Source organism: Glycine max, chromosome 16, assembly GCF_000004515.6.
Source record: "Glycine max cultivar Williams 82 chromosome 16, Glycine_max_v4.0, whole genome shotgun sequence".
In the NCBI taxonomy this organism is placed as follows: Eukaryota; Viridiplantae; Streptophyta; class Magnoliopsida; order Fabales; family Fabaceae; genus Glycine; species Glycine max.
The window spans coordinates 21,076,502-21,189,451 of NC_038252.2; the positions used below are offsets into that span (position 1 = coordinate 21,076,502).

A 112,950-nucleotide genomic window follows, 5' to 3' on the forward strand; every position below is an offset into this window, starting at 1 on the left:
AGTAACTTGTATTTTTCTGTTTTATTTTACTATCTTGTTTTATTTTACTCATTATCATGGATTGATTAGGTTTTGCACTTTACATGCTTCTACATTTCACTTCAAGCTTTGATTTGCTTCTGCGTTTTATACTACCTGGAAATAATGCTTGTAAGAAATCCAATGATTATTGTATTATAGTTTGTGTGAGATAGTTATGTTTTGGTATATGTATTGGGGTTGTGGCAATATAAACTTGATTCTAAAGTTTGTGTGATGGACTCTTGGTTGTGGTTACAGCTTTTTGATGAACTTGTTTTTTTATTTTTAATGTGTTGGGTATCTTGATGCTTATAATTAATGTAATAGTTGGTCAAATGTCTTGTATGGTTTTGCTTCTCATGCTAGTTATTAAACCACATTTTTTGTGGTGTAATTAGCATTATTTCCAAATATATATTTCCTTCTCATTTGTTTTGTTGTGTGTAATTGGACATATTAATCTAGAAGATTTGTCGATATTTTCAAGGATGCTCCATACCTAACACTTGAGTGTCAAAACTTTGTAGTGTTGAACTGATGTTCATTTTTTTTTAAAAAAAAGCATATCAAAATAATAAAATTCAATAATAAAAAAAATCAATTAAATTCAAATAATATATAAGACTTAATTATACAATATCTATTATAATTAATAAATTATTAATTATTTAATCTATAAAAAGATTTTACAGTAGGCAAATGTTATGTGACAATACCATGTTTATTCTTTCCACATCAAAATGTCGTTGAACTTTTTATTTTAATTTGTATTCATAAAAAACTTAATCATAGTAGGTAAGGTAATTATAACAAGTATATATTTTCTTTGTAAGTACTATAAGATATACTTGCAAAAAAACAAATCTCTCACCATATAAATGATTATGCATTAGTAACCAACAATATATATTTCCTCCTGACCAAAATATAAGCACAACAAAATAAACTCAAATATAAGCAATTTTTAATTATTGACTCTATTTATATTCCCAACATATCCTTCAATTAATTGTGATTCTAATTCCAATAAATCCTTTTTATTCTTGAAACCAAATTTCAATGAAGAGAACTTTATGAAAAATAATTATTTTTTAAATATAATTAGTAGAATTAAATTACATAACCAACATTCTTAATCAATGTAAAATTAGTTTTATATGTGTGTGTATATATATATATATATATATATATATATGTATGTATGTATGTATGGAGTAGTATTAAATTTACACCTACAAGAAAGAGCACTAAAACATGTAGATTGAAGACTCATCTATCTCTTTAAATTTAGTTTTGATTTTGATATTTTGCATGTCAAAACACATTTAATGGGTGTCGCATTGTATTGTATGTTTAGAGTTTGGCATGTGTGATTAGAACTACTTAATCTTGCTTTGGTTTATCTCCTCTGTGTTTAGATTAGTTATCTTTGAAAGATTTGAAGTTCATTGAACAATTTATGAACTTCGTAATCGATTAAAACAAGTGTGTAATCAATTACACAAGTCAACATTGATTCAAAAGAGGTTAACTTCTCATTCTAGGAGAAAAATAACAAATTAATTGATTACAACATTGTGTTAATAGATTACATCGCTTCTCATAGAATAGGAAGTATATGTTTGATCGAAATAATCGATTACAACTATTTGGTAATTGATTACAATGCTTCTAATTTTCATAGATGGCTTTGTAAGATTAATTTAATCAATTACAAGGTTTTGGTAATCGGTTACATTGTTCTTCATTGAAAATCCATGTTTGTATAAAATGATTTAACCAATTACAAAAGTGTCATAATAGATCAAAGCTACTATATAACATATTCTTTATAAATAGCTCATCTTATATTGAGCCCATATGCTTCCAAAATGATTTTTAAATTTATGACTCATTGAGAGGAAGTTATTAGAAGGGTTTTCAAAGATTGATGATGAAGATCAACAACATTGAGGTCTTTGATGTTGATGATTGAAGACAACCTCATGGCTTGTGTTCAACCAAGAGCTTATTGATTCAAAGCTTCAAGGACTTGTTTGTGTTTTCTGAGATAGGATTTCTCAGGTTCTTCTTGAAGGGTTCAACAAGCTTTTGTGATTTCCACTTGAAGGATTCGAGCTGGAAAGGAAGTTTTTGAATTTCTTTGTATGTGCATTTTTGTTTATAATACTTTGAGATTCATAATGAAAATAACTAACTAAGGTAGTTGTGTATAATTGGATGTAGGTAAAAAATGATTGAACTAATATAAATTGTTGAGTCATTCATCTCCCTTTCCCTAATCTCTTTTATGAGTTTTGTGATTTGTGTATTCTACATAACTGAATCTTTGTTCAATTGATTCTACATATTTATATGATGATTAAAGTTTTCCAGGGCATTTCCATCACATTTTAAACTTTGATTTTAAGATTTCATTGGTTCAACAATCCAAGAAGAGATGGTGGTAAACAATTTTTTGAAAACTTTAGAAAAAGTGGTAACAGTTTCCTGAACATCTAATCACCCCCTAGATAGTTTTGCCTAGACCAACAAAACAATTTATGAAATATATTCTCATTTCATCATATTCATGGAACTAATTATAATTTCTATTAAGGAAAAATATTTGGTGATTTGAGTCATATTTCCTTAATTAATTATAAATTCTATCGAGACCAACAAAATAATCCATGAAATAATTTTTTTTCTGCCACCGTATTCTTGGAATTAATTATAATCTCTATCAAGAAAAATTATTAGGGATCTAGATCATATTTCCTTAATTAATTATAAATAATATATAATTAAGCATTATTAATTTAAGAAAAATTAAAATACATTTTCTGGCACATTTTTTTAAATTTATTTTCTTTTAGATAGGAATTTATTCATAATCATAAAATTTTATAAAATCTTATATTATATTTACTGATTTTCTCCTAATTTCATAGTCTTTAATAATATCAATTATAAAGAATATATTTTCAATTATAGAGATAGGGAATATATTTATAATACTCATTTACTATTCCTTTTGTCCAAAAACAAGTGTGTTGTAGATTGTTTTATATAGAGAATAGTAACTTTACAAAACTAATAAAGTGAATAGTAACTTTAAGAAACTAATCTTAATATTAATATTATCATGAAAAATTAAAGTGATACTCCATCCATTCCAAAATGACTGATGTTTAAGATTTTTCACACTAACCAAGAAAATAAGTATTCTAAGATAATTATCATTTATTAGAGAATAATTTTACTAAAGTAACCTTGTTCCTCTTATATTCAATAAATGTATTATTAATTTTTGCAAGACAATATTATTTATTATAAGGCAAAATTGGAATAGATATTTGAATATCTCATTGAAAAGTGAGAACATTAGTCAATTTGACTTTTTTTCAAAGCCTAAAAATGTAATCATCTTGGGAAGAAGGGAGTATTTATTAGGAGTATCAATGGAAAAAATAATTAATATTATATTAAAACAATTATGGACAACAAAGTTGATCCACCTATTTGGTGGTATCTAACATGATACTTATTTTGAAACAATCTTTTCCTAAATGCTATGCTTATTTTGGGACAAAAAACATATTAATTTTTTTTATGAAGTAAAAAAATTAAATATGAATAACAATTAATCAATTTAAATGTTACTATTAAATATGTTTTTCCTTTATGAGACCCATATATTTTTTATTTTATACTAGATTTTAAACATGTGTAATGCACAGGTTCAATTGAATTATATATATATATATATATATATATATATATATATATATATATATATATATATATATATATATATATATATATATATATATATTAATAAAATTAATTTTTAAATATATAAAATATAATTATATTAAACTTGAGAAGATATTTTATTATGTTTTTAATTGATGAGATATTTTAAAAAAATATTAAGTTTATTCAAATTTATTTTGATTGTTCTCCCTCTAAGTAATAATAATGACATAATACATATATCAATAAATTAAAAAAATATAAAAACATATATTGATAATTATTTAAATTTGAGTATTCATATTTGCTATTTTAAATGCTATGTTTACATGCACTTCAATTTTTCGTGTTTACAGGTAATATTTTTAAATAATTTTATTGTAAAAATTAAATTTTATTTTAAATTGATATTTTAATCATTTTGAAGATATCAATATTAATTATGTGATATAAGTTTTTACTATTAATTATTACTACTGCCACTTGTTTTTTTATTTTAATTTCATTACTTGTTTCTTTTTAAGGTTATTTAACTATAAGAATTTTTATATATTAGAGACTTTATATGTTTTAATTTAATTATTATTAGGAAATATTTATCTATATAAGAATTATTATTTATCTATTAGAGTTTTTATGTAGTCATAATTTTGTTATATTATTAAATTTTTTTCTTTTTATATGTTACTTTTTTCTCACTTTTAGTGAATTTGCAAAAACAATGTTATTTAATAATTATAACTATTCTATTATTGAATACTTTAAACATATTATAATAATAATAATAATATATTTTTCATAATGATCAATTATAAGACATTAACAATGACGTAATTTCATGTGGAGCTTGTAGGCCTGAAATCTTCTTCATCAATAGAGTCATGCGCTTCTTGAGGATCAATGGCAACGGAATGGAGAAGGAAGAAAGATGATTGGAGACGTCACTTCAAGGAGAAGATGAGTCAAGAACAAGCTCATCACTATAGGAAGCCATGAATAAGAGCTTGAAGGTAAGAGAAGAGAGTGAAGGGAGAAGGAGAAAGGAGCACAAAATTTTGTGACTCAAATGAGGTTTGAACTTTGAAGTGTAATTCTTAAATATAGTCAAAGTTGAAAAAATACACACACAAGGTCTCTATCTATAGCTAAGTGTCACACAAAATTGGAGGGAAATTTGAATTTCTATTCAAATTTCACTTGAATTTGAATTTGTGGAGCCAAATTTAGAGGCAAAATTTCACTAATTATGATTAGTGAATTTTAGCTATGATTCAACCTACTAATCCAAGATTAAGTCCAAGATTCTCCACTAAGTATGCTTAGGTGTCATGAGACATGTAAAACATGAATGACATGCACAAAGTGTGACTATATGATATGACAATTAGGTGTAGCAAACAAATGTTCACCTCCTCCTCTAAATTTTAATTGGGTTGGGCTTCTCCCAATTCAATTAAATTTATCTCCCAACACACATCAAATATTCACTTAATGCATGTGAAATCACAAAACTATCTCTAATACAACAACTAGTCTAGGAGCCCTAAAATACAAGGGCCGAAAAATCCTACATTACTAAAGTACCCTACTTATATTACGGAGTCCTAAATACAAGGTCCAAAAATAGTAAAACTCTAATCTAATATATACAAAGATAAGTGGGTTCATACTTAGTTCATGGCCCAAAATCTACCCTAAGGCTCATGAGAACCCTCGCGCCTTCTCTTATCTGTCTGGCTCAATCTTCTTGAAATCTTCTATCCAATACCCTTAGGGTAGGATTACATCAAGTACTTTTTTATATATAATTTAGATATTAAAGAATAACAATTATTCATCAAATATCATAAATATAAAGAGTAATATTTATTTTATTATTATCTTATTTGTATATTACTTATATATTAAACTTAATTAGTGTCGTAAACTGTGTATTATTTAATATACTTTTTCCTTTAAAATATCAGTGAGGTTATTGTATCAACTTAATTGTATTTTTAAAATGTTATATTTATACAAGGAAAAAATAATTTTGAAAGACATTTAAGTGAACTTACTATTACTATACTACTACTATAAATATCATCTATAATAAGGACTCTTCATGTTATGTTAAAAAAATATTATAAGTTGAAAATATAAAGTAAAAGTCAAATTAATTATTGATTTTTTGTTCTAAAAATGAGAAAGGATAAGAATGTACACATTATTTGTTTATAATATAGTAGAAAAGAAAAAAATAAAAACATATATGAAATAGTTAAACGATAATTATCAAAACATAATAATAAAATAAGAAAAAAAAGAAAAAATGCATAAAGTTATGTGGAGAGAACATATAATAATAATAATAATAATAATAATAATAATAATAATAATAATAATAATAATAGAAATTAGTTATTAGGGAGTGCTTGGTTCTCTCAATCCTCACTTCACATGTTTCGTCAAATTCATTTGATGATGAATTTTTATTTCTTATATTATTAAGTTTCAATGTTGCAAGAAAGTTAAATGAAAGATGTTGAGTGACATTCTCATTACATCAAACTATATTAACAAAATGAGAAATAAATATTAATTAAGCAAAAAAATATTGAGCAAATAAAAGGACAACAAATAGGGACAATTAACAAATAAAATAATATTCAGATAATGTTAACATAAGTTTTGATATCTTTTTTATTATTAAGTTAACTTAATTATCTTGATGTTTGATTGTTTGCGTTTATTCGTAGATATACTCAAGAATATTATGAAGAGATTATCATATAGATATTAATACTTAATAGTTGATTAGCAAAATGAAGCAAAAGGAAGTTAAGAGGAGTGAGTGGTTAAGGTTTTGTATCTTTAAAATAGTGACAAACAAATTTCATTTGACTCCACTTTCATTTTACATGTTACATATTTATTACAAGTTTTTAATGCTATGTTTTTTTCTTAAAAAATTATTCTATGATCATCCTTCATTTCTTATATATATAAAAGCATCAAGATAAAAAATAAAAAAATGCACATGCTAATTTACTCTTAAACTTCATGAAAGAATATAGAGTATATAAGAGAGAATAATTGTTTTCATTCTGATGATAATGAGTCAGTTCATGTTATGAATTAAATTTAAATTTTAAAATGTTATAAAACAGTTTACAAAATTTAAATCAATTTTATACATTATTGATTGATTTAATTTAAATATTGAATGAATTATTTTTTGCTTAAAAAATCAACAAAACGAATTAATTGGTGAAATGATTTGATAATACTTCTAGCATCTAATTCAGTATTGATAAGGAATGATTATGTAAGAGTGCTTGCTTATCTGAAAATACAAAAAAGAAACAGAAAAAGCTTTTAACATACTACTTTTTTTTACTTCTTACAAATAAAAAAATATCTTTCTTATTTTGAAGTTTGAAAAGTTAGTATAAATTATTACCGTTAAAAGTAATCAAATTAAATATATATTAATACAGTTTATCCAAAATTTAATAAGATGTTTACAATTATTTTCATCAAACCATTTTCTCATATATTCTATTTTTATAATATAGTGAGTATAATTTTATTTGCAAAAAAATTAAATTCAAGTATTTTAAAGAATTAAAAATTAAATATATATATATATATATATATATATTATTTTAATTTACATATATGTATAGATATAAAATATTTTAATTAAGTGCATAAATTATTAATATACATATATTGAATTAAGCATATTAAATTATTATTATTTTTTAAAACACTAAATAAATAATTATTCTAAAAATAAAATTTTATAAAGAAAATAATTACTTTAAAAAATAATTTTAAAATTAAGGCTACAGTCTTTCTTATTTAATTATTATTTCTATTTTTATTTGCTAATAATAATAATAATAATAATTTTAAATCATTGTTATAAAATTCATAATCCTTCAAAATGTTTAATTATATATATATATATATATATATATATATATATATATATATATATATATATATATTAACTTTATTTTTAAAAAAATCAAATTAAAGTATTTTAAAATTTTGAAAAGTAAATTTATGTTATTTTAATTTACATAAATATATAAATATAAAATATTTGAAATACATGCATAGATTATTAATATACATGTATTAAATTAAATATATTAAATAATTATTTTAATAAGTAATTTTAAAATTAATACCTCATTATCTCTTATGTAATTGATTTTTCTATTTCTATTTGATAAATAATAATAATAATAATAATAATAATAATAGTAAATTATTGTTTTAAAAAATCATAATCCTTCAAAATGTTTCAATATGACAACTATTGTGAAGTTAAAAGTTCAATCTGATTGTTATTGTAAAATTTATATAGTTAAATCAAATCAAACAGTTGTTATAAAATTAAAATTTCGATCTGACGGCTCTACAAATTTGAAGTGAATTTTACACAATATTATATTTTGCATGTCGTATGTATGAAATACACAACTCTCTCACTCCTCTTTGCTTCTTATTAAAAATCATGTGTATCCCATCATCAATTTTCATTAATTTTTCAATCCTCTTAGCTTCTTATTAAAAATCATGTGTATCCCATCATCAATTTTCATTAATTTTTTAATCATTTGCATGCCATATGTATGATATACACAATACATAGAGCGTGGAATTATTTTAATGTTGATGTTGATAAATATTAATCATAGAAATATCTCTATATGCATAGATACTTAAACATTGGTTCATATATAAGTGTGATTGTGTATAAATAAATAAATGTAATTGTGAATGTGAACAACATTGATCGCATGGCCTTGAAACGAATCAATATGGAATTGAAGGACCTGCAGAAAGACCCCCCTGCGTCCTGTAGTGCTGGTATGCTTTTTTGTTCTTTTTGGGTCTCTCTTTGTTTTTTTTCTTGGCCTTCAATTATTATACAATTAAAAATTTACACAAACGTTGTACAATTCAAAATATAGTTTGATTGAAAATGTAGTTTCTGACAAAATGTATAGACCAAGGTTTTAAATTGCAATTACAATTATTGTCTAGTTGTGGTTTTGTTGGGATCAACAATTGTGGTCGCGATGGGCCCAAAAACCTTGATTTGGTGTTGAAATCATGGTCACGAACTGCACCAAGGTTTTAAAAAAGGGTCATCGGCTGTAATTTTGACAGCAAGGTCAAGGCTTTTAGGTTCCCACGACGACCGCAAATGTGACTATAGAAGTTGTATTTGCTCACAATTTAAAGTAATATCAAGGAACATTAGAAAACTCAGACTACAATGTTGGTTGGTATTGTGTTGTGATGGACTTTACATCTTTTAATTTTATTTTTATATTATCTTTTGATTGTTTGATAAACTTTTTTATGATTGTTACTTTCTTGTGTACACACACCCGTGGCTGTATGCATAGCTAGGTGTGTTTGTGTGGACCAAATTAATTTAATTTTTAAGTGCCACGGAACATTTGTTTGTTGATAGTTATCACAATAATTTATTGAAGATGTATGAACAATATAATATGTGGGTCCTTAACACTTATGCTACTAGTAAAATAGAAAATTTTGAAATTTAGAGGTTGGATGCACCCCACATTATGTAGTTAATTTTTATTTTATTTGTTTGGTAAAAAAATAAAATGATTCCTTGAGGATTGGAACCACAATGATTCTATGTTTGCTTAAAACCTATCAAAACTTTTGAGTGTATGAGTTATGGAATTTTTTATATTCAGGTCCAGTGGCTAATGATATGTTCCATTGGCAAGCTACAATTATGGGCCCTATAGATAGCCCATTTGCTGGAGGTGTGTTTCTTGTGTCAATTCACTTCCCTCCTGATTATCCTTTCAAACCACCCAAGGTAAATCAAAAGTCTTTATTCTAACTTATGCTCGTGTCTAACTATATCTACCCACACACTTTATGGGATAACTTTCTTTTGTGTTAACTATGATATTTTTGGTACCAATATCTTCATTGAATCCTTTTATTAGAATTTTGCATTGAAGTGTTGTAAATTTCACTTTAAGCCGCTATATAAGACAATGTGAATTGAACTCCTTAAAGTCACAATACATTCTCAACTTTAGTTTATTGGACAATTTGTTGTGAACTTATAATGTTATATATCTTATTTAGTGATTTACTCATCTGATCATTGGTTGGTTCTTTTGTGGACTAATTTGTTTTATTTTTATTTTTCGATTGTTGGTAATGTTTTGAATCATTATCAGTTATCTCTTAACTTGAACCTAAGATTCCTATGCATACAAATGGCTTGTTGGTGAACTGAAAATATTCAAGGATTGTAGAGATAACTACTAAAAAAAAATTCTCATTTATGTGGTTGGATATATAAACAACTTTTGCAAGAACTCATTTGCTCCAACGTTAACCAACATAAGTAACTGCATTGGAGTTTGCTAATAACAATTACACCTTGTGGGAATGGTTTGTATGACATTCATTATCATTTTGTTAAGGTTTCATTTCGTACAAAGGTTTTCCACCCTAACATCAACAGTAATGGAAGTATCTGCCTTGACATCCTCAAAGAGCAATGGAGCGCTGTTCTAACAATATCTAAGGTAACGAAATAATTTATTTAATTTAATTTTCTTGTAATGGATACTTAAAATGTTAAAATTGTGTAGGTTCTTCTATCTATATGCTCTTTGCTGACAGACCCCAACCCAGATGATCCTCTAGTGCCTGAGATTGCTCAAATGTACAAGACTAACAGAGCCAAGTATCAGGCCACTGCTCGATCATGGACTGAGAAATATGCCATGGGCTAAAGTCACTAGTTAATCTGCAAAATAATTTTCTTATCATTCTTTACCATAGTAGTAAATAAATAGTGTTGAATTGATTTAAACAAATATGATATTATACTCTGCTTTATGCAAGCCACTTTGAACTTTAATATTGGAAAAACAAGTTCGTTGTATATAAAGTTTATGGATGGATGTTCACGCCCCGGTGTTGCTTATTATTATGGATGTGTAAATCTAACTGGCAAGTGTACCGAGTCGGGCAAGTAATAATAAAATGATAAGAACTGAGTATCGATCTCAAGAAACTTGTTTCATTTGGTGAACTCTCATTCAATCAGTAGACATTGATATAAAGCCATGTAAATAGAATCGAATCAAAGATGTATGTGTTGTAAATCTAAAAGAACTACAAATACGCTTATCAAAACGGGAGAGAAACAGATGATTAAAACGTTGGGTCCTTCTACTGAACGCTTGATGTAACTAAAATATTTTTCTCTATTTAATTTTATTTCTATGTTCTATGTTGAGGACTAAAATACCAAACATTGATTCCTCGCGTGAATGGACTAATTCTAATTAAACCTCGTTCTCGGATGTCTCGTCCGACTTAGCCTAATTGAATAGTATTACAATCACAACATATCAAAAACTAAAACCCTACACTCTATGTCTAGCAATGTAGTTATCTAGCCCTGCTCTATCCAGTTCTAAGGATTAATATATTTTCCAATGCTAAAAATACTAACTTTACACCCCAATGGGTGATCAGACTAAAAGCATGCAATAATTAAGTGCAGATAGAAGCAATGAACACATAAAACAACTTTAAATAGATAGTTAAGAATTTACATCAAGTTCCAGTAGAATTTCCCAACAGAGATACTTAGCCTTCCATCACAAGGCAGCACCTTTCAGCTACAAGATGAGGGTTTAAGAAGAAAATAACATATTACACAGTAGTGGGGATGTCTCCTCCACCTCTAGGAACCTAGAAATTACTCTTAAACCTAAAATCCTCTTGAAAGCTGAGATTTTTTCCTTCCTTGCTCTGTTTTGCGCCTCTGTTATGCTCTCCCATCGTCTCACTTAGCCCTCTTCTTCCAACTTCAACCTTAAAAAAGGCTTTCTGTCCTCGAAGGCTCGCTTAGCGCCATTTTTGCGTTTAGCGCGAGTTAGTGAATATCCGCTGAGTGAGCTGGGCGCGCTTAGCGCAGGAAGAGAAAAATGCCTCGCTGAGCGAGCTGAAGACGCGTTGAGCACGTAGATGCTTCTCAGATTCTCCTCCACATTCTCCCAACTCGCTAAGTGAGCTGAGTGCCTCGCTTAGCGCATGACTCTCGCTAAGCGCACAGGCCTCGCTTAGCGAGACACCAGCTGCTAGTCTTCACAAATTTCATCCTTTTTACCTGAAATTGAAGTTGAAACACATTAAATTCACAATGTTGGGCATTTCTACTAAACAAAATTAAGCTAAACCTAAAAATATGTACAAACCTACAAAAAGAACCATAAATTGGGGAAAAGACAAACATTTTATAACACTTTTCTATACAAAAGTTAGTCGTAGATGACGACTGACAATGGAACTCGCCAAGTATTTTGCATTTAAATGCATGGTTTCCTTTATATTTATTTTAAATGAATATCTTTGTCAATATTATACTCACATTATTTTATAAAGCAAATTACAGTGACACTTGAAGTTTTGTCACATTGTACAAAATATCCCTGCTTGTTTTATCACTACATAAAGTATTACGCGAACACTTCTTTATATGTTATTATGTACACACTCCTTAAAGTTTAAAAAACATTACACCCAACATTCTTGTAAGGGACGTCATTATAAGATAAGCAAAAGTAGAGATATTTTGTATAATTTGACAAAATTTCAGGAAGTGTACTTATGAGAAGTTACACCCAATATTACACCCAATTTGACAAAATTTAACAATAACATTACACCCAATATTATGCTAACTTTTGATCTATAAAAGCACCACTAGTTGATAACTGTCGCAACCTACCCTACGACAGGGGTGCGAAGGCGAAGAAAAAAGGGCATCTTCCAAAAAGAAAACGCGTGGGAGTCGCTACCAACGTTTATTTGAGGAAAACGTTAGAAAAAACCAAAAAGAGGTCTCTAAATTTTGAAAATGAGGGTTCGGGAGTTGTTTACGCATAGGGAAGGTATTAACACCCCACGCGCCCGTCACAAGGGACGACTGCCTTTAATCAAGTGTGCAACGTGACTTCAAAATTATTTACTTTTCCCTTTTTATATTTCTTTATTTTTTTGGGGTCGACAAGGGGGTGCCCTTGCTCCTACATATCCTCAGGTGTGATGAGGAATTCAGACCTACGTAGTTCTTTAAGTTTGAATATTTGTGTGTTAAATTGATTTTTATGTTTTTGAGATTTATTTTGATTGCGAACAAAGAGTCGTTAAGGTGTTGGACCTTGAAACGATCTCAAGTGGTATTTGATGAAAATAAGTTAGGTTATGAGTTGATTTTGTTTTAGTTTTGTCTATTAGCTTTCAATAATCTTAAGATAGTTTTGTGGCACTAGTGATCGGTTAAGATTAAACTTTACAAATAAAACGAGATCACCAATGGTAAATGGAGAAGATGAATATGCACATAATATCAGAGGAGACCCCTAAGGGTACATAGATTACGTTCAACTCTTAAAAACAAAGCTAACCGATTGTTGCATGAGGAACACTGAACAAGAAACACGATGTAGGGAATGGTTGCGGTCATGATTTGGTAGCGCCTCGGCTTTGTTTCCTCTTCTTTCTTCTTCTTCTTTCTCTCTTTCTTCTTCTTCTCTCTCAATTCTCTCAAGTGTTAACCCTTGGAACCCCTTAAACCCCCCTAGCATGTCTATTTATAGGCAAAAAGCCACTTTGGGGCGGTTAAAGCTCACCCAGGCAAGCTGAAGCTTAGCCCTGAAGGAAGAAGCTCGCCCAGGCGAGCTGCTTGCTTAGCCATGAAGCTATTTCATGGCCCAGGCCAGCCAGATGTTGGCCTGGGCGAGCTAGGGTCTAGGAAAATAAAAAGAAGGACCTTTTTGCCTCCCTTCCTTGGTATCTTTTGTTTTCTTGATCAAAAACACTAAGTGATTCCTTGCTTTGCACTATAACGGGTGCCCAATATCATAGTTTGACTAGAAAGAATCAAAATATCAGCGAACGATAGTCCTTGGACAAAATTAGGGTCTAACAGTTGCCCGTCTTTACTTATCTTTTATTGAAAATGAAAAGGTAAGTAAAGATTAGGACACTAATTTCATCTGAGCGATCTTGCTATTCGAAATCGGACGCCAGAGGAAACAAAGGAAGTGGAACCAAAAAAATGCAAAAAGACATTGATGTATCAAAAGCATCAAGCAAAAGACAACGTAGTCTCATAAAACATAAGACTGGAGACATTGAAGTCTTGGTAAAAGGCTGAGAACATTGAAGTCTTGCAAATAAAAGTAAAAGACAGAAGACATTGGAGTCTTTGAAATGTAAAAGACGAAAGACATTGAAGTCTTGTAAATGTAAAGACTGAAGATATTGAAGTCTTTGAAATGTAAAAGATAGAAGATATTGAAGTCTTTTAAATGTAAAAGACTAAAGACATTAAAGTCTTGTAAATGTAAAAGACTAAAGACATTAAAGTCTTTGAAATGTAAAAGACAGAAGACATTGAAGTCTTTGAAATGTAAAAGACAAAAGACATTGAAGCCTTTGAAATGTAAAAGACAAAAGACATTGAAGTCTTGTAAATGTAAAAGACTAAAGACATTGAAGTCTTTGAAATGTAAAAGACAAAAGACATTAAAGTCTTATAAATGTAAAAGATTGAAGACATTGAAGTCTTTGAAATGTAAAAGACAGAAGACATTGAAGTCTTTGAAATGTAAATGACTGAAGACATTGTAGTCTTTGAAAGTGTAAATGACTGAAGATTTTGTAGTCTTTGAAATGTAAATGACTGAAGACATTATAGTCTTTGAAATGTAAATGACTAAAGACATTGAAGTATCTGACAGCATAAATGACTGAAGATATTGTAGTCTTTGAAAAGGTAAATGACTAAAGACATTGTAGTCTTTGAAAATGTAAATGACTGAAGACATTGTATTCTTTGAAAGGATAAATGACTGAAGACAATGTAGTCTTTGAAAGCATAAATGACTGAAGACAATGCAGTCTTTGAAAGCATAAATGACTGAAAACAATGTAGTCTTTGAAAACATAAAAGACTGAAGACATTAAAGTCTTTGAAATCATAAAGCAAAATACATTGTAGTCTTTTGAAACATAAAGCAGAAGACATTGTAGTCTCTTAAAACATAAAGCAAAGGACGTTGAGTCCTATGAAAAAAACAAAGGGCGTTGAGTCCTATGAATCATGCAATTAGATTTTGAAAATTGGTATATAATGAGAAATCTATGGACTCATAGCCTGATGTGAAACATGAGTTTTGGAATGCATGGACATGCAAACTTCACCCTAAAACACAGTAAATGTAGGCTTTGTACGCAACAATGCAATGCAATGAAAAATTGTGCAATGTTCATGACATTCTTTCCTCTTTTTGATTTTTTTTTTGTGTGAAAAACATAGATTGACTGCCTTTTTCTGAAATACATAATAACTCATGTAACCTTATCCTATCTTTTGCAAATCTCTTCAAGGACTCCCTCAAAGTGCGTGTTTTGATTTAACCACTTGACAATTTTTGGGTGACGACAGTGGAGCCATTTGACATTTAATCAATCAACTAAAATATTGATCGTAGGGTTTTCCCTTTTCTTTTTGTTTAAAAACTTCGATTATTCTGCACAACAAAAAATATAAGGCTTTGGGACCAATCGCATGCACCATTGAAGGATGGCAATGGATTGTTACACTTTGGTATATGACCAAGTAAAACTTTCTCGATTTAAGGTCATAGAGTGATGCCAAGGGTTTGTCGATCCCACTGAAACTTTATGACATGGGTAGATCCCGAAAGAATTTATGTAACGAAGGCTACCCTTGAATCTGAAAGGAATCCTAAGGAGTTTGCATGAGCGACTAACATCAGATGTACCTTATTATCACAATTGTCTTTGGGCATTTTCCACGAGCTCCTGGTCGAATGAGTTTTCTTCTCAACTGTGTAAGTGTAAAACCTCGAGGGTTCTCCCTTTTTTATATATTTTTTTCTCAACAATCACAAGCATGTGCAGGTTCTATTCCAGAATCTAGACTTAAAAGCAAAAGTATCATTCCTTGATCCACATGGGCTTTATTGGGCTTGTAACGTGGTCGAGGGTAAGAGGGGTATGATGAAAGGATTTGAGAGGCTCAAAGAATGTTTAAGGGTTATATTGAGTAAGAACCCTGAGAGTCTTGCTTGTACTTTTATTCATTTCAACCTTTTGGGTTGGGCTCTACCCTATTCGCTTTATACATTAATCTTTTATTGCACTTTTGTGCCTTTCTTGTAAAATTTAGAGATCTTTTGTCTCTCTTTTTTCTTCACTCACCTTTGGTGGATCTTATTTTCTTTTTTCATTGTTGCCCAACTTCATGCATGTATTGTTTGCATTTCTCTTCTCACTGGTTCAGCGGTGGTTCCTACTTGGGGTTTCTACTTTGTTTTTGTTGTTTTTTTGTGTGTTGTTTTTAGCAAACAAATATGCTTTCGGAGGGGGTAGCAAGGGATAAATTAGTGTTTGGGATGTTGAAACACGGCCATGTGCCATTTCAAATCTTGACTAGATACTTTTATAGTTTAGATTTTGGGACCCAACCTCTGACAAACACGCTCCTTATTCTTTCTTATTTTTATTTTTTACTACCCTAATTTTTGCCTAGGCTGCCCTTTCGGGTTTTCAACCTACCGGGTAAGAAATTTTGATCTACCCCTAGGTTCGCTTGAGGCTCATGCATGGTGCCTCTCATTGCCCCAGTGTAGGGCTCCGAGGTATCCATTGTTGTCTTTTGTCATGACCTTGTAGCAAGGAAAAATTAAAGAAACTATCCAGGTTCTCGAATATGAATTTTCAAGGACGAGAAATATTTGAAGGATTTTCAATTGATAGATTAAGTCGAATGTCTCTTGTTCTTGACAACTCACTTTTCTCTCAAAAAAACAACTTTTAAGAATGATAAAATGAGGTCACATGAATGTATGTACTTCTTATTTTTTTTATTTTAAACACAATCAATCAAACGTTTTTTTTCTTCTTTTCTTTTTTTTGAACTTTACTCTTCGTTTATGGCACCCTACCAAACATGTAGAACGAGTAATTTCTGCTTGAACAGACTTGGAGATCAACTCAAGAGTGCAAGTCACTTAAGCAAACAAGCCAATGACGTACATTCACATTCCAATGAATGTTAAATAAATATGCAAAGATGTAATTGTGAGAGAATGAGAGACAAGGACATCCAATTTATCCATATTATTATCATTATGACCGTTGTTTACAGTAATGGCATAAACTTGAAAATCCTAATGAGTCGTTGGAGAAAACTAACAACAACCTTCAAACTGCCCCAAGTATCATGCATAGTATCACTCGACAATGTTAGAATTCACAAGCAATTGTCCTCCTCAAAATTTAGCTAGCATGCATCAATTAGACTTTGCACCTTATGTTTCAGGATCATACAATGTTCAATGGAATGCCCCGACACTCCTCCATGATAAGCACATGTTGCATTCGAGTAGTATCATTGGGAATTGAGGAATCTTTGCTGTGATTATGGGTACCATTGCATTATTGAGTAGATATGGGAGTAAGTTAGCATATGACACTGGAATTGGGGTGAATTCTACATGATTCTTTTCTAGAAAATTCCTCCCTTGGTTCGTGTTTTGGTTCGTATTAAGGGTGGTGTTTGGCCTCGGATGTGCGGCAGGTCGGTTTTATGGATGATTGGGTGTTCTTGGCTGGTAGGGAGGTGGGTAATAAGAAGGACTGATATTGGCTGAGTATTGATATTGTTGAGCTAATGGGAAATTTGGCCATGTAGGAACAACAATCACAACATGGGTTTCTCCCTCCTTCTTGTTCTCTTCATCTGTCCCAAGCCTCCTATTTCCAGAACTCGTCGAAGCAACATAATCAAATTTTCCTCTCTTTAGACCTACCTCAATCCTCTCGCCTGCAAACACTAGGTCTATAAAACTCGAAGGCATGTATCCCACCATCTTCTCATAGTAAAACATAGGTAATGTGTCTACTATCATTGTTAACATTTCCCTCTCCATCATTGGGGGTGCTACTTGAGCTGTCAGATCCCTCCACCTTTGGGCGTATTCTTTGAAAGATTCATACTCCTTTTTACACATGTTATGTAGTTGCATTCTATCTAGAGCCATATCAGAATTGTACTAATACTGCCTAATGAAGGCAACCATTAGGTCCTTCCAGGAATGGACCCGGGAAGATTCCAGATTGGTGTACCAGGTGACGGCTACCCCAGTAAGACTTTCTTGGAAGAAATGCATCAAGAGTTTTTCATCCTTTGTGTATGCCCCCATTTTCCTGCAGTACATCTTCAAGTGATTCTTGGGGCAAGTAGTCCCTTTATACTTAACGAAATCTGGCACCTTGAACTTCGGAGGTATGACGACGTCGGACATTAGGCACAGCTCTGTCATGTCAGCAAAAGCATAATCTCTGCCTCCTTCAATAGCCCTTGGCCTTTCTTCTATATGATCGAATTTTTCCCTTTCCACCATAGCAGGAGGTACTCTTCCCACCGCAAAATGTAAGGGTTGTGGTTGTGGGCGATACTGAAGGGCCCAAAAGTGTTTGGCAGGGGTATGCCAAAAAATGTATGTCCCTTAGTGGCATATCCGAGGTGAGGCTCAAAGTCAGATAAAGTGTAGTCTCGGGGTACTTCATGTGTCTTCCCCATGGGTAGAGGGACCTGTGCATGACCAAATTGGGGTTGTTGGCTCTCAATTGGTATGGGAGCGAAGTTGTTGACATTCTCATCGGGAGTGTGTGCAACATTGGGCGGTGTATAGTTGGGAGGCAATCCATATGGTGGGAAGGAATGCTTGTTTTGAACTTGCACAAAATGGGGGCCGCCCGTACTTCCCAACGCTTCACCTTCCTGACCTACCATATCCGAAGCTGGACGATTTACTTGATTGAAGCCAGGTGGGTGAGTCGGGTCCACTTTCGTGGCGGTACTTGCGACAACAACAGTAGTTGTATTGACCTCCATCATCCTTCTTATACTCATCATGGCCTCCATCATTGTGGTCACCTATTCTTTCATGGCATCAATGTTGGCCTTCATCTGCTCTTGCACCTCCTCTATTTCACTCATTACTCTAGCTTTGGCATGTGTTCGGTAAGGGCACCGTAAAGTATGTAGGGAAGAAGAAGACAAACACAAGATTTATACTGGTTCGACAACAACCCGTGCCTACATCCAGTCCCCAAGCAACCAACGGTTCTTCAGATTTCTTTCAACCTTGTAAAATCCTTTACAAGCCAAAGATCCACAAGGGTTGTACCCTCCCTTGTTCTCTTTGAACAACCAAGTGGATGTACCCTCCACTTGAATTGATCCACAAGAGATGTACCCTCTCTTGTTCTCAGTATAACAACCCAAGTAGATGTACCCTCTACTTGTGCTACAAAGGATGTACCCCCAATGTGTTAGGACAAAGAATTCTCAGGTAGTTAGTCCTTTGAATCTTTGTAAGGGGAAACAAAAGATATCTTAGGCGGTTAGTCCTTTGAAATCTTTTGTTTAAGGGGAAGGGAAGAATCAAAAAGAATTCTTAGGCGATTAGGACTTTGAATTCTCTTGGAAGAGGGAGAAGGGAGATACAAAAGAACTCAGGTGGTTAGTCCTTCGATTCTTTTGGCAAGAGGAAGAAGGAATGAAGAAAAAAGAATAGCAAAAGTTTTTAGTCAATGAACTTTTCTTGAAAGAGAAAGTATTGAACAAAAACTTTTAGAAAGATGAAGAGAAATGAATCAGAAAGTTCTGTAAAAACGTTATTGAAATTCATGCCATGGTCACATATTTATAATCATTTGATGACTTAAGTTAAAGTTTGTGACTCTTTGGCAATTTCTTTAAAACTAGTCACCTTTTAAAAATTGTGACTCTTTTGAAAACTAGTTACTCAAAAAGTTGTGACTTTTGAAAAAATCTTGAGAAACAAGTCACTTTATGAATTGTGACTTTTGGAAATTTATTTTTTGAAATCAGTCACTGGTAATTCATTACCATTATAGTGTAATCGATTACACATCAAAAGATGTGACTCTTCATGTTTAAATATGAAAATCAAAATGTTTAGAAACACTGGTAATCAATTACAAGTATTGTGTAATCGATTACACAAGTTTAAAATGATTTGAAAATGTTTTATCACTAGTTGTGATTCTTGAAATTTGAAATCTAACGTTTTAAAACATTGATAATCGATTACATGATTATGGTAATCGATTAAAGCTTTGTAAATTAGTTTTGAAAACAATGTTGGCTACTAATAATCGATTACTACCTTCTGGTAATCGATTACCAGAGAGTAAAACTCGTTGATAAAAGATTTTGTCAAAAATTCTTGTGCTACTCAATGTTTTGAAAAACTTTTTTAATACTTATCTTGATAGAGTCTTCTCTTGATTCTTAAATCTTGAGTCTTGAATCTTGATCTTGATTATTCTTGAATCTTGATTCTTGAAACTTGATTATTCTTGAATCTTGATTCTTTGAAACTTGATTCTTGAAGCTTTTTTACTCCTGATTCTTTGGAACTTACTTAACTCCTAATTCTTTGGCATCATCAAAATAATCTTGGAAGACATTGCTTCCATAGGGAGTGCTACTTGAGCTGCCAGATCCCTCCACCTTTGGGCGTATTCTTTGAAAGATTCATGCTCCTTTTTACACATGTTATGCAGCTGCATTCTATCCAGAGCCATATCAAAATTGTACTGATACTGCCTAATGAAGGCAACCATTAGGTCCTTCCAGGAATGGACCCGGGAAGATTCTAGATTGGTGTACCAGGTGACGGCTGCCCCAATAAGACTTTCTTGGAAGAAATGCATCAAGAGTTTTTCATCCTTCATGTATGCCCCCATTTTCCTGCAGTACATCTTCAAGTGATTCTTGGGGCAAGTAGTCCCCTTGTACTTGACGAAATCTGGCACCTTGAACTTCGGAGGTATGACGATGTCGGGCATTAGGCACAGCTATGCCATGTCAGCAAAAGCATAATCTCCACCTCCTTAAATAGCCCTCGGCCTTTCTTCTATATGATCGAATTTTTCCCTTTCCACCATAGCAGGAGGTACTCTTCCCACTGCAAAATGTAAAGGTTGTGGTTGTGGGCGATACTGAGGCCCCCCAAAGTGTTTGGCAGGGGTACACCACAAAATGTCTATCCCTTAGTGGCATATCCGAGGTAAGGCTCAAAGTCGGATAAAGTGTGGTCTCGGGATACTTCATGTGTCCCCCCATGGGTAGAGGGACCTGTGCATGACCAAATTGGGGTTGTTGGCTCTCAATTGGTATGGGAGCGGAGTTTTTGACATTCTCATCGGGAGTGTGTGCAACATTGGGTGGTGTATAGTTGGGAGGCAAGACATATGGTGGGAAGGAATGCTTGTTTTGAACTTGCACCAAATAGGGGCCGCCTGTACTTCCCAACGCTTCACCTCCCTGACCTACCATATCCGAAGCTGGACGATTTACTTGATTGAAGCCAGGTGGGTGAGTCGGGTCCACTTTTGTGGCGGTACTTTCGACAACAACAGTAGTTGTATTGACCTCCATCATCCTTCTCATACTCATCATGGCCTCCATCATTGTGGTCATCTGTTCTTTCATGGCATCTATGTCGGTCTTCATCTGCTCTTGCACCTCCTCTACTTCACTCATTACTCTAGCTTTGGCATGTGTTCGGTAAGGGCACCGTAAAGCGTGTTCTTTCCTTTTGATTACAATGATTACAATTTTGATTTTAAGGAAAGAATGCAATGAGCAATGCACCCAATGTGAAAAGAAAAATAGGCATGAATGTATATGAATGATATATTGTTGAAGTATTTTAAATTTTACACTGGACATTCAATAGAACATGGAGTCGAATTAATTCAGATTTTCATCAAAACAACATTGATTGTTCATTACATCTTGTCAGAGTCAAGGTGCACTTGGAAAATCAACAGTCCCTAATTTTGTAAATTATTTAGCTCAATCATGTGTTAGTAGTAGCCAAAGAAGCTATGTAAACTCGATCCATCTTCTGCCCCAACTTTTGCAAGTTGGTTACTTCCATACTTGACCTTAACCTTGACTTGATGAAAAACTTTTCTCAAAAGCATATGCTTGGTTCGACCCCATGTTCGCAGGAATATAAATTTTGATCACCAATATTTCAACAACTTATCATAGAGGAGATATGATGAATGCTTAGGGCATAGTTATGCTATACATGACAAAATTTTTTTATCAAACCGAAACAAAACGCCCGAAAGACCATCCTTTACTAGTTAACAATGCATTAGGTACCATGTTCACGTGATTTTCAATCATTTTTCAAGGGAAATGAGCATATAATCCCAACATGGTTCGTTTATAGCTATCATCATGGTACCCAACACATGTAACTAAGAATGTGGTGTGAACTTTCACGCTTCATCGTGACTTTCCTTTTTGTTCTTTTTTTGTTTTTGTTTTTGTTTTTTTTGTTTTTGCGAGGAAAATGGAAGGCATGAGCAACTATGTGTTAGGATCATGCAATGAGTGAACATAACATGCGAATGATGAAAATATAATGTATGCAATTGGAAGAACAAAAGCATGCTAAATGAAGATGTATGATAATGCAATGGCTTATGCAAATGCAATGCATGAATATGATAAATGATATATGTGGAAGCAAAGCTTCATGATGAATCAACAATGATTCAAAGGTGTTTTGATGATAACAATGATGACAACAAAAGATGATGACAAAAGTGATGAACAAAAAGCTCAAGTGAATCAAAGAACATCCATTTCAAGAGAATCAAGAACAAGTCAAGATTTCAAGAATCAAGAAGCATTCAAGACTCAAGAAGAAATCCTAAAAACAAGAATCAAGATTCAAGATTCAAGATCTCAAGAATCAAGAATCAAGACTCAAGATCTCAAGAATCAAGATCAAGATTCAAGACTCAAGATTCAAGAATGAAGAAAAGACTCAATCAAGATAAGTATTAAAAAGTTTTTTCAAAACTTTGAATAGCACATGAGTTTTTGACAAAACCTTTACCAAAGAGTTTTTACTCTCTGGTAATCGAATACCATATTGTTGTAATCGATTACCAGTAGCAAAATAAGTTTGAAAAAGTTTTCAAACTGAATTTACAACGTTCCAAATATTTTCAAAAGGCTGTAATCGATTACAATGTTTTGGTAATCGATTACCAGTGCCCTTGAACGTTGAAATTCAAATTTAAATGTGAAGAGTCACATCCTTTCACTCAAAAGCTTTGTGTAATCGATTACACTTATTTGGTAATCGATTACCAGTGACTGTTTCTGAAAAATCTAAAGATGTAACTCTTCAAAAAGGTTTTGACTTTTTCAAATGACTTTTAAGTCTTTTGAAAAGTTATAACTCTTCTGAATGACCTTCTTGACCAGACATGAAGAGTCTATAAAAGCAAGGCTTTGTTTTGCATTTTGATTCAATCATTCCAATCCTGAACACTTTTCCAATTCATTCAAACAATATTTTACAAGCCTTGAATCTCTTTGAACTTCTTCTTCTTCTTCTTTGTACCAAAAAGCTTTCTGAAGTTTTCTGGTTTTCCAAAACTTGAAAACTTGTGCTATTAATATTTTCATTCTCTTCTCCCTTTGCCAAAAAGAATTCGCCAAGGACTAACCGCCTGAATTCTTTTTGTGTCTCTCTTCTCTCTTTTCCAAAAGAACAAGGGACTAACCGCCTGAATTCTTTTGTGTCTCCCTTCTCCCTTGTCAAAGAATTCAAAACGACACAGTCTGAGAATTCTTTTGATTCTTCCCATTTCCTAATACAAAAGCGTTCAAAGGTTTAACCACCTGAGAATTCTTTTGTATCCCCATTCACAAAGTATCAAAGGTGTAACAGCCTGAGATCTTTGTCTTAACACATTGGAGGGTACATCCTTTGTGTCACAAGTAGAGGGTACATCTACTTGGGTTTGACTGAGAACAAGAGAGGGTACATCTCTTGTGGATCAGTTCTAGTGGAGGGTACATCCACTAGGTTCAAAGAGAACAAGGGAGAGTACATCCCTTGTGGATCTTTGCTTGTAAAAGGTTTTTTACAAGGTTGAAAGAAATCTCAAGGACTGCAGGTCACTTGGGGACTGGAGGTAGGCACGGGTTGTTGCCGAACCAGTATAAAAACTCTTGTGTGTTTGTTTCCTTATTCCCTACTCTTTTACTTTTCGTTGTGCATTTAATTTCCGCTTTTACTTTCTGTTAAGTTTCTCTTCTACTCCATTTTTTCTTAACAACATAAGTAAAAGCCTTAAAAGAGTAATTTTTTAATTGGTAAAGTTTTAGGAATAATTAATTCAACCCCCCCCCCCCCTTCTTAATTATTCTGAGGCCACTCGATCCAACAAGTGGTAGCAGAGTAGGTTTCTTGTAGAAATTCTAACAACTTCAAGATTAATGGCCTCTTTAGAGTATTTGTCTTTCAAAAGTATTTTCAGGAAAAAGGTTATTCCAAGATCATGATGAAGACCAAGTCAATTTGTGTCTCATGACAAAATTTGATGAGAATAACAAAGAAGATTCTGTAAGGAAGAAATGGTACATAGACAGTGGATGTTCCAAGCACATGACTGGTGATGTATCCAAATTCACAACTATTTCTCCCAAGAAAAGTGGACATGTTACATACGACGACAACAATATTAGTAAAATCTCAAAAGAGGTAACATCTAAGCCATCTCTATGAATTAAGGTATGAGTAGTATTTTCAGTTAATTTATTTTTGTGGCTAATAGAAAATAATTGTTAAAATTGTTTGATTGTGTTTACAATGTTTAATTAACTATATTTAGTTTTAATTTTGAATATATATGATTAATTGAAATTTGTTTAATGCTTGAATTGCTTATGTTTTGTTTGTTTTGACATGATAGGATAACTGAATTAAATAAATAATTACCATAATATGTGTTGATAATTGTTATTTGATACTTAAATTTCAGTGTTTAATTCTCTGGTAATCGATTACCACTATGTGTAATCGATTACAATAGAATAGACTTAGTTCTATAAATTGAAGATAAGTTCAAAATTATTTGATTGTGTTAAAATTTATTATGATTAATTAACTATATTTAGTTTAAATAATTTCAATATACATGATTAATTTTTTGTCTTTGGCAATTGTGTCCAAGTAGTTGGAAGTTTGAAAATTAAAATTTGGAAGTTATTGGAAGTTTCAAAATTAAAATTTGGAAGTTATTGGAAGTTGAAAGTTGAAAATGAAAGTGGAAGTTATTGGAAGTTGGAAGTTGAAAAAGGAAGTTACTGGAAGTTGAAATTTGAAATTTAAAATTTAAAATTTGAAATTTAAAATTTTTTATATTTGAATTTTTTTAAAAAAGTATTGTGCACAGTTAGTTGATTATTAATTAAATTTAATTAATTTGAAATGTTTGATGATTGATTGTTCTTAAAAGTTATGTTTATTATTTTGATAATATATATTTTTAAAAGGGGCATCATCTATCGCCATCTATCGCAACCTACCCTTCAACGGGCGTGTGAAGGCGAAGAAAAAGGGGCGTCTTTCAAAAAGAAAACGTATGGGAGTCGCCACCAACGTTTATTTGAGGAAAAAGTTAGCGAAAACCAAAAAGAGATCTGTGAATTTTGAAAATGAGGGTTCAAGAGTTATTTACGCATAGGGAAGGTATTAGCACCCAATGTGCCCGTTACAAGGGACGATAACCTTTATTCAAGTGTGCAACGTGACTTCAAAATTATTTACTTTTCCCTTTTTATATTTCTTTATGTGTGTGTTTGACTTCAAAAAGCAATGAGAGAGATATTGCAAGAGAACTTCATTGCCAAATACTCTCTCAAAAGAAACTCTTGGGCAAACACTTGCAAATCCATTAAGATTTCATCCATGGACTTCAATTGTAATATCCTTCTCTTCAAGAGAGAGTTTCTCTTCTTTCTTCTTATACAAAGAGATTGCTTTAGGGACCGAGGGTCTCTTAAGTTGTAAGGAATTTTGAACACAAGGGAAGGGTTGTCCCTATGTGGTTTAGACTTTGTAAAAGGAGTTTTACAAAGATAGTGGAAAATCTCAAGTGGGTTGCTTGAGTACTGGACGTAGGCACGGGAAGTGGCCGAACCAGTATAAATTGAGTTTGCGTTTCTCTCTTCCCTTATCTCATTTATTTTGTTGCAATCAATTTTGTCTTGCATGTTTAAATAACATTATTAAATTGATTGTTGTTTCTTCTGCATTTTGAGCCTTTCTCATTTAGAAGGGGGTTAAAAGTTTGTTAGTGGGAAATTAATTCACCCCTTCTTAAGACAACTGAGGCCACATTTGTCCAACATCAACTGCATCAGTACCCTTGTCCATAAGATCAGTCTTTGTGAAAACTCCTAATATTCTTTCCCCTGAAAATTAAAACAAGTTTCATAAAAAAGCTTACCTAAGTTGCATAGTACCCTAAAAATAAAAATAAAAAAGTTTCATAAATAAGCCAACTTTAGTCACACAGTAATCTCATCATCGAGTTAGTTGCTTGTAAAAATATTGAGTTATCTACTTATGTAGAGGTCACATAACATTGAGTAATTGACAAATTAAGAAGCACAAAAGTGAGAACCAAAAATTTGAAAATTCTTATGCTCAAAGGAGTCAACTGTAGAAACCACTACTAGAATAAAGGTTTTCAACGTCAATTCCAGGACCCATTTGATGACGGTTCTAAAATTGTCTTTGAAGTCATCATCGTGAAAAGTGTTAACTTTACACTACAGTTATCCAACCGTCTTAGTTTGAAAGATTTCTAAGACGATTTTCAATCAAAATCATCTTAGAATGTCATTTTTAAAAATAAAAAAAAATGCAAACACATACTATAATCACCAAGTTTCGTGCAATTGTGTCAATTTCAGTAATTAAACAAATTGATAATCAGTATGATTCAACAGTACTTATGATCAATGTAATATCCATCACCGAACTACTTGCCATATAGTAGAGAGAATAGATAATGTGAGACATCTTTTACCTCGACATACATATAAACAAATAAAACATATAAAAATACAGATAAAAAAATTCACGTGGGTAAAAGGTTTACATTTACTTCACTATTACCAAATAAAACTTATTAAAAGCATATTCGGCTTAGAACAAGGCCATCAAAGTTTACAAAGGAAATTTTGTTAAATCAGTGAGGTAAAATAAAATAAAATAACATCATGCAATTAAATTAAAAACTCATCCCCGATGTCACATCCTATCAGAACATTGTGTCACAGTGTCCTCTAGCATGAGGTTCTTTAAAGTCATCCACCTAGTTATCTACTCCCACAAATACAAGGTTTGAGATTATCACAAGATCCAAACATAAATAGCACATAGGGAGTGAGTTATCACATTTCTAAAAAAATACAGATCACCAAAGACATAATCAATATAAATTATAAAAGTATTTATAGCATAGCTCAACTTAATACAATCCATGTCACCACTTTATCATTTAAAATTCATTTTTCAATCACCAATCACATTACACATGAATCACACACTCATATCAAGACGTAATAACACTCATTAATTTCATAATAAACAATTAGCAGGTGTTATGCAACAATTATACTAAGACTCAAGCATATATGTAATGTGGTACCATGTCAGTGAAAAACTACACTGGGGCGCTTAAGAGTACATAACAAGACACACCACACAATGAGTATGTCAAGTCACTCTCACTAGTAAAATCATAAGATGACCAGTCAAGGTCATTCTGTTTTGCGAGAATGCTCCAACCATATGGGATCAACATAGGCTTAAAGGAGCACTCAAACTGAGTGTCTTTACCCCCAAGGTCTAGACTCCAAAAATTTTGTTAGGGCTTCACCTTCCTGATTCAGGTTCAACTCCTAAAACAATTTTTGCACGCAGACACTACTCATGAATTATACAATACCCATGACTTCACACTCGTGTTTCAAACACGTTTAACACATTGTGCTACAATTTAACACTTTAGGTTCCTAACTAGGAATCCTACAATTTCCCTTTAACACTGTGCATAAACACTTTTCTCAAGGTAAACACCAGTCAGGTTATTGTATAATTCGAAGCTCACAACACAAGTATTGTCACATCAAGTGTTAACCACACACTTATTCACAACCAATTTCATGTCCACAATTTTAACATATCACAACGTCACAATCCACCATCACATGTTTATGTGAACCTCATAAATCAATGCATGTTCAACTTTGCACTTATACTCAATCCCAATAACAATGTTGTGATCTCAAAGCATCATGTTATCTCACAAGTCATCACATATTCAATTTATCACTTAGGCACAACTTTAATCATAATTTCATAATCTCAATATAATAATTTATCATGCCAATCTAGCAAATCTTGTCCAAAGTACAAACAATTTATACAAAAATGTTTCTCACAACATGGGGAGTAAAACCCCTCAAACAATTTCACATAATATCAAAATCAATGAATCAAAATCCTAGGTTAAAAACACGAAAACACCAAGAGCATTCAATTTTATCAACCAATTTGCATCAGGACATCAATTGGTTTGTCAAATGCAACAATATTGCATTTATAATCATAAAGGAAAAATTATAATTCAATAAACATCCCAAAATAAATCCCAATTTGATCCCCTAAGGATCCCTACACATGTTCATTCTAACCTCAATTGCGATAAACTCATCCCTTACCTCTAAGCAGGCTCACGTGTGTAGTTCGGCAGTGATAGCGACGTCTCAAGTAGTTCCCTAACATTTCTCAAGCTTTTCCTCTGTTTGCTCTGTTAGGGTTTCCAAGCGTTAGAGAGAATGGAGAGAGATTGTAGCCTCCATTTTACTATCAACGTGCGAGACTAATTTCTCTCTTCTAAAACATTATTTCTTAAATAGCAACGGTGAGAATTTGTGAAAATGGGTTCTAAAGGTGGTGTTCAAATTTCACGATGATTCAACGGTTGATGAGTCCGAAATCGTAGTTTTATTGGGACAAGTTTTGGGTATCTGCGGGAAAAGAGAAAGCTTAGTGCGAGGGACATTTCATCCACCACAGATATTATCTCAAAAATCCCCACGGCGTGTGTGTGTGAAAATAAATTCCAAACCATGCATTCGAATTCTACGAGGATCCAACAGTTTACGAATACAAGATCATTGCTTTACTGAGACAGGTTTGAGTGTATCCGAGAAAAAGAGATGGTTTTGGGATGGGAGAAGGAAAAACGAATTTTAAAAGAAGAGAAATCGTAGAGATGTATCGTCAATCTGGAAACTAACCTAATATGTCTTAATTTATAGTTAGGGTACTCTTAACATATTATTTACTCTATTTTTCTTTATTTTTATCATTTTATAAACAAGAAGTCTATTTTATTTCTTATCAAATGAATAAATAAAATATCCTTTTTATTTTCCTGCAATCCATTATTTTAATAAAGTTATTTCTCCTTATTTATTTAATTATAAAAATCTCATCATTTTCCTAAAACTCTATTTATTTTTAAATAAAAATCATTTTTAATTTATTTTACAAAAAATGGGGTGTTACATACTAGCTTATGTGCTTATATCACATATTGAACAAAATAAAAGTATAAACATGAAACAAAAATAGTTTCAAAACCGATAACTTACATGTCCCAAAGAAGTACTTACCCATACAAACACCACAACTAATACAGTTTTGCAGAACCTGGAATACATTGACAAAAAAAAAACTTTCATTGAAGAATCTAAATGATGCAATATCAGTGTTCATAATGATCTGATGGATGGCTTGACAAACAATGTGTGAATAATAAATTACCTAGGTGTAGATTACGAGAGAGGTAACGCCAAACTTCATTTGGTAAAAGAAGAAGAAGAAGGAAACTCATCAATTTTTGCTAAGTAGTAAAAAAAAGGATGTTCTCGGTCACTAGCACCGACGATGCTAGCTTACCAGGAACACTTTATTCATGAAAATGACACTGAATCGAGGCAAGATGATGACGTAGAAGGCCTCTCCAAAGTGCTTGAGCTTTAAGTCAGCATCAAGGAATTCAGTTCCACCAGAGTGCCAGAAAGGATTTCAGCATTGCAAAGCCTCACGGTGGTGATGCGGGGAATGGCGACTCCATCAATGATAGGCCATCGCAAAGTAGGGCCTGGTCCTCGACATGCATGCCATGCTGGTCCTCGATGCTTTGGCTCTGAGGCCGAGACAAAACGCGACGAGGTGAAAGGAACATGAATGGAAAATCAACCACCCTGGCAACCACGACAACCTTATAAAAGTTGAGGTGAATCTCAATTCTGGCATCTGGCCTTAGCGACATGGTTTGGTTGGAAAGGAAGGAAAATTTTCAATTTGAAAAAACCCTAGGAGGAGCAAGCTCATAAGGTCGTGATGCTTGGGCTTTTTAAATAATTTATATTGTGAATATAACGATGGTTATCCAAACCCATATTTATTTGTTTGGTAAAAATAATAAAATGATTCCATGAGAATAGGAACCCCAATGATACGTTTGCTTAAAACTTGTCAAAACTTTTAGATTGTTTTATGTTCAGTCAGTGTATGAATAATTGAATTTTTTATGTTTAGGCCCAGTGGCTAATGACATGTTCCATTACAATTATAGGCCCTACAGATAACCCATTTGCTGGACATGTGTTTCTTGTGTCAATTCACTTCCCTCCTGATTATCCTTTCAAACCACCCAAGGTAAATCAAAAGTCTTACTTTATTCAAACTTATGCACGTGTCTAACTATATCTACACACACACACTTTATGGGATAACTTTCTTTTTTGTTAACTATGATATTTTTGGTACCAATATCTTCATGGAATTATTTTATTAGAATTTTGCATTGAAGTGTTGTAAATTTAACTTTAATTCACTGCATAAGGCAATGTGAATAGAAAATTTACTAAATCCAAGCCTATGTTTGGTAAAGGACTGATGGGTGTATTGAAATTAATGAGGAACTCCTTAAAGTCACAATACATTCTCAACTTTAGTTGATTAGAAAATTTGTTGTGAATTTATGATGTTATATATTTGATTTCGTGATTTACTTATTTGATCACTGGTTGGTTCTTTTGTGAACTCTTTTGTTTTATTTTTATTTTTCAATTGTTGGTAATGTTTTGAATCATTATCAGTTATCTCTTAACTTGAACCTAAGATTCTTATGCATACAAATTGTTGGTGAATTAAAAATATTCAAGGACTGTAGAGATCATTACTGCAAAATTTTCTCATTTACGTGGTTGGATATATAAACAACTACTGCAAGAACTCATTTGCTCCAACGTTAACCAACATAAGCAACTGCATTGGAGTTTGCTCATAATAATTACACCTTGTGGGAATAGTTTGTATGGCATTCTTTATCATTTTGTTAAGGTTTCATTCCGCACAAAGGTTTTCCACCCTAACATCAACAGTAATGGAAGTATCTACCTTGACATCCTCAAAGAGCAATGGAGTGTTACTCTTACAATATCCAAGGTAATCGAATAATTTATTTTATTTAATTTTCTTGTAATGGATACTTAAAATGTTAAAATTTTGTAGGTTCTTCTATCTATATGCTCTCTGCTGACAGACCCCAACCAGATGATCCTCTAGTGCCTGAGATTGCTCACATGTACAAGATTAAGAGAGCCAAGTATGAGGCCACTGCTCGGTCATGGACAGAAAAATATGTCGTGGGCTAAAGTCACTAGTTAATCTGCAAGATACTTTTCTTATTATTCTTTACCCTAGTAGTAAATAAATAGTGTTGAATTGATTTAAACAAATATGATATTGTACTGTACTTTGTTTGCTTTATGCTAGCCACTTTGAACTTTAATATTGGAAAAGAAAGTTCATACTATATAAAGTTTATGAATGGAAGTCAACAAGTATTTTGCATCTAAATGCATGATTTCCTTTATATTTATTTTAAAGGAATATCTTTGTCAATCTTATATTTCACATTCTTTTATAAAGCAAATTACATTGACATTTGAACTTTTGTCACATTATACAAAATATCCCTGCTTGTTTTATCTATACACAAAATATTATGTGAGCAATCCTTTATATGTTATTATATATACACTTATTAAAGTTTAAAAAACATTACACCCAATATTCTTGTAAGGGAGGTCATTATAAGATAAAAAAGTACAAATATTTTGTGTAATTTGACAAAATTTCAGGAAGTGTAAGCATAATTTACTCTTTTTTACCTATATTCGGGTTCTTAATTGTTGGGGAAAATCTGGGAAGTTAAGCACATATATGTTTTGCTTTTGGGTCAAGTATTTGAAGCTCTTTTGACCATTGTTGTTTGCAATCTTTGATTTGAGTGGTAGGAGTATTATAAGAAGTACTTAGGACGCCGGCATGTTAGACCAAAAAGGACACTAGATTTTGGCATGTTTTATTAGGCAATGATAGAATAAACTAATATAATGCACTAATGATTTGTGACTTTAGCGATGTTCGCGGGTCGATTTTGGTCAAATTCAGGACCCAACTCAATCAAATTTGAATGGTTTGATTCAGTTCGGTTTTCACAATTTTTTTTAAAATCCAATCCAACCCAACCCATTTATGAATGGTTTGGTTCGGTTCAGGCCAATGAGTTACCCAATTATATTTGATCTTTTCTCTTAGAACTACTATTTTATATCATGATTCATTCAAATATCCAATACAATCAACACAATATTATCAAACGTCTGAAAATAGTAAAATTGATTCGTTTAATACCATCAACATAATATTCTAAAATAGACTAATAGAAATTAAAAAAAAAATATTTTTCAACGAGATTTACTATAATAGTCTGAATCATAACTATTTCCTGTAAACTAATTTCCTGCAATATGACAAAAAATATATGAAAAAAGGTTAAACAAATAACAATGTACCTTAAAGTAATACATTAAGAAGTTTCAACACTAGTAGTCCCAACACTTGCAGTTCCAACACTTGGAGTCTCAATATTAGCAGTGTTTAAAATCAAACCAAACAACTCTAAAAATTTAAACACAACCCCATTAGCACAAAAATTAATTGACATTCTATACAAATATAAAAAATGAAATAAGAGATTACACACCTGATTCAATCTTTTCCGCTTCATTTATTTGAACTTACAAGTTATTAACACCTGATTCAATCTAAGCCAATTTTGGGAACCAATGAGAGATTCAACAGTAGTGAGACTCAAATAATGCAGTACCACACCTTCCCTAATTTTCAAATTATTTTTTTAGTTTTTAATATATATATATATATATATATATATATATATATATATATATATATATATATATATATATATATATATATATATATTATAAAATTTATATTTTAATCACTGGTTCACGAGTCAAGTCAACGGATCTATAAATCTAAACCCGTGACTACACCCGTACATGAACAATTTTGATCGATTCGGTTCGGTTTTGACCCAAATACATAAATGACCCAATCCAAATTGTTTAGATCGGTTTAGGTCAATTCGGGTTCATGGGTGACCCGTACCCTTGAACACCCCTATGTGAGTTATTTGGCACCTAATTGGGTCACTTTCCTACAAATTGATCAACTCAGCCCATGGTGATTCTTCAAGTTGGCCTCAAAGCATCTTCATCAATTTGTAGGAAAGAGACCCAATTAGGTGTAACCCTTAATTCACATTGGTCTTCTTTCTCGTTGATTTTTAGAATCAAGCCTTGCAATGCTTGCTTCATCCTCTTAGTCTTGGACCTTATCATAGGACCTCTAATCCCATATAAAGGATCATTAGATGGGTTGGTTGCTCACTCTCATTTTTTTTTCTTTTCTTTTTCTTTCTTCAATGCTCAATTGTTCTTCTCTCAACTTACAATTCTGATTTGATTGACATAGGCCTCAACAGGTCAGAGAGGTGTTAACACAATGGTGCAATTGTTCAAAATAAGAGCATATTTATTTTTGTAACTATCATGAGTAACCTTTTTATCAAATTTTCATGGACGCCCCAAAAATATATGCCCAACATACATAGGTACCACATCACAAAGAACTTCATCCTTGTATTTACCAATGAAAAAAGAAACCAACACTTGCTTGGTCACCCTTATGTCTCTACAATCATTCAGCCACTAAAGTCTATATGGATTAGGGTGCTTTAATGTGGGCAAACCCTATTTCTCAACCAACAAGGTGCTAGCAACATTAGTACAACTTTCACTATCAATGATCAGATTACATACCTTGTCTTTTATGTGGCATCTTGTATTAAAAATATGTTCACCTTGCTCCTCATCACCTCCTACCTTAGGCTTCATGTTAAGAGCATGCCTAATAACAAGCACATCTCTATTTATTACAGGTTCAGTGACATCAACATCACTGCAATCCTCCAATGGTGGCATTTCACCATCACTTGAGCTCTCACTCTTTATGTCTCCATTATCCAGCAATATCATGGCTCTTTTTTTTTTTACATTGAGAAGCAATATGTCCAACTCCTTGACGCCTGAGACATTTGATATCACGAGATCTAAAAGATGAATTAATTTCCATTTTACCTTTAGGTGCAGCAAATGAATTTTTGGACTTAGCTTCATCTTTTAACTTTGTCACGGATTTGTTGTTTTGCCAATTTGACTTCAATGAAGAAGTGGAAGCAATTTTGGAAGTACTCTTAGCTTTCAATTACCTCTCCACTTGAATAGATTTGTGCAACAAGTCCTCCATCTCCACATAATGTTACAATTCTACCACATCAGTTATCTCCATTTTTAGACCTCCAATGAATTTGGGCATAGTTGCCTCGTGGTCTTCTTCAACATTGGCTCTAATCATGGCTATTTTCATCTCCTTGTAGTAGTCTTCAATAGTCATGGAACCTTGAGTTAGAGTTTGTAATTTTCTGTGCAAATCCCTATGATAGTGGCTAGTTACAAATCCCTTTCTCATGACAATCTTCATCTCCTCCCATCTACTTATAGGCTTTTCACCATTCCTGCGCCTACTAGTCACAAGTTGATCCCACCAAATACTAGCATAACCGGTGAATTCAACAACTGCTAGTCTAACCTTTTTTTCCTTAGAAAATTATGGCAGCCAAACACATGTTCAATCCTTCTCTCCCACTTCAAATACAACTCAGGATCATTTTTACCTTGAAGCGTAGGGATTAACATCTTAATGCTCCCCAAATGATTATCTCTTCTTGGTTCACCTCTTCGCCTTCTTCCATTACTTCTAGCATCTGAATACTCCTTTTCTTCTTCTTTTTCTGAAGTTGATTGTCTACGACTACTAGATCTGAATGGAGATTGTAAACTATCCAATCTCAAGTTTAAAGCTTGAAATTGTTCATTAACAACTTTAACAAATGACTTGAGATCCTCTCCTTCTTACCCAATCATAATTAAAATTGTTGCAAGAATTATGTTAGAAGTGATCATAAATGGACAAATAAATATCCTCACACAAACACTTTCTCACGTGTTTACACTCAATAATTTTTTTCACTCGTGTTTCACTCTTTTTGGCTCTTTCCCTCTAATAGTCTCACCATTCTTGCCTTTTACCACTCAACTTCTCCTTTTGAGCTCTTAAGTAAGAACCCTTGGGGTTGATTATACACGACAAGATACAACAAAGGATCAATGAGATCTTTAGCGAATAAGAACAAACAGAGCACAAGGAACAAGAGATTTAAGAAAAGTGTTTTTTTTTAAAGAGAATAAAACCAAAGGAAGATTGATAGAACAAGAAGAAAATAATATCAATATTCACACTTTGTTTTTTTGTTGGATTTTTTTTTTCAAATTGTAAACAAATGTAAAAACTATCCAGATTTTTCTTCTTCTTTTTTCTCACGTTTTTTTTCACTTCCTTCTTTCTTTCCTTTTCTTTTTTCATGATTTTTTTTATAACATATATAAAAGAGAAAACAAAAAGATATTGATACTAGATAGAATTAAGAAAAGAAAGATAGACTCAAAGAAATAGAACAAAGGAAGGTGAAACAATAATATAGAGTTAAACAAAAGGGAAAGAACAAAAAAAAAGGAAACACACAAGAAGAAATAAAATATGAAGGACGAGATAACACCTAATTTCAAGAGCCAAAGCTTTGATAGCAAATGATAAGAGAACACTTTGGATCGTCTTGAAAATATGTATAAAAAGAAAGGAACTTGACCCTAACCACGACCTGCCTGTAGAACCAACACTATCAAGTTCTTTACCCAAGAACAAAGGAAAAACTCTCACAATAGAGAAACTCTCAACTTTCATTAATCTTCCAATTCTACCTTTGGAGAGTACAAGAGTTCCCTATTTATAGGCTAATCTTGAAATGCTGTAATAAATTCCCACTAATATGCATTTACCAAATGCATTGATAATTGCATGCCACTAAATGAAAATAAATGACAATAAACATGAAAATAAATTCCCACTAGTCACTAAATGACCTGAAGCATTCTAGAAAGCATTTAGCAAGATTAAGAGAAAATGAAAAGTCACTAGAAAATTAAGCCAAAAACAGTAAGAAAATTACATATAAAATGCCAAGAATTGGACTTAGTTATTATCTAATCAACCCAATACTAATAGTCCACTAAAATTGATCAACACAACTCATGGAAGCTTCTTGTCTTATAAATTAGGCTTCCCAAAGTGATTCTTCAAGTTGGCCTTAAAACATCTCAATCAATGTGTAGGAAAGTGACCCAATTAGGTATAGCCCTTAATTCACATTGGTCTTCTTTCTCTTTGATCTTTAGAATCAAGCCTTTCAATGCTTGCTTCATCCTCTTAGTCTTGGAACTTGTCATAGGACCTCTAATCTCATGTATAGGATCATTAGATGGGCTGGTTGCACCTCTATCATATTCCAACCTAATTTGTGATCTCAATAAATTTAGGAATTAATACGATTGAACTATCTCTAATGACATTGACTAAACTTTCACAATCTGAACATCATTCGTAGCAGCTGTGATAATTCGATTTGCATTGGTTTGGCGAATTGGATTGATGCTATTAAACCTGATTCATATCCTATTTCCAAAAACTTTGTTCTATTTCTGTTTGTGTTTTCGCATTCTTTTACATTGCCTACAAAATATTTGTTGAAACTTCCCCTACTGTTTATAAGTGAATTTAAGTAGGAATCAAATTGAATTATATCTCTGAGTCGACCTAGGTAAAACCTATACTACAAAATTTCCTAGTTTTATTTGTTTTTGAACAATTCAATAGTCATTATCATGCTTATTTATGATGCGTGGTTTGGTCTATGATTTTATTGTTACTAATTTGTCATGTTGTTGAGAATATTATATTTATGATGAGATAATTATGATAATTGGTGAATGTATTGAGTTATGTTGGTTGATTTCTTGATGATGATATGAATGTTTTTTGATGAGTTGAATGTGGTGTTAATGAAAGATGACGTATGATTGTTGTGGATGATAATCTTATTTTGAGAACCATCCATATGTGTGAAAAGGAGTTAACTATATCCTTTGGGAAGAATTTGTTGTTGGAAAATGGTATACTGAAGGGTGAATTCCATGCTAGAGCACCGTCTAACTAAAGTAACCTGGGGTTTTCGCCCAGTGGGGTATTTTTTTTAGTACCACCCCTATGTTTTAACTCCAAATGACATGTTGGAGTGTTGAAAATTACTTCCGTAGAGGATTAGTGATCCTTTTAGTGTATATGGGATGGATCATTGTTGATGGTGAAACTTGGATACTTCAGACCGACCATGAGTGAGATGGTGGGTATGGATGTGTTGTACCTAAAACTCTCAAAGAATCTAAGTGTAGTTGTTATTGTGAGTAGGCACGTAAGTTTTGGGTACTAAGAAGACCCTCAACCTAGTGCTAGAGGTTGTCGGTGGTGGCTAACAGTGAAAAGGCCTATAGAATGGATGGGTAAATGAATCCTTAAATAGGTTAAGGTCGTTTCAAGCCTTACCAAAGGTAAGCCACTACTCACACTTATCCCTTTTTTTTTTATAAAACTACACTTCCTCCGCGGGATTAATCTAGGTCTCCCCATATGGTAAGATCATAGAGTGCAATTATGTTAAGGGATGTGTTTAGGTTAGTCACTCATGTAGTGTAAATTTGAATGGAATCGAGTCTGTCTTTGGTGTTAATCATTAATGGACCAATGACGATGATGTTTGATGGATGAATTATGATGATGATGATTGATTGACTAATAATGATGTCGGCGTGTGTTGATTGAATCTTGACTGGATGGTTGTTATGAGATGCTCTGTTATATGAATTTCTAAGATTTATGTCATACATATGATTTCTGAATACTACGTTCTATATGTATATGATGGTGTTTATTTATGCTTTAATTGTTAAGTTGTATACTATTTTAGTATGATTTTTTAGTAAGCTTACATTGCGTTGTTGCGCATGTGGTTTGTGCTTATGATGATCTCATATCTGGTGTACGTGGGGAGCAAATGGATAAGATGTGACCTTGTGTCTTTGGAGACTTCATGGAGATGTGTACTTGGACGTGAAGACTTGTTATCTCTTTTATTTCCTTTAGCATCATATATAGTGTTGACGACTCAAAGTCTAGGTAACTTATCTTTATAGGCTCTGATGTTGTATCAGTTTTATGTTATGATGGAGGGTCATAAGGCATATGGTTTATTTGGTTGTATGAGTATGCGCGCGTGTGTGTGTGTGTATATATATATATATATATCACGTGATCTTTTATCTTGGTATCGTGTGTTTTAGTGTTTGGCCTTTGAAACACAAAAAGTTTACAAATATTTTCATAATCAGATTAATAGAAGAGTTTTAAATGAATTAAAAATAAGTCTCCCACTCGAGTTAGTTCATAGTTTCATATAACAGTTGTGGATTGTTATAATCAAAATCATAGATTTTACAAAATTGGGGACTAAATGTATCTCTATTTTAAAACAAGGGACCAAAATTGTGAATTTTGAAAAATAAGGAGACTAAATATCTCTATTTTAAAATAAAGAGACCAAAATTATAGATTTTAAAAAAAAATAAGAGGATCAAAATTATATTTAAACCTATAGAAAAGAAAGCCTTAATGTGTCAAAAACCCTAAAGCAAGAAATAACAAAATTCCATAAAGGTCCCTACATGAAGAAAACTACAAAAATATCCCTAACATTACAATAAAAGAAAAAATGTCATTTTGACTCTTTAAACATGGAATTTGATTAAAATCTTGTGATGCACTATGTATAGTATTGTTTTTTTTGCTTAGAAGGTCATTTCCATAAGAAGAAAAAAAATACTTGTATGTAAAAAAAGAACATCATTGACTTCTTAGTCAACTATGGTTAACTCCACATTACATCAATTTCTATGATAATTGTTTTCTTGTGGATAATCTGTTGGTGTGTTATGGTTGAATTTTTGTTGAGGTGTTGGTATGTTAGCAAAAACATTATTAAGGTTAATAACAAGACTAAGAAATGACCCACAACAACACAAATCTCCAAAAATGTCATCTATGGATTTAACTTTAACTTCAAGGGGATGGTTGACCAGATTCCCTTGAAACAAATAAGCAATTTCCATTTTCTTGATGATGGTGATCTTGATCTCAAACACTAGGTGAGAGGCAACCCATCTTTTTTCATCAACTTTTAACTCCACTCATGATTTTAGTAAACAACATGACATAGGGAATTGGTGCCTATGCTTTTCCTCCTAGTTGTTCTTGGATTTTAAACATGACAACTAATAATCTAAAATCAAGTTATGTAGATTTATTAAGAGTGCAACCATCATTGAATATATGTAGCATTGATCTCTAGGATACATCATCCTCGCTTCCTCTCCTTGGCATGATTATATGAAACAAAATATTGTGAAGAATCCTACATTTTGGTTTCATGTTGAAGCCATTTTTGTCAAATGTTGTAGGACTTCTTTCGAACAAAATCAAGTCAATATAGTATTTTTTTAGTCATTGCATTTTTTTAGTCCTATAAATTTTTTTTCTTCATGTTTTTAGTTGTTGTTGACGTGACATCTATGACATGACAAGATATTTTTTGTTGACATAACATTTGGTGATGTCATCATTTTATCAAAGTAGTATTTATTAACATTAACAATTATTAAATATGTCAAACACCATTAATATTTTTTTAATGTCAATGACTAAATAAAAATAATAATAAACTCTACTTGCCTTTTAATTTTTTTACAAGAACTAAAATATAAAACAAGTAATTATAGAGACAAATAATATACTTAAGCATTTTTAAAATTTCAAAATTTAACAACCATACAAAATAAGTCCCATCTTTTTAATTTAATTGCATTTAATACGTGCTTTAAAAAAATATTATGTTATTGATTATTTTAATTTTAATTTCAAGTGTGTTAAAGTTATCAAATAGTACTAGTTAGTTTTTACATTTATGGATATCAATCAAATTTATTAAAATATTAACCGTAGTTAGGTATTTAACGCAGGAAATTAAGTAACAAGTTTTAATGGTTAATAAGAAAGATATTAAAGGCATGTATACACGTGTAATAGTAAATGATTAATATATTAGAATGATAACAACTTATTTTCTCAATACTAACTAAAATTACTTTTTTGATTGTATTTATTTTAGAAAAACCAAATCCAATGAGATATCACTCAACTTCACTAATTATTGTCTCCAAATAAAATTAAAATGACTAAAATTACATAAAAATAAGTAGCTGAAAGTATAATTAAATAGAAGTTAACAAGAGTGTATGAAAAATTGTAAAAGTAATTTATGATTTTTATAAAGAGTTTTACTAACTTGTATTAATATTTTTTTATAGATTTTATTGAATTAAATTATTTTAATTTATTTTAAGAAATTTTATAATTAAATTTAGAGAAAACAAGCTATAGATAAGTTGTTTATGATCATGCACTAATAACATAAAATAAATTTATATTGTGATTCAATTATATTTTAATGTTGATATGAATTATAAGATAATTATTATAAGACTCAACAAATTTATCATATATAATAATTTATAATTAAATAATAATATAAAATTATTTTAAATTTAATGCATAACTTGTTTTCTTGATGAATTATGATAATTTTGTTGACAATAACATAACTACTCCAATTAATTTAAATGTTATACTAAAAGCTAATTCATGTTAATCCATGTTTGCATAAAAAACATATCTACTCCATGGGTTTCAATTTATAAAGAAAAATAATTAATTTAGTTAATACCGATAAAGTTATTCTAAATTTGTATTATATCTTTAGTCAAAATTATTTTTGCTATTAATACTTTTTTCTTTCTTCTATTTTTTTCTAGTGAAATTAATTAAGAATATTTTAATTTAAAAACAATTAATATAAGAAATATTATGAATTGAGACATATAAATATTAACCGATGCTACTATTAATTTGAGTTTTATAAATAAAAATAGAGTGATTATTTCTCAAGAATAAAACATGTTAAATAAATACTTAATTAAATTAATTGTTAAAAATATTAAAAATATTAATCAGTTCAATTTTTTAATTACATTAAAATAATCATTAAATATTTTTAATTTAACATTTATTAATTAATCAAATGCATATTGATAGCATTCATTTTAAATAAAATGTAAAGTGTTGGGAGCAGACATGGGAAAACTAAATCTAAAGATAGAAGTAGAAGTAAGCATAAAAGTTCTGCCACATATATGTTGTCACCCACCACCCATGCGATGATGCCCCTTTCGTAATTCGTACTTTTTGATTGGAAGAGATGAGTTAGACCACACTTTTATTAATTTAAAGAAACGCAACACTCTCTCAATATCACTCTTCACTTTTTCACTTTTAGCCATTCATTAGTTACCAACAAACCCTTTTTCTTCTCTTCTCTCACCACACTGCAAACAGAGTCAACAACAACACACACAAACACAACGTCATGAAATCGCCGCAGCACAAAAACAAAACACCAAAATCCCGATCAGATCCTCAACAACAACAAAAATCCAATTCCCTGGCCGTCACCGTTTTCCGAAATGCACCCGATTATTATTCCTGCGACCCCCTTATTCCGTTAAGCACGTGCCTCCCCGCCTCGGGCACGTGCGCCGCCAGAATGCGCCTACTGCCGCATGCAGATCAGGCTCTCAGTCTCCGCCGCTCCCCCCGCTTCAATTCTGCTCCGGCCGCCGTGGATGGCGGCAATGCGGGCTCCAGAAAGCGGAAGCGGTCGCCGGAAACGGCGGCGACGGCAGCGGAGGAGGAGACATCTCGGAGACGCTCCCCGAGATTCTCAACACCCGTTAAGGTGTGTCACTGTCCTTTTACTTTGCGCGCTGTCCTTTTTTTTTTTTTCATTTTTGTTAGTAAAATCTGGTTTAGGTTACTCAATTAACATTGGTTTTTTTAATGGAAAATTAACATTGGTTTTAGGTTATTATTTTTTTATTTAAAGTTGGAAAATGTTTTTTTTTTTTGCTCAGCAAAAATATGATTTTATATATATATATATATATATATATATATATATATATATATATATATATATATATATATAAATGAATAGTACTAGAGGTACCGAATTACATAATAAGATTAGGTGCACAATTGGTTCCCGATGTTAGCCTAACATATTGGGAACCATCTGAACCCAATACAAGTGTTTTGGGAGATCTGCATTTATAAATACAAGTGTTTTGGAAAATGTTTTTGTATTCTAACGTATAATTGCGAATTTTGATATTTAAATGAAAAAAGTAAAAAAAAAAAAATGTTGCTTTGTGAGTAAAAATACTTTGGAACTCTCTGGATTTTATCCATAAATGAACTTAATTTTTATGTTTTAAAAACTAGCATTGGAACCCGTTTTTTTAGTAAAAATAGAGTGAGAGAAAAAAAAAGAATAAAATGTTTAAATTTTAAAAAAATAAAAAAATTGTTGCATTAAAAAAACAGAAAGTGCAAATTGTCCTGCAATTGCCAGCAGCTTGCCAGCTTGTGGCTGGACAATTTTTATACGTATATAGATATAGATATAGATGATAATTTTAGTTATCGTAATTTTAATAATCAGTGAATTTGGACTCTTACACCTGTATTTTAAGTTTCACTAAAATAGATCAAATTTATTAATTATAAAAAAGTACAAAAACCTAAAATTATTGTTTTTGAAACTCAGGAATTAAAAAAAAAAATTGATTGAAAATTGAGGTATTTGTTTCCATTTGTTTATTTTAATCTGGTGCCGCATTTTGCCTATAAAATGTAATATGAGAAATATAGTTTTTTTTTAATGAAGGTCTGAGTTACCGTTAGTGATACCATTTTTAGTGCATGCTTCAAAATTAGGAATAAAAGTATGTTTGAGGCAAAAATACTTTACGAAAACATGAAGAACCTTTGTTTTTATTTTGCTTTTATCGGTTGGTTTACATTAGAATGAGCGGCACAACAATTTCAATTGCAAACCACACAATGCACTTATTTTGTCAAGAAGTTCAAGTTCTCCTTTATGATTTGGCTGAAAAATGAAATGTTGGATTTTGGCGTGTGTACTGTGTAGCATAGTTCCCCCTGAATGGGTTAAATCAATTTGCTGGCTAATATCAATTTTTCCTTTTTTGTTTTGTTTAGGCAAAAGTTACTAAGTTAGGCTAGAAGCAAAAATAGAAACTTCTTATTAAGAAGAAAAAATATTATTATATCAAAACCGTACAAATTATTAAATATTTGCGTTTGCAAGTAACTAAAATTTAAAAATTAAAAACCAATATAGCAAGACTCTTTTTTTATCAAGATAGCAAGACTCTGTTTTTTTTTTTTGCTATTTTGAGAGAGGAAAATCAAATCATTGGATTCTATAGGAACAAATACTATAATTTTTTATTATAATTATTTTTTGTTTGAAGAGTATGTAGTTAACAAATACTATAACCAGCGGATAATTTTTCTTCTTCTTTTTTTTTTATGACGAGAATAATTTTTATTTTGTTTTCGTAACCAGCAATCGGATAATTTTATCTTATAATGCATACACGAAATTTTAAATATGGTCCTTTCTATAAGAACAAACTAGAGGTCTCCTACATTATTATTATTTTATATATAAAAATACCCTTAATTATGAGTAATTTTTGTGAGTTTTTCCAAGTTCAATAAATAGTAAGTGAAATATATTAATGTCTTAGGCTTTTTGAGACTGTAACCTTGCCTCTATGGAGAAGATTGAGAGAAACCTTACTGATATGAGAGATTAAAAGAAATAAGGCAATAAAATAATTGAAAAAAAATAATAAAGAGTATTATTATTATTAATGTTAGAGATAATTTTGGAAAAAGACATAAATTTAGGACAATTTTTTTGGGGTACATTATATATATATATATATATTTTTGGTACATTTAGGACAAATTTAATGCTACTAAATAAATTAACTATTTTTTGTTACAAAAATAAGTTGTAACCCAAAAAATAAATTAACTAATTTCTTTAATCCATGTGAATTAGTTAATTGAGAATTATAAAAAGGACCGAAGAAAGTATTGGACATTCATGCATGTACAATCTTATAGTTGACATTTATTTATATTTAAAAAAAACATATCACACATTATAATAAAACATTATGATCAAATGTGAACTAGATTTTAAATTGAGGGAAAACTTATACTCTTATAGTTGATGCCATTTTTCAATCCAACTGTTATATTAAATAAATTCAACAGCAGGAAGTATGTGAAGGTTCATTCTTGGGTTGTTGAGCAATGCACCAATTACGGTGTGACTTCTTTATCATTTTGTTAAATACCCCTTTTTCATTTTCCAATAGCATATTTGCTATATCTATTTTTGAACTGTGACATAATGCTTTATTATTATTTTCAGTGTATTTGATTCTCTCAGTCTTTTTATGTCTATGTATCCTTTTTTTTATTTCCTTGCATAATATTTAACAACACGTTGACACAATCTGCAGTATTGTTGACATACCATCTTTGACTTTATTTGAATTTCATGGGTTAAAATTCTGTCTGTTGATTCTTGAGTTGTGCAGTGGCAAGGGTCTAGGGGTCCAGAATTACCATTGAAGTGAGTGAAAAATGGAAAGAATGTTTAGTACTTTACTTTCCTGTCATTGCATTCATTGGTTAAATTTTAATGGTTTTAATTCTAGGCCACATAATGCTTTTTGATTTTGTAGTGCTTACCTAAAGGACCAAAATGTAGATTCCAATCTTCATTCAGATGCTAAGCCTATCAAAAATTCTCACGGGAAGTTCTTTGGTGAGAAGCACTTGAGGCAGTGCCCAGGATTAGATCCATCATGTGAGGCATATGCAGAAAAGCTTGAGGTGAAACTGCATGGTACATTGGAGCCTAGGAGATCTCCTAGACTTTCATCGTCAAATGGGAATGAAAACACGGAAATTAATGCTTCACAAGTTAAAAGAACATCAAAAGTAGTTCACCAAAAGAAAAAAAATACCAAAGTGATTTCTACTTACATTGAATTGTCTAATTCACCAGTTGAGCAGCATATGTGTGGAATTGATGATACAAAATACTTGATAAGGTCTTCAGAGGCAATCACATCCCCATCCTGGACTGAAAATGGCAGAACAACTTCTAATTCCTTTGCCTTGCCTGAGTCAGATGACAGGCCACCAAGAAAGAAATTTAATACATCTACTTCTTCAACTAAGGAATGTATAGATTCAGAAAACTTTCCTTCCTTCATTGGTGATCCAATACCTGATGATGAAGCTCAGAAAAGATGGGGATGGCGTTATGAATTAAAGGTTGTTGACCTGATTCTTTCAGTATGCTTTTCATGCTGTAAGAACTTTAGTATGTTGTGCTCAGAAAAGAAAAAAAAATATTAACCATTTTTATGTCACTTAACAAAAGGTCTTTTTTTCTTTACTTTTGAAGAAATGGAATAAGTTTTGTTAGTTTCTATTTAATCCAAACACATTGTATTCTTCTATTTTTTTTATCTGATTTTTCTCTGAAGCTTGCAGGACAAAAAATGTAAAGACAACATGTTTAAAATAAAGTAAGTATTAATCATGTCATAAACTTATGTAGTGTATTGTAGCCCTCTTTCTCAGTTGATACATTTTCTAATTTCTTGTTCCTATATTTCATTTTGATTTTGTTGGTTTCATAGCGAGGGTGAAGAAGATGAGATTATTGCAAATGTCAAATGCCATTATGCCCAAGCTGAAATTGGGAATTGTATTTTTAGTCTTGGCGATTGTGCATTTGTAAAAGTAAGTTCTTGGTTAAAAAAACATACATTTTTTCTTCTTTCATTAAGATATATTTTGATCAATTATGCCCTTCTATATTTTTCCACAGCATTGCATTTCCACCATGAGCTTGTGCAATGTCAATTTAATGAAGGATATATATGCAGCCTAATTCCTGTCCTTTTATTGACAATTCTTTAGTCATGGCACATAATGGCATTTCTTTAGTCTCTCTCTGTTAACATAGAGCCTGCATCACTGCTGGAGTTTGCTGCCGCCGCTTGACCTGTTTTGGATTGTTTTTCTTCATTGATATCATTTCTGAAGTTCGTTTATCCTATTTCTGTCTCCATTGTCAGTTTTTCCTCCTTGTTTGAAGCTGTCTTCAATTTATCATGGAGGACCCATCATCCAACTTGAAGTCTGGATCATTTACTGGCAACTTTACCCCTTATTTGGCAATTGCAACTGAACAGTTTAGGTCCCTTTAATTATGTATCTTAGTCTAAACCAGTTGAGAAGTGGTGCATGTGTCTAGGTTTAAAGGATCATTTGCACACCTAACTTGAATATGTGAAAACGATATGGAAAATTGGGAAAAGGCTGATGCAATTCTCTGAACCTTCTTATGGAGGTCCATAGGTCTCTCGTTTCGTCACAATTTACACACTACTTTGATTATAATTTGTGGACCCATGCTAAATCCATTTACATAGATGACATCTAGAGATGATATTCAGTTGTTAAAAAGTTGACTAATCTTCACTAACATGGTATCTCTGTTCCTGATTTTGTTAGTTAGAAAAAGCATATGATTAATTGTCTAGAGAAGTGTTGTGGAAGACTTTGGAAAAGAAAGGTATTTGTGTGACTTATATCTGGGCTATAGAAGACATGTAAAATGGTGTAAGTACTAGTGTGAGAACAATAGGAAGTGAAACTTAGGACTTTTTTATAGGAATAGAATTATATTAAGGTTGAGCCTTAAGTCCTTATATAATCTAGTTTTGGATATGCTTACTAGAGACATGTAAAGATCATCGCTAATTGCATGCTTTTTGTGGATGATATAATTTTAATTGAGGAATCTAGGGAAACAATTAACTTTAAATTGCAACTTTGGAAACTAAGGTTTTTTGCTTAAGTAGGAATAAGACAGCGTATAGGTATGCATTGCAAATTTGAGCAAGACGAGAGAAAAATGACTTGGAACTAAAAATGAGAGAGGTCATATAATAGGTTTCTAAGTTTAAATATCTTAGTACAATATTACAAAATGATGCAGAGATTAATAAATGAAATGCAATAAATCACACTAGAAGGGGGATTGAATAGTGTGTTAGTCAAAATAAAAACCTTTACAAAATAAAAGATGTTTATAACAAACAAGTTTATAAAACCGTCGTCCAATGACTATTTTCGATAAATAGAGTGAGAGTGAGAGAGAAAATGAAAAAGATAAAGCTGATATTATTGCTCAGAAAGGAAAAACTCAATGAGTTAGATACAACAGAGGTATTTAAAGAGTTCTGGCTTGAGAAACTTACCACAACTAACTCTAACTACCTCTAACTAACTTCTAACAGAATGTAAATTAACTCTAACTAACTTCTAACAGAATGTAACTACTTGGGTGCAGTTAAGTGAAAACTAACTACCCTTACAACATATACACTGCTGTCTAATACTAGATGGGTGCAGTTTGCAAGAGCTAACAACCCTTACAATTATGAAACAAAACTATTTACACAGTTATGTATTTACATACTCCAATACCCCCCTCAAACTCAAGGGAAAGAGTTTTCAGAAGAAACACTCCACATTGAGTTTGCCTCGAAGAACTTCAAACCTTGAGGCAGAGAGAGGCTTAGTCAGAATGTCAGCCCACCGATCTAGAGCTGGACATGAACAATAGTGAGCTATTTGACCAAAAAAATTTCTCTAACAAAGAACACATCAATTTCCATGTGTTTAGTTATGCTATGAAAGACTGGATTATGAGCAATAGAGACTGCACTCTGATTATCACAGAAAATAATAGGAGTAGTGAAAGAGACTTGTAACTCTGTCAGCAAAGTATAGATCCAGGTTAATTTAGTGGAAGTTTGAGCTATGCTAGGATATTCAGCTTCTGTGCTGGACTTGATAGTAACTTTCTGTTTGCGAGACCACCAAGATATTAAATTTGGACCAAGAAAGATGGCAGCTCCTGAGGTTGAGCGCCTATCATCCACATCAGACGCCTAGTCAGCATCACAAAATGCTCTAATATTCAAGGGCTTTGCAATAGAGGTGGGCTGAAGTAGCAAACCATGAGACAAGGTCCCTTTGAGGTATCTTAAGATTTTTTTCACCAATGTCTAGTGAGAATCTAGAGGAGTAGCCATAAATTGACAAACTTTGTTGACAACAAAGCTGATTTCAGGTCTAGTAAGGGTAGCATATTGCAATACACCAACCATAGACTTGTATAGAGTAGGACCATGAAAAGCATCAGCCCCATGTCTGGATAGTTTGCAGTTAGAGACCATTGGAGAAGAAATGGAGTGAGCCTCAGCCATATTAGTTTTATGGAGTAAATCTCAAATGTATTTGCTCTGAGTCATCAAGATAGACTTGTTGGACTGATACTTGATTTCTAGGCCCAAGAAGTAGTCTAAATGACCTAGAAGTATTAAGTTTGTCTGTAAGCTGCTGAATCAAAGAGGTTGAACTGCCTGTCAAAATTATATCATCCACATAAACCAGCATATAAACAGCATGCAATTGATGCCGATAGATAAACAAAGAGGAAGCACTCTTGCTTCCAACAAAACCAAGTTGAAGTAAAGTGGACTTAAGTCTATCAAACCGCTGCCTGGGAGCCTGTTTTAAACCATAGATGACTTTATTGAGTTTACAGACTAGTGACCTATCAGTAACTTCAAAACTAAGTTGAAGTAAAGTGGACTTAAGTCTATCAAACCATTGCCTGGGAGCCTGTTTTAAACCATAGATGACTTTATTGAGTTTACAGACTAGTGACCTGTCAATAACTTCAAACCCAGGAGGTTGTTTCATAAAAATAGTTTCTTCAAGAGTCCCATTTAAAAATGCATTATTCACATCAAGCTGAAACAATTTCCACCCATAGGACAGAGCAAGAGTAAGGATAATTCTAATGGTGACAGGCTTGATCACAGGTGAAAAAGTTTCATGAAAATCAAAGCCATGAACTTGATGGAACCCCTTAGCTACTAACCTTGTTTTGAATTTGTTAACAGAACTATCAGCATTTTCCTTAACCCTGTACACCCATTTACAGCCAATAGCCTGCCTATTTGGAGGTAATGATACCAATTCCCGAGTATTGTTCTTCATCAAGGCATCATGAAAAGCATCAGCCCCATTTATAGCAGAGAGCCAATCATTATTTGCTAGAGTCGGTATGGTGGAAAGACCTAAAGTCGGTATTCCAAACAACACAACAGGGTGAGGATGTAAAAAAGGGTGCACAATGGAGGGTTGGCTGTGGTGATAGGATCAAATTTTGGGAGGATAAGTGGTTGGATGGAGAGACCTCATTGGTAACGAAATATCCTAGTTTGTTCCTAATTTCGTGCCAGCAAAAAAATTAATTCAGCAGCTGGGAGACCATAAGGAAGGGGGTTGGGAGTGGAATTTATCATGGAGGAGGCCACTGTTCGATAATGAGATCCCTATGGCTGTTAATTTCCTACAAGACATTGAAGGTAAGACTATCCACACACATAGAAGAGATGAGTGGGAATGAATGGCGGACCCAACCGGGAGATACACGGCGTACTCAGCGTACAAATGGATGAGGGAGTCAGCAGTTGAGGGGATTCGGGATCAGGCATTTGAGGAGATGTGGAAGTTGAAGGTGCCACTTAAATTTGGATTGTTTGCATGGAGGCTACTTAGAGATAGGCTGCCTACTAAAGTAAACTTACATAGGCGACAAGTAGAGCTCATGGATAGGAGCTGCCCATTCTGTGCAAGGGTAGAAGAAGAAGCAGGACATATGTTCTTTCACTGCAATAAAGTCATACCGATCTGGTGGAAAACATATTCCTGGGTGAATAATTCTACAGCCTTACCAAATGATCCAAGACAGCATTTCCTACACCATGGATCTATATTGAATGAGGGGACTAGGGCTGATAGATGGAAGTGTTGGTGGTTAGCCGTGACGTGGACTATTTGGCAGCAAAGGAACAAGATGATATTCTCCAATGAATCATTTGACAGTAACAAAGTGATGGATGAGGCAGCCCTCTTATTACGGACATGGCTGAGGCATATGGACAAAGACTTTTCATTGCATTTTAATCAATGGACTAGTAACCTTAGAGCAGGGATTTTGTATAAGTAAAGATTAGTAACATAGAATGCCACTACATTTTACTAGTATGTCTATACCCTGGCTGTGGTTCCAATCTAGACTCCATTTAGTCTAAATCGAAACCATTACTCTGGGTTCTTAAATATATGTAATTTAGTACCTCTGGTACTCTTTTAGTATATATAAAATATTATCTTTGCTGATAAAAAAAAAATTATTTGCTAGAGCTTGTTTCAGTCTTAGGCTCACAATGAGTGAGAAACAGTGAAGGGTGGAGTCTAGGATTGTGGATACCAGATTTAGATATTGTTTGCATGGGGTGAGTGTTAATTGGGAAAGAGGTAGTGGAGTAATAGTGTCTGAAGTGGATGTAGGAATGGTAGTGAACTCAGAATTTGGATGTTCAGCAAAAATGGATGTAGAAGAAGTAGATGTTGGAGGTACAGACACAATAGTGATGGGAGAATGAGTGGGCAAAGGTGAAAAACCAGGAGGAATGAGAGGAACAAAAACTGAATTAGTAGGTGGTACAGTTGCAACACGCGGTGGAGATAGGTTAGGACTGAGACTAAAGTAGAAATCTAGACTTTTTGTAGAAATCTTATCTAATTTAACAACACATCCTTAGAGATGTAAATCCTTCCAAAAGGTGACAAGCATTTGTAGCCTTTATGTGAAGAAGAGTAACCCATAAATAGGCACTCTTGAGACCTAAAATTAAGTTTGTGTGTAGGATATGGTCTTAGCAAAGGAAAAAAGGCACACCTAAAGGTTTTGAGAAAGTGATAATTAGGCTCTTCATTGAACAAGGCAACAAAAGGAACAACAAGTTTAAGAGTAGTGGTAGGTAGCTTGTTAATTAGGTAAAAACGGTTGTAAAAGCATAGTCCCAAAACTATAGAGGCAAAGAAACATGATGTAGCAAAGTTAAACCCAAATCAACTATGTGTTTGTGTTTTCTCTCAACCACACCTTTTTGATGATGAATGTGAGGACAAATTAGTCTATAGGAGATGGCAAAGGAGGCTAGGAGATTAGAGAATGGTTTGTATTCACCTCCCCAATCTAACTGAATACTCTTTATCTTGGTATTAAGTTGTAACTCAACCATAGATTTGAAATTTTTGAAAACAACAATGGTTTCAGCTTTGGACTTTATAGGAAAAATCCATGTGTACCTAGAGAAAGCATCAATGAAGGAAACAATATGTATAACCAGCTTATGAGGGGACATGTGAAGGTCCCCACAAGTTAGTGAAAATAAGTTCTAAAGGTGAATATACAGAAGTGGAATTATGAGAAGGTAGTCTATGAGCTTTACCCATACAACAAGAGGAACTGAATTCTGTGAAGTTTTTATTCAAATGGGAAATGTTACAATGATTAAGAACAATTTTCATAACATGATCATTTGGATATGACCTAACCTAGCATGCCAAAGGTTGGTAACATTGGTAGAAGAAACAACAGATTTTGAGCCTATATTAGAGCTACTATTGACATTTACAGTTGAATAAGAGAGGTCAGTATTGGGATGGGCTGCCTTGAAGTTGAAGATTGTTAAATGTATAGAGGCCATCAGCATCCACGAATCCTTGAAGGAGGACCTTATGTGTCTCTTGAGATTTGACAAGATAGACATGAGGATGAAATTAAAAAAACATTGTTATCTTTGGCAAATTGACTCACACTTAGTAGATTTTTTGAAATAGAAGGGACATGTAACAATTTGTGAAGTTTAAAAGTTATGCCAGTATCAATAGGAGAAATAAAGGTTGAGGAACCAGTTTTAGAGATACTTAAACCTTCACCATTACCTATAAAGATCTGATCTGGGCCATCAAAATGGGTGAACTGTTTAATGTTTTGAGAATCACCAATAACATGAAAACTAGCTCTAGAATCTGGTATCCAAGTGGAGCCAGCTAGAGCAGTCCCATGAGAGGTTGAGTTTGTGAGCATGGCATTGGGCTGATTATGACCTGAGCCTGTTGACTTAGAATTGGGATTAACCCAAGTGTTGGAGGTTCTAGGTGGACTAGTTGAATAAGGAATGGGCTGCATCATAGTAGGTTCAAAAAGAGTGAGGGAATCATGTGGTTGAAAGCTAACATTAGTCCTGAAATGGCAAACATTTGTAGTGTGTCCTTATTTGAGACAAATTTGGCATTGGAAGTTAGCAAAACGACCACCACTGTGGCCTCTGCCAGAGCCACCACCCCTATGTCTAGTATGTCGGAAAAGGTACCACGATCACCGTCGCGGCCATGCGAGTCTCGAAAACCACCAATTTTGTACGTGTTGGGATGCGAGTAGCCTTGAGTGTAGTGTAGTGATGCAAAACTGGTCGTTGGAGTATCTCGATTGTAGCGTGTAAGACGAGTCTCATGACCATAGAGAAGAGCTTCAATTTTTGCAATGGAGGGAGTATGCTTCTTACTCTCGATAACAGAAATGACTAGCACGTAATCTGACGGTAACCCTTCGAGGAGTGCATCAACATACTCCTCGTGACGAATCGGAATGCCCACGCTAGCTAATTCATCAATATAGCCTTTGATTTTGTGCAAGTATTCCTCAATTGATTTTCCATCAAGATTGACCACGACATGGTAGATCAAAGTTGTCGCGCACGAGATTGGGTGTGAAGGCTAAAGTACTCATGAATTTTGTCCCAAACTTGATACGAGTGATTGGAACCAAGACCTCTCGACAATACGTACTTCGAAAGGGTAGATTGTAGCCAAACAAGAAACGTTTGGTCTTGAACCTCCCAGGTTTCATATTCTGGATTAACTTAATCAGCGATGCGATCATCTTTGGTGAGGTAACGTGGAGGGAATGATGGGATTAACCACAAATTGTTGCAGCTTGTGCGATTTGATTACTGGCTCTATGTGTTGACGCCAGTGTAGATAATTGGAGTCATCAAGTTTCTTTGCAACCGAATTGGGAAATGATTAATAAGCAAAATTGGAAGGCACAGAAGCCATGGATGCACAGTAGGAAGCTTCGCAAAAGAACAAGCTTACGAAAAAACGACTCTAGATACCATTTTCGATAAACTGAGTGAGAGTGAGAGAGAAAACGAAAAAGATAAAGCTGATATTATTGCTCAGAAAGAAAAATCTCAATGAGTTAGATAAAATAGAGGTATTTAAAGAGTTCTGACTTGAGTAACTAACCACAACTACCTCTAACTAACTTCTAACAGAAAGTAAACTAACTCTAACTACCTCTAACTAACTTCTAACATAATGTAACTACTTGGGTGCAGTTAAGTGAAAATTGACAACCCTTACAACATATAGACTACTGTCTAATACTAGATGGGTGCAGTTAGCAAGAGCTAACTACCCTTACAATTATGAAACAAAACTGTTTATACAGTTATGTATTTACATACTCCAATAGACTTAAAAGTGGATTGTTGTCCAATGATGTATAAAACTTATTTTTCAGTGAAAACCTTGTGTGCAAAATGTATTAATAATGAACTTTGAAATAGTTTGATAAGCATAAGAAGTGCAGTAAAAATACTTCGTTTTATACTGGTTCACTTAACCTGAGTTATGTCTAGTTCTCCTTTACAAACCAGTAAATGATTCCACTAATCAAACTTGATTACAATAAGTATTTTTTTCTACCACTTCTAGTTTACATGTATTCTCAACTGCCACAACCCGTAGACTTCCTCTAAATCTAAAAACACCCAAATATTGTTTTGTTACTAAGCCACTCCTGGCTTTCTCACAAGTATTTTGTATATCACAAAGGATGAACTCTCTTAAGCTTATTGTATTTCTCAACCAATGCTTTTCTTTTTCCTTGTTTCTTGATTCACAACTCTTGTTTTTTGTACATGTTCTTTTTTTCTTCAATCCTTGATGTCATATTTATAGGTAGAGAGAAGCTCGTAATTGTGGAGAGTATCTTCAACATTGAATAATATGACCGTTTTGCAGATTGATCTTGTTTCTTGGAATAAATTGATCCTGTGTGTTTCTGTCTAATATGATCAAAACTTTTCATATCTGTCATTCATAACTTAATATGGTTGTTAGACTCATAAAAGGAAATATAAGATTGATTCACAAATATATTCCTTTTAAACAAAATCATATAAACTAGTATAAATGAATAATTCAAATAAAATTCTCTATTCAATCGGTGTTTGGATGGACTAGAATAGTACTTCCTGCTTCTAATAGACAAGTTATCCACTAATGGATAAGTTTCAACTGGTGTTGCTTCCAGTCTTCAAACCTGTTAACTTACATGCAACAAAATGTTTAACATAAATTTACATCTTTGTTTTCATTAAAATTTCAAGAGATGTCTAGGTTGTCCAATGATGGATCGTCTTGTGTCTAACAATAAAGATGTCACACACATGATACAGGCAAAATGATAACAATCCGAGAAAGGCATCAAGGTTTATTTGTGATTGCAAATTACCTAGTATTTAAACTCAAGGATTCCATCGCAAAAGAAAACTTAGAGGGAAGATAAAGAGAGAGAAATGAGAGTTCTCTGAAAAATGAAAAAAGATTTGAGAGAATGATGAAATGTTATTTCTCGCATTAACAATACTTACATAATTCCTTTATATATCCTAGCATAACCCACATAAAGGTCTAACAATTGTTAATTGCAAGCTACCTGCACTAACAAACTAAAGGCTGACACGTCTACTTCACCACCTACCAAACACAAAGGGAAGTTCTATTGAACTGCTATATCTATGTCTATATACTCTATGGTTATGAATGTTAGGCTTTGTAAGAATAATAAGAGAAAAAAGGTGGGAATAACAAAAATCAGAATGTTCAGATGGATGTGTGGCCACATAAGAAAGGACATGATATGAAATGATTATATACAAGGAGATTTGGTGTGTCATTGATTGAGGAACAAATGATAAAAAAAATGATTAAGGTGATTTAAACACGTACAAAGAAGGCCAGTTGAAGTACAAATGAGAAAAGTAGATTGCACAAATTTTAGTCCTATTACAAAAGAGAAAGGGAGACCAAGAAAGATATTATAGAAAGGTTTTAGGAGATCTCATGGGGAATAATCTCTAAAGATTTGGTCTTTAATTGAGATGAATGATGTATGATTCATGTAGCCAACATCACCAAGCGGTATAAGACTTTTGGGGAGATGCATTAATTTCCTTTTTTGTTCTTCAACCTCAATTGTTTTTTAATTTGGTGAAAAGCAGAAGAGGGAGATAAAAGAGGAAGTTGAAAGAAATCTTCTAAGGAGATCTTAGGCTAAATAATGTATTTGAAACTTTGGTTTTTAACCGTACCGAATGACGTTGTGTGATCCATATAGTTGACCTCACTTAGTGGGATAAGGCTTCGTTGTTGTTGTTCACCCTCAAGTTCCTTATTCTATACTATTTCTTTGCTAGTCATTATGCATTGTTATGCCTCATGCTTTTGGATGTGTTTGTTTTGTTCATAATATGGCTTTTGGATAGGATAAATTGTCACAAAATTGGTTAAGTGCATCTTTCTTGGATACTTTCATCTTCAAATAGGTTATAAATGACTTTACAGATACTACTAGATACTACCTCTTCACTGATGTCACATTTTTTTAGCCTTTCCCTTTCTATTCTTGTTTTTGTTTTTCTTCATGTAATTCTTTGACAGAAGCTTTACCTCTTACACTCCTCTCTTTTCAATTAACCTTGGTAATTCATGTTGTCCTTATCCCATGTGCCTTTATACAAGTATATTGTTACTGCCGAACTATTTTTTACATTCCTTTGAGGTTTCTATTGATTGAACCCTTGCTGTAACATCACTACCTATTCCAAGTCCATTTTCAAATGTTGACCTTCCAATTGCAATTGCAAAAGGTATTCATTCCTCTCATAACTTCCATCCTATTTTTTGCTTTCTCAATTATCATCTTTTATCTTCGCTCTATTGAGCTTTTATCTTTTCCATGTCTAGATATTTTGTTCCTAAACTCATTAGAAAGGTACTTTCTCATCTAGGGTGACTATTAGGTAACAACAAAAGAGATGATTGCATTTCAAGCTTATGGTAATCAGGAGTTAGTTCCTCTCCCTTAAGGAAAAACTCAACATGATTTTCATTGGATTTACATAATGAAAAATTGTCCTAATGATAAGGTTGATCACTTCAAGGCTCATCTAGTTACTAATGGTTTCACTCACGTTTATGGTGATAGCTTTTCACTTGTCACCAAGATGCCATTTGTTTGTCTCTTCCTTGCCATGACTCCCATGTGTTATTGGGCTCTATTTAAACTAGACGTTAAAAATGTCTTTCTACACAACGAACATGGAGAGAAAATTTATATGGAAACCTCATTGTTTTTTAGGAGGAGTCTAATTTGGTTTATAAACTTCATTGCTCTCTTTATGGGTTAAAGCAGTCTCCTTGTGCTTGGTTTCAAAGGTTTAGTATTGTTATTCAACTATTTGGCATGGTTTGAAGTGGGTGTAATTACTGCCATTGCAATTATTGCCAACGCTTTGGCCATGTGGAGGACCAATGCGTCACCAAGGCTAAACAAGAACCTAAATTTTCTATGTATACTCACATTGTTTCTTCCCATGCTAATTATAATGAAAATCTCCAGCTCCCGGTGACCATACAATCCTCTACACTTGTTGCCTATATTTATTAGTCCTTATCCAGTGGACCTTGTATACTTGACTATGGCTCATTTGATCATATGTCTAGCAACAAATCATTTTTTTTCATCTGTCCTATTTGGATTCATTGCCAAATGTTACATTTGCCAATGATTCTCAAATAACAGTTCAACGAATTGGTTGAACACTTCCCTTTCCCACACATTCTATGCTTTTTTGTTCATGACCTTTATTTCATCTTTGGCTGCTTGTTTCACTTTTTATTCATTCATCAAAACACCAATATTTTGGTTATCCTAGTTTGTAGAAAATGTTTTTATGATTCCCAATCTTTCCTCCAGGTAATCCTTTCAATTTGAGTTTTGTTACTCAGATAAACATACATGAAGCAACTATCTACATCAAGTTAAGAAAAGAGCTTCATCTCCTTTTGCATTGATTCACTCTAATATTTGGTGTCCTACTTGTGTTATATCACCTTTAGATTACCAATATTTTGTTGATTTAATGGACAATTTTTCCCATTGCCACTTGTTTATTTTTAATGGAAATTGTTCTAATGTTTCACCAATTTTCCAACGTTTCTTTGCAAAAATTCAAAATTGATTTGGTAACTCTAAAAAAATGTGCATGAATAATGCTTGTGAACATTTGTCTACTCTATACTGTTTCAATCTCTTTTGTCCTCACTGAGAATTGCTCAACAAACTTATGCTTATATGTTTTAGCAAAATGATATTGTTGAAAGAAAGAATCAATACTTGGTTGAAACAACTTGCACCTTTTTCACACTCTATTGTTCCCTGACCATGAACTCTATCTTGTTCCTCTCTGCATCTTTGGCTGCTCATATTTTGTAGACAAACTTTGCCAAATCTCTCAAATGCATTTTCCTTGTCTATTCATGTCTACAAAGAGGGTTATCACTCTTAATGACCAACATTTCAATGATATATTGTCTCGATTGATGTCACATTCTTCACAGCTAGTGCTTTCTTCTCTCCTTTTGCAGAGCACAATGTCATTGTGTCTATGAAACTCTCACATCCAATTGTTCCCTCTATTCCTTTTTGTTACCCTAGCTCCAATTGTTGCCTACATGTTTCCTTTAATCACTTACTAGTGTTGGTCTTACCCTCAACCTGTGTTTCCTTCCTTTGATCCTCTAGACTCTTTTCCTTCCTCAACTAACCCCTCTGAGTATGTCACATACACTTGAACTTCCAATTTTGTTATGCAAAGGTATTTGGTCCTCTTGCAATTCTAATCCTCTTTATGCTTCTACTTTAAATTATGATCATTTATCTCTCAATTCTCTCTCTCTTATTTCTTCTTTGGATTCTATGTCCATTCCCATATTTACAAGTCAAGCCGTGGCTGATCCCTGTTGGTGACATGTAACATGCTATAATGGATGAAATGTTTGCCATACACTCTAGTGACACTTGGGAGCTTGTTCGCGTACCTCCTGGTAGGGCCATTGTTGGTTGTCAATGGGTCTATACAGTGAATATTGGGCAAGATGGCAATATTGATTTTTTTTTATCAGCAAAATAAATTATTATATATATAGTATTAAAACAGTATCAGAGGTACTAATACAAAAGGGATATACAGTCCTTATATCTAGACACCAGAGATGAATGATATTCTAGATATTAGGAGAACATCTAGTTTGTTCTAATTGTATAACGGTCCACCTTGTTGCTAAGGGATATAAGTAGATTTTGGCCTCGACTGTAGGGACACTTTTTCTTCAGTTGCAAAAATCACTTTGATTTGTCTTTTTCTTGCCATGTTGTCATTGGTCTCTCCGCCAATCAGACATTAAAAATGTCTTTTTGCATGATGCATTATAGGAAGAGGTTTATATGGGACCAACCTTCTTGCTTCACTACCACTGGAAAATCTCCCCTTGTTTGCTGATTGTGACATTCTCTCTGGTTTAAAATAGTCCCCTTGGGCTTAGTTTGGGCATATCAGTTTTGCATTGCTACAATTTGGCATTGCATTGCTACATTTTGGCATGACAATGTGAGGCTGACCATTTTATCTTCTTCACTCACTTTCCTCCTTTATCTTGTTGTCTATATCAATGACATTGTCATCACTGGTGATGATGAACCTGAAATCTGTAGCCTCAAAGACTATCTATTTCATCAGTTTCAAACAAAATATTTGGGGCCTCTCAAATACTTCTTGGGAACTGAGGTTGCCCAGTCTCGTTCTAGGGTTGCTATTACTTAATGTATGTATGCATTGGACATTCTTGAGGAGACAAGTATGCTTGACTACTATCCTTGCAATGGACCCTAATGTAAAGATTCTTCTAGGTTAGGGATAGCTCCTATATACATGCATACATACATACCTATATACATATACATGTGTGTGTGTACTTGTATTTCATTTGTTTTAAATGACATGGACTAATGAGAGGTTGTCCCATCACATGTATACATGAACATATATAAATGATGCAATGAATGATTTCCATTTAGCTGGAAATGAAAATGACTATTTGAAGCTTCATGGTGTAATCACTTTAAAATGATGTAAATAGATTTCTAGGGTGCATGTACATTTTTCCTTTCTGGATTTTCTCAAATAATCTTTTTTTTTTTTGTAATGGATGATGGATAAGAGTAAAAGGTTTGTTATCAAAGGGTGATTCAATGTGGTATAAGAATGGCTAACCAAAAAAAAAAACTATCATAAATATATTTTATTTAATTGTCTCCTCCATTTTATAAAAAACTACTGCTTGACATGACAAAAAATGAAAGAGACTAGCCCCTTCTAAAGATATTTTACCATGCTACTTTATTAGGGCTTCCTCTTATCATTTTCTCCAAGTGAATAAGCAATTTAGTCCCTGAGATTGTACCCATTTTGCATATTAGTCCCTAACTTAATGTTAAATTCAAAATAGTCCCTATCTTTGCATAAGTGTTACAAAATAGTCCTTCCGTTAAATTTTAAAGTAACGCCATTAGTGAGGTCAATTTTAGTGCCACGTGGACTATCAAACGTGACACTAAAGGATGACGTGGCATGACACGTGGACGTGCCTCCTAAAAGAAGCCATGTCATTTGATGATAACAAAACGAGTAAATAAGCAATTTAGTCCCTGACTTTGTACCTCTGTTGCATATTAGTCCCTAACTTAATGAAAAATTTAAAATAGTCCATATCTTTTGCATAAGTGTTGCAAAATAGTCCCTAACTTAAAAGATGTCAGAAATCGTGCTTAAAGTGTCCATGCATTGCAAAGGTTGTGTCTTGCATGATTTCTGGCGGCACAGATTCCTTCTTGGATTCCTTGTCATCTTTTGATTCCTCTGGTTTTTTCTCTTCTTCTTTCTTTTCTTCTTTCTCTGCTTTTTTCTCCTCCACTTTGTTTTCCTCTGGTTTTTTCTCTTCCTATTCAAAACACAAAAAAATCAAAACTCAGAATGATACATTGATGGTAATTGAAGAAAAAAAAGAGGAAAAGAGAATGGTTATGCATACCTCGCCCATTGGTGTTGACGGCTACAGAGATAAGGTTGTTGCTGTGAATTTTTGGTTCTTTTTATTTGTGCAAGTGTGTGTGGATTCTTTTTCGTATATATGCCTCAATTGGTTCAGAACCATCAAATTTGAAGAAGCCACTCATTCTATCATCATCAAATTTAACGGAAGGACTATTTTGCAATACTTATGCAAAAGATAGGGATTATTTTAAATTTTTCATTAAGTTAGGGACTAATATGCAACAGGGGTACAAAGTCAGGGACTAAATTGCCTATTTACTTGTTTTGTTATCATCAAATGACGTGACATATTTTAAGAGGCACGTACACGTGTCATGCCATGTCATCCTTTAGTGCCACGTTGGATAGTCCACGTGACACTAAAATTGACTTCACTAACAGCGTTACTTTAAAATTTAACGGAAGAATTATTTTGCAACACTTATGCAAAGATAAGGACTATTTTGAATTTAATATTAAGTTAGGGACTAATATGCAAAATGGGTACAATCTCAAGGACTAAATTGCCTATTCACTCCATTTTCTCCCAATGAAATAGTTAATTTGTATTTTATATAAGTACTAATCATTATAAACCTTTTTGTTATTGGCTATACTCATTGTATAAATTTTTTAATATATATTTTCATCAATATAATCCCCCTCAGAAAAAAGGGTCCGCCCCTGCTGTAGATTCTTATCCATAAGATATTTGCCATGAAATTGCTAGAAACTTCTTACATCTTACTGACGTTGAGTTTCCAGCCATTAATTGGAAGATATAAATTGTTTTGAGACCATCATCATAACATGCATGTGAATATGACTAATTATATTAATCTTTCTGCTATCTATTGTTGAGCAGGTGAGTAACATGTGGATGTCAGTGACATCTGTGAACTTCAAAATCTCATGTGAACATAATGAGAGCAATTTTTACTTACACCTTGAGTAATTCTTACAGGGTGAAGGAGAAGAAAAACATGTTGGCAAGATTATTGAATTTTTCCAAACAACTGATGGTCAAAATTATTTCCGAGTCCAATGGTTTTACAGAATTCAAGATACAGTGAGTACTGAGTATGTCATGATATTTATCTAGTCATGTCAAAGGATATGCCATTGTAACTGTTGCTTCCATTTGATTTTCAGGTTGTCCAAGACGAAGGTGGTTTTCATGATAAGAGGCGTGTATTTTATTCAGCAATAATGAACGATAACTTAATAGATTGCATAATGGGAAAAGCTAATGTCACACATATAACGCCTAGGGTATGACAAATCTTGGTTAGGGTCTTTCTTAATTTGTTTATACATCAGTATTTGTATACAGTATATACTGACAGCCAATTTTTTTGTGGGCGACTTGTTGCAGGTTGGTCTGAAGTTGGCTTCAATTTCATCATCTGACTTCTATTATGACATGGAATATTGCGTGGATTATTCTACATTCCGCAACATACCTACAGGTTTGTTATTAAGGAGCCCAAGATGCTTTTTGTCATCAGTTTCTATATCTGTTTATTTGTCTTGTTTGATCTATCACTGGAGAAGGAAATAGGGGGCTGGGGAGCCTTAAAACTTGTAACAAAATTTACTTTTAGCAGTAGGTGACAGCTTCTGTATGCATGCTTCTGACATCTATTTTGGCATTTTCATGCATAAAATCCATCTATCCCTTTGTTGATATTTTGGTGTTTTAGAAATAAAGGAGATAATAAAGAGAAAAGAGACTTTTAATGATAATTTTTTGTATACTAAACTATGATGATTTTCAATAAGATGTAAAGTGTTAATAAAGCCTTAAATACTCATCCTTATTTACAGTAATAATCTCAATAAGCAAACAAAGTACAGAATATTATAAAACATGGAAAGTAGGAAATAATCCTGAGAGATAATTTCTATGATACTCTGATAGGAACCTTGCCTCCTCTAGATGGGATAAGCCCATTAAGGTTTATCAGTGTAGGCCCAAACCCAAGTGAGTCTCTGTTAGTTGTTTGTAAGTGTGAGTAGGGAGGGCAGATTAGGAAACTCACCTCAGACAGTTAGTTAGTGGAGTGTGTGTGTGTGTGAGAGCACATTCTGACATTCTGTTATATATGATTCTGTAATGATGATTCAGGGCATCCATTGGGATCCTTAGTGGAATTTGGGAGCAGAGAGATCCTCTCTCTTGCTTTGAGAGCCTCGGCTCTTGGCTAATATCTCTTCCCTATCTTGCGGTCGTCTCCTCTTGTGATTTGCAAGTACCATTAATACAGAACTTATCATACTCTAAATTAGTTTAAGATATAATATTGATATTATGAGATGTTTTAACAATTCCCCTCAAGCTAAAGTTAACTAAGATTTAAGCTTACCATAAATATATAAACCCTTTTAAAATATAATGTGGGCTCTACCAAATGGGTATGAGGTGACTGATAGTCATGCTCTGGTGAGATATTGGTTGAGTGGATTGGGTTTCACACATTTTACCAATCATGTGTCCGCAACAAAGGCTGGACAGTTGATGAAAAAGGTCTGCAATGAGGGCTAGATTCTCTCAAGATAGCAATGAATGTTGACAGTGTTAACAAGTATGGATATTTAATACTTCGCTTCTAAGTTTCATTTGTTCGTATGCAATCAATGTTAGCTGCCTTGAACTGTTCCAACGATGTTCTTCAAATATATGTTCTGTTTCTTTTAAGATTATATCTATTAAGTGTCAATATACTGCCTTAAATAATCCTGTTAAGACTAATGAGTTATCACCACCTTCTGTTCTTGAGAGTCTCTCAACAGATGCCTCTACAGTAACTGAGAGTCAACCCTGTTCTGAGTTGAACAAGACAGAATTAGCATTACTAGATCTCTATTCTGGGTGTGGTGGCATGTCAACTGGATTGTGCTTAGGTGCCAAAACTGCATCAGTTAACCTTGTCACGGTATTATAGATAAAATCGTTTTCTTTAATGAAATTCTTACTATTTATGAATTCCATTAAATATCATCTATGATACATTGATCTTGCTTTGGTTGGTGTTTTGCTCAGAGATGGGCTGTTGATAGTGATAGGTCTGCTGGTGAAAGCTTGAAACTAAACCATTCGGACACCCATGTGAGTGCTGACAATCTTCTGCTACAATAAAGATATTTGATGGTAACTTTCCACATCAGAGATAATATATTCCTTCATTGTATAGGTGCGAAATGAATCTGCCGAGGACTTTCTGGAACTATTGAAGGCGTGGGAAAAGCTATGCAAACGGTATAATGTCAGCAGCACAGAAAGAAAACTTCCATTTCGATCCAATTCTTCAGGAGCAAAGAAACGAGGGAATTCTGAAGTTCACGAAATTTCTGATGGTGAACTTGAAGTTTCTAAGTTAGTTGATATTTGTTTTGGTGATCCCAATGAAACTGGCAAACGTGGTCTATATTTGAAGGTAATAAATCCAATGTCAACTTTTGAGTATTCATTTTTTTGTCTCTTTAAAACCATATTGTAGACATATTTGCTTACTTGCTCTTAGATAGTGATAGTCATGTGACCCTCAAATGACTAGTACTTGCAATTTTGTCAAATTCAATTATATTAGCTATTTACATAATTCTCTAATTAAGAGATAATTATTGTGGATTCTAAAAAAGCATAAAAGTTTGAAAGCTCGTGTCGTGCCTCCATCAATAAAAGACAAAAGGAAGTTGAGTGATGGGTTGTAAATTCATTTTGATGGCAAAACAAAGTATGGGAACCATTTATAGTAAATGTTTGTAAATAAATAAATGGAGTTCAAACTTTTGTTTAAGGATTAAAGAAAAAACTGAATTTTTAAAAAGCTTAGGGACCTTGACCAGTCAAACTTTTGTTCAATGACGAAAAACCTTAACAGAAAAAAGTTGAGGGACCTAAACTTTTGTTCAGGCACTAAAAACTGAATTTTGAAAAAGTTTAGGGACTAAAATCTTAGTTAACCCTTTTTGTAATTAATATTAGTGAAAATTAAAGCATGGGTTTTCATTACCTTCAGTTTTTCTGTTCACATAAGTGGAATAGAATGTTTGGGCTTCAATAAAATCATCCTTTTTTTCACAAAGCTCAGATCCATTTGCTTTTTTTGAATTTTAGGATACTACTAGCTGTAATAAGAGCCCCGGCAGGCTTCATTTTGTAGATTTTTCTCATGGTCAAAGATTTCCAATTTTAGTACTACCAAGTTCATAACATCTGCCCCTTTAACAGGAAAAATTGTTCCTTTACTTTCTTATCATTTACCCATATTTTACCCTATTGAATCTCTAATAATGTTTTGGTTCATAAATTGGTGATGATTGCATTACCACGGTTGTTTCATAGGTGCATTGGAAGGGTTACAGTGCAAGTGAAGACACATGGGAACCAATTAAAAGCTTAAGGTATGTATTTCTCGATATTCAGTGTGATTAATGGTATTAAATATTCTCAGAGCATCGGTACTTATTTATATTTGTAGCAAGTGTAAGGAAAGCATGCAGGATTTTGTGAGGAAAGGGATGAAATCAAATATCTTGCCTCTTCCTGTAAGTATTATTTATAGTATAGAATAGATATGGTAATATCTTGATGGATTTTGCATTTTAAATAGAGCTGCTGCTTAAAATTATTTCAGGGTGAAGTTGATGTCATTTGTGGGGGTCCTCCTTGTCAAGGAATAAGTGGATATAATCGCTTTCGAAACTGTGCATCACCATTAGATGATGAAAGGAATCGTCAGATTGTGATTTTCATGGACATGGTGAAATTTTTGAAGCCTAGGTATGTTTTAATGGAAAATGTGGTTGACATATTGAGATTTGACAAGGGTTCGCTTGGAAGATATGCATTGAGTCGTTTGGTACATATGAACTACCAAGCAAGGTTGGGAATCATTGCTGCTGGGTGTTATGGTCTTCCCCAATTTCGGTTGCGTGTTTTCTTGTGGGGTGCTCATCCAAGTGAGGTCAGTTTTAAAATTTGGTGCTAGATAAAGTTGATATGTACAACTGAATACAAACATCTCTCTTAATATCTCTTTCAAAGATTGTCTATGTTAATCCATCCATATTTATGGGAAAGCATATGCCTCTCTCGATCGATGTCTTCAACAGCTTGCGTTAACTGTTGTCATATATAACATTCATTTATTAAACCTTAATGACAACAACCAAAGTTTTTTTCCATTGGGTAGGTTCACCTACATGGACCAAATTATGCCATTGTGTTCTATCAGAATATAATTATTCATAGAGATCTAATTCCATTTTAATGGTTTCATTTTTTTTAGCCTTTCTCGACCTACTACTGGTATCTAAAATGTTACATGAGTCTTTTCTTAATTTTTTAATTTTTTTAGCTAGCTCAAGGAAGAAAGGTTGCCCATGTTTTATATGTAGTATTCTAGCCATATTTTTACCCCTAGGACTAGACATATGGAGTGTGAATTTTGTGGTAGGACTGGACATTTGTGAGTTGTCCAACATTGAGATCAGATTGGCTTTGATACTATATTAGAAACAGATTGGGCTTATTTTGCTCCTAAAAACTAGCTAAAAGGAGGACTGCACATCTCTTAGGAGCATTCTAGCCTTATTTTTAGCCAACCCGGGACATCTTAACAATATCTAACCAATTAGTCCCTCTTGAAATTTTGTTCTATGCGTTAGATGAGGTGTGCAACACGGGATTAAGAACCAGGGCCATAGTGCTCATGATTTCACAGAAAATGCAAGGAAGTGAGTGATGGATGGCAAGTTTAGACAATAGAGCCTATATCGAGGTGATTTTGGTAGTGGCATGAGTTAAGCTTTCATATTCAGCTTTTTAAAAAAGAGCATGTGAAAAAAATGGATTCTTGAGGTAAATGTGAGAAGAGCTTCTAGTTCTACTTCTTTGATCAGAAGTGGTTCAAACTTGCTCTCAATCACCGAGATAACAAAACCATAATCTTGAGGTAAACCTTCAAGAATCACATCAATGTATTCTTGAGGTGTAATCAAATCTCCAATAGAGGCTAACGAATCAGCTATGGCTTCAATCCGTAACATGAATTCTGAAACCAATTTGGTTTTGCGAGTTGTAGAGCGTAACTGGCAAGCTTTTGCATGATTTAATTTCAGAAAGTGATCATGAATTTCCTCTCACAATTGATAAGAATGCACACTTCCAATAACGTGCGACAAAATCAAGCTCGAGGGAGATGATTGGAGCCACGGAAGAAGTACTTGATCCAGTTGCTCCCAAGAGTATATGAAGGATTAACAATTCCAGCACCATGATTGCTTTCACTGGTGAATTGCATTGGAATACTTTGACAAATGAGAAAATGCTGAAGCCTGTGAGCTTTGTTACGGGCTATACTTGTTGGCTCCATAACAGGAAGTTTTTATCATTTAAGTTTTTCTGAAATGGTGTGCAAGAAGGTGATAGGTGCAGTGGAATGAGGAGGAGAAGGATCGCTTTTGGCCATGTTTGTAACTTTGTATCGTCAAGCTCAATATACCATATAAATGGTTCAAAGAAAGTTTAGAGAATAATTCTAGAACAAAAAAATGATTTCATTCCCAAGTGTATAACTGTTATGTAAGGTTAGTTATATCGGCTCTAACTAACCCAAGGCTTAAGACAGATGTCAATTGACAGTTGTCAAATTAAATGATTTACTTAGAATAGCTAATACCCAAGATATTGCAGTAATAGACTGATCTCAATACAATATTCACACAGATGGCTAAGGTGGTCCACTGAGTCATATGGTTTATGGTGGACAAGTAACTCTTGACTAATAGATTTATTAATAAGATATTGAACGATGCAAATGAGTTACTTGCAACTATCAATTTTCTGCAATAAAAATTAGTTTACAAATTGTCCATTTTGCCCTTTGGCACGTTGTTCTCTCCCTCTCTTTTTCTCTTTGCCTCTCTCTTTCCTTTCTTGTCTGTGCACCATCACCAGAAGGCTTTGCCACCCTTCTTTTTCTTTCCTCTTTTCTGCTTCCGCTCCTCTCTGGCCAAAGACCATTGCTATTGCAACTATGACAGGGTCTTTGCATCTAGTGGCCTCCCAATTGCACTCCCTCACTTCCTCTTCACCCCTCATCAATCTGCATCATGATTCATAGCTGCTGCTCGGCATAATCTGACCTGTGTATCTTAATGAAGATCTGAGCATTCAATGCATGCCTGAAAAAAAAAAAAAAAACACAAACGCAAGTGCAAATAAATAGAGCCCCTTTTCTCTCTCTATCAAAACAAAGAAGGGGGGAAATTTTATATTTCCATGGTTCCACTGCCATTGGTGTGTTTGAGGGCTTCCTTGAAGTAATTTTCGTGGAGGAAGATGACACTGGCAACAAGCCGCCTGAGCATGGTGTTGTTTCCGATATTGGGATCGAAGAGACATTCCTTGAGGCTGGAGATGGCAGTGTGACAGCAAGGCTACTGGTTACAGAGAGAGAGAAGCGGAAAAGAGAAAGACAAAGAAGGGTGGCAATGCTTCCAAGCAGCACACGGTAGAGAGTGACTCTAATTCAGGCTGCACTAACATCAATTCCAATTTATTTTTTGTCTTTTTTCAGGATTCCAAAATCAGTGCAGGAAAAATTAAAAAGGATTCAACGCAGTTTTTTATGGGGTGGTGGAACAGACCATAAAAAGATTGCTTGGATTAAATGGGACCAAGTTTGCTTGCCAAAAGAAAAAGGAGGTCTGGGGATTAAGGATATTGACGCCTTTAATCTCGCATTACTTGGCAAGTGGAAATGGAACATGATGCAAGAAAAAGGGGACCTTTGGACCCGAGTTTTAGAGTCAAAATATGGTGGATGGAGGAGTCTTCATGAAGCAGGGAGGGCAGCAAAGCAATCTGTGTGGTGGAGAGATTTAAAGCAATCATTCAATATTCCAAATCAGGGAGACATGATTCAAAGCAACATGAGATGGAAGGTGGTAGGCGGGGACAAAATAAGATTCTGGGAAGATAAGTGGAGCCAGCATCAGCAAACACTAGCAGAGTGATACCCTAGATTGTACCAAATATCATCACAGCAGAATCAAACCATTAACAAGCTGGGACATCATAAAGATTCAGGATGGGAGTGGCAATTCACTTGGAGAGGGTCGATGTTTGATAATGAAATTGAAGCAGCCATCAATTTCCTAAGGGACATAGAAGGTATGGTTATTCAGCAGCATGGATCTGACGAGTGGGTATGGTTAGGAGATCAATCAGGGAATTATTCGACACGCAGCGCTTATAAGCTGATATGGGAGGCTACTGCAACAGGCCAGCAAGAAGAATGGTGTATGGAATTATGGAAGATAAAAATCCCTAGTAAGATTTCGGTGTTTGCTTGGAGGTTGTTAAAGGATAGACTACCAACAAAAAGGAATCTTCACAGGCGACAATTGCAGATTCAGGACATGCGTTGCCCTTTTTGCAGAGATGCTGAGGAGGAGGTCTCCCATCTTTTTTTTCCACTGCAGCAAGATCCAACCAATCTGGTGGGAATCAATATCTTGGCTGAATATTAAAAGCGCCTTTCCTCTCAGACCTGTACAGCATTTCCTTCAGCATATCACTATTCAGATAAAAGGAGTAAGGGGAAAGAGGTGGAGATATTGGTGGCTAGCGGTAACATGGGCTATTTGGAAGTTTAGAAACAGAATGTTGTTTTCAAATGCAGAATTTGATATTAATAGATTGTTTGATGAAGCTATTTTCTTGACCTGGACTTGGCTTAGACATTTTGAGAAAGACTTCTCAATTCATCTAAATCAATGGTCAAGCAACATTAGACAAGGCTTTTGTATATGTAATGGGTGATACAAATAGAACAACTAGATGTTCTCCTAGTATCTAGAATACCATTCAGTGCTGGTGTCTAGATATAAGGACTGTAAATCCCTCTTTTGTATCAGTACCTCTGGTACTGTTTAATCTTATATATATAATACATTATTTTGTTAATAAAAAAAAATTAAACTGGTAATAAAATTGTAACCTGTTAAAAAAATTTGTTAGACCACATGACTAAGTAGTCCTTTAGAAAAGCTATGGTTTTGTGTGGAAAGTATACATCTCAAGTTTCAAGGGTTTGAAGAAATTTTATAGCTTACCTTAAAAAATGAAGAAATTGTTATATTCATTTATGATTTGTTCATTGTTAATCTCTAGCAGGTTATACCCCAATTTCCACTGCCAACGCATGATGTTATCGTCAGATACTGGCCTCCACCAGAGTTTGAGGTATTGATCCTCATGCTTAATTGTATAATTTCATCAATAGTCTTGTATATTTTTACTAGTTTTGGCTTTTATATGCAGCGCAATGTTGTTGCTTATGATGAAGAGCAACCTCGTGAGTTAGAGAAAGCTACTGTTATTCAAGATGCCATCTCTGATCTTCCTGCTGTACTGCTCTACATTTATTTGCTTTTTTCTTTTTTTTTTTTTATGTTTGGGCAGACTCCTCTAAAGTGAGCTTGTCTTGAAAGTGTAAAAGTAAGGGTACCCTTCATTTATTTTTTTGTGCTTGGTGATCTTAACTCACCAAGATTCTAAGGTGGATATACCCTTGCTCACTATAAACACTTACTTTAGATGACCTTTTTCTTTATGTTTACTAGTGTTCCACACGACTTTAAAATAATTCAATATTATAGGTCATGAACACTGAAACTCGTGATGAAATGCCATATCAAAATCCTCCAGAAACAGAATTTCAAAGATATATACGATCAACTAAGTATGGTAATAGCACCTTCCTTTCTGTGCATAATTTGTTACTAATCATAAAATTGTTTTTATGGGGTATAGTTTTTAACTGCAACATTTCTGTGATAATTGACTCTTCATTCATCTGTAATATTAAATATAAAATTAAAAGTTTTGAATTTTATTTGTTCCAGATTCAAGTTATGAAGCTTAGTTGATTTGAGTTCATCATAAGCACTTGTTTTTCCTATGTTTTCTTTGTAGTCATTTCATCTGCACATCTTATCTGCATTTTTTCCTTTTGTAATTGCTCTCTTATGTGTGTTGTCGATAGATCTTTGGACCAAACATCAAGCTCATCTTTTGTTTCCTTGTTATTCACTGAGCAGAGATGACTGGGTCAAAATCAAATGGCACAACAGAGAAAAGACCCTTATTGTATGATCACCGTCCCTACTTTTTGTTTGAAGATGACTACCTACGTGTTTGTCAAATTCCAAAACGCAAGGTTGTAGTCTATATTAAGTTCATGAATTACACTTTTGTTTCATTCCTTGTTCACCCGTAAATATATTATGACTGTAGGGCGCAAATTTCCGTGATCTGCCTGGTGTAATTGTAGGAGCTGACAATGTGGTTAGACGACATCCGACAGAGAATCCATTGCTACCATCTGGAAAGCCATTGGTTAGTCTTTATGTTTTCATTGGAAAGAGGTTTATATTCATTTGCATTCATTTGTCTTCATTGGATTAATTATCAATATTAGAGTATGTACTTGTATAACTGTGAAAACAGTTTTGTAGAATGATTGTAAGGGCTGTTAGCTTTTGCTAACAGCACCCCTTGTGTTAGATAGCAGGTTATATGTTTGTAAGGGCTGTTAGCTTTTGCTAACAGCACCTCACTAGTATTAGGAAGTCAAAGTCTGTTAGTGTTAGTTTAGAGGGTCAGAGGTCTATATATACCTCTGTTGTAACTAACTCTAACTTTTTCAGATCACAATAATATCAGTTCCCTTTCTCTCATTTTATCAAAGAATCAATTTGGTACCCAAATTTTTAAGAGCTCCAATCTAGTCCTTTAATTCTTAAAATGCATCACTTTGGTCATTTCTGTCAAATTGGCATTGATGGCATTAGGATGGAAATTCCGGCAGTTTCATTTGCAAATAGTGGCAGCTAAAAACCACGGCTATATTTTTTTTCCTATTTTTACAAACACTGCCTTGAGGAGAGCAGCCACCACCAGCACCGTCTTCTTCACCAGCATTGGAAAATCCAGCTTCTAGTAACGCACAAGATCTTGCAGATGCTCATCTCGTTTGACGTCCGCTTGACGTTCCTCTCATCGATGGATGCTCTCCATGGCAACATTGGAATACTCACCAATTGCGACATGCTCATCCTCCTCGGCAATTCTGGCTCCACCAAGGAGCTCCTCTGCCTGGTGCCGTACGCAAGGGCGAAGGGCAAACTCCTCGTCGTGCTCACCTTCGACAAAGGCAACATGTTTGCGGCGGCGTGTGACATGGCTGTGCATTTGCTGCTCCAAAGAGAGCTCTGTCCGACAGTATCCATTCAACCTCACACCGGTCACCTCCACTGCCATTCAGATGGTGTTCGGCTTTACTGTGGTGGTGGTCGTCGAAGAGGAGGAAGGAGATTATGACGGTTGGGGAAACAGATCTGGGGAGGAAGGAAAGGAAAAAAAATTATAGTGGCGGTTTTTAGCCGCCACTATTTGCAAATGAAACCATTGGAATTTCCATCCTAATGCCGTCAACGCCAATTTAACGGAAGGGATCAAATTGATGCATTTTTAAGAATTGAAGGACCAAATTAGAGGTTTTAAAAATTTGGGGACCTTCATAAACAACTAAGGGGGCATTTGATAGGGGAGAAGATTTTTCATGCCCAGGAATCATGATTCCTAGGAATGAATAAAATTTGTTTGATTAATCATTGAGAATCTTTAGATAAACTTCTTAGGAATCAAAGAATCATACATATTTTTACCGATTATTTTAATTATTTATCACATTATATAATTTCATAAAGAATAACATGATGTTTTTAGTAGTAAAAGAAAAATTAAACTCAGGAAAGTAAGATTCCCACCTGCCCCATGGGAAAGTTTTTGTGGGAAACTAATTAAAAGATTTCCAGAAAACATCCATTCTCAGGAATATTATTTGTTTAAAATGCATACCAAACATGGCAAACTAAGTTTCTCAACCTATGACCGAAAAACCAAAAACTTCTCCCCTACCAAACGCCATAAATAAAAACTTTTGTACATGTCTGTTACTCAACTTTTAACTATAGAACCTTCATAAATAAAAACATATTCCTTGGTCCTCTTTATAAGACTCAATTAATTCACAATGATTAAGGAAATTAGTTGTATTAAATTTATCCTAAATTTATATGTTTCGTAAATTCACAGTAATGAGACGTACTATTATCCTTTTTTCCTTTGTTTTTGTTGCCTTTCATTCTTTTAATCTTTCTCTTCTTGTCAGTAATTGTTTATTGCTTTAAATTTATTGGTTATGCATGTGAAGAGACAAAATAAGGTTCCCAAAGTGCTCTATATACAAAGTTAGACTCTGTATTCCGCCTACTCTTTATTGAACTTAGAAAAATAGCTTATGATTAAAGGCATTGTTGTAAAAAAAAAGAAGAATAAAAATAACAATGCAGGAGACATTCGAGATTGGTTTTTATTAAAAGGACCGAACAAAACTTTTAATTTGGTTCTTATGAAAACGACCGGAGGGAGTATATAAATGTATTTGATCTTGAATGTACGCTCTATCAGTTTTAAATTTAAAGCTTTTGTAAGGAAGTTTGAAAGAAGTTATGAAGAGATTAATAGCGTCCAAACATGTCATGATCACATACCAATCTGTATGAGCACTTATTATAAGAAAAATAAGATTTAATTGGATGTATCTGGTTTCACCAAGCAGTTGAAGTAAACAGGTTTTCTGTTTAGGTTTCTTATTTCATGTCTAGAACAGCATGAAGTCAAATTATTCTTATTTTCATTCTAGAAAAGCCAAATGTGTAGTCATTTTGACAAATAAATCTAAATTTTTTAAGAAGTATGATAAACTGGAGATACCGATAATGCTGGGAAAAAAAATGAATTGGCTTTAATATGTTATTCCCAACAGTCAGGTTTTCTGCGAAACATAATCAAAGGATCTATACATGCTCTGACTATTATTCTATGCTGTCTCAGGTCCCAGAATATTGCTTCACTTTTGAGCATGGGAAGTCTAAGAGGTGATTGTTTTTCAATAGAGTAGTATATCTGGTGATTTTTCTTTCTTTACTACATTTGAATGACTTTTAATTTGTATTTTCACATATATGTAGACCATTTGCACGGTTGTGGTGGGACGAGAATCTTCCTACTGCACTAACCTTCCCAAGTTGTCATAACCAGGTCTTACTCCGGTCTTTGATTTGTAAAGAAATCACACAAATTGATTTCTTATATATTTGAAAGTCTTGTAGGTTGTACTACATCCGGAGCAGGATCGAGTCCTCACTATACGAGAATTTGCCAGGCTGCAAGGATTTCCTGATTATTATAGATTCTATGGGACTGTAAAAGAGAGGTACAAAACATTCTTTAATTTAATAAAAACATAAAATAGGCTTAAATATGTTTAGTGCCTAAAAACATACAAATGTTTGGTTTTAACCCCTTTAAATTTTTGATTTTGTGTTGTATCCCTAATCAATAGTATCATAAAAACAGTTCATACATTGTCATGTGTCGGCTGGACAAGTTTTCAAGTTTTTCTTTTTACTCTTTTTGTTTTTTAAAAACCATGCAATGCACGGGTCCAACTGCTATTTTTTAAAAGGTGAGCATTGTCACTGGTTGTTAAATGCCACATGTCATTTAATAGTTCCTGAAATCCATTTTTCACATCAGCACTCAAAGAATGTATATGATATGTGATAATGGCAGGGATCAAAAGTGCTCTTTTTTAAAAAGCAAGGATTACCAACTAAAACAAAATGTAAAACTGAAATATAGTAAATTTAAGCCTATAAAGTATTAAGGGAGAAAAAATATATTTAAGCCTATAAAGTATTAAGGATGCACTTTAGAATCAATTACTTTGTTTGCAGGAAGCAATCCTATGGTTGCAGTTTCCGAATAGCCAGAGACAGAAAATAATATTCTTCTAATTATTTCCTGCATTTTACCAAGTCTCCGTACACTTAATTTTCTGTATTATTGTTGTTATGATACTATTTGTAGGTACTGTCAAATTGGAAATGCAGTTGCTGTTCCTGTTTCACGGGCTTTAGGTTATGCCCTAGGACTTGCTTGTAGAAAGCTCAATGGAAATGAGCCACTTGTAACCCTCCCGTCCAAGTTCTCTCACTCCAATTATCTTCAGTTATCTAAATGCGTGTTTGGAAACACGTCCAACGAGGTGAATTCACGTCAATTCAGGGCTTTGGACGCGGAAGTTACACCGGGTAGCATTGGCCAAGACTCACGTGTGGAAGATTCGACACAGCTCCAAACATGCTATAATAATCAGCCTGGCAACACTGACTAACATTCATCCTATTCTTTTCATTGATTTCATTGTAACCAGTGTTTATATTTAAAGTTGTTGCTGAGAAATTTTCATTTATATGTATCCGGTGAATTCTCCTCAGCAACTCCACTTTAGTTGAATTCACACTTTTATTTATTTGCATATCTCTTTGGCTTTAGCTAGTAAGCTAATACGTTCAAGACTAGAGGTAATCTTGAGAATTGCTTTCTTTCTCGGAGTAAGTGATTCTTTCCTTGCCTGATTTCTTTCGTGTAATCAAACAGGTGGTGTAAAAATGCTACCCATTGTCTTAAGGGCATTGATTAATATTTATAAAAAAAAAAAAACTTTGTTATTAAGGTGCCATGCAATGGAATTTGATATTAAGAATAAAAAATAGTTATTGGAATTGGAATCACAATTAATTGAAGGATATTTTTGAAATAATATCATTAAATATACTCAAAGTAGTTAAAATTGATATGTATTCGAGTTCAAAAATATTTTTTTTCTTATATTTAGATTTAGAGTGAGTATGCGTTAACATGACGTAATTGCGTAGTACATTACAAAATGTGGTTGGTATCTCGTGTTATATGTATGTTTAGGTAAAAAGAAACACGTCAGAATTCAAAAATTAATAATGCAAAACCAAGGTAAAATGCACCACATGTGTCAACTATTGATAACACCCAACCAAACATGTTGAACAACGTTATAGTCGAATGATTTAATCAATGTGATAATGAGAAATGAATGAGTGAGTATTTAGGCTTGAGAGAGAATATAACTTTAGGTGGTTGCAACAATGTTTTTCTAGGGAATAAGGACTTATGATGTGAACCTCAGAAAATCATTATTAAGAGTGTTCAAAACTGAATCGTTTCAAAAAAAATAATCAAAAACTGATAACCGATTATAATCAAAGTGTCTTTGAATTTTTTTATTGGGAATTGCTTGGGGAACCAAACATTTTTGTTGGGGCATCCAACAATTTTCATAAATGCCAAAAATACTCTTATGGGTATTTTTGGTTATAAATAATACGATGAGTTTTTCATTTTTGTATCGCCAGTTTCTTTTCGCAAAATCTCAGTCACTTAGTGTATGTTGCTTCCGTTAAGGTTGATTTTGTTGGACAAGTGACCTCAGGAATTTTAAGAAGGGGGGGTTGAATTAAGATTTTGTTGACTATTCCTAATTGAAAATTTCATTTTTTTAGATATTCCCTATATTCAATTATTTCTTTAATTGTAAGTTACTCGAATAACAAATAAGGAGAAGTAAACTTAAAGAAATATAAACACAACAGAAAGTAAAAGAGATTAAGGAAAGAGAGAATGCAAAATCGGATTTATACTGGTTCGGTCACAATCTGTGCCTACGTACAGTCCCCAAGCAACCCGATTGAGATTTTCACTATCCTTGTAAAATCCTTTACAAGAAATGAACCATAAAGGACTTTCCTCCTTTGTGTTCAGTGATTACAACCAACAAGTTATTCTCACTTCTTGCAATGAACCCCAATGAACGTTGGCCCCTTGTGTCCAGTGATAACAACCAAGAAGTTATATCCACTTCTTGCAATGAACCCAAAAGACGTTGGTCTTTTGTGTCTAGTGATCAACCAAGAAGCAAATCCTGCTTCTTGCAATAAACCCAAGGAACGTTGGTCCCTTGTGTTCAGTGTTTGCAACCAAGAAGACCTCCTCTTGAAAACAGTCACCAAGAGTAGGTCTCTTGAAAAGCTTTTTTTGTAAGAATGGAGGAGAGGAAGAAAATAGAATAGTACAAGTTTTTGCCCAATGAACTTTTCTTGACAAAGCAAGTGTTGAACAAAAAACTCATAGAAAGATGTTGAGAATTATTGTTAATCAATGTATTTTGAAATTCGTGTCATGGTCACATATTTATAGTCATTTGATGGCTCTTGAAGAACCATGTTAAAAGTTGTGACTCTTGGCAAAAACTAATCAATTTAAAAGTTGTAACTCTTTGGCAATTTATTTTTCAAAACCAATCACTAGTAATCGATTACCATTATGGTGTAATCGATTACACAGTTTATTTTATCAAAGGTTGTGACTCTTCATGTTGAAGTTTGAAATCCAACGTTCAGAACCACTGGTGATCGATTACAAATATTGTGTAATCGATTACACTATTTTGAAAATATTTTGTCAGAAGTTGTGACTCTTGAGATTTAAAATTCAACGTTAAAAAACATTGGTAATCGATTACATGCTCATGGTAATCGATTACTACTTTGTAAAACAGTTATAAAATTGTTTTGGGCTTCTGGTAATCGATTACTGCCTTATGGTAATCGATTACTGCCTTATGGTAATCGATTACCAGAGAGTAAAAACTCTAGTAAAAAAAATTTTCTTTGAAAAATTCTTTTGGACAAATTATGCTATTCAATCTTTTCTTTGAAAAATTCTTTTTATACTTATCTTGATGTTTTTTTTTGAAGTTCTTGCAAATCTTGAGTCTTCTCTTGAATCTTCACTTGAATCTTCTTGATTTCTTTAATCTTGTTTGAATGTATCTTTTTAAAAATCTTTGGCATCATCAAAATAATATTGGAAGCTTTGCTTCTACAGGTTTGGAAGCGTATTTGGTCTCCGGTGGTGTACATGCGTTGTTTAGGAGCATACGATGAATTTTGATCGATTTTTGTCACCAGAGAAGAAGGGTACGTGAAAAAAAATTTACAAACGTACGGATTGGCAATCCGTATGGACATACGGATTGGCAATCCGTATGGACATACGGATTGGCAATCCGTATGGACATACAAATTGCTTTTTTTATTTTATTTATTAAATTGTAATTTAAATATTGTTAATTTAATTATTATTAATTTTTTAATTTTTTTGTAATAGTTTTAGTAATTTCCGAAAATTTGTTTGGTGATATTATTTTTTTTAGTGATATAAAAAATATATTAAATAATTAGAATGGTGAAAAAAATGCCAATGATTAATAATTAACTAACATTAGATTGCTTAAAAATTAATATACTAATGATTAATAATTAAACAAATTTATATGATAATGATTATGTATTTACATGTTTAACTGAATTATGTATTTTATTGAATGATGTATTTATTAGATTTATATGACATTTTAATGAAAATGCGTAGTATTTTTTTTTGTAAACAACTATATTTGTGTCAATAACAAATGAGGTAATTGTATGATTTTTTGTCATTGAATAGAATTTGTTAAATGTTTTATGAAAATGGACGAAGACTAGTAGATGTATGATAGTATGATGTCTGAAGAAGTTGATATGAATGTTGAAAATGAGGAAGATGCTGGCGTTAAAGTAGAACACGTTGATTGCTTTGATGTCTTTAATACTTCTCAAGTATTTGTGTAATTTGTTGTTATTAGTACAATAATTATATTACATAGATGTTTATTGATGTCAGATCTTATTTGAATTGTGTTATAGTTGTTTGCTAGTTGTGATGAAGTTTTACAATGGGCTCGATCGTTGGCTCATAACATTGAATTTGTTGTCGTTATAATGAGGTCAGACACCAATACTGGTGTTCGAGGAAGAGCCTAATTTCTATTGATAGCTTGCGAAAGGAGTGGTGAGTATAGGCCTAAGAAACATAATTTGGCAAGAACATGCACTGGTAGTAGAAAATATGGATGCCCGTTTAAGTTGTGTGCGAAGCCAGTTTTGGGAGGAGAATGATGGATGATGAAGTTAATTTGTGGGGTTCACAATCATGAAATGGCAAAGTCATTAGTTGGGCATCCATATACGGGTCGACTGACAAAGGATGAGAAGATTGTTGTTACTGATATGACGAATTCCATGGTGAAGCCAAGAAATATTTTGTTGACGTTGAAGGAGCACAATGACAACAATTATACAACAATCAAACAAATTTATAATGCCAGACATGCTTACTGTTCTTCCATAAAAGGGAGTAACACCAAAATGCAACAATTGATGATGTTGCTTGATCGAGATCAATATATTCACTAGCATAGGTTGAAGGATGATAATGTTGTGCGTGAGTTGTTCTGGAATCATCCTAATGTAGTAAAGTTAACCAATTCTTATAATTTGATTTTTTTTTATTGACAGTAACTACAAAACAAATAGGTACAAACTACCATTGCTTGATATTGTTGGTGTTACACCAACATGAATGACATTCTCTATTGCTTTTGCTTACTTGGAAGGAGAATGTCTTAATAATGTTGTTTGGGCTCTACAGCGGTTTCGGGGTCTTTTCATGAGAGTTGATGCACTCCCCAGGGTTATTATCACTCATAGAGATTTGTCTTTGATGAATGCAGTGACAATTGTATTCCCGGATGCTACGAACTTGTTGTGTCAGTTCCACATTGGCAAAAATGTGAAGGCAAAGTACAAAACCCTAGTTGCTCAAAAGAATGCATAGGATTATGTGATGGAGACTTGGGAGAGTTTGGTTGACTGCCTATGTGAGAGTTCTTTTGATGAGTACCTTAAAAACTTTGAAATGGTTTGCTCCCTATGGCCTATGTTTGTAGACTATGTGTGTCAAACATGGGTGTTTCCGCACAAAGAAAGATTTATGAAAGCATGGACCAACAAAGTGATGCATCTAGGAAACACAACCACTAACAGGTATCAATGTTGTTTTTTGTTTGTGTTCATTTGTTTAAGTGTTGACTTAAATGAAAATGTTGCGATTGTTTACATGCTGTTGTATATTTCATCTGTAGGGTTGAAAGTGCTCATTGGTCGTTAAAGAGACTCCTACAAAACTCTCTTGGTGACATATACAGTGTTTGGGATGCAATGAATAATATGATGACACTTTTAACACACCCAGATTAAAGCATCTTTTGAGACAAGCACGCACGTGGTTGGGCATGTGTCTAAAGTTACCTTGTACAAAAAACTACTTGGCATGGTATCAAGGTATGTTTTAAATGAAATTGCTACTAAGTATGAGTGTGTACCTTATGCAGGCAAAAACCCTTCACATTGTGGATATGTCATGAGGAGTACCCACGGTCTTCCATGTGCATGTGAGTTGTATAAATATATTGTTAGCTCCATACCACTCGAGACAATCCATATTTTGTTGCAGAGACTTAGTTTTTCAGATCATGGGTTATGTGAGACACATGTGACCATAACTGAGGAGATGGAAACCATATCGAAATGCTTTGAGCAGATCGATGTTTGTGGCAAACCTCTCCATTATTAAGCTGTTAATTACGTGTTTTTTTTATACAAATACAAACCTTTCCATTCCAGATTCTGGGGGCAATGTGATTTTCATAATCTCTCAGAACAAATGTGTCATGGGATTCGCCTGGAAAACCCTCAACATTAGTAGGAGGATCCTCAACAGGTGCTTCTTGTTGTCGTTCCTTGTCGTGCAATTCCTCTACAATCGCAGGAGGATCCTTAACAACACGCTCCAATTGTCGCTGTCTGCGGGCATATGCGGTAGGCATTCGCCGCTGGGGGACATCATTATCATCATCACTCGCTTATCTCCTCCCTAGGGCTTTTCCTATTGCTCGACCTAAAGCACGACCGAAACTTGTAGTTCTAACCATTATCTGCACAATAATTATCATTTTTTTATATTCAACCATTTTTTAATATGTTTAATAATTTTGAATATTTTCTTAAATCATTTTTTAATAACTAAAAATGTCAAAATATTTTGAATTTTTCATTCAATCATTTTTCAGTTTTGGTTTGAACAATGTTACAATATTTTTTGACTAACTTCTTAAAATCTTTTACATTTTTATTTAAATCATTTTTAAATGAAAAATATATTTTTAAATTTTGTTTTCAACAATTGTTTTAAACTTAATTTAAATTATTTTCAATGGTTGTTTCAAAATTTTTTAAAAGTAATAAAATAAAATTTATTTCAATAATGTTTAAAGTAACTAACAAAATTAAAATTATTTTAAAAGTATTAAAAGTCGATTTTTTTAAAGTAATAAAACTACCAAAATGAATATATTTTAATATTTGATTTTAATCATTTTTTATAACTTACAAATTTGTTATACAATTCAAATATTTGTTTCAATATTTTGTATAATAATTTTAAATTATTTATAATTTTCAATTGAATTATTTTTATAACTAACAAATTTTAATTAATTTAAATATAGTCTTAGTTTTTGAAATCTTATCTAATCTAATCTTAGTGTTAATTTGGGAAATCTAATCTAATCTAATCTAAAATTATCATACATAATTAAAAAAACAAAACTAATCAAATTATGTAAAAATGAAGACTAACATATAAATCAGAAAAATTATCAACAAGACTAACCAAATAAGTCCATACATAATAAAATTTCAATACATGATTAAATTTCACAAATGATTACAATACACTAAAAAATAACTAAACTAAATTTTTTAACAAAATCACTAAAATGAAAACAAATTTTAAAAAATAAATACAATTTTTTTTACCAAACATAACACTATTTATAAAAACTTGAATTTTTTTTTAAAAAAATATCATACGGATCAATGATCTGACGATCCATATGAATCATACCCGTATGACCAACACATACATTAAATTTTAATAAAATACAACAAATTTTTTAACATACATAACAACATTTATAAAATTTTAAAAAAACTCACAAGAATTTTTAAAAAAATTGCAACAAAAAAAGTATTTTAAGCATAATTTCCAGTTTAGTATTTTTAATTAATAAAAAATTTCAAATAAAATTCCATACGGATCACTAATCCGTATGGCAATAACACAAATTAAATTTTAATAAATAACTAAAATAATTTTTACCATACATAACAACATTTAAAAAATTTTAAAAGTAACTCACAAGAATTTTTTTAAAAATTGAAACAAAAAAAAAATTAAACATAATTTCCAGATTATTATTTTTAATTAATAAAAAATTTAAAAAAATCTCATACGGAGAATGGCAATAACACTAATTAAATTTTAGGTAAAATTGCACTTTTAGTCACCTATTTTAGCTCCTATTTCGTATTTGGTCTCCCGATAATTTAATTCACAAATTTTATCCTCTTGTTATATAAAATCTTGTAATGTTGGTCTGAGCGTCTCAATTCGACGTTGACCGTTAAACAGTAACGACCGTTAAACAGTAACATGTTGGATCGAGTAGCCTCAGAATAATTAAGAGGGGGGGTTGAATTAATTACTCCTAAACCTTTACTAATTAAAAAATTACTCTTTTATGGTTTTTACTAAATTGTTAAGAGAATGAGGAGTAGAAGAGAAACTTAACAAAAAGTAAAAGCGAAAATTAAATGCACAGCGAAAAGTAAAAGAGTAGGGAAGAAGGAAACAAACACACAAGAGTTTTTATACTGGTTCGGCAACAACTCGTGCCTACATCCAGTCCCCAAGCGACCTGCGGTCCTTGAGATTTCTTTCAACCTTGTAAAAATCCATTTACAAGCAAAGATCCACAAGGGATGTACCCTCCCTTGTTCTCTTTGAACCTAGTGGATGTACCCTCCACTAGAATTGATCCACAAGAGATGTACCCTCTCTTGTTCTCAGTCAAACCCAAGTAGATGTACCCTCTACCACAAAGGATGTACCCTCCAATGTGTTAAGACAAAGATCTCAGGCTGTTAAACCTTTGATACTTTGTGAATGGGGATACAAAAGAATTCTCAAGCGGTTAAACCTTTGAACGCTTTTGTATTAGGGAATAGGAAGAATCAAAAGAATTCTCAGATTGTGTCGTGTTGAATTCTTTGACAAGGGAGAAGGGAGACACAAAAGAATTCAGGCGGTTAGTCCTTTGTTCTTTTGGAAAAGGGAGAAGAGAGACACAAAAAGAATTCAGGCGGTTAGTCCTTGGCGAATTCTTTTTGGCAAAGGGAGAAGAGAATGAAAAGGATGAATATCACAAGTTTTCAAGGTTTAGAAAACCAGAAAACTTTGGAAAGCTTTTGGCACGAAGAAGAAGAAGTTCAAAGAGATTCAAGGCTTGTAAAGGATTGTATTGGATTGTTAGAAAGATTTTTTGAAAATGCAAAACAAAGTCTTGCTTTTATAGACTCTTCATGTCTGGTCAAGAAGGTCATTCAGAAGAGTTATAACTTTTAGAAAAACTTAAAACCCATTTGAAAAAGTCAAAACCTTTTTGAAGAGTTACATCTTTAGATTTTTCAGAAACAAACACTGGTAATCGATTACCAAATAAGTGTAATCGATTACACAAAGCTTTTGAGTGAAAGGATGTGACTCTTCACATTTAAATTAGAATTTCAATGTTCAAGGGCACTGGTAATCGATTACCAAAACATTGTAATCGATTACAGCCTTTTGAAAATAATTGGAGCGTTGTAAACTCAGTTTGAAAACTTTTTCAAACTCATTTTGCTATTGGTAATCGATTACAACAATATGGTAATCGATTACCAGAGAGTAAAAACTCTTTGGTAAAGGTTTTGTCAAAAAAACCATGTGCTATTCAAAGTTTTGAAAAAACTTTTTAATACTTATCTTGATTGAGTCTTTTCTTCATTCTTGAATCTTGAGTCTTGAATCTTGATCTTGATTCTTGAGATCCTGAATCTTGAATCTTGATTCTTGATTCTAGGCTTTCTTCTTGAGTCTTGAATTCTTCTTGATTCTTGAACTCTTGACTTGTTCTTGATTCACTTGAGATGTTCTTTGATTCACTTGAGTTGTTCTTTGAGCTTTGAGCTTTTTGTTCATCACCTTTGTCATCATCTTTTGTTGTCATCATTGTTATCATCAAAACACCTTTGAATCACATTCACCATGAAACCTTGCTTCTACATAACATTGACACGACACCTTTTGAAATTGCTTGTGTTTTTTTACTCATATATGGTAAAAAAAAATTACTCTAAAAAACCCTAAAACCAGTTTATTTACAAATCTCTAACCCTAAATAGGTTTTTAGCTTCATCCCTAACCAAGTTACTCTTTTTTTTATCTTCCCTTCCCTCATTAAAAGCTGTGTAACGTTTACTGATCCCATCTTCTTCCCCGAACCTGCAATCCACATCTAACAATACCCATTTCAGCAAAAACACCAAAGCCAACACCTTTTTTGTTTTGGCCCATACCCCACATGGCTTGGCTAACCCATTTCAATTGGGGTTGGTTTGTTGGTTGGCAACGTCGTAACCTTAACCAAAGCCAAAACTTTTTTCACTTCCTCTCTCTCTGGGTTTTTTTTTTTTGAATCCCTGTACTGATTTTGCGTTGTAGAGATGGCGGCAGAAAAAGGTGTTGAGATGGTGGCATTGGAGTGTTTGGGAAAAAGGTTCAATTTGGCCAGCAATTTTCGGTTGAGGTTCGCAAAGGGAATTCAGAAAGAGAGGTTGGTGGTGCTTGATGAACAGAACAAGAGGGATATTTTGATTCCTGGAACTAGAGGAGTTACCATTAAAGGGGTTTCTAAGAATATTCATTGTGATAAAGGGGATTACGATGTCGTTTCCCTCTGTTTCCACATTGACGACCACCACCCTGTCCAAGCCAAAATCGGGGTGTGTCCCATTTGTTGGAAGAAGGTGGGATTGGATCTCGTTAGACATATTACTACGCAACATGGGAACTTCTTGAGGGTGCAGCGTAAAAGGAGGGTCAGGAAAGTAGGCTCTGGTTCAACAATGTCTATATTGAGAAAAGAGTTACGAGAAGGAGCCTTGCAGTCCCTTCTTGGAAGTTCTTCATACTTAGCTTCCTCCAATTCTGAGCCTGATCCTTTGTTATCATCTTTTATGTTTAACCCAGCTGTAACTGATGATTCTTTTGTTGAAGATACTCTAGTAAAAGAAAGCCTATTTAGGGTTAGGGATTTGTAAATAAACTGGTTTTAGGATTTTTTCAGCTTAAAAAAAAAATTACCACAAATGGGTAAAAAAAAAAACACAAGCAGTTTCAAGGTGTCTCTCTTCACACGTGACAATCAACAATCAACGTCACTGCTGCTTAACGGTCAACGTCTAATACGTCCAATTAAGGCATTTGGGACCAACATTGCATAATTTTATAAAACAAGAAGACCAAATTTGTGAATTAAATTACCGGGAGACCAAATGCGAAATTGGAGTTAAAGTAGAGAACTAAAAGTGCAATTTTGCCTAAATTTTAATAAATAACTAAAATAATTTATACCATACATAACAACTATTAAAAAAATTAAAAATAATTCACAATCATTTTTAAAAAAATTGCAACAAAAAAAATTAATAATAATTTCCAGTATATTATTTTTAATTAAAATTTAAAAAAAATACCATACAAATCACGAATTTGAATGGCAATAGCACTAATTAAATTTAAATAAATAACTAAATAATTTTTACCATGCATAACAACTATTAAAAAAAATTAAAAATAACTTACACTCACGAGAATTTTTTTAAAAATTGCAACAAAATTTTTTAATTTTCAATTTTGAATTAATAAAAAAAAATTTAAAAATTACAATACGATCACGGATTCTTATGCCCACCACACAAAATAAACTTTTAATAAAACATTAACAAAAATTTACCAACAATAAAAATAATAATTATTTTTAATAATAACAAATAAATTTTACCAAAAATAAAAGGAAATAAATGTTAAAATAATTAAAAAAAAAGTAAAAAAAAAAAAGAAAAGGAACTAAGAGGAACTAAAATTGGATGTTTCCATTAGGTGGAACTCCACCTACATAATGTGTGACACCCTCTACTCTCACAAATATAAATAAATAATAAACTAAAGTCATGCAAAAAAAAAAATTAAAACACATTTAATTTAAATCAATTCAAAAAGATAAAAAGTTCACATTCACTTAGTGAAATCATAGTAGAAATTGTTCGAATAAGAAATAAAGTTATCCCGGCTCAAAATAAGACCGCACATTCTGAATAAATATAAAACAAAAGCTAAAACAAAAAAACATAACACAATTATATCATTCACAAAATTGAAACATATGAGGTAAAATCCTACGCCCCGATGTCACACTTATGAGAGCATGTCCCTATCACAGGCTAAGTCTCTTAATCTCCAACATGAAACTCATTATATGTTGGCTCACCTGAAACAAAATGACAATCAACCCAAACACAAACACACACCGGGAATGAGTTATCACATTCGTATATAATAAAACATTAGAGCATGTAAAACATAATACTTAGAGCTGAATTTATATAAATAACATCACTTCACAAAATCACACACATTATTCACACTCATTCAAGTTCACACACACCAGAAAATAACATCAAACCACAATTGTTAACTCAATGAAAGTCAAACACAAGCGTTATGCAACAAATATGCTAGACTCAAGCCTATATGCAATGTGGTACCATTCTTCAATATGGTACATGACGGGACATGCCTCACAATGGGTAAGTCAGGTCACTCTCACTAGGTGAAATCATAGGGAGACCAATCATGGTCACTCTATTTTACGAGAATGCTCCAATCATATGGGATCAACACAGGCTTAAAGGAGCACTCAAACCGGGTGTATTTACCCTCAAGGCCTACACTCCGAGGAGTCCCTCAGGACCACTCCCTCCTAATTCAGGTCCAACTCAGAAAAAAATTTAACACACAGACTCTACCAATGAATTATGCAAAACACACAACTACTCAATTATTTTGAAAATCTCAATTATTTTTTCAAAATTATTTTAACTCATCACGCCTTAAGTGGTTAAACTCGTTGGGTTCCCACCGTGGAACCTATCATAACTCATCGCGCATTAACTCGTCGCCCTTAAAGGGTTTTACAGTTGTGTGATTACATAATTCATAGCTCACAACTCAATACATACAACATCTCAATACCCATGTAATTCACAATTCATTACATAACAAATGATTATCACTTACACACAATCTCAATCCCAATTACATAATCCCAATAAAATAATTTATCATATCTCATGAATCATACACATATCATTAGTAGTAATATTTACATGTCACAAAACACATATAAATTAAATCGAACTATATCATATATATATATATATATATATATATATATATATATATATATATATATATATATATATATATAATATTAATCACACTCACATGCATGGTGTAGAAAGGATCATGTGTTTTTAGAAAAGCTTTCGTATCTAAATATGCCAGTAATTCCTATGTACAATGACATCACATTTCTAACAAAATATCACATAAATCTATTTGACTTTCTTCTTCCATGATTGCGGAAAGAAAACTCAATCTGCGAAACCACAATCACTTCGTACATAGAATTTTCAATCACCATCATAAAAATTAGAAAAGGTCACGAGGAAAAAACGAAATAAAATTATTCAATCCTTTAAAATCAATCAAAACCCTTAAATGACACAGAAGTAAAAACACAAAATCACAAAGAAATACTCTTGAAATCAAATTACAAAAGATGTTAGATTGGGACATCAATTGATTCATCAAACACAATTTATTTGCGAATGAAAGCATAAAAACAATTGAATTTCATAAAACAACCCAAAATTGATCCTCTAGAGATCCCTATACATGTTCATTCTAATCCCTAAGCGTGAGTAACTCATCCCTTACCTCGATGTAGTCACTCAAGCGTTCCCTATTAGCAATGGTGGCATTTCTGGTGCTCTCTAGAGCTCCTCCTTTGGCTGTTTTATTAGGGTTCTTGTGCATCAGAGAAAAAGAAAGAAATAGAATGTGTTTTTGTAAAAGCTGCTTTGGGTAAAATTTAAATTTATATAGTGAGGGAATTGATGACCTAATCTTATTTTTTATTTATTTAAAGGAAGTAAAGGGACGACTGTTACAATTCTAGGTCCCTTAAAAGAATTTTTGCCTCTGAAACTTACCAGTATTGAATAAGGTAGGATATGCATCATGCATCTGACCCTCTAGTTCCCAGGTGGCATCCTTGCCTGAAGCACTCCCCCATACCACTTTGACCAAGGGAATCTCCTTCCCCCTTAGTTGTTTGACCATACAGTCGTCGATTCTCAATGACAATGTTTCATATGTCAAGTTCTCTTTCACTTGGACGTTGTCCAACTCGATCACATGCGACAGATCATGAACATATTTTCTGAGCTGAGAAATATGGAAGACACTATGGAGATTTGAGAGAGATGGTGGTAAGGCCACTTGATACGCAATTGGGCCGACACGCTTTAGGATTTCAAAGGGACCAATGAATCTAGGTGTAAGCTTATAGGACTTCAATGCCCTGCCAAACCCCAGTGCACAAAGTGACTCTCAAGAATACATGATCACCTACACCAAATTCAAGGTCCTTTCTTCTTCTATCATGGTAGCTCTTCTGCCTACTTTGGGTTGTTCTCATCCTCTCTGGGATCAACTTGACCTTTTCAGTGATCTACTAAACCACCTCAGGTCCTAAGGCAATGCTCTCACCGGAATCTACCCAACATAGAGGTGTCCTGCATCTCCTACCATACAATGCCTTGTAAGGCGACATACTTATACTGGAGTGAAAACTATTGTTGTATGTAAATTCTATCAAGGGTAAGAAACTATCCCAACTACCCCTCTACTCTAACACATAGGCTCTCAAGAGGTCCTCTAAGGATTGGATGGTGCGCTTGGTCTGATCGTCAGTCTGTGGGTGGTAAGCAGAACTCAACCTAAGCTTGGTCCCCAAGGCTTTATGAAGACTCTCCCAAAATCTAGAGGTAAATCTGGGATCTCTATCAAAAACTATGCTAGAAGGAACACCATGTAGTCTAACTATCTCACTGACATACAAGCTAGTCAACCTCTTTAAGGAATATCTGATGTTAATTGGGATGAAGTGAGTAGATTTCGTCAACCTGTCTACAATAACCCAAATGGAATTTAAACCTTTGGGGGTCCTAGGTAATCCCACCACGAAATCCATGGAGATGTTATCCCACTTCCACTCAGGTATCTCTAAAGGTTGCAACTTCCCCGAAGGCTTCTGGTGCTCTATCTTAGCTTTCTGATACACTAGGCACACAAGGACAAACTCATTAACTACTCTCTTCAGACTCGGCCACCAAAACATCTTCCTAATGTCATGGTACATCTTAGTCACTCCTAGGTGGATACTCGGACTACTTTTGTGACCCTCTTCCAAGATCACTCTCCTAAGCTTGGGTACACCAGGAACACACACCCTATCCTGGAATCTCAAGACTCCATCAGGCCCCACTCTAAAACTAACCTCCCTCTTTACAACTATGGACTCTAACTGGGCTGACAAGAATGGGTCAGACTTCTGACCCTCACAGATCTCGCTCAAAAGTTCACTGGTGACTCTCAACATACCCAATTTAATGCTACCAGAGATGATCTCACATGTCAAACTCATGTCTCTAAACTACTCTAAGAGGTCTAACTCTCTAACCATCAAAGCAGACATTTGAAGGGATTTCCTACTCAAGGCATTAGCTACTACATTGGATTTACCTGGGTGATAGCTAAGCTCAAAATCGTAATCCTTAAGGAATTCCAACCATCTCCTCTGCCTCATGTTAAGATCTCTTTGATCAAACAAATATCTAAGGCTTTTATGGTCACTAAACACAAATTTAGATCCATAAAGGTAATGCCTCCAAAGTTTAAGAGCAAAATCTACAGTTGCTAACTCAGGATCGTGCATGGGATAATTCCTTTCATGTCTCTTTAGCTGTTGAGAAGCATAGGCCACTACCTGTCCCCACTGCATAAGCACTCCACCCAAACCCATCTTGGATGCATCACAGTACACCACAAAGGGTTTGCTCAGGTCAAGTAACACTAAAAATGGTTAGTGGTCAACCTTTCCTTAAGGGTACGGAAACTACTCTCACATTGGGCATCCCACACAAAAACTTGACCCTTACGAGTAAGCTTAGTCAAAGGTAAGGCTAGCTTAGAAAAGCCCTTTATGAATCTATGGTAGTATCCTGATAAACCAAGGAAACTCCTAATCTCAAACACTGACTTAGGACTTTCCCAACTCATCACCGCCTCTACCTTGGAAGGATATACTGCTATGCCTCCCCTGGATATAATGTGCCCTAGAAAGCTCACCTCCTCTAGCCAAAGCTCACACTTGGATAACATAGCATACAATCTGTTGTCTTTGAGGGTTTGCAACACAACCCTTAGATGCTCCTCATGTTCCTCCCTAGTCTTGGAATACACCAACATATCATCTATGAAGACCACTACAAAACTATCTAGGTAGGGATGGAAGATCCTATTCTTGTAGTCCATGAACACACCTGGGGCGTTGGTCACACCAAAAGGCATAACCAAGTACTCATAATGGTCGTTACGGGTCCTAAAGGCAGTCTTCGGAATGTCCTCAGGCTTCACTCTAATCTGATGGTAACCTGACTTGAGATCTATCTTATTGAACACACAAGCCCCAACTAATTGGTCCATCAAGTCATCTATCCTAGGAAAAGGGTACTTATTCTTAATCGTCACCTTGTTCAATTGATGATAGTCTACACATAGCCTCATAGTCTCATCCTTCTTTTAAACTAACAACACTGGTGCTCCCCAGGGTGACACACTAGGCCTCACAAATTGTTTCTCTAAGAGCTCCTCTAACTGTTTCTTAAGCTTGCTCAACTCTACAGGGGACATCCTATAAGGTGCTATGGATATAGGTCCAGTACGGGGCACTAGGTCCATAGAGAATTCGACCTCTCTCTTAGGTGGTAATCTTGACACCTCCTCAAACACCTCTGGAAACTCTCTCACCAATGGTATATCACTCACCAGGGTTTTGATCTCGACACTTATACCAGCTAAGATCATGTATATCCGTGCATCCTCCCTCAAAGATGCCTCAACTTGGTTAGCAGACAAAAACATATCACCTTCACTCACACTAGACTCAGGAAAGACAACAGATTTCTCAAAACAATTTAATAAGACATGATTGGAAGATAACCAGTCCATACCAAGAATAACATCAATCTGACTCAAAGGTAAAACAACTAAATCAATCAGAAACTGTTTATCATGAGCATTGGATAGAAGACTCCAAGTAGATTGGACCAGAGATCCAAGGGAAGGCCCTAGGGTTCTCATGAGCCTTAGGGTAGATTTCGAGCCTATGGGCTAAGTATGAGCCTGCTTATCTTTGTAAATATTAGAATAGGTTTTTCCTTCGTTTCGGCCTTGTATTTTGGCCATTCTAGTAGTATAGGGTTTTAGCCTTGTATTTCGAGGCATTTTGAGTAGTCTTTGTAGTAGGAATTTTTTTTGTATTTTCATGTATTTTGTCATGGGGGTGAGCTTAGCTATTATAGAGGGTGTGTAGCTAAGCTCTAGCTTCTCATCTCAAGGAGGTGAGCTTAGCTATTAGAGAGGTATGTGTAGCTAAGCTCTAGCTTCTTTAGGAATCTTCTTAAGGAAGCTTCTCAAGGAGGTGAGCTTAGTTATGAGAAGGGTGTATGTAACTAAGCTCTAGCTTCTCAAGGAAGTTTTCTCAAGAAAGCTTCTCAAGGAAGTTTCTCAAGAAAGCTACCTAGGCTATAAATAGAAACATGTGTAACACTTGTTACTTTGATGAATGAGAGTCTTGTGAGACACAACTCAAAGTTCAACTTCTCTCCCTCTTTTCTTCCTTCAATTTCGTGCTCCCCCCTCTCTATTTCTCTCTCTTTCTTTTCCTCCATTGAAGCATCCTCTCCAAGCTTCTTATCTAAGGCACATTCTTGGTGGCGAAACTCTTTCCATGGCTTATTCCCTAGTGGGTAGCGCCTCCTCTCACCTCTTCTCCTTTGTCTTCCGCTGCATCTCCATGGTGTAAAATCACCATTAAAGGACCTCATTGAAGCTCAAAGATCCAGCCTCCATAGAAGCTCCACAAGCAAGCTTCCATCAAGTGGTAATCAGAGCACAAGAGCTTCAAGTAGGTGCTCCTTAAACCTCCACTAATATTTTTTGCTTTACCTTCTCTTCCATTGTTGTTTCTTCATTTTTTCTCCATGTATCTCCTCACATGTCTTGTGCTAAATGTTGTTAACATGATTCTTTAGAGTTTCCACCATTAAACTTGCTATAGAAGCTAGATTTGATTTTCTATGGTTCAAATTTCTTGTTCTTGTTCTTGAACCATGAATTATGTTGAGTTTAGGTTCCTTTGAGTTTTGTCTTGTTATTTTTTGTGGCTGAAATCTAAACCATAAAATTCTTACAAAAATATTAAAGTAGAAGAAAACCTCAAAAATCTAGAGTGACTTGTTCACCTATTGTAGTTTTGTCATAGAAGTCATGTCTAGTCATGAAACTTGTCACATAAGATTTCTTATGTTGTGTTGAATTTTATTTTCTTGTTTCTTTGTCTAACTCATTTGTTCATGAGTGTATGAAATTCTTTTAGCCTATTATTTGATTTGAGTCAAATCTTTCATGTTAATTAGTCCTTAACATGTTCATGCAAAATTCTTAGAGAGTCTTTGATTGTGAACCTTTTCTTGAACTTTTAAGTTTCCTTATGATTGTGTCTATTGTGAATTTGAGTTTTGGTGATTGAATTGCTGGCTGAAATGTTGATCCTAAGTGAATATTGAACTCCTAAAACTGTGGTAAACAATACTAGTGAGTTCAACATACATAGGAAGGTTGAAAGTAAGCCCAAGGCAATCAATATACCATGCTTACAAAAAAATCGCTGGTGCTGGCAGCTTGGACATACAAACTTGTAAAAATTACTGAGAATTGGTTACTTCGAATTTTGAGCTGAAATTTTTACTGAATTTTCTAGACATCTGGAAAAAAGTTATACAAAAAGAACCAAGTGATTTGGATAAACAGAAAAAAAATACTAAAAATCACACAAGTTGGCAGAAAAATCAGTATCCGGGAAAAAAAAGTGAAAGGGAAGTGTGCTTGTTGTTTTGGCTCAAAATTTATTCTATAATTGGTGCCTATGTTATACCAATCTTAGTTCCGAAATTTCAATTGAAAACTACTGTGAAAACAAGTGCCAAAGCTAGAGGTTTGTTGAGTCTTTTTTTTATAGTTTTTTTACTCTACTCTAGAGCCATTCTAAGTTTCTCTTTGAGTCCTAACTTGCTTCTATGTCCTTTTCATTTCTTTAATTGTTGAGTATTCCTTGAAAAATTGTCTTGTTAAAACTCCATTGGTTTAGCTTTCATTTCATTTTTTTTTCTTTGGTTATTGCTTGTCTCTTTGTTTCCTTGTTTGTGGATTGCCATATAGGGAATTGGAAGGAGGATTGGTGCCATCCCTTGAAGAATTTTAGTCAAGAAGAAAGGGGCCAACCACCTTAAGAGTTATCGGACTAAGAAGCACTCCAAATTGAGTGAATCACCAAAGAGAGAACAACCACTAAAATTGAGGATCATTTTGTAATTTTGTAATTTGCAATTTACTTACCTTCATTCCTTTCAAGTTTTGTAACAAAAAGGCCTTTCATTAGAAGTGTGTTGGGAGCCGCCAATAGGTTACCAAACTTCCATTTTTGTGTAATAATTTTAGGCAATTTTTCCTTAGGATAGTGAGTGTTTTTTTGGGAACCTTGAATGTGGTCATCCAAACACTCTTAGGATTCGCCTAGTTTACAATTCTTGCTTACTTTCATAGCTTATTTCCCTTACCTTCCATTGTCAAACCGCCTAGATAGCTTTCCTTTTACCAATTAGTTTTTTACCTTATCTTTCACACCTCTTTTAGTGTTTATTTTGGATAGTTTCAACCATAGTTTCTTTTACCTTTTGTTTTCAAACCTCCAACAAGAAAGAACCACAACATAGGAACCAACATAATTCATCATTCATCTAGTTTTAATGGCGAGGGTACTAGTCATAAAGACCCTTTATCTAGAATCTTGGATGAGTTGAGTTCCCTCAAGTTATGGAAAGAAAAACAAGAGAGAAAAGAAAAAGGAAAAAAAAGAGTGGAAGAAATAAGTCAAGATGAAAGAAATAAAATAAGAGAGGAAGAAAGAAGAAAAATAATGAAAGAAATGAAAAGAGAAAAACATGCCTCCTATAGTAGTCATAACTCTTGCAAGAGCCTAAGTGAAGAACTTTGTGACTATTACGAAGGAAGGCATAGGTCACATCTTAGACCTCACTCCCATAGAAGAGAAAAGGAAAGAAAGCCTCAAGAGGCTAACATTAACCTCCCATACTTCCATGGGAAGGACAATGTAGAGGCTAACTTAGTTTGGGAAATAAGGGTAGAGCAACAACTTAAAAAGAAGTCTACATCAAAATCTTATGGCTCTCACTCTTATCCAAAGAAAGACCAAGGTCAAGGCATCTTAGGGGTGACACCTTTTAAGCCCAAAGATGATAAAGGGAAGACAATAGAAAAGCAAGCCCCTAAGGCTAGTATGCAAGAGAAAACTAGCACTATAAAGTGCTTTAAATGTCTTGGAAGAGGACACATTACTTCTCAATGCCCCACCACAAAAACCATGATTATGAAGGGCCAAGACATTTATAGTAGACAAGATAAGGCTACTACTTCACCTTCCTCTAGTGAAAGTGAAAAAGCAAAAGGGGAAGAATCTAGTGAAGAAATCTATCCCCAAGAAGAAGGACAACCATTAGTGGTTAAAGAGAAGTGTAAGGAGGTAAGTGTCTCCTCCAAGAGGTTAGCTAAGAAGGAAACTCATTTTACAATAAAGACAAACATTAAAGAAACTTTCCCTCTTAGACAACCTCCACATTTTCTCTTTTGTAAAAAGACACTTGCTAGCATTGCCACACCTCTTGGGCTTGAGTTTATTCCTCAAGTAAAGAAGTTGTTGGATGAGGGTTTGGTTCGCAAGAGCTTAAATCCTTGTGCTTTGTTGGTGCCCAAAATAGGTATTATTAGGCACCAAGTCCCTAAAATAGGTGGTATGATGAATGTTTTGAGTGGTGCAACCCTCTTTTGTAAAATCACTCGTGCACCTAACATCTTCATGGTGTGTGTACATAGGGACTCATTAGGTAGGTTTGTTCTTATTTTTAGTTTCAATACAGACCTAGACTCTGAGGAGTCCCTCAGGGCCTCTCCATCCTGATTTAGATCCAACATAGAAAACATTTTAACACACAGACTCTACCAATAAATTATGTAATGCACACAACTACTCAATTGTTTTCAAAATTTCAATTATTTTTTCAAAATTATTTTAACTCATCGCGCCTCAAGTGATTAAACTCATCGGGTTCCCACCGTGGAAACCATCATAAAATAATTTATCATATCTCATGAATCATACACATATCATTAGTAGTAATATTTACATGGCACAAAACACATATAAATTAAATCGAACTATATATATATATATATATATATATATATATATATATATAATGAATCAATTAAATTGGATTGTCACTTTTTCTTTGTAATTCACAAGCATGTACGTATAGGGAATCAACTTTTAAAATCTAGTGTGTGTGTGTGTGTGTGTAATTAATCACTTATACAAGTGTAGAAAGGATCATGTGCTTTTAGAAAAGCTTACGTATCTGAATATGCCAGTAATTCCTATGTACAATGACATCACGTTTCTAGCAAAATATCACATAAATCTATTTGACTTTCTTCTTCCATGATTGCAGAAAGAAAACTCAATTTGCGAAAACACAATCACTTCATACACAGAATTTGGAATCACAATTATAAAAATTAGAAAAGGTCAAGAGGCAACAACGAAATAAAATAATTCAATCCTTTAAAATCAATCAAAACCCTTAAATGACACAAAAGTAAAAACAAAATATCACAAAGAAATACTCCTGAAATCAAATTACAAAATATTTCACATCGGGACATCAATTGTTTCGTCAAACACAATTTATTTGCAAATAAAAGCATAAAAACAATTGAATTTCATAAAACAACCCAAAATTGATCCTCTAGAGATCCCTATACATGTTCATTCTAATCCTCAAACGTGAGTAACTCATCCCTTACCTCGATGTAGTCGCTCAAGCGTTCCCCGTTAGCAATGGTGGTGTTTCTGGTGCTCTCTAGAGCTCCTCCTCCGGCTGCTCTGTTAGGGTTCTTGTGTGTCAGAGAAAAAGAAAGAAATATAATGTGTTTTTGTAAAAGCCGCTCTAGGTTAGAAGTTAAATTTATATAGTGAAGGAATTGATGACCTAATCTTATTTTATTTATTTATTTAAAGGAAGTAAAGGGACGGCTGTTACAATTCCACGCCCCTTAAAAGATGTTTTGCCTCCAAAACTTACTGGTATCGAATAAGGTAGGATATGCATCATGCATTTGACCTTCTAGTTCCCAGGTGGCATCCTCGCCCGAAGCACTCCCCATACCACTTTGACCAAGGGAATCTCCTTACCCCTTAGTTGTTTGACCATACGGTCGTTGATTCTCAATGGTAGTGTTTCATATGTCTAGTTCTCTTTCACTTGGACGTTGTCCAACACGATCACATGTGACGGATCATGAACATATTTGCTGAGCTGAGAGATATGGAAGACACTATAGAGATTTGAGAAAGATGGTGGTAAGGCCACTTGATACACAACTATGGAGAATGTGTTTTTGTAAAAGTTGATCTGGGTTAAAAGTTAATTTATATAGTGAGGGAATTGATGACCTAATCTTATTTTTTTTATTTATTTATTATATTACTCACAAAGTTTAAGGAACTAATTTTGTAACTTCTTAATATTTCAATGAACATTGCAAGATATTACAAACATTTCAGAAATGGATAGAGAGTTTTAACCCATTTTTTGGAAGCATGGTTGGAAATGTGAAAGTTAAATATGATAAGTATTGGGGGAAATGTTAAAAATATGAACATTTTGATCTTTCTTGTTGTACTGCTCGATCCTCGGACTAAGTTTTAGTTTGTTCAGTGGGGCTTAAACAAATTTTATGAGAAGGAAGAAGCTGAATTTTTGTGTACTAGGGTGAAGGACGCATTATATGCTATTCTAGATGTGTATGTGCTTTCTATTAGAAATGGGCAGCAAGCTGAAAAATCTACACAACCCTCTGTTGATATGGAAATTGATGAATTTGATGCACCTGAAATTTCTTTTGTTATGTAATTTGACAAAGAGATGAATCTTAATATCAATAATCATAAAAATGAAGTAGATTTGTATCTCATGGAGAGTTTGGAGAAAAAAGTAATACTTTTGACATCTTGATGTGGTGGAAAGTTAATTCTAGTAAATAACTTATTCTTAGTCAAATTGCTAGGGATTTGTTGGTCATACCCGTGTCTACTATTGCTTTGGAGTCTACTTTTAGCAAGGGAGGTAGAGTGCTTAACTGTTATAGGAGCTCTCTCTCTCTCTCTCCAAAGACATTTGAAGCAATGATTTGACAAAATTGGTATCAATCCTCCCCATGGTCAACTAACATTGAAGAGCTTGTGGACGACATTGAAAGAATTGAAATAGGTATTTTTTTGTTGTATTGTAAACTTTTATTGTTGTTTAATTGTCTTTGTCTAATTTTTTTTATTCATATTGACTATTATATTTTATTTTTATTTAGAACTTGACCCAAATTCACCATTTGATGAAGAGAACTCTGATTAGATGTTTCACTTGGAGATGGAGTTGGAGTATGGTATGATTTCTCACTTAATTATTTATGTTACTTTCTAAAATGCCATGAATTTTCATTTAAACTATTAATTGATGATGTTTTAATTTTTCCAGGATGTAGCTATTGGCAAGACCTATTGATGGATGTTGTCGTGTTGGGCTATTAGCTATTGTTAATTTGTTATAGTTTTATGTTTGTGTAACTCATGGTGTAATGTTTTGTTATATGTTTTGAGACTTTGAGTTAATTATCAAGCATGTGGGTGTGACACACATGGAGTTTTATGATTTGTTTCTTCATGGTGAGTACAATTATTCGATTGTGTTGCTTTACTTTATTGATGTGTGTTTGGTGATTTGTGTGGGCTTATGTTATGTCCACTTTATTGCTAGTTCTATATGATATTTTGGTTTAAAAAAATGTTATAATGACATCAATGCTAATTTCTTGTTGGCAGTGAAATTATATTTATTAAAACATGTCAGTAAGTTTGTATAATTGTATTAAGATTTTTTACTATGAGATTAAGTCATTTATTTATAAATACAGGAACAACTTGAAAATATGAATATTAATTATGGAGACTTTTATTTGGTAAATTTACATTATAAAATATTCAACAATTTTATAGTGACAAAAACTGCAAAAATTGAACCGAAACAAACCGCAAAAGATTAGTTTGGTTCGATCTATATTTTATTTTAAATGAAAATCGAATCAAACCGAACCACATGTGTTTTTAAATTTTGATTTGGGTGACTTTTTTTATTATCAAAAACATATCCAAATCGAAACACAAATACCCCTATCAACACGTATAGTGTACATAAAAGAGAAGGATTTGTGATAGGAAGCAAAAACTATGCTACTCTACTAAGAAAAGCACCATTAAAAAACTACAGAGAAAGCAATAAAGAAGATAAAAGGAAAACAATATAAAATTAATTCATTTCTTCATTGATTCATTTCCTCATAAAGGAATACATTTATATAACCTAATTGATGTTGTTCAATGAATAGTATCTATCCATGTGTCAACATCTCATTATTTAAAATATAAATTATAATAGAAATATTCAACTCCAACCTATATAATCTTTTAACCACTTTAATTTTAGGATATATTTGGGCCTTTTAAAGCTCATCCTAACAGTTTGTCTAATGAGAACTAGAAAGTGTGCATTTTGGGTAACTTGTAAGCAACTAACATATGACTAGCTTTCATTCCATTGCAAAGTGTACAAATATTCTCATTTGACAAAAAAATGGTAAACATCAAAGATAGAATAAATGACATGTAGAATGTCTACAATGGTGAAATGTCATCTAGGATGATATCCTCTTGCATGACTAGATGATTTTTGGCCATGGTAATCTTTAGGATTGACTAAAGGATGCAATTGTAAAACTTTTAAGGGGTTTCCTAGATTATCAATTATAGGAAACCAACAAGATCTTGAAACCTATGATTCTCACAAATAACAAATAAACCAATAATGCGTATCTTTCTCAATAGGAAGACTTCTCTCTAGTGTACTTTGATTTCCTTTCTTTGTAATGAGACTTGTCTCCAGTACTTTAATTTCCTTGGAAGAGGAGAGAAACAAAATTTCACTCCCTTGACTATTCTTTCTACCTCTCTACGTTTGTGATGACTATAGATCAGAGAGAACGCTTTTCTTATTAGGAAAGGGACCTTGTTTCACATTAGTGGGTATTAACCCCCTTTTATAACCACTACTCTCATCAAGTAGTAGTTACCTTCAGAAACTTTTCCTATTTAACCCAATTATAATTTAGTCTTTAATTATTAATTTTTTATTTATTAGTCCTTACATAAGTCACATGCCTCTCACATGAGACATTAATTCTAACATTCTATCACTTGGCTCATGTGACATTGATAAACATTATGGACTAAATAAATAAATAGATTAACTAACATAATGCGCATTAAAAATGACTAAATCATTCTATACATTGGGTACATCATAATTTCAAGATTAATAATAGGAACCAATTCGAGTCATGGCGGTTGTACATCACCTAATCAACATAGTCCCTTCCATGTACTACAAATTAGTCTTTTCCTTAATATGACCATTAGTTAGGAGTATATAATTGGTCCAACATAATGTCTTCATTCAAGACAAAACATGTTAACATTACTCTAACACAAACATGCATGCAAACATAGAGAACATATAATTAGAAACATATCATAATTGGGCTCAGAGTGTCACTAAAATGCATAAGATAAATTACACTTAATGATCATCAATAACAATAAGGCTCATACTTTCAACATGTTCTATAATGTCTTGGGCGATAATCCCTTATTCAAAAGGTTAGCTATCATAAAGTTTGTGCTAATAAGTTCTATTGACACTCTTTGTTTCTAAACTTCTTCCTTTACGACAAAGTACTTCAATTCCACATGCTTAGCACCCTTAAAGTACTTGTCATTCTTACAAAATACTGTTGCAGAGTTATCACAATACACTTTCAGTGGCCTAGCAATACTGTCGACAATTCCAAGCCCTGAAATAAAGTTTCACAGCCAATTAGCCTGAATTGTAGCCTCAAAACATACTACAAATTCAGCTTTCAGATGCAACAACAACTGATGCATACAAAATTGCTTCCATTTGTTTTCGTTCCATATCATTTCTAGGACATTGTGCAAGACTAAATTTGTCTCCTTTCTAAATTAGAACAGTTGATGTTAAACACCTTTCCATCTTGAATTTCTCTAGTACTTTATTGATATATGCTTTCTGAGGTAAGCCTGAAAATCCTTATGATTTATTACGGAATATTTCTATCCCTATCACGTAGCTTACCTCACCCATATCTTTCACTTCAAAGTTTCTAGAGAGAAATTTCTTAGTCTCATGAAGAAGACCAAGATTGTTAGTTGCAAGCAAGATATCATCAATATACAGAATTAGAAAAATAACCTTACTCCCACTGACCTTCAGATACATACACCGATCAACAGTATTTCCTTAAATCTAAAGGAAACAATGGTATCATTAAACCTCAAATACCATTGGTGGGAAGCTTGCTTTAAGATTGTATTTTGATTTCTTTAGTTTGCACACCATGTGTTCCTTTCCCTCAACTGAAAACCCTATTGGTTAGTCCATTTAAACATTCTTCTCTAAATCTCCATTAAGAAAGACAGTTTTCACATCCATCTGATGTAGCCCTAAGTCATAATGGGCCACTAATGCCATGATAATCCCAAAAGAATCCTTTCGTGAGATGGGTGAAAACATCTCTTTATAATCAATGTCATTTTTCTCAGTAAATCCCTTATCAACAAGTCTAGCCTTGTAACGTTCAAGGTTGCCATGAGAGTCACGTTTAGTCTTAAAGACCCATTTACAACAAACTCTCTTACAACTCTTTGGTAATTGTACAAGGTATCAAACATCATTATGTTCCATGGAATTTATCTCTTCTTTCATGGCATTTAACCACTTCTCAGAATTATCACAGCTTACAACTTGTGAAAGCGAAACTGGATCATTATCATTAAGGCTTAAGTCTATTTCTGTTATATGTAGGTATACCACATAGTCATTCGAAATAGTTGGTCTGTTTTTCTCTTTGAGACCTCCTTAATGCTACTTCCTGCGATTCTTCCACTATAGGTTCATTATGTATCATGGACTTATTATTGTGTTGTGCTTCTTCATTATTTTTTGTAACAATAACTAAATGAGCAATCACCTTACTGCTAAAGGCACAAGCTAAAGAGACTTGCATTCTAACTTCTTTAATTTCCACTTCTCGTAGAACTGTACTCCCACTAATTTCATCATTTTCAATGAACCTTGCATTTCCAATTTCAACAATGCTCATGTTATGATTAGGACAATAAACATATACCCCTTTGACTTTTATGGATAACCAATGAAATATCCACTGATTATTCTTGCATCCAATTTTCTTTCTTGCGAATTATAAATCCTTATTTCTGCCTGACAACCCCAAACATGCAAGTGCCTTATACTAGGTGTCCTATTTGTCCATAGTTCAAAAGGTTTCTTTGGAACTGCCTTACTAGGAACCTATTCAACAAATACATGACAGTTTTCAAGGCATACATCCACAAAGATAGGGGTAAAGTTGAATTGATTAACATACTTCTAACTATATCCATTAAAGTTCTATTACGCCTTTCTGATACACCATTTTGTTGTGGTGTACCAGGCATTGTGTATTGCACACATATGCCACATTTCTAAAGAAATTTAGCAAATGGACCTGGGTGTTGCCTAGTTTCATCGTATCTTCCATAATACTCACCACCTCTATCATATCTAATAATTTTTACCTTTATGTCTAATTGTCTTTCTACTTTATTCAAGTAAATTTATAAGGCATCCATTGCCTGAGATTTCTCATGCAGTAAGTAGACATAACTGTAACGTGAATAGTCATCAATAAAGGTGATAAAGTATTTTTTCTTTCCGAAAAAACTAACATCAAAAGGTCCATAAATATCAGTATGAACAATTTCAAGAAGCTGAGCGCTTCTTGTATCTCTTTTCTTTGTATGTCTTGTTTATTTTCCCTTGATACAATCCACACAAATATTTAAATCCGTAAAATCTAGATTAGGAAGAATTTCATTCTTTATTAATCTTTCCATCCTTTCTCTAGAAATGTGACCTAAACGTTTATGGCACAAGAAAACAGATTGTTCATTCACTAAACTAAGTTTAGTGCCAACATTATGATGCAGAGTTAAATGATTTCTGCATAAAAACCATCTAATTTCAATTTATATAAATCATCACAAAGAACACTAGTACCAATGAAATGATTATGCTTAAATAAACTGAAAAATTCATTACCAAAATTAAAAAAAGTATCCAGTAATACCAAGTTTAGATTATGAAACTAAATTCCTAGATAAACTAGGTATATAAAGAGTTTCCAGTAAATCAAAATGATGTCCAGTGTTGAGTTTTAAACAATAAGTCTCGACTATTTCCACTAAAACTTTCACTTTATTCCCTCCCCATGAAAACGAGCTTCTATTTGGGCTTATGATTTGATTTTAAGGAATCCCTGCATAGTGTTAGAAACATGAGTCATACATCCAAAATCAACCATGTATTATGGGGAACTTCTGTTAAGTTTGATTCAAAACATACATGAGCATTAAATTCACCTTTCCTTTTTTAACCAAGACTTATGCTTTAGGCAATCCGTCTGGGAGTGTCTATATTTCCCACAAAATTGACAATTATTGCCTTTGACACCTTCTTCTGGATTTGCAAAGAGTCGTCATTGATCTTTAATGACATTTTGACTTTATCATGCTTTTTTCATAAATTTCTTTTCAACTCGTTGATTCCCTTGGTGGCTTACATAATGAACTAAGTGACTTCTTTGATTCTTAAGCCTCGTTTCTTCCTGAACTAACATACTATGCAATTCATGCACATTCCATTTATCTTTCATGGTATTATAGCTCATTTGGAACGGGCCATACTCAGACGGTAATGAGTTCAAAATAAATTGAACAAGGAAGTTTTCATTCATAGTCATTCCCAAGGTCTTCAATCTTGTTGCAATGTTTGTCATCTCAATGACATGTTCATACATAATCCCAACAACAAACTTATCAGCTGTTTGAGAGCGCTCTCCCACTAACCCCATAAACCTTTTAGCACTTTCAATTTTAGGGAAAATTGTCTTAATACTATCTGCAACAATCATTCTCATCGACATTAGGTTGAGTCTGTTAGATCTTTCCCAAGCTTTATAATGAACTTTCTCTTTATTGCTACTAGCATCAATAATAGTAACAAACTTCTCTTCCAACATAGCAAGATTAAGATCCAAAACACCAAGCTAAAATTAGACTTGCTCATTCTAGTCAGAGAAGTTAAGCTCATTACAATTGGCACAGATGATACATGAGAATTCAGTGAATTGGGAACATGTATTACATAATAAAATTCACATAAGTGTTTTGAGACATAAAATACATGTTGTGACACCCTCTACCCTCACAAATAATGAATAAAAGGAAATAAAATCATGCGAATTTTTTTTTTAAAACACATTTACTTTAAATTAATTTCAAAAGATAAAGGGTTCACACTCACTTAATGAAAACATTGTAGGAATTGTTCGAATAAAAACAAAGTTATCCCGGCTCAAAACAAGGTTGTCCATGCTAAATAAAAAAAAAACTAAAACAAAAAACATAACACAATTATATCGTTTACGAAAATTATAACATGTGAAGTAAAATCCTATGCCCCAATGTCACGTTTATCAGAGCATGTCTCTATCACAAACTAAGTCTCTCCGGCTCTATCATAGAACTCATCATATGATGGCTCACCTGAAACAAAATGGCAATCAGCCCAAACACAAACACACACCAGGAGTGAGTTATCACATTCGTATATAATAAGATAGTAGAGCATATAAAGCATATAATACTTAAAGCTAAATTTATATAAATAATATCACTTCACTAAATCACACACATTATGCACATCCATTCAAGTTCACACACTCCAAGAGATGACATCAAATCACAATTGTTAACTCAATGAAAGTCAAACACAAGCGTTATACAACAAATATTCTAGACTCAAGCCTACATGCAATGTGGTATCATTTTTCAGTGAAAAACCTCGTCGGGCGCTTAGGAGTACATGACAAGACACACCACACAATGGATATGTCAGGTCACTCTCACTAAGTAAAATCATAGGGAGACCAGTCAGGGTCACGCTGTTTTGCAAGAATGCTCCAATCATGTTTGATCGGCACAGGCTTAAAGAAGCACTTAAACCAGATGACCCCCAAGGCCTACACCCCGAAGAGTCTGTCAAGGGCTCTCCCCCCTGATTCAGCTCCAACCCAAAAAAAATTAAAACACACAGACTCTACCTATGAATTATGCAATGCACACAACTACTCAATTTTTTTCAAAATCTCAATTATTTTTTTTGTCAAAATAATTTTAACTCATCGCGCCTCAAGTGATTAACTCGTCGGGTTCCCACAGTGGATCCCATCACAACTCATCGCGCATTAACTCGTCGTCCTTAAAGGGTCTTACAGTTGTGTGATTACATAATTCATGGCTCACAACTCAAAACATACAACATCTCAATAGTCATGTAATTCACAATCCATTACATACCAATGATTATCACTTACACATCATCTCAATCACATTTTCATAATAAAATAATTTATCACATCTCATGCATCCTACACATATTATTCAATAGTAACATTTACTTGACACAACAAAAATATAAATTAAACTGAAATATATTAATAATAAGAATTTCATGTAGTATATACGCACTAACCAAATCAAAACATTTAAGGATAAAATAATGATATGTACCTCTAAGTCTCGATTAATTAACCAGTAAGAATTTAACTAATAAGTAAGCACAAATTATGATCAATGAAATATATCTAACCTTAAAGCGTATAAATATATTTATATGTAATAATATATGTAATACGTCATAATACAGTTACATGAATTAACAAATATGTATATATATGTAAATTTGTAAAGCGGAACTCGTAATTGTTGCACAGCCTTTATGAAGTAATATTTGCAATTATTAACACATATAATTACATAAAATAATATTTGCAATAGTATTAAAGTGGAAACCGTAACTACTGCGCAACCCATGATGAAGGAATATTTACAACATATTTAAAACGGAAAACATAACTACTATACAGCCATTTACGAAGAAATAATTGTAATTACTAGCTTATATAACATATATAATTGAAAAGAAATAAAATAATAATTTTAAAATAATATTTAATTTATTTTTGAAAAGCAAATAATTTCTATAACCTTATTTTATTTGTTATTATTATTATTGTTATAGAAATCTCAAACAACAAAACAGTACCACGAGGAATCACGTAGAGGCACTTTCACCCAAAAAGCTTAATATCTACTTTATATATATATATATATATATATATATATATATATATATATATATATATATATATATATATATATATATAATGTTTTCAACAAAGCTCAATACGTACGCGTGGTTCATAAAATTTGATTACAAACAAAATGGAATACAATTATTTGGATCAAATTTTTCATTCCAATGATAACAATTCACTGACACATTCTAAAAAAAATGGTAAATTACAAGCACTAAACAACGAAAATCATACGCGTTAATATACAAAATAAATCAAGTAATAACAATTGACAATTTAAAAAAAATCTGATATACACTAAATAATATCATATCAATATGCACTAAACAGGATCATAGAATTTCATAATAATAGATATTACATTCAATTTAGTGTATGAAAAATTCAATTTGAAAGGGTTCATGAATTAAAATTTTATAAAAACAACCCAAAAATCGATCCTCTAGGAATCCCTATACATGTTCATTCTAATCCCCAAGCGTGAATAATTCATCCCTTATCTCGATATAGTCGCTCAAACGTTCTCCGTTAGCAATTGTGGCGTCTCTGGTGCTCTCTAGAGCTCCTCCTCTAGTTGATCTGTTAGAGTTCTTATGCGTCAGAAGAAGAAGAAATGAACATAATGTGTTTTCTAAAAGCTGCTCTAAGTTAACATTTGGCTTATATAGTGAGAAATTATGACCTATTTACTTTTACTTATTTATTTATTTATTAATTTTATTTATTTATTAAAAGTTATGGTTGTTACATATGTCATATATATGATTTATTCAAATAACAATCAATGTATATTGATGTTCTCCTTTGGGTGATACACCAACACTCAACATACAAACATGATGATGGTAATAAAAATTCTTAACATTATTTGGCAATTAAATATGCACCAATTAGTAGTATCTATTTCTTTTGGGTATATAAATAAAACTAATGATACACACAAATCACCTACAATTATATTCATTAATTATAAGAATAACTAATCAACCTTTGGACGATTCATAAATGTCTTATAACAATGAATTTCAATGTACTCATAAACTAATAATCATATAATTTAGCATCCATTATTCTATGAGTAATTGAAATAATCATTAACTTGGAATTAAATAACCTTATAGACTTGGCCACTTTGGTGACTAACAAATCTATCATACACTTAATTTCAACCAAATATATATGACTTGCACATATTTATTAGTATTAACAATTCATAGTCATTTTATTAATTTCATTCCAGACCATAAAATAATCACATTTATTTATTTTTTGCATTCAACCACGTTTAAGAAAATATGCAACATATACATATTTATTGCTACCGATAATTTCAAAGCATTAACGTTAATTTGATTGCAGGATATAAACTTTCAATCCTTTAATCATGTTTAATAATAATTTTTGGGAAAAAATTGAGAAAGTGAGATTAAAAATAGCAAAAAGTGGGTGCAAATAGTAATTCCAAAGAATTCTTTAATTTTGGCAAGAAACGTAGGACGCTTTCAACATGAATAAATACAGCAACGTTACTTAAATGGTTTTTTCCATATTCATGAATACATGTTAAAGGAAAAACCAATTATCATTAAATCAAATTAACGATAAATTTAAAATTTTTCTCCAAATTTAATATATACAATTCAAAGTGCCCTTTACGTATAAACATCACACTTGTAATTTGAATACAAGGAAAATAATATAATTTTACGCATTCATATATGTGATTTGAAAGCCAATTTAATTGATACATTTTTTTAATATAAGATTTCATACTTGCGGAAAAAAAAAACTCCTAAATTTGATAATTAGAGTTCATGCATAATTGGAAGAAATTAAATATCCCTAAATTTTATAAGTAAAATTCATGCATAATTGGGATAAATTAAATCATTCTTGAAGATTTGTCTCTGATAATTTCACTTCCTTTTCTTGGAGATTTGTCTCTGATAATTTCACTTCCTTTTCTTGGAGATTTGTCTCTCATAATTTCACTTCCTTGAATATTTTTTATGTCTCTCTAAGTTTTGAAGAGGAGAGAACACTTTTCTTCTCGGGGACCTTGTTTCACATTAATGGAGTATTAGCTCATTTTATAATCACTACTCTCATCAAGTATAAGTTAGTTTCAAAAATTTCTCCTATTTAACCTAATTACAATTTAGTCTTTAATTATTATTTATTTATTTATTAGTCCCTACAAAAATCACATGTCTCTTACATGCAATCATATAAATAACACAACTCAACAAAAATAAGAGTGAAAAGTTGTCTGAATCGATAAATAGTTTAAGCATTATTAATAATTTATACAAATTTACTACTCATATAAAATTCAATAGTGATGCTACCGTTAGCTATCAACTTGGGCATATTACCAAGACAGAACAATTTTAGTTTTCACCATATAATTCTGATAGTTAATATGAGAAGATTATATATTTTGATTTTTTGTAAGTACAAATGCAAATTCTCTATATTGATTGAGCATAATTAATGATAACAGGGATATATGGGAATAATATCTACCTTAATAATTAAAGATGATATATACAGAGAATTAAAAATATTTATTTTGATATAATAAAGAAATAATATTGTTATAATTAATTATAATCAAAATCAATTTTCATTTGGATAAGCCTGCTGAAAAGTGGTTTGAAAAAAATAATTTTGTTTGGATGCAACAAAAAATTAGTTTTTATACAGTAAAAAAGTATAAAAAGAGCTGAAAGAAAACATAAGTTGTTAAAAAATAATCATAAGCTATAACTTTTTAGATTTTTTTAAAAATAATTTATTTTTCAAAAAAGAAGTTTTCTACAAATTTCAACTGATGTCCCAAACATCCAACTTATTTTACAAACAACTTTTTTCCCCATAAAATATGCTGAAATTTGGGATTATAATCTTTTCCAAACATAGTCTCTAAGTTTTCAAAATTAGAAATTTTAGTCAAATTGTACAATTGAATACGTTGATGGTTAAGTCTTTAACTTTGATCGTTTAGTGGGTGACATGACAATGATGACATTGTAGTTTTTGTTTAATTTATATATTGATGAGTAGATAATTTAATTTAACAAATATTTAATAAAAAATTAATCCAAAATCTTTATTTCTTAAATCCTTTCAAATTATTCTTAGATCTTCATTTCTCTCGACCAGCAGGTTCTCTCACAAATTTCCTCTCTAGGATGTTGTAGTGCGATGTGACACGGAAAAAGAGTGAGACACGGTGCAATGTGGCAAGAGAAAAGGAGAAGCCACTCAAATACAACAAGTGATAATTATTTTTCACATTTTATTTTGTGAGCAATTATCTTAATTTTTTTTAGAATTTTTGTTCATAATTATTATTTTTAATAATAAATTGTATAGAATGGTTTTAGAACCTTTTTAAAAAGATAATTTTTGTGTAAATTTTGATGTTATAAGAATAACTTTTTTATCACCAAAGAATGAAGAGTTACAAAGCCATTATCATATAAGCTTTTGCCACAAGAAAATAGAATGTTTGATGGGTTAGAACTAATAGAGATTCACCATAGCGAGGTTGCATTTCACCATAGCGAATCCACAAAGAGGAAGACCTTGGAATTACGAGAAAGCCGCTACAATGATTTATTCATTTTATAACACCCCATTTTTCGTAAAATAAATTAAAAATGATTTTTATTAAAAAATAAATAGAGTTTTAGAAAAATGATGAAGTTTTTATAATTAAATAAATAAGGAAAATAATTTTATTAATTAAAATAAGGTTTGAAGGAAAATAAAAAAGATATTTTATTTATTCATTTTATAGAAAATAAAATTGAGTTCCTATTTATAAAATAATAAAAATAAAGAAAAAATAGAATAAATAATAGGTTGTGAGTACCTTACCTATAAAATAATAGGTTGTGATTAGTGATTAAAAAATAAATTTTAAATGATAAAGTGGTGAAGTGATGTGAATTGTATTGAGTTGAACTATGTTATAAATACTTCTATAATTTATTTTGATTATGTCTTTATTTATCTGTATTTTATTTAGAAATGTGATAACTCACTCCTTGTATGTTATTTGTGTTTGGATTCTCTGATGATCTCAAACCTTGTGTTCATGGGAGTAGATAACTAGGTGGATGACTTTAAAGAGTCTCGTGCTAAAGGACATTGAAACACAATGTTTTGATATGATGTGATATTGGGACATGAGTTTTTATTTCAATTACATGATGTTATTTTACTTTATTTTATTCTATTATTTAACAAGATTTCTTTTGTAAACTTTGACGGGCTTGTTCTGAGCCGAATATGTTTTTAATAAGTTTTATTTGATAATAGTCGAGTAAATGTGACCTTTTACTCACATGAATTTGTGTACGTGATTTTTATAAAATTGGTTTAATTAAATTATGCATTTTTATATGTTTTTTCTTATTTATATGTATGACGGGATAAAGGGTGTCACACATTTGTCCTAGTGAATAAAGGTCTAGAGGTAGGAAAATTAAGTGCAAAGTCCTTAGTTCATATGTGTAGTCTCGCTACAGTGAATTATGTTTTCATTGCAACAAAAATCCTTTGAGGCACAAAAATTAAATGTAATATGAGTTCTATTTAAAAAGCTTGTAGTATCACGTGTGAGACTTATGGTTCATTTGAAAAAATTGTCAATAGAATCTTAAACTCTTTCTCTCTTTTCTCTTGTTTCTCGTTCTCTTTCTATCTCTATCTTTTCCTCTATTATTGCTCTTTTGAGGTTCTATTTGGATCCTTCATGATCCAAAAGAACTACATTTCATAATTGCTGAGTGATTGAAGTATAATTCATGTATTTAATATTTTTTTTTTATCAATTCTCATAGTTAATGCGATCATATTTCAATCTATACTTAAATGCATGTTAGGAGTGATCATCCTAGCTTTTTGGGATTTGATTATGTGGAAACAAGTTCAAATCATATATTTGAATTGAAATTGTGCAAGGCTTTGATACCATTGTTGTGTTTACCATTGATTTTGTTTGATTCCTATGTCATTAGGATGTCACATAAAGCATGAAAATGATCAAGACACTTGTTTCTTTTTATTTTAGCCTCTTAGCCAAAAAGCTAACCAAAAACAGTTTTAAAATTTAAACCCTTGAACCAATTTTTTGAGCCAAAAATAAAAAATATATTCTTTTGAAACCTTTCAATAAAAGCCCAATGAAAAAAACCATTGGTTCCCTCATCCTAGAGATAGGAGAGCAATCTTTCAAGATAAAATTTTAACATAAGTTTGAGGTGGTTTCACTACATGGAAGGGTTGTCATGAAATAAAAAGTGACAAGGGTAGAAAAATGGAGAGACCAAGTTTCTATAAAAAAAAAAGAAGAAAAGTAAAATAAAAGAGAAAAGGTCTCCAAGAAGACAAAACAAAAAACAAAAGTTAGAAATAAAAGGTCAAAAAGAGAAACTTGGTTGGGAAAATAATAAGAAAGGATATGTAAAGACAAATATCACAAGAAGAGGGGTTGAATTGTGTTTTTACTAAAGTTCAAACCTTTTTCGAATACAACAAAGATATCGTTTGATGAAGTAAAACTTAAGAAATCATGTATCAAATTTTCGCAGGACAAATCAGATGTTAGTTTCAGATCTCTCAGTCGATTTGGAGTAGGCATATAACAAAGTGAGATGGGATTTCCTTGAAGAGGTACAACAAAATTTTAACTTTCCTTCTATTGCTATATCTCTCATTATGTGGTGTGCTAAATCCTTTTTTGTTACTGTTATTTGGAAAAATTTCTCTCCTAAAAGAGGTCTTCGCCAACGAGCCCTTTATCTCTCTATTCATTTGTTATGTGTATGGAGAAACTTTCAATCTTTATATAACAGTTACTGTAGGATAGAATTTGGCAACCACTTTCTGTTTTCCAAAGGAGCCCAGGTAATTCCCATATACTTTTGCATATAGTGTTTTACTTTTTGGAAAGGCCACTGAATCTCAAGCTTACCTCATTGCAGATACTTTAGATATTTTTTGTAAAGAGTTTGGCTTTAAAATAAATATCAATAAATCAAAATTTATGAGCTCTAGTGGCATTTCAAGAGGGATGAAGCAAAAATTTCAAACAATTTGCAATATGAGATATGTTCAAGACCTTGTGAAATATTTTGGTTTCCCCCTTCTAATGAGTAGTGTTAGGATTCATTCTCTTTCATTATGGAGAAGATTCATAGTCCCCTAGCTTCCTAGAAGGGTAGACTACTTAATAAGGTAGGGGAACTTCCTATGGTCTTTTGTGGGTGATAGAAAGGGTTGGAATTTAGTAAATTTGGAGACAATTTCTTCACCTAGATATGAGGCAAGCCTAGGCATAAGAAGTTTCTTGCATGACATACATCTCCTTGTTGGGTAAGTTGGCATGGAACTTGGTGACTAAAAAAGATGTGTTATAGGTTAATGTCTTGACCAAAAAATACCTCTCGGATAAGTCCATCTCCAATACTAATTGTGACCATAGTGTTTCATATACTTGGCGTAGTATTATTAAGGCCAAAAAATAGCTATATGGTGGATCAAGGTTTCGAATTGGAATTGGGGACACCTCACTTTTCTAGTGATATTTTGGGTTATGTGATACCCTTTGTGGGCATTCATGACGTCCATATCTGCTTAAAAGACATCATCCAAGATGGTAGATGGTAGTTGGATCACCTCTATATTGCTATTCCTCAAAATTACATACAACAACTGCAGGCATTGGAGTGCAGATTTACCCCTTCCCTAAATGACACATGAATTTGGTCTCCCATGTCTAATGAAATGTATATAGCTTCCTCAACATATCATTTGTTTGTATCCGACCAGGATAGACGACTAAATGTTGTCTCATGTTTTGGCTTTCACTTCATAATTCGTTGGTAACAAACTCTACCGGGTTCCATCATAATCTCACTACTTCAGCATCTTGCCCCTCATGTTTCCATGCTAGTTAAGATATTTTTCACTACATAAGAGATTATCCACACCCAAAAGAAGTCTGGTTCAGATTGGGTTTTCATGCTCACCTCGAATTCTGGTCTTCCAATCTTGCCTTTCGATTGAAGCATCACCTTTTATCCAAGGCAAATTTCCTTTTTGCAACTACTTAGTGGTTATGGTGTTGGAGGAATAACAAAATTTTCAAGGAAGACCATTGGGATATTCAAACAGTTATCAAGAAAATTTATATGCTTCATGATGGAATGGTTTCATATCTTAGAGATGGAGTGCAAGTAAATACCCTCTTCTATATCCTGAGCCGGCTTCCCTAAGGTGTCCTTAAATAAAGGTCATCATTCCACGTGGATCTTGGGTTACCTCTTCATTCAATTGTCAAGGAGATACCCTAAAGGCACAAGTTATTTATCATGGTTTAAGCCTTGGTTAGGACCAAAATATTAGAATTATTTACTTGGGATCAAATAATCTAAATTAGTTGAGATTATTAACTTCAAAGTTTGCCAAA

General features: G+C 33.0%; 3 protein-coding genes across 9 annotated transcripts; all 3 read left to right on the forward strand.

Moving 5' to 3' along the window:
* The first annotated feature begins 8,555 nt into the window (after positions 1 to 8,555).
* On the forward strand, positions 8,556 to 31,445 carry LOC100788548 (ubiquitin-conjugating enzyme E2-17 kDa). 3 transcript variants are annotated; one of them, XM_026126220.1, is made up of 5 exons: positions 8,556 to 8,625; positions 9,492 to 9,619; positions 10,242 to 10,346; positions 31,221 to 31,325; positions 31,392 to 31,445. In XM_026126220.1, exons 1-5 carry the CDS (start codon positions 8,556 to 8,558, stop codon positions 31,443 to 31,445), a joined length of 462 nt encoding a protein of 153 aa, XP_025982005.1. The 3 variants fall into 3 exon arrangements, with proteins under 3 accessions (XP_025982005.1, XP_003547838.1, XP_003547837.1); XM_003547790.1 differs by lacking the exons at positions 31,221 to 31,325; positions 31,392 to 31,445 and adding an exon at positions 10,413 to 10,556 and having other exon boundaries at positions 8,556 to 8,658; XM_003547789.1 differs by lacking the exons at positions 31,221 to 31,325; positions 31,392 to 31,445 and adding an exon at positions 10,413 to 10,556.
* A 10,155-nt stretch (positions 31,446 to 41,600) lies between these two features.
* On the forward strand, positions 41,601 to 75,328 carry LOC100818307 (DNA (cytosine-5)-methyltransferase CMT2). Of its 5 annotated transcripts, none has more exons than XM_026126234.2 (24): positions 41,601 to 42,165; positions 44,912 to 44,946; positions 45,059 to 45,656; positions 45,879 to 45,913; positions 46,028 to 46,130; positions 61,578 to 61,682; positions 61,766 to 61,885; positions 61,989 to 62,082; positions 63,407 to 63,549; positions 63,657 to 63,722; positions 63,808 to 64,050; positions 64,962 to 65,020; positions 65,098 to 65,164; positions 65,254 to 65,399; positions 65,502 to 65,583; positions 69,798 to 69,869; positions 69,948 to 70,034; positions 70,286 to 70,373; positions 70,727 to 70,845; positions 70,923 to 71,024; positions 73,587 to 73,630; positions 73,724 to 73,793; positions 73,865 to 73,968; positions 74,625 to 75,328. In XM_026126234.2, exons 1-24 carry the CDS (start codon positions 41,797 to 41,799, stop codon positions 74,929 to 74,931), a joined length of 3,258 nt encoding a protein of 1,085 aa, XP_025982019.1. In that variant the 5' UTR covers positions 41,601 to 41,796; the 3' UTR covers positions 74,932 to 75,328. The 5 variants fall into 5 exon arrangements, with proteins under 5 accessions (XP_025982019.1, XP_025982020.1, XP_014624380.1 ...); XM_026126235.2 differs by having other exon boundaries at positions 41,602 to 42,165; positions 69,801 to 69,869; XM_014768894.3 differs by having other exon boundaries at positions 41,602 to 42,165; positions 65,254 to 65,583.
* Positions 75,329 to 84,178: 8,850 nt separating this feature from the next.
* Positions 84,179 to 84,775, forward strand: LOC121173681 (protein DEHYDRATION-INDUCED 19 homolog 7-like). The gene has a single exon (XM_041010350.1). It carries the CDS (start codon positions 84,179 to 84,181, stop codon positions 84,773 to 84,775), a length of 597 nt encoding a protein of 198 aa, XP_040866284.1.
* Positions 84,776 to 112,950: the final 28,175 nt, after the last annotated feature.

What these genes read in the sequence shown, in the direction of transcription:
- LOC121173681 (XM_041010350.1), top strand. Translation starts at nt 84,179, where the DNA reads ATGGCGGCAGAAAAAGGTGTTGAGATGGTGGCATTGGAGTGTTTGGGA.
- LOC100788548 (XM_003547790.1), top strand. Translation starts at nt 8,556, where the DNA reads ATGGCCTTGAAACGAATCAATATGGAATTGAAGGACCTGCAGAAAGAC. An exon ending in ATCCTTTCAAACCACCCAAG is followed by an intron (nt 9,620 to 10,241) that starts GTAAATCAAAAG and finishes CATTTTGTTAAG; the next exon opens with GTTTCATTTCGTACAAAGGT. An exon ending in CTGTTCTAACAATATCTAAG is followed by an intron (nt 10,347 to 10,412) that starts GTAACGAAATAA and finishes AAAATTGTGTAG; the next exon opens with GTTCTTCTATCTATATGCTC.
- LOC100818307 (XM_014768894.3), top strand. Translation starts at nt 41,797, where the DNA reads ATGAAATCGCCGCAGCACAAAAACAAAACACCAAAATCCCGATCAGAT. An exon ending in GGCCTCCACCAGAGTTTGAG is followed by an intron (nt 69,870 to 69,947) that starts GTATTGATCCTC and finishes TTTTATATGCAG; the next exon opens with CGCAATGTTGTTGCTTATGA. An exon ending in TATGGGACTGTAAAAGAGAG is followed by an intron (nt 73,969 to 74,624) that starts GTACAAAACATT and finishes TACTATTTGTAG; the next exon opens with GTACTGTCAAATTGGAAATG.